Genomic DNA, 144,179 nt, shown 5'->3' with positions numbered 1-144,179 from the left:
ATTTCAAGCACAATTATATAATTCTGAATCACAATTATTTCTAAAGAAGAGGCACTTTTCTTGCTATAGAGAACCCTCTCAATCATCTTTGAATTGGTTTGGGCTGGGTTTCTTTGTCACAGCTCCGGATGGCGAAGACTGTACAACGTTAATGTACATTCTTCACCTAAGCCTGTTCCTCTTTATCCTCCCTTTCCCTGGCTGTGAATCCACTGCTGGTGATGATGATGATGATGATGCTTATCTTCCCAAGCCTTTTAGCCACACCCTGGCCTTGGACTGTTGCCCTACACCCTGGACTGTAGCATTGCACTGTAGCCCCCTATTCCCTGTTGACAGAGAGAATGCATATACAACCAATACAATGGATCTTGTGTTTATGTAGTCACATGTGAAGCCACTGACGATAAAACGTTCAAATTGTAGCAGTATTTGTAACACAGTTACAGAAACATTTTAAGTGTAAAGTAAAAGATGACGTTTTAAATCACGGAGATGGTTTTATTTTGTTTTATTTGTATTTCTCACGCACACACATACACAGTTTCCTATTTTACAGACAGAGTCCTACTCCTCCTCTCCTCCTGCTCCTCCTCTCTCACTGCACTCTAAGCATGCCACTTTCCCTGCTCTGCTATGGCCTCCTGCTACCACTCTCTATACACAACTCTCAGCCATGTCAATTCCTCATGACTTCATTTCTGCCATCTGGCATTCCTTCCTTGTAGGATAGCACAAGGAAGAGGTTAGTCACTAAATTCAAAGTTTAAACAGTGATCCTCTTTTTCTCTGACACATGATGTGAAGGGCGTGAGAGAGGCAGGATATTGAAAGTTCTAGGAGTTAGTTGAGAGAGTCTGGCTCTGTCTGAGCTTTAAAAACTGACCTCAAGTCTGCCTTAGCCATGTGTATAGATATATGTACATGCTTTTTGAAGAGTTGGTTGGATGGGACCTACAGTATGAGTCAGGGGATAGTTTGATTGGACAAGTCACAGGAACGCCTCAGAAACATGATGGAGCTATCTAAGAAGGATACCATCTAACCAACTGTAGAAACCACCCTCTATCACCTGTCAAACTACAATGGAAGACTCATAAGACAAGCTGAGAAGACTCCAGAGTTGGTCGCCCCATACTTAGAGTCAAGTCATTGAACATTTGACCGTGACCATGTCATATCCTTGGTCTTCATTCACAACCACAACCATACCACCCAGCTGGTCCTCGTGCTTTTACTCTAATTCTCCCAAGGTGTACTTACCCGTGACCACAAACATGTACAGAGGACAAACACTCACACACTGGAGTTTCTTGGGCAACGAATGTTATGTTATCAAACTTTTCAGACTCTTCAGCATGCTCACATGACATGTCACAGCCTGATGACGATAATTGATGGTGTCACTGCAACATCCTCATTCAATCGTCGCCCATCCTGCTCTCCAGCCAATGTCTGCTCTGCTCTGCCACCCTTTACCCCTACACATCCTCTCCCCTCTCCCCTGTACCTCTACACCTCCTCTTACTGAGCTGCCCCTCACCCTTGCACCCCCACCTCTCTTCCCCTCCTTCCCAACCCCCACCCCTGCTGCTACTTGCTTACAGGAGGAGTGGACTTCCCTCCCCCTTGCACCCCCACCTCTCTTCCCCTCCTTCCAAACCCCCACCCCTACTGCTACTTGCTTACAGAAGGACAGGAGGAGTGGACTTCCCTCCCCCTTGCACCCCCACCTCTCTTCCCCTCCTTCCCAACCCCCACCCCTACTGCTACTTGCTTACAGAAGGACAGGAGGAGTGGACTTCCCTCCCCTTGCACCCCCACCTCTCTTCCCCTCCTTCCCAACCCCCACCCCTGCTGCTACTTGCTTACAGAAGGACAGGAGGAGTGGACTTCCCTCCCCCTTGCACCCCCACCTCTCTTCCCCTCCTTCCCAACCCCCACCCCTGCTGCTACTTGCTTACAGAAGGACAGGAGGAGTGGACTTCCCTCCCCCTTGCACCCCCACCTCTCTTCCCCTCCTTCCCAACCCCCACCCCTGCTGCTACTTGCTTACAGAAGGACAGGAGGAGTGGACTTCCCTCCCCCTTGCACCCCCACCTCTCTTCCCCTCCTTCCCAACCCCCACCCCTACTGCTACTCTCTTACAGAAGGACAGGAGGAGTGGACTTCCCTCCCCCTTGCACCCCCACCTCTCTTCCCCTCCTTCCCAACCCCCACCCCTACTGCTACTTGCTTAAAGAAGGACAGGAGGAGTGGACTTCCCCCCCCCTTGCACCCCCACCTCTCTTCCCCTCCTTCCCAACCCCCACCCCTACTGCTACTTGCTTAAAGAAGGACAGGAGGAGTGGACTTCCCTCCCCCTTGCACCCCCACCTCTCTTCCCCTCCTTCCCAACCCCCACCCCTACTGCTACTTGCTTAAAGAAGGACAGGAGGAGTGGACTTCCCTCCCCCTTGCACCATCTCAGACAGTATTATTACCATAGTGTTAGATAAGGAGAGACATAGTGAAGGGTAGCATCCATCCCAGTGATGAGCGTTTCTTCCCTGCATGATTCCAGGTAGAGCTTGTTGCCATAGATAAGCATGTGCATCATGATGTGAGACTAGGGGTGGGACCTGGAGAATGGGAATACCCTTGCTTCGAACGGTTCAGGTTCGGACAAGAACTGTTCCAAGTGTTTAGAAATGACGATTGGACAAATATTGTTTGGAAAAATATTTGTGTGCTATTTCCTTGTATGACCTGGAACCTTTGTGATCCATCCACTTTAAACTTGACCCTCCATGGCTCGTGAAATCCTTAAACCAAAACAGCTACTTACCATTGATAATCCGTTCCAGCTAGCAAGTATATACTGGCCCAGGAGTGGCCCACCCCCGGCATGGTTTATGACCCACAGCTGGAAACCAAATGCGGCCCAACAACATTTTCCCAGATATCTTACGGACATAAAAGTAGAAGTTTGTCAGTTTTAAGTGGATGTGTAATAACTGAATGACACTGTATGTGGTTATTTTCACCTACACTAAGAAAAACAGGTGCTATCCAGAACCTAAAAGAGTTCTTAAGCTGTCCCCATAGGATAACCATTTGATGAACCCTTTTTGGTTCCAGATGTAACCCTTTTGGTTCCAGGTAGAACCCATTTGGGTTCTATGTAAAAACCCTTCTACAAAGGGTTCTGCCTGGGACCCAAAACGGTTCTTCCTGGAACCAAAAAGGGTTTTCCTATGGGGACATCCAAAGAACCCTTTGGAACCCTTTTTTCTAAGAGTATGTTCCCAACAGGTCTACTCCCAGTCCTCGTCTTCCTCTCTCTTTTTCATCCTTCGTCTATCCCTCTTTGTGTCCCCTTTCTCTCTCGATATATTCACTCGCATGGACTTCTACCTCTATTCTTTCCTTTTCTCATCCTCTCCCCCTGTCTTCCTAGGTTGTGTATTGAATGGCACCCTTTTGATGTTATAGTGCACTTCTTTTGAATCAAAGCCTAGGTGAAAATCAGAAATAGTGTGTCATTTGAGATGTGTTCCTATGAGCAACATGCAAATTGTCTGATCAGATAAAAAAGACTGTAGACAAAGACCTTAATTAATGCCAGACAAAACCAGACCTCTTTGTAGCATCCAACAGAACACTTCCAAATCCATAGCTAGGTACTGTATACTGTAGGTCATATACAGTGGCTCTGGCTCTGGTTAATGCCCTTCATTCATGGTGACCTGGAAGTAGATGATTCATTGGCATGAGCCTTCCATTCTCACATTTACAGCAGGACTCCAACTCCCCTCCCAGAATGCGCTCTGGCTCAGTCAGCCCCTGCTGACTGAAACCCTCCCTCCTCCCTGGATGCTGTGACCTGCTCTGAACTCACTTTCTTCTCCACCTTCCCCATTTCCTGTATGTCTACCTTAAAGCCGGCGGCCATGTTGTATCTCACACAGAATCGAACGACATTACTGTTTCAGCGCGTGGAGCCGCCCTCCCCCATCCAGGATGGGCCTCTCTGCCTCCCTCCTACCCAACCGGCAGATCCCATCAACACCCTGTGAGTAGACCCCCCCAACTCTCTCTCTGGGTCTCTCTCTCTGTCCTCTCCCTCTCTCTCTGTTTTCTCTCTCCCTCTTTCTCTGCAGCCAGAGGGAGGATGGGTAGTGGCTCCACAGGTGGAGTGTCATCCACGAGAAGGAGGAGCAGGACGACACGCTGGGCAGACACGCCTCGCGTGTAGAGGACCTGTGTGTGTAGTGTGTTCAGAAAGGCTGGTGTATGGGTTTGTGGGGATGAGTGCATTCAGTTAGCCTCATACAAGCGCTGAATGCAAGGGTCTGATGAAGGTGATGTATATGGAGCCTGGTTTGTGTGTATGCATGTCCTGGGTCTGACTGTGTGTGTGTGTATGTATGTCCTGGGTCTGACTGTGTGTGTGTGTATGCATGTCCTGGGTCTGACTGTGTGTGTGTGTATATATGTCCTGGGTCTGACTGTGTGTGTGTGTATGCATGTCCTGGGTCTGACTGTGTGTGTGTGTATGCATGTCCTGGGTCTGACTGTGTGTGTGTGTGTATGTATGTCCTGGGTCTGACTGTGTGTGTGTGTATGCATGTCCTGGGTCTGACTGTGTGTGTGTGTATGTATGTCCTGGGTCTGACTGTGTGTGTGTGTATGTATGTCCTGGGTCTGACTGTGTGTGTGTGTATGTATGTCCTGGGTCTGACTGTGTGTGTGTGTGTATGCATGTCCTGGGTCTGACTGTGTGTGTGTGTATGTATGTCCTGGGTCTGACTGTGTGTGTGTATGCATGTCCTGGGTCTGACTGTGTGTGTGTGTGTATGCATGTCCTGGGTCTGACTGTGTGTGTGTGTATGTATGTCCTGGGTCTGACTGTGTGTGTGTGTATGTATGTCCTGGGTCTGACTGTGTGTGTGTGTGTATGCATGTCCTGGGTCTGACTGTGTGTGTGTGTATGCATGTCCTGGGTCTGACTGTGTGTGTGTGTATGCATGTCCTGGGTCTGACTGTGTGTGTGTGTATGCATGTCCTGGGTCTGACTGTGTGTGTGTGTATGCATGTCCTGGGTCTGACTGTGTGTGTGTGTATGTATGTCCTGGGTCTGACTGTGTGTGTGTGTATGTATGTCCTGGGTCTGACTGTGTGTGTGTGTGTATATATGTCCTGGGTCTGACTGTGTGTGTGTGTGTTGTAGACCGGTGGACGGATGGGGCGTGAGTGTGTGTGTGCAAGGGGTCTGTCTGACTGTCTGTGTGTTGTAGACCGGTGGAGGGGGGGGTTCCAGAGAGCCAGTCGTGGGTGACAGTGCGGGCTCAGGAGATGTCCCAGAGAGTAGGCAGCTGGAGTCCTGAGGGACAGCACTCTGAGGATGGCCTGGACAGCAGGCATAACTCGCAGGTAACACATACACACAGGTGCGCGCACACTCACACACACACACACACACACACACACACACACACACACACACACACACACACACACACACACACACACACACACACACACACACACACACACACACACCAGCCTCAAGAAGAATCCCTGGACAACAGACATAACTCAGAAGTGTATATACATGCACATGCATACGCACAAATACAGATCAATACAGTACGTGCATGTAACATGTACAGTGTGTCATTGCACACAAGAACACACTAATAAATGGTTCCCAGTAAACATGAAATAGTGATTTTCTTTCATGCTATTCATGTTTCATGTTGTCTGAACATCCACATAATTTCATTGGACTGGTTCATATAGAGCTCGTGTCCTGGTGCTCTTTCCTTACAGGATATTTAGGGTCATCATTGTTGAATCAACTCGTACACAGAGTCACTGCTGGCTCTGTTTTATTCCTGCCTATTGTCCAATTCCATATGGTCCCTACAGCTCCTCTCCCCTATAGGCACTTAGACAGATCTGAAAGGTGTATAGGTGTAAGCAATACAGCACATTCATCTAATGGCTTTGAGTCATTACTAATCCTTTCAGATCTACATGAAGGGCCCAGTAGTTAGAGTTATTGGGAAAATGTGAACATGATGGTTTCCCTATAACCTGCCCTGATTGGCTATGCCTGCTTAAACCCTCCCACCATTCACATCCCATACCCATCTATCCTCCTCAGCCCCCAGGCCCACATCCCCCAAGCCCTCAAGCCCTCAGCCCCCAAACCCTCATCCCCCAAGCCCTAAATAACATAATATTATCAAAATCTAAATCCGTCTGTTTTTGTTGTATTGGCTGAGTCTCAATCCACCGGATATGCCATGTCGGCCTTCTGCATTTGCGGTGGAAAGTGGCAGAACTACAGCACTGTTTGTCAGACCAGGAGACATCCCGAAAATCGGTCTTCTCACGAAAACGTCTATAGCGTCCAAATGATGGTGTTCTCCGTTTTGCTTTACGCCACCCACAAGTGTCACTGGACTTGTCTGAAAGTAACCCAGTACAGGTTTAAAAAAGGAATTGAAGTATGCTATATATATACAAAAGTATGTGGTCCTTCTGTGGCTCAGTTGGTAGAGCATGGCGCTTGTAACGCCAGGGTAGTGGGTTCGATTCCCGGGACCACCCATACGTAGAATGTATGCACACATGACTGTAAGTCGCTTTGGATAAAAGCGTCAGCTAAATGACATATATTATTATTATTATTATTAACACCTCTTCAAATTAGTGGATTCGGCTGTTTCAGCCAAACCCGTTGCTGACAGGTGTATAAAATCAAGCATACAGCCATGCAATCTCCATAGACAAACATTGGCAGTAGAATGGCCTTACTGAAGAGCTCAGTGACACTGAGCTCAGTGAAGAGCTCAGTGTCACAGTGGCTTTCAACGTGGCACCGTCATAGGATGCCACCTTTCAAACAAGTCAGTTCGCCAGATTTCTTCCCTGCTAGAGCTGCTCTGGTCAACTGTAAGGGCTGTTATTGTGAAGTGGCAATGTCTAGGAGCAACAATGGCTCAGCCGCAAAGTGGTAGGCCACATAAGCTCACAGAACGGGACCGCCGAGTGCTGACGCGTGTAGCACGTAAAACTCGTCCGTCCTCGGTTGCATCAAGTTCCAAACGGCTTCTGGAAGCAACGTCAGCACAAGAACTGTTCATTTTTTTATTATTGTTATTTTTTATTTGTTTTAGGGTGTAGATCAGCTTTAATATTCCAGATAGATTGTAGCTTCCATCAATGTAATTGTCTGCATCAGTTCCAATCCCCCATATGTTTTTGGGTAAATATAAATATATATATATATATATATATACTGTATATATATTGTGCCCATCAAAGGTTCGGTTTGGACACACCTACTCATTCAAGGGTTTTTCTTTATTTTTACTATACATCAAAACTATGAAATAGCACATATGGAATAATGTAGTAACCAGAAAAGTGTTAAACCAATCAAAATACATTTTAGATTATTTAAAGTAGCCATCACATGCCTTGATGACAGCTTTGCACACCCTTGGAATTCTCTCAACCAGCTTCATGAGGAATGATTTTCCAACAGTCTTGAAGGAGTTCCCACATATGCTGAGCACTTGTTGGCTGCTTTTCTTTTACTCTGCGGTCCAACCCATCCCAAACCATCTCAATTGGTTTGAGGTCAGGTGATTAGTACCCTCCAAGCTCGTCATCAAGCTCGAGACCCTGGGTCTCGACCCCGCCCTGTGCAACTGGGTACTGGACTTCCTGACGGGCCGCCCCCCAGGTGGTGAGGGTAGGCAACAACATCTCCACCCCGCTGATCCTCAACACTGGTGCCCCACAAGGGTGCGTTCTGAGCCCTCTCCTGTACTCCCTGTTCACCCACGACTGAGAGGCCACGCACGCCTCCAACTCAATCATCAAGTTTGCGGACGACACAACAGTGGTAGGCTTGATTACCAACAACGATGAGACGGCCTACAGGGAGTAGGTGAGGGCCCTCGGAGTGTGGTGTCAGGAAAATAACCTCACACTCAACGTCAACAAAACTAAGGAGATGATTGTGGACTTCAGGAAACAGCAGAGGGAACACCCCCCTATCCACATCGATGGAACAGTAGTGGAGAGGGTAGCAAGTTTTAAGTTCCTCGGCATACACATCACAGACAAACTGAATTGGTCCACTCACACAGACAGCATCGTGAAGAAGGCGCAGCAGCGCCTCTTCAACCTCAGGAGGCTGAAGAAATTCAGCTTGTCACCAAAAGCACTCACAAACCTCTACAGATGTACAATCGAGAGCATCCTGGCGGGCTGTATCACCGCCTGGTACGGCAACTGCTCCGCCCACAACCGTAAGGCTCTCCAGAGGGTAGTGAGGTCTGCACAACGCATCACCGGGGGCAAACTACCTGCCCTCCAGGACACCTACACCACCCGATGTTACAGGAAGGCCATAAAGATCAAGGACAACAACCACCCGAGCCACTGCCTGTTCACCCCGCTATCATCCAGAAGGCGAGGTCAGTACAGGTGCATCAAAGCTGGGACCGAGAGACTGAAAAACTGCTTCTATCTCAAGGCCATCAGACTGGTAACCAGCCACCACTAACATTGAGTGGCTGCTGCCAACACACTGACACTGACTCAACTCCAGCTACTTTAATAATGGGAATTGATGGGAAATGATGTAAAATATATCACTAGCCACTTTAAACAATGCTACCTAATATAATGTTACATACCCTACATTATTCATCTCATATGCATACGTATATACTGTACTCTATATCATCTACTGCATCCTTCTGTAATACATGTATCACTAGCCACTTTAACTATACCACTTTGTTTACATACTCATCTCATATGTATATACTGTACTCGATACCATCTACTGTATCTTGCCTATGCTGCTCTGTGCCATCACTCATTCATATATCTTTATGTACATATTCTTTATCCCCTTACACTGTGTATAAGACAGTAGTTTTGGAATTGTTAGTTAGATTACTTTTTGGTTATTACTGCATTGTCGGAACTAGAAGCACAAGCATTTCGCTACCCTCGCATTAACATCTGCTAACCATGTGTATGTGACAAATAAAATTTGATTTGATTTGATTATTGGTCAAATAGCCCTTACACAGCCTGGAGGTGTGTTTTGGGACATTGTCATGTTGAAAAACAAATGATAGTGCCACTCAGCGCAAACCAGATGGGAGAGCATATCGCTGCAGAATGCTGTGGTAGTCATGCTGGTTAAGTGTGCCTTGAATTCTAAATAAATCACAGACAGTGTCACCAGCAAAGCAACCCCACAACATCACACCTCCTCCTCCATGCTTCACGGAGGGAACCACACATGCAAAGATCATCTGTTCACCTACTCTGTGTCTCACAAAGACCAAAAATCTCCAATTTGGACTCATCAGACCAAAGTACAGATTTCCACCGCTGTAATGTCCATTGCTCGTGTTTATTGGCCCAAGCAAGTCTCTACTTCTTATTGGTCCTTTAGTTGTGGTATCTTTGCAGCAATTCGACCCTGAAGGTCTGATTCACGCAGTCTCCTCTGAACAGTTGATGTTGAGATATGTGTCTTACTTGAACTTTGTGAAGCATTTATTTGGGTTGCAATTTCTGAGAATGGTAACTCTAATGAAATGTTCCTCTGCAGCAGAGGTAACTCTGGGTTTCCATTCCTGTGGAGATCCTCATGAGAGCCAGTTTTATTATAGCGCTTGATGGTTTTTGCGAGTGCACTTGACAAAACTTTCAAAGTTCTTGACATTTTCTTAATTGGCTGACCTTCATGGCTTAAAATAATGATGGACTGTTGTTTCTCTTTACTTATTGAGCTGTTCTTGCCATAATATGGACTTTTACCAAATAGGGCTATCTTCTTTATACCATACCTACTTTGTCACAACACAACTGATTTGCTCAAATACATTAAGAAAGGAAATAAATTCCACACATTTTCTTTTAACAAGGCACACCTGTTAACCTTATATGAAATGCATTCCAGATGGCTACCTCATGAAGCTGGTTGAGAGAATGCCAAAAGTGTGCAAAGCTGTCACCAAGGCAAAGGGTGGCTACTTTACAGTATCTCAAATATATTTTGATTTGTTTAACACTTTTTTGGGCTACTACATGATTCCATATGTGTTATTGCATAGTTTTGATGTCTTCACTATTATTCTACAATGTAGAACATAGTAAAAATAAAGAAAACTTGGAATGAGTTGGTGTGTCCGAACTTTGTACTGGTACTGTATATATTTCTTTATATATACCTAAATCAAAAAGCTAAATGATCCATGGTATGACCATCTTAAAACAATTCCATGTGTTAGCTTGGACTTTTAGAGTTTAAATTTGAACTTAAATGGGGTAGGGGTGTCCCAGGGATACCGGATAGCACGGGCCAAGCCTTCAGCCCCCAAACATTCAGCCCCCAAGCCCTCTATCCCCAAGCCCCCTGCGCTGAAGCCCCTTGTACCGAAGCCCCCTGCACCGAAGCCCCCCTGTACCGAAGCCCCCGTAACGAAGCCCCTGCACCGAAGCCCCCTGCACCGAAGCCCCCTGCACCGAAGCCCCACCGTGCCGAAGCCCCCCGTGCCGAAGCCCCTGCACCGAAGCCCCTGCACCGAAGCCCCTGCACCGAAGCCCCCCGTGCCGAAGCCCCTGCACCGAAGCCCCTACATCGAATCCCACTGCATTCGAAGCCACCTGCACCGAAGCCCCTGCACCGAAGCCCCCTGCACCGAAGCCCCTGCATCGAATCCCATTGCACCGAAGCCCCCTGCACCGAAGCCCCCTGCACCGAAGCCCCCTGCACCGAAGCCCCCTGCACCGAAGCCCCCTGCATCGAATCCCATTGCATCCAATCCCACTGCATCGAAGCCCCTTGCACCGAAGCCCCCTGCACCAAAGCCCCCTGCACCGAAGCCCCCTGCACCGAAGCCCCCCGTGCCGAAGCCCCCTGCACCGAAGCCCCCTGCACCGAAGCCCCCTACATCGAATCCCACTGCATCGAAGCCACCTGCACCGAAGCCCCCTGCACCAAAGCCCCCTGCACCGAAGCCCCCTGCACCGAAGCCCCCCGTGCCGAAGCCCCCGCACCGAAGCCCCCGTACCGAAGCCCCCTGTACCGAAGCCCCCTGCACCGAAGCCCCCTGCACTGACGCCACCTGCACCGAATCCTACTGCATTGAAGCCACCTGCACCGAAGCCCCTTGCACCGAAGCCCCCTGCACCGAAGCTCCCCCGTACCGAAGCCCTTTGCACCGAAGCACCCTGCACCGAAGCCCCATGCCTCAGCCTCAGCAGTTCCTGCTCTGATCCAAGTCCGTCCTAGCTCCTAGACCACAGCCCTAGCCCCTCGCACTAGATCTAAACCTAGTCTTAAACCTTCCCCCGTCCCCATTTCCCAGTCTCTCCCACACTACACAACATGCACCACAGGAAGCTGCTGAGGGGAAGATGGCTCATAACAATAGCTGGAACGGAGCAAATGGAATGTCATCAAACACATGGAAACCATGGAAACCATGTGTTTGATGTATTTGATACTATTCCATTAATTCTAATCCAACCATTAACACGAGCCCGTCCTCCCCAATTAAGGTCCCACCAACCTCCTGTGCTGTGCACACGACATTCACCCACACTCATGTGGGATAAAGGATGACAAACACACCATTGTCCCCATCATATTCCTTCATCAAAGTCACGCCTGCTCTCACTCTATTTTGCAGACGGTAGAGATGAGAGAGATGGGGCGTGACGGTTACTCGGATACCGAGCACTTTCAGCCAATGGAAGGCCACGGAAGGGCCGCTTCCATGCCACGCCTTCCAGGCGACAACCAAGTGAGCACCCCTCATTTCCTCTCCTCCCTCCCTCTCTCGCTCCCTCTAGCTTTCCATCTCCTTTACTCAATCTCCACGATAAGCGACATGACTCGAGACACACAAAGACTAGAGACAGACTATTTATAATCCAACACAGTGCATAACAAAATACTATAAAACATTGCTGAAAATGGACACCTGACACTTTCAAGCATATTTGTTTTTATAAATGCATGGTATTTGACGTGATATCATGCATTTTGACGATAGCTCCCCTTTCTATGCTGTTGAAATATCGCCCATAGGATGTTTGCCAGACAGATTTACAGGTAAGTCTTACAGACTACCGTACCAAACACCCCAACACCCCACTCTTCCTCCCCTCTCCTCTCCTCTTCTCCTCCTCTACACTCATCCCCTACTGCATGGAGGTGTGTTACTGTGGTTGTCCCTTCTCATCCAGTACCAAGTCATCTCTGCTATATTGTCACACACACACTCTTTGTTTAAGGTAGTCCATCGTATCCGATGATGACTTCCACTACTGCTTGTGGGTTCACTGATGACTGTATAATCTGATGCGGGATGCACACTGTTGCCACAGACAGAGCACACAAAGGCCTGTCCTGTGGAGGCCGGTGAAGTCATGGTCTACGTTCAGTCCTTTTTTCCTCGGTCAACTGCACTCCAGGGCAGAGGCCACGCCAGGTGGAGTGTTCCGCAGCAGTCTGGAGGGAGGCAGAGTTTACCCCACACTTCTTTAGTGATGTCTTAGGTTGGGTCCTTTAGACATTTTCTCTGCCCACCTGAAGAGCGACGGCCCAGTTGTAGCTGTCCGTACAGCGTACTTTGCGGCAGGCGGTCCTCTGGCGTCCGGATGGCATCACCCAGCCATCTAAGCTGGTGGTGTGTGATGGATGCTTCAATACTCATGCAGCTGGTTTTCTGTAGGAACTCTGAGTGCGGAACAAGGTCCTGCCAGGTCACTTTCAAAGTGCGTTGAAGGCCTTCTATGTGAAAGGACTCCAGTTGTTTCAAGTGTCTGCTGTAGACTGTACATGTTTCACATCCATAAAAGAGTGTAGATACACACACTGCCTGGTAGACTGCAACTTTGGTGTGGAAGTGCAGGTTGCTCTTGTCAAAAACCTTCTTCCTTAGCAGTCCAAAAGATGACAAAGTCTGTTTGACCTGATTCTGGATATCCTGGTCGAGGGGATGCTTCCAAGATATTTAAAATGTGATACAATGGGAAGTGAGGAGTCTGAGATGGAGAATGGAGGTGTTTCAGACGGAGGATCAGATGACCACTGACATAGGACCTCTGTTCTTGGGATGTTAAGAGACAGCCCCATTAGGCTGTATGCTCTTACAGCTGCTCTGAGTGTGGCTTGTAGAGCTTCTGGGGTATGTGCCGCAAGAGCGCAATCATCCGCAAACTGGAGCTTAAGTACTTGTTAAGCTTTGAGCTTCGTGGCAGCTTGGAGCTTCCTAATGTTGAAGAATTTTCCGTCCAATCTGAAGTCCAGGGTCACCCCACTCTCTGTTTCCATGTCCTTGTGCAGGACTGCTGTGACACAGGAAGAAGACATTGAATAGGACTGGCGCAAGCACACACCCTTGCCTCATACCAGTACCAATTCTAAAAGGGTTCAGACTCCTGACGGCTAATTCTTACTCTGGCCACCATCTCCTCATGGATCTGATGCAGGACGTTCACACATGTCCCAGTGCAGCCATACTGCAGGAGGACCTTCCAAAGGAGTTCACGGTGTACTGTGTCAAAGGCTTTGCAGAGATCCAGAAAGGCCATTAACAGGTCTTGTGTCTGTTCACTGAACTTTTCCTCAGTTGGTGTGGACTGAAGATCATGCCCACCATGCTTCTGTTCTTTCTGAAGCTGCACTGGGACTCCTGTAGCAGATCTTCAGTGATGGTGTCGATGATTCTGTGGTGGAAGACCTTCACCAGGACTTTGACAGCAACTGGAAGGAATGATATGCCCCTGCTGTTTCCGCAGATGGATTTGCCCCACTTTGATCGGGATGTGCTCTTGTCTCCATATCTCAGAGAGGAACATGCAAACTGCTCTGGTACAGAGATACCCCCCCCCCCCAGTTTTAGGATCTCAGCGGGATGGAGTCAGGTCCAGGAGTTTAGTTATTCTTCAGTGACCTGGTGGTGGTGCAGACCTCAGAAAAGGTGGGTGGGAGATCAAGGCTCTGGATGGTGGGCAGTGTTCGGAGCTCCTCCAGGTCTGAGTAGTCAACTGGGCTGGTTTAAGAGGGCTTCACCTCTGGACTATCGTAGTTTGGTCCTTTATGAGAGTGGATCCATCTGCACTTCTTACGGGACAGAGAAAGCAACTTCTTGGGTTTCTTCGGGGCAGCATACAACTTGTGCATGTTTTATCTGTCCCCACCAGATTGAATTTCTTGTGCTTTGGAGATCCACCACTAATTTTGTCGTAGAGTACTCTGTCCCTACTTCCGCTGCCACACACACACACACACACACACACACACACACACACACACACACACACACACACACACACACACACACACACACACACACACACACACACACACACACACACACACACACACACACACAGACCAGCACACATGTACATTCTTCTGCCCTCATAACTACCACTGCTGTCAGAAGATAAGAACTATCTAAATCATTCTTTCTTTCCCTCTTCTCTAATGGTTTTGCTATTAAGGTGACTTGAAATATGGGGTTTTGTTTCAACCAGGTTTGAATTTGAAATCATGCCCAACTACCAATGATCTAGTGTCATTTTGGGGTCAATATTTATTTGAGAAGGTATTGATCAGGTGGTCTAGTAGTGTACTGTCATGCTCAAACTAAAAAAAGATATAGTAAATAGGATACTGCTATCTTGAAACAAATGCTGCTGCTATATATATATATATATATATACGTGTGTGTGTGTGTGTGTGTGTGTGTGTGTGTGTGTGTGTGTGTGTGTGTGTGTGTGTGTGTGTGTGTGTGTGTGTGTGTGTGTGTGTGTGTGTGTCCAGTCTTCTTTCGTACTCTTGTGTGTCGTAAGTTGTGCCTTTACACTATACTTCACTGTACTGTTGTTTTTGCCCTAGTAGCATGGTGTGTTGTTGCTGTGGTGTAGATGGTAGTGTTGTTGCCATGGTGACCCTGTCTATAACACTGTCTCTGGCCCTCCAGTGTCTGTGCTCTACTGTGGTAAGTGTTGTTTCTCCCCTCACCGCTGCTTTTGTGTCTAACCGGGTTCTCTCTCTCTCTCTCCTCTCCTCTCTCTCACCTCCCTTTCTTTTTGGGTTATCCCCCTCTCCTCTCCTCTCCTCTCTCTCACCTCCCTTTCTTTTTGGGTTATCCCCCTCTCCTCTCCTCCCCTCCCTCACCTCCCTTTCTTTTTGGGTTATCCCCCTCTCCTCTCCTCCCCTCCCTCCCCTCCCTTTCTTTTTGGGTTATCCCCTTCTCCATTTCTCCCTCGCTCTTTGCCCATGCCTCCCCCATTATCTGATTTTCACCCCCTCCCCTTACCTTCTTCACCTCTCCCTTCACTCTTTATTTGCGTATCCATCCCTCTCTCCTTCCCTGTCCCTCTGTCCTCTTCTGTGTGTCTGTGTGTGCCCTACCTGTGCTGTATCCATGGCTGTGGTGTGTGTGTGTCTTCTCTGTGCTCACACAGCAGCGAAGGAAAGGGAGGCAGCGTGGAAATAACCTCAGTGTATGTACCCTGTCTTCCCCATCTCTCCCCCTTTTTTCTCTCTCACTCACTGATTCACTCACTCACGATAACCATTTCTCTCTTTCTCTGTCTGTCTCCATCTCTGCCTCTCTCTCCTCATGTCATCTCCTAACATGCTTGTGAATTTCTAAGTCAGTTAAACACAAGGTTCTTAGCTGATTCAACTGGATTTCATAAGTTCAGACAATTTGATTAATTAGTCATCTGAACTTTTTTTGTCAACACAGCAGTTATGTTGCTTCAGTTGATTTGACTTGATGGTTGTGAATTTCTAAGTCAGTTAAACACATAGTGCTGAGCCCATTCAACTTGATTTCATAAGTTGAGTTCACACATAGTGCTGAGCCCATTCAACTTGATTTCATAAGTTTAAGAAAATTGCAACTCAACAAAGGTTGTTGACTTGGCTATATACAATTATTCATTTTGACTGAATCTCAATGTGTTTTTGTACAGTGTATGTCTCCCCCTCTCCCTCACCTCTCTCTCTCTCTCTGTCCTCTCTCTGAGTTTATCCTTGTATGTGTATCTGGTGTCTTTCCTCTCGTTTCTCTCTTTTCTCAAACAAAACGTTTTGTTCTCCCCTCCTATTTGTCTTTGACTACCCTGTTTGTTGACACATAAGACTGACTGATTGCAGGGAGCTTCAAGCTCTGATTCTTGCACTAACCCATTTCAATTCAGTTCGAATCGAATGTGTTTTATGGCATGATCACTCAAATACTAAAACTCAAATTGACCCCTATCCTCTGATGTAGATCTTATCTGAAAAGATTGGTTACTGTATGTACACTGAGTATACAACAAATGAGGTGGGAGAATGTTTGGTGGGAGATTGTTTGTTTATTTTATTCATGCCAGCAAAGCAAATACACAACACAACACTAAACAATACATTAATTGCGCTATAACGGTGACAAACGCTGCCGACAAACTGTCAGGGCCTACATAAAGCTGTCCCAACAGCAGAGTTTTCTTTTCAGCACCATGGAGTGAATCCTTACCATTGTTACACCTGGCTATCAGTGGAGCCTTGTCTAGCAGCGAAACAGTTAATTCAGCCTCGTTTGCTGCCATTTAAAAAACATAACTGACATGGCTGACTTGCTTACTGGTAAGGTACAAATTATGGTATTTTTTTATTTTACCTTTATTTAACCAGGCAAGTCAGTTAAGAACAAATTCTTATTTTCAATGACCGCCTAGGAACAGTGTTCAGGGGCAGAATGACAGATTTGTACCTTGTCAGCTTGGGGGTTTGAACTTGCAAACTTCCAGTTACTAGTCCAATGCTCTAACCACTAGGCTACCCTGCCGCATAAAGGAACAATGGGAGGCAATCCGTAATTTTGAATACGACATTAATGAGCGAGCTAAGTCGGCGTAGCCAATATAACTATTTGTTCAACGACAGAAATGTACACCGACAGAATTCAGAACAAGGGCCTTTCTTACATTATTTTCCCTGTACACCAAGTCAGAACCGTAGGAAAAATAGAGGGGGCATATAAGCCTAGTTAAATAAAGGTTAAATAAAATAATAAACAAATAAATAAGCAGACAATTATGATGACATTTCTCTGAAACAGGCTATAGGCTACATGTGCACCACCAAGTCAGAACAGTAGGCTAAGTTATAAGAGGGAAAGGGACAAAATGATTAAAGTGAGGCACATGAGCTACTAACAGCTTACTACACAACATACACTTAGTATTACTTTATTAGCTACAGTATACATATCTCTCTGGCATATTACATCATTTATGCAGCAGCATACAATACATTTTTGGACTCACCGTTCTGCTGTGCTCACTTGAACAGGAAGGTGGCTCGGCGGTCCTTGTGGGCAAATTTTGTCATGAAACATTGTCATCAAAGTCTGGCTTTCTCTGGATTTATGGTGCTTTCAAGACAACTGGGATTTGGCAAAAACAAGGCAGAATCATGACGTCAGTGATCTTCAGGTCTGAGCTCTAGAAAGAGGCCTGAGTTCCCGACTTGGAATTCCCAGTTGGATGACCGTTCAAAACGTATTTTCCCAGTCAGAGCTCCTTTTTTTCCAGAGTTCCCAGTTGTCTTGAACTCACTGAAATCTGACATTTCGGGGTTCCGAGTTGCCAGGTGTTTTGAACGCGGCAGAAATCATGCTGGATTGACAACATGGCCAATGTATTCAACCTTTTCTGGCCCATGGTGTTGCGTGTGAATGTTTATCCTTTTAAGCTTGGAAAAGAGACCCTTAAACCTAGACTTGGGCCACACACTCTTTCCACCGAATAGCAGGCAGGGGAAGCAAAATAGTAATTGGTTTGCAACATTTATAGTTAGCCACTGATTCCTTCCAAACCTCTCATTGTTGAATTTGCGATTTCCAACTTGATTTGTAATGTTTATGTCCAATGGCATAAATACGATACGTCTTATCTATAATTTCCCTTCATATGACAAAGATCGAAAAGGATTTGCCTGTAGATTGTCGACGTGATTCATGATGATGACATGATCAGTCCAATCAACGCTACGGTAGATATAACGTGATTTGACGTCATTTTATCTGTGGCCAATGACCTTGAGGCCTCTTGGATGGGCACTTCTAATGTAAATCTATGGCAGCGCCCGAGGCGGCCTGAACTTTCTAACTCTTGCTGTAGATTTTGCGGTGACGTAGTGTCCCCATGAGTGACAGAACACTGAGCCAATCACGGTGCAACTGGAGAAGATTGCCAACCCCTATGCTCTGTATTTTCAGCTGGCTGCCCCACTACCACAGAAAGCACTGAGCAATCCTGAAACACCTGCTGTGTTTTGGAGCTGCCTTACTCAAGAAAGCAAAAAAGAGACCATGTTTGTATGCGGCTTTATTAACACCTCTTGGAACTACCCATCCCGGATCCAGGAGAATTGTCATCAACTACATTAATTAGCATAGCGCAACGGTCAAATTTTTTTACTAGAAAATATTCATATTCATGAAATCACAAGTGAAATATAGTGAAACACAGCTTAGCCATTTGTTAATCACCCTGTTATCTCAGATTTTGAAATTATGCTTTACAGCCAAAGCAAGACAAGCGTTTGTGTAAGTTATCGATAGCCTAGCATAGCATTATGTCCAGCTAGCAGCAGGAAGCTTGGTCACGAAAATCAGAAATGCAATCAAATGAGCCGTTTACCTTTGATGATCTTTGGATGTTTTCACTGACGAGACTCCCAGTTAGCCAGCAAATGTTCCTTTTGTTCCATAAAGATTATTTTTATGCCCAAAATACCTCTGTTTGTTTGTCAAGTTATGATCAGAAATACACCGGAAATTGCGGTCACGACAACGGCGAGAAAAAAAAAAATCTAATTATATCCATAATATCGAGAGAAACATGGCAAACGTTTTTTATAATCAATCCTCAAGGGGTTTTTCAAATATCTATTTGATAATATATCAACCGGGACAATTGGCTTTTCAGTAGGAGCTGTCTTTTATGCAAGAATCACTCTGAGAGCCCTCAGCTGGCCACTTACGCAATGTAGTCGTTTACGCTCATTCTTCAACATAAAGGCTTGAAACTAAGTCAAGATTCTGTAGCCACCTTAGGGAATAAGTAGAAAAAATGAATCTGGTTGATATCCCTTTCAATGGCCAATAGGGGGGCATAGGAAGACAACGGTTTCAAAATAAGAGGCACTTCCTGATTGGATTTTCCTCAGGGTTTCACCTGCAGGGTTTTGCCTGCAATATCAGTTCTGTTATACTCACAGACAATATTTTGACAGTTTTGGAAACTTTAGAGTGTTTTCTATCCTAAGCTGACAATTATATGCATATTCTAGCATCTGGTCCTGAGAAATAGGCGGTTTACTTTGGGAATGTTATTTTTCCAAAAATATAAATAGTGCCACCTAGTTTCAAGAAGTTTTAAATCAAACTATTTTTCTTGTATTGTTTGCAAACTGATATGTGACACGTATTAATGCCAAAAAAACAGGCAAAACAGGCAAAAAAATATAGAAATATACAGATGGGGCTCAAAACAGGCAAAAGATATAGAAATATACAGATGGGGCTCAAAACAGGCAAAAGATATAGAAATATACAGATGGGGCTCAAAACAGGTGGGGTTCTGAGTTGCACCCTCTCTTTTGTACCCCCCAGTTCTTGACCCAAACTGGTGCGCCTGGCACCTACTACCTTACCCCGTTCAAAGGCACTTAAATACGTTCTCTTACCCACCCTCCAAATGGCACACACACAATCCATGTCTCAATTGTCTCTAGGCATAAAAATCCTTTAACCTTTTTCCTCCCTTTCATGCACACTGATTGATGTGGATTTAATAAGTGACATGAATAAGGGATCCTAGCTTTCACCTGGTCAGTCTATGTCATGGAAAGAACAGGTGTTCTTAATGTTTTGGATACTCGGTGTCTATGCAAAATATAAGCAATATGGCAATCGCTCCACCCTGCCCTCGGATAAGCCAGATGGATTTTTTCCATATTACTTACATCTTGCCTGGTGAATGTGATTATGCGAGGTCAGGATGTTGGAACAAGGCTAATTTACTTACCTCTCTAGTCCTTGTGCCAAGCGGGTGGGGTCAAGGTGTTGATTTGGGATTGGCAAACTCTGCACCCTCTCTCTGTCTCTCTCTCTTCCTGCTGCTGCTGCTCTGTGTTGGGTGTACCACGTGTGTTGTGTGTATCATGCTTGTGTGCTTGTCTGTGCTGATGTCATCAATGTGCTGCTGTATTGGTGTTGGTGTTGCATGCATGCCAGGAGTATGTGTGCTCTTGTTGGAGTGATTTTGTGCGTGTGTGCATGCATGTGTGTGTTTGCGTGTGTGTATATGCTTGGTGAGTGTGTTTGTTGTGTGTGCTTGGTGTGTGTGTGTGTCCATGTGCGTTTGTGTGTGTGAGGGTATCCTAGCTACACACTGTCTGCTGGTTTCAGTCCATTATCATCTATTCTGGTTTCAACCTGGAATACCAGGGGAGTTAACTCTACATCCATATGATCCCTTCGTTCAATAAAGAATCGGAAACCAGCAGACACTGGAGGACTAGTACTGAGCTGGCCTGGTATATACAGTATGCACTATGCAGGTGTGTACCAGTAGCATTATAGGCACTGTCCTGGTGTCCAGCAGCCCTAGGAGGTCAGAGCGGTTTTCCCGTGTCCCAGAAAGAGAACTCATGAGGGTGGCTGAGGACTCGGGACAGCTCCTATGTGCACGCTGGCAGAGGGGGCTGGCAGAGCCTTGTGCGCAGCCTGGATTGTGTTATGATTTTGGGGGAGGGATTGGGTGGGGACGGGGTGGGTTAGTCTTTTGGGGGGATTAGGAGATACTGACCTATCTTTCCAGATGAAGTCCTGGATGCATGTCAGGCATGGCCTATTGCCTCCCTTTCATCTCCCTTTCTTCTTACTGTTTGTCTTCTTCCTCTTCTCTTTTTATTCTCTCAATCTCTCTCTCTTTCTCTCTCTCTCCCTCTCTCTCTCTGTCTCTTTCTCTCTCTCTGCCTGAGGCAGCATGATGTATATATGACACTAATACAGGCATGTGTGTGGAACAGTATGGGGGGGGTGTCATGGGTTACCTGGTGCCCACTTCTACAAGGTTATACTGTATATGGTAGGAATGTGAAAGCACACACATGTAAAAGTCAGGTAAACAACTATACAGTATATACACACACACACACACACACACACACAAGTCGACAAGAAAGTCTACATTCCTCCATTTCCCCATTATGTCTGGAGACTATAGAAAGGAGACATGAGGAAAGTAAACCTGAGAAGCCTGCTGTGTGACTACTCTTCTCCTCTCTGTCCACTCTCCCATCATCCCTCTCTCTTTCTCTCTCTTTCTCCATCCCACTCTCCCATCATCCCTCTCTCTCTCTTTCTCCATCCCACTCTCCCATCATCCCTCTCTCTCTCTATCTCCATCCCACTCTCCCATCATCCCTCTCTCTCTCTCTTTCTCCATCCCACTCTCCCATCATCCCTCTCTTTCTCCATCCCACTCTCCCATCATCTCTCTCTCTCTCTCTCTCTCTCTCTCTCTCTCTCTCTCTCTCTCTCTCTCTCTCTCTCTCTCTCTCTCTCTCTCTTTCTTCATCCCACTCTCCCATCATCTCTCTCTCTCTCTCTCTTTCTCCATCCCACTCTCCCATCATCTCTCCCTCTCTCTCTCTTTCTCCATCCCACTCTCCCATCATCTCTCCCTCTCTCTCTCTTTCTCCATCCCACTCTCCCATCATCCCTCTCTCTTTCTCTCTCTTTCTCCATCCCACTCTCCCATCATCCCTCTCTCTCTCTTTCTCCATCCCACTCTCCCATCATCCCTCTCTCTCTCTTTCTCCATCCCACTCTCCCATCATCCCTCTCTCTCTCTTTCTCCATCCCACTCTCCCATCATCCCTCTCTCTCTCTCTTTCTCCATCCCACTCTCCCATCATCCCTCTCTTTCTCCATCCCACTCTCCCATCATCTCTCTCTCTCTCTCTCTCTCTCTCTCTCTCTCTCTCTCTCTCTCTCTCTCTCTCTCTCTCTCTCTCTCTCTCTCTTCTCTCATCCCACTCTCCCATCATCTCTCTCTCTCTCTCTCTCTCTCTCTCTCTTTCTCCATCCCACTCTCCCATCATCTCTCTCTCTCTCTCTTTCTCCATCCCACTCTCCCATCATCCCTCTCTCTCTCTCTCTCTCTCTTTCTCCATCCCACTCTCCCATCATCCCCCCTATCTCTCTCTCTCTTCATCCCACTCTCCCATCATCCCTATTTCTCTCTCTTTCTCCATCCCACTCTCCCATCATCTCTCTCTCTCTCTCTCTCTCTCTCTCTCTCTCTCTCTCTCTCTCTCTCTCTCTCTCTCTCTCTCTCTCTCTCTCTCTCTCTCTCTCTCTCTCTCTCTCTCTCTCTTTCTCCATCCCACTCTCCCATCATCTCTCTCTCTCTATCTCTCTCTCTTTCTCCATCCCACTCTCACATCACCCCTCTCTCTCTCTTTCTCCATCCCACTCTCTCATCATCCCTCTCTCTCTCTTTCTCCATCCCACTCTCCCATCATCCCTCTCTCTCTCTCCCTTTCTCCATCCCACTCTCCCATCATCCCTCTCTCTCTCTCTCTCTCTCTCTCTCTTTCTCCATCCCACTCTCCCATCATCCCTTTCTCTTTCTCTATCCCACTCTCCCATCATCCCTCTCTCTTTCTCTCTCTTTCTCTATCCCACTCTCCCATCATCCCTCTCTCTCTCTCTCTCTCTCTCTCTCTTTCTCCATCCCACTCTCCCATCATCCCTCTCTCTCTCTCTCTTTCTCCATCCCACTCTCCCATCATCCCTCTCTCTCTCTCTCTTTCTCCATCCCACTCTCCCATCATCCCTCTCTCTCTTTCTCCATCCCACTCTCCCATCATCCCTCTCTCTCTCTCTCTCTTTCTCCATCCCACTCTCCCATCATCCCTCTCTCTCTCTCGCTCTCTCTCTCTCTCTCTCTCTCTCTCTCTCTCTCTCTCTCTCTCTCTCTCTCTCTCTCTTTCTCCATCCCACTCTCCCATCATCCCTCTCTCTCTCTTTCTCCATCCCACTCTCTCAGACTATAACAGATAATAGTCCTATGAAGCGCTCGGCCTCCTCCCTTGGTCACAGTCGATCTGGGAGGGGCCAGAGGGAAAGGGGTGGGGCCGATGATTATGCAATGGAGTATGTGATCCCCGAGGAGGGCGGAGCACCGAGGCACAGCCACCGACGCCGCGACCGAAGCCACCGGGCCTCTGAGCGGTCACTGTGTCGATATACAGACGCAGATACAGGTCAGAGACAGAATGAGTGTCAGAGAGTGTGTGAAGAGAACGTGCTTAGTTCCCTGAGTTGCTACTGTATAAAAGTGTGTTTGATGTTGTCATGTTGTCATGGTTACAAAGACACTAGAGATACCATGATGACAACAATAACTGACCTCCATTCCAGCAGGACTGGGCACAGACTTGAGCACCACCACTCAGTCAGGTGACCTGCCACCCAAGGAGAAGGACCGTGACCGCGACAGAGACCGCAGTAGGCAGAAAGACCGCAAACACCACCACCATCACCACCACCATCACAGCGGCTCTGTGGACAAGGAGCGCTACACACCAGACCGCGCCGACCGGGGGGGAGAGCACGGTGGTCACAGACAGCCCCGAGGAGACAGAGACCACGACCGGGATAGAGATCACGACCGGGATAGGGACCACGACCGGGATAGGGACCACGACCGGGATAGGGAGCACGACCGGGATAGGGAGCACGACCGTCGCTGGTCACGGTCACCCAGCGAGGGCAGAGAGTGCATGACACACAGACAGGTGGGCTTCTATGATGTGTGTCAACATTGAACCACCTTCCTAACTGTTTTAGCCTCAGGTTCTCCTTTTAGTTCTACCTTGAGTGTCTCCCCCATCTCCTTGGCCTAAATATCTTTAGGTGGCTGACTGTCTCTTGTGTTTCCCTTTTTGACACTTCCATACATTGTCTATTCATTAACTATTGTTGTTTATAGGATTCAGCAGTTTAGACACACACTTACACACAGAGGTGATTGGTTAACAACCTAGATTCAGATAAGAGACAGACTGAACAAGGCAACAACACTGAAAGAGTGCATTGTGGGTACCTTCACAATCACCATTTTGAGGCCTACTGTGTCAGATCTGATCTCTTTTCTTTTCTCCTGTTGTTTTTGTGTCCTCTCTTTATTCTTCATGACTCATCGCTTTTCTCTGTTTTCTACGGTGTATGCTGACTTCCATCATTTTCTATATATCTCTTCTCTTCATGCTTTTTTGTCTTTCTTTTCCCGGCATCCTTCCTTCCCCTCACACTCTCCTGATTGCTCTCATCTTCTTCTTCTTCTCGTTGCTGTTGTTGTTCTTGTTGTTATTGTCTGTTGTTCTCTCTCTCTCTCCCTCTCTTTATTTATCTCTCCTTGTATTTCTCTTTCTCTCTTTTTCTCTCTCTCTTTCTTTTCCCTCCCTCTCGCTCTCTTCCTTCCTCCCTCCCTCTCTCTCTTCCTTCTTACCTATCTCTCTCTCTCCCTCCCTCTCTCCCTCTTCCTGCCTTTCTCTCTTCCTCCCTTTCTCTCTTCCTCCCTTTCTCTCTTCCTCCCTCTCTCTCTTCTTCCCTCTCTCTGTTCGTGTCGTCGTTAATTTTATGGTTCTTTTTTTATTTGCCTTCAATGTTCGTGTAGGGCAGTAGTTCGGTGAGCGAAAGTCCCGCTCCCTCTACCTCGGGGACCAGTACCCCGAGACGAGGCCGTCGGCAACTCCCTCAGACCCCGGCAACGCCCCGCCCACACGTCACCTACTCTCCTGTCGTCCGTAAAGCTATGGCCACACCTCCCGGAGCCCAGCCCCTGGGGCGCAATCCCGCCCCCACCCCTCACCGCTTCTCCCCTGAGCCCCCCCAGGGACCTCCCCCACCCCACCATGGCTCACCCAACCAAGCCTGCCACCTCCCTCCCCGCTGGGGGGACGGGGGAGGAGGAGGAGAGAGTGGGTCACTGGAGGGCGACGACTGCTTCTACAACCAGGACTACCAGGATTACGAACGTGAGCACCACAAACCGCCTCCCTACGAGCAGAGCCCCACACAGGGCAACCCTCACAAACCTCACCCCCTCAACCACCCTACTCTCCCCGTGCTAAACCATCCCCCAACCCCACAGCAGCAGCACCCTATCAACCCCCACCCCAACAACCCCCACTCCCGCACCTCGCCCAGGACTTCCCGCCATGCACCCCCACCCAACACCACCCCCACCCCCCAAGGGCAGCAGCCTCCCCCCACTCGACGCCTCCCCAATGGTTACCGTGCCTCCTCCCCCTCCTCGCAACACCACCACGGCCCCACCCACCCCGGGCCCCACAAGGTCCCCCCTCCCCAGCCTAGAGGGCCCCGCACTAAAGACCTGCACGAACCCTACAACAACACGGATGACAACAGGTGCTAGCCTCTGGAGACTATGGAGGGAGGGAGGGAGGGCTCAACCACACTGTCTGAGTTATCAGTCCCTACCTCCCAGCCCAGGAAAACACACAGCCAGAGCACTGATCACCATGAGACAGGGGAAACCAAGGCATGATTCTTTCTTTCCTTATTTCCGTTTGTTTTTATTTTTGTTTCTTCTGCTGCTCAGTGCTTCCCGGGGATGGAGGGAGTGAGGAAGGGGTAGTTAGAATAAAGGGATGAGGAGGAGGACCACTGAAGGATGAGTGGAAATTAGTGAACAGGGTATGGAGTACAAACCAATTCCTTCTCCAAAAACAATGGAACCCAGCTCATCAGATGCAAGGAGTTTTTCAAAATGGATGATTTCAAAATGGATGATACGGGGACGGATGCTTTTCTCAACGTATCATGATGCTACGCCTCTGGAAACAATATTAAAAACCTCCACAACGACCAAGACGTCATCACGTAATCAACACAAGAAACTATGACATTGCGGAGAACTAAGTGGAGTTGCGTTAGTTGCAAAAACCAACCACGACCCTCGATGATGGGGAGATATTGATGAGTTTTATCATCTGTGTTTACTGTTAATAATGACATCAGTGATGATGAGCCTTCCACCTGAGTGCGGTGGGGGGAGTGGGGGACACACCGGGACACACACCCTAACTCTGAACGAGAGAGGGGGTAATGTAGGCGGAATCTATCCATCCCAACCCCCCAAAAAAGATTCCGCCCCAACCGAGTCGAGAAGAAACATAAAAAAGTGGATGGTGAACATAAAAATAAATAAAAAATAAAAACAAACATTTTCTTCAGTATTTCTTCTTCTACTCCTGCGGCTGCTACTTTTCCCTCTTCCTCTTCTTCTTCGAAACATTGAAGCTTGATTCTTCTGTTGCACCCGCACAGCTTCGTTGGAACTTGCAGAGTTTAAAAACCTGTGGAATCCTGCATGATTGATACAAAAAAATGATAACAAAGAGAAACTACTGTAATGTGGGGGAAACTATCCCTGGGTCCTTTCTATATTAGTCTGTGGGGTTCTCTCTTTTTCCTGTAAATCCCTTTGTTTCTCTCTCTTCACCCTGAGGCATCCCTCTCTCTCTCTCTCTCTCTCTCTCTCTCTCTCTCTTCCTGTGCTGGAGGTATAATCAGAATAGTTAGGATGGATGGAGAGATGAGGCGATGAGGAAGAGAAGCACAAGGTCCAAGCCTTTTTTATGCGGAGGGACAGGATGATCTATTTCCCACTTTGTTCTTATTGAAATGCTCTGTGCCAAATTATAACTGTTGATGTGGCTGAGATTTGCACAATCATTTTCAAGGAAGTAGATATTTTGTTACAAGGCCTAGTTTTATTTCATGGGAGGAAAGAAGGCAGGAAAGTATGAAAACACAGACCCCACATATTATTGGTTCATATTAAAAGGGAGTTGAAACTGGGGGAGGAAGTTACAAGCACGCTCCATGGTCCTTATTGGCTCTTCATCTGCAGATGCATAGCCTCGTTCAAACCAGAGATATGTCTCTAGTCTTCCAGGGTTTGTGTTTGAAAGAGCGATGAAAAGAGAGAGAGAGAAAGAAAGGCCGATGAAAGGAGGGAACCTCTTCATCTTTCGTTTATTTGTTATTAATAGTGATAATGGTTCTATAGATACTGATAACAATACTATTGATGATTATGATAATGACGATGATGATAATAATAACGATGATGATAATGGTGATGATGATGATGACAATGTTCATGCTTGTGAGAGAGAATTATTTTAGTCTTGTATTTGTGTTTGTTACTTTCGAGTCGGTTGTGCTCAGCGCGTCACCATCTTTGTTTCGTGAGACGTTCTGTCTGGTTGGTGGTCCACTGGTCCGGCTGGTGGGCGGAGCTTTGTCAGAGAGGTGCATTGTGGGAACAGGAGTAATCATAGTAATGACTCTGATACAGTGTAATACGGTGGGGAAGAGAAAAGGAACTTAAAAAGGAACTTTCAAAAAAGAACAATGTCAAACATCATACAGGAAATCATGTATCTGACATGTATACTTGTTCATTGGACAGTTGTTTACATATATTAATAATTTGGGTAAATATAGGGCAGCTAAATGGTCTTGCTTAGGTAACGAGGTCTACAGACTAAAGTAGACCAGATAAAGCATTAATGAGACAGAGCTCCTCTGCCAGTTTGGCCCTCTAGGTGGCACTGTATGCAATACATTGCATCCCTGTCCTATTGCATCATTCTATCACCCCTTCTATTTTGACTGTCGGATTCCAATGTTTTCGTATCTGTCTTTAAACTGGGAGCATAAGGTTTAAGTGTTGTCTGTCACTGGTGGATCACCTCCTTTGTGTTCAGGACATGTAACACAGCCAATCACAAATGCACAGGACATGTATCACAGCCAATGAAAATGCATGGGAGAAACAATGACTGGGTCTTTTCTGCCAAACCTCTGTGTCCTGTTTCACCCTATTCTCTTTTTGTGTGTCTTTGTGCGCCTCAACTTAACATCCATCCTAATACCCACCACTGTCCCGTACAGTGTCTCTCTCACAATTGCCGGACTTTGAGGATTGCCATAGTGAACCATTAATTTATTAGAATTGTCATTATTATTATTATTATTATTACACCCCATGTCAAAACCATTAGCGTCAGGTAACAGTGTTTGTTCATGGCTGCCATAGATATAGCGCAGTTAGATCTGCACAAATCTGGATTCTGATGTACTGTAAAGACATATCCCATGATTCTATGTACCACACTTTGACCAGGAAGTGCACAGGCACATTGCCTTTACAGTATTCATCTAACGTAGGAATGTCATAGACGTGTATAAGTCACATCACAACACTGATAAGATAGGAATACACAGATACACTCTCAGTATGTAGCTCCTGGCTGTAGCAAGTATGCGTGTACGTGCGTATGGCGTGTGTGTGTTTGCATGTGTGTCTGTGTATGAATGCGTTCTTTTATAGCAAGAATGTGTGTGTACATCCAATGTGTGTGTGTACATCAATAGCTAGCTGTTTTCGTTGGATATTTCATTTCATTTGTTTATTTGCTTTGAATATTTGGTGATGACATTTGAGTTGGTAAGTGTGTGTGTGTGTGTGTGTGTGTGTGTGTGTGTGTGTGTGTGTGTGTGTGTGTGTGTGTGTGTGTGTGTGTGTGTGTGTGTGTGTGTGTGTGTGTGTGTGTGTGTGTGTGTGTGTGTGTGTGTGTGTGTGTGTGTGTGTGTGTGTGCCTGCCTGTGTTTTTGAGCGAGTGTCAGAATGTTTGTGTCTGTGTGCAAGATGAAATAAGATGTCAATCACCCTACAATTGAAACTATGAGAGGCCCTAACATTCACTGTCAATCATTGTGTCCTGTACTGACCAACCATCCACTAACAACACATATTCTAAATAACCCCACTGTTACTTCAAAAAGCAACGTAAAGCTGCTATGGAAAACATAGAAATAAAAGCATTTTAAGTACCAAAAAAATACCATAAAAAGGGAAAATATCTACTTCCAGAACTGCATGTGCTATGTGCATGCCACACCGTGGGTGAACAGTCATCTTCAGGAATCAAAAAATAAGAATATGAATTCAGATTTTAAAAAAATATATGAATATAGATAGATGTTTATACTAAGCAACATGTTTTCTTTCTTCCTTCTATTTTTGAGAACAAAAAAGGTTAAAAAAAAATATATATAAAAAAACCATCAGCTGAGATTTGTTTGGTTTGTTTATTTATGTTGCCAGCTGTTAACTGTAAACATGGAGGTGAGACACTACACAGCCATGTTCAGGACAATACAAAAAAAAAGAGAAGTCCTCTTTTAAAGAAGAGAATCAAATGAAAAGAGATGGGGATATCCCTGCCTACTTTTGGGTGGGGCCAGGAGCCAGCCAAATCTGATGATGTAACCCTTAAAACTCTGGCTGTGGGATCTTTTATCTCTCACTCACTCCCTCTCTATTTCTCTCTCACTCTTATCTCTCACACTCTCAACCTATCTCACCGCTATTTCTACCCGTGCATTTTGTAATTCCAGACAGAATTCTTCCTAATGAATAAAAACCAGAGAGATGCACACTGTTGGTCTGGAGAGACTTCCGTTTCTTTGTGTGTTTTCAACTGTATGCTTGAATGTGTGCGTATGTTTGAGTGAAAGAGTGTATTATAGTGAGAATGAGAGTGTGTTTGCATGAGGTTATAGATTTGGAGAAGTAGAGACGTTTGATGTGTGTAACGGAGTGTGTTATGTGTAAGTTAGTGTGTATACGTGGATTTAGTTAAATATGGTGTCTCTGCTATCTCCCGTCTGTTTCTAGTGTTCCCCCTGCCTGCCCTGTCCCACTGGTCTGTTTCTAGTGTTCCCCTGCCTGCCCTGTCCCACTGGTCTGTTTCTAGTGTCCCCCTTGCCTGCCCTGTCCCACTGGTCTGTTTCTAGTGTTCTCCCTGTCTACCCTGTGTGTTCTGGGCTGTTTCTAGTGTCCCCCCTGCCTACCCTGTGTGTTCTGGTCTGTTTCTTGTGTTCCCCCTGTCTACCCTGTGTGTTCTAGTCTGTTTCTTGTGTTCCCCCTGTCTACCCTGTGTGTTCTGGTCTGTTTCTAGTGTTCCCCCTGCTTGCCCTGTGTGTTCTGTGTACTTTAGAGAGGACAGCTTCAGATCAGATTGCTGCTTGAAACATTAGCAGGACAATCAATGGGCCGATGTCACATTCCACACCTCTACTCCCCTCCTATTCTCCACTCCTTCCTCCTTTCCCTAAGACCCCCACATTCTTTCCCTCAACCGGCCCCTCTCTGCTCCCCCAATACCCCATATCCTTCCCTCAACCTACCTCTCTCTTCTCCTACCTTAAATCCATCTCTTCTCTCCTCACACATTTCCCCACCGCATTCCTCCTTTTTTCTCCACTGTATTTCCTCCTGTCTAAAAACATGCTTGTTCTCTGCTCACCTTTTCTCTCCTCTCCTCACACATTTCAGTTCATTCTGCTGTTGTATGATGCACTCATCCAAACGTGAATATGTAGGTGACAACTGTATTAAAAGCCTGATAGTAAGACATCATAAAAACGTATGCATGTGTATAACAAGTTATAAAGCAGTATGCAGACTTTCAGTTGTTACCTACATTTTATTGAGACATTGTCTGTTCATCAAATGGAAGAACACAGGAGTAAATACTGTGCAGGTGAGATAGAAACCCTGAAACTGGCTCATAAAAACCCCTCCAAAAATTGATAGGAAAAATCTGTATTATCAGGATAACTAACTAGTTTTATTTAACTCTGCTACCTTTATTAATCCAATTAGCTGTGCTACCGAAATGTCATGTAACTGCCAGAGGTACACAACCCCTCGCTCTCTCAATCCTCTCCATCCCTCCCTTTTCCTGGTGCTGCCTGTTGGCCAGATGTGAGCCAGGCGGATGTGTGAGGTGTTCTGTTCTAATGTCTGTTCTATATATAACACCCTAATACTTCACCACCCCCCTCCCACACACACACACACACATACACACACACACACACACACACACACACACACGCATCCTCCCCCGCATTCTGCTGCCAGCTCCACTTCCTGTATCCTGCCCCCCTCTATTTCCCCCGCTCTCTCCCTGCCCCTCCCTCTCCCCTACTCCTTCCATACCCGGGCCAGACCAAACACACAGTTAGGGTGGAAGGCAGAATAAACAACATTGTTCACACTCCATGGGCTAGTATAGCCTACTCTCCAAGGGGCCCGATTCCGATATAGAAAATATATGCCTTTCCTATGCACACTTATCAAATCAAATGTTATTGGTCACATACACATATTAGCAGATGTTATTGCGGGTGTAGTGAAATGCTTGTGTTCCTAGCTCCAACAGCGCAGTAGTATGTAACAATTCACAACAATACACACAAATCTAAAAGTAAAAGAATGGCATTAAGAAATATATACAGTGCCTTGCGAAAGTATTCAGCCCCCTTGAACTTTGCGACCTTTTGCCACATTTCAGGCTTCAAACATAAAGATATATTATATATCTTTATATATATATATATAATGTATTTTTTTTGTGAAGAATCAACAACAAGTGGGACAACAAGTGGGACACAATCATGAAGTGGAACGACATTTATTGGATATTTCAAACTTTTTTAACAAATCAAAAACTGAAAAATTGGGCGTGCAAAATTATTCAGCCCCTTTACTTTCAGTGCAGCAAACTCTCTCCAGAAGTTCAGTGAGGATCTCTGAATGATCCAATGTTGACCTAAATGAATAATGATGATAAATACAATCCAGCTGTGTGTAGTCAAGTCTCCGTATAAATGCACCTGCACTGTGATAGTCCCAGAGGTCCATTAAAAGCGCAGAGAGCATCATGAAGAACAAGGAACACACCAGGCAGGTCCAAGATACTGTTGTGAAGAAGTTTAAAGCCGGATTTGGATACAAAAAGATTTCCCAAGCTTTCCCAAGGAGCACTGTGCAAGCGATAATATTGAAATGGAAGGAGTATCAGACCACTGCAAATCTACCAAGACCTGGCCGTCCCTCTAAACGTTCAGCTCATACAAGGAGAAGACTGATCAGAGATGCAGCCAAGAGGCCCATGATCACTCTGGATGAACTGCAGAGATCTACAGCTGAGGTGGGACACTGTCCATAGGACAACAATCAGTCGTATATTGCACAAATCTGGCCTTTATGGAAGAGTGGCAAGAAGAAAGCCATTTCTTAAAGATCCATAAAAAGTGTCGTTTAAAGTTTGCCACAAGCCACCTGGGAGACACACCAAACACGTGGAAGAAGGTGCTCTGGTCAGATGAAACCAAAATTGAACTTTTTGGAAACAATGCAAAACGTTATGTTTGGCGTAAAAGCAACACAGCTCATCACCCTGAACACACCATCCCCACTGTCAAACATGGTGGTGGCAGCATCATGGTTAGGGCCTGCTTTTCTTCAGCTGGGACAGGGAAGATGGTTAAAATTGATGGGAAGATGGATGGAGCCAAATACAGCACCATTCTGGAAGAAAACCTGATGGAGTCTGCAAAAGACCTGAGACTGGGACGGAGATTTGTCTTCCAACAAGACAATGATCCAAAACATAAAGCAAAATCTACAATGGAATGGTTCAAAAATAAACATATCCAGGTTTTAGAATTGCCAAGTCAAAGTCCAGACCTGAATCCAATCGAGAATCTGTGGAAAGAACTGAAAACTGCTGTTCACAAATGCTCTCCATCCAACCTCACTGAGCTCGAGCTGTTTTGCAAGGAGGAATGGGAAAAAATGTCAGTCTCTCGATGTGCAAAACTGATAGACATACCCCAAGCGACTTACAGCTGTAATCGCAGCAAAAGGTGGCGCTACAAAGTATTAACTTAAGGGGGCTGAATAATTTTGCACGCCCAATTTTTCAGTTTTTGATTTGTTAAAAACGTTTGAAATATCCAATAAATGTCGTTCCACTTCATGATTGTGTCCCACTTGTTGTTGATTCTTCACAAAAAAATACAGTTTTATATGTTTATGTTTGAAGCCTGAAATGTGGCAAAAGGTCGCAAAGTTCAAGGGGGCCGAATACTTTCGCAAGGCACTGTAAATATTAGGATGAGCAATGTTGGAGTGGCATTGACTAAAATACAGTAGAATAGAATACAGTATATATATATGAGATGAGTAAAACAGTATGTAAACTATATTAAAGTGACTAGTGTTCCATTATTAACATGGCCAGTGATTCCATGTCTATCTATATAGGGCAGCAGCCTCTAAAATAAAATAGAATAAAATAAAATAATATTTGTCACATGTGCCGAATACAACAGGTGTAGTAGACATGACAGTGAAATGGTTACTCACAAGCCATTAACCAACAATGCAGTTTCAAGAATATATATATATTTTAATTAATAATAATTAAGGAGCAACAGTAAAATAACAGTAGCGAGGCAATTTACAGCAGGTTCCGGTACGGAGTCTATATGGAGGCTATATACAGCAGGTTCCTGTACGGAGTCTATATGGAGGCTATATACAGCAGGTTCCGGTACAGAGTCTATATGGAGGCTATATACAGCAGGTTCCGGTACAGAGTCTATATGGAGGCTATATACAGCAGGTTCCGGTACAGAGTCTATATGGAGGCTATATACAGCAGGTTCCGGTACAGAGTCTATATGGAGGCTATATACAGCAGGTTCCGGTACAGAGTCTATATGGAGGCTATATACAGCAGGTTCCGGTACAGAGTCTATATGGAGGCTATATACAGCAGGTTCCGGTACAGAGTCTATATGGAGGCTATATACAGCAAGTTCTGGTACAGAGTCTATATAGAGGCTATATACAGCAGGTTCCGGTACAGAGTCAATATGGAGGCTGTATACAGCAGGTTCCGGTACAGAGTCAATATGGAGGTTATATACAGCAGGTTCCGGTATGGAGTCTATATGGAGGCTATATACAGCAGGTTCCGGTACAGAGTTAATATGGAGGCTGTGTACAGCAGGTTCCGGTAGAGAGTCAATATGGAGGCTATATACAGCAGGTTCCAGTACAGAGTCAATATGGAGGCTATATACAGCAGGTTCCAGTACAGAGTCAATATGGAGGCTATATACAGCAGGTTCCAATACAGAGTCAATATGGAGGCTATATACAGCAGGTTCCAGTACAGAGTCAATATGGAGGCTATATACAGGGTGTTCCAGTACAGAGTCTATATGCAGGCTATATACAGCATGTTCCGGTACAGAGTCAATATGGAGGCTATATACAGCAGGTTCCAATACAGAGTCAATATGGAGGCTATATACAGGGGGTTCCAGTACATAGTCAATATGGAGGCTATAAACAGCAGGTTCCAGTATAGAGTCAATATGGAGGTGTCATGACATTGGCCTGGGGGGGATAGGTTTATGACAGTCCTAAATAACTCTTCCCCCCCTTTTTCCTCTCTCTACCCTACTGATGTTACATTTGCAAAACCCTTGGTTAACCTTTTGCGACCAGCAATCCCGTATCCGGGGTCCTATTTATAGCCTCAAGCTCATTACCATAACGCAACATTAACTATTCATGAAAATCGCAAATGAAATGAAATAAATATATTTGCTGTCAAGCTTAGCCTTTTGTTAACAACACTGTCATCTCAGATTTTTAAAATATGCTTTTGAACCATAGCCAAACAAGCATTTGTGTAAGAGTATTGATAGCCTAGCATAGCATTAAGCCTAGCATTCAGCATGCAACATTTTCACAAAAACAAGAAAAGCATTCAAATAAAATCATTTACCTTTGAAGAACTTCAGATATTTTCAATGAGGAGGCTCAGTTAGATAGCAAATGTTCAGTTTTTCCAAAAATATTATTTGTGTAGGACAAATCGCTCCGTTTTGTTCATCACGTTTGGGTAAGAAAAAAATGAAAATTAAGTCATTACAACGCAAACTTTTTTCCAAATTAACTCCATAATATCGACAGAAACATGGCAAACGTTGTTTAGAATCCATCCTCAAGGTGTTTTTCACATATCTATCGATGATAAATCATTCGTGGCAGTTTGGTTTCTCCTCTGAAGAAAATGGAACACGCATGGACCTGGAGATTACGCAATAATTTCAACGGAGGACACCGGGCGGACACCTGGTAAATGTTGTCTCTTATGGTCAATCTTCCAATTGTATGCCTACAAATACGTCACAATGCTGCAGACACCTTGGGGAAACGACAGAAAGTGCAGGCTCATTCCTGGCGCATTCACAGCCATATAAGGAGACATTGGAAATCTGGACCATTTCCTGTATGAAATGTCATCTTGGTTTCGCCTGTAGCATTAGTTCTGGGGCACTCACAGATAATATCTTTGCAGTTTTGGAAACGTCAGTGTTTTTTCTTTCCAAAGCTGTCAATTACATGCATAGTCGAGCATCTTTTCGTGACAAAATATCTTGTTTAAAACGGGAACGTTTTTTATCCAAAAATTAAAAGAGCGCCCCCTATCTCGAAGAAGTTAACAGAGATTCTGGTAACATCAGAAGGTGGGGGGAAATTAACTATATTCTGGTAATCCGACCAATGGAACATATGCGGTGGTACTTAATGAATGATGTCAGTTCGGTTGTCATCTGGGACATTCTCATCAATGATCAGATGACATAAACTCTACAGTGGAAAGTCTACACATCAGAGTTATCGGATTCACATGGTATTGTTGTTCAATTTAAATGTTTGAATATGAAATTATTCGTGATGGGATGAAATGCAATTTTAGCTTCTAAAATGTGAGATTTGGGTTTTCATAAGATAGGGCTCTGCTCAATCAGTGGCCAGCCCCTGTGAAGGGACATGGGCTATAAAACGTTTCAGACACACCCTCCTCTCCCTTCCTATATATGCCCTTGACGACAATGTAACCTCCTGTTCCGAGGATGTGAGGACGACGGTCCTATGTCAGAATGGTTCAGATAATAACTACAGAACGAATCCAACATCAGCGTGAGCTTTGGTTGCGAATGGTTTGAACTTTGAAATCTTATTCACTACAGAAGTGATACCTCCTAGCCGTTGAGTTAGCAACAGCAGATGCAAACGAGGGTTAGGAAGGAACAGACAGAGTATCCCAGAGTATCCCATCTATCACCCAACGACGTTACTACAACGTATCCAATTGACAACCAGAGACATTCTTCAAAGGACTCGGTTGGGCAACATGGCCTTCCATCTACCACCAACCTACCGAAGCGCGGCTCAGAGTAAATATTTATTGCATTTTCCTTTTCCAAGTGGGCGGTAATTTAGAATGCATAAGATACTGTATTTACGATAGCACAGCTTATTCCCTTTGTTCCTCAGTCTTCCCTCTTTCACTCAAACCCAGCCCCTTTTATTTTGTGTAACAAGCTGTCATATCTGTTCCGCCCGCTAGGGACGTTTTCCTTTATGACGTAATTTGTAATCAAGTTATGATTTAATTAGGTGTATGTGTAATTCTGTGTGATTAGTTAGGTATTTTAGTAAATAAATAATTAAACCCAATTTTGTATTACTGGATGTTCGTCAGTCAATATGGAGGCTATATGCAGTAGATTCCGATACAGAGTCAACATGGAGGCTATATACAGCAGGTTCCGGTACAGAGTCAATATGGAGGCTAAAAACAGCAGGTTCTTGGACAGAGTCAATACGCGGGGGCACTGGTTAGTCGAGGTAATTGAGGTAATATGTACATGTAGGTAGAGGTATCAAATGCATCCACAGTACCTGCTTCATTGATTGACGCCATTTCCGGTCACGACTTGCAGACTTGTTTACGTGATGCTATGAGTTTTGTTGCCAACCTTACTTTGCTATCTGACAACTTTACGTTTTTTACTTTTTAATTACCGTTTATATTTCTGTTTTTTCCTCAACTTTTTTTTCATGCAACTTTTTCACTCCGGATGCCCTATCTGGACGTGGTTCGTCAGGACCTCCAACAGCCGAAGCTAAGTAGTAACATTAACATGATGCCTTCTAATTGCAGTCACTGTACTCATAATATACAGGAGAACGATCGCCTTATGGCGAAGATAGCTGAGCTACAAGCCCAGCTTCAGACGCAATTGTTAGGCAAGGGTCATTTCAGTGTAAGAAAGGATGAAACAGCGTCACTTTCTCACGGTTTCTGGAGGGAAATGCTGTAGGAATGCTCAACTGGTGTTGCTCATTCAGCCGACAGAAACTTTTCACTACTCCTCCCGTCACTGGGTCTGAGACTCCGAAACTTCCCACCATTAGCTCTGACAAATTGAAAACTCTAGTCATTGGCGACTCCATTACCCGCAGTGTTAGACTTAAAATGAATCATCCAGCGATCATACACTGTTTACCAGGGGACAGGGCTACCGACGTTAAGGCTAATCTGAAGATGGTGCTGGCTAACGCTAAAACCGGCGAGTGTAGAGAGTATAGAGATATTGTTATCCACGTCAGCACCAACGATGTTAGGATGAAACAGTCAGAGAACACCAAGCACAACAACTTCAGTGTGTAAATAAGCTAGAAAGATGTGTCGGCATCGAGTAATTGTCTCTGGCCCCCTCCCAGTTAGGGGGAGTGATGAGCTCTATAGCAGAGTCTCACAACTCAATCGCTGGTTGAAAACTGTTTTCTGCCCCTCCCAAAAGATATAATTTGTATATAATTGGCCCTCTTTCTGGGACTCACCCACAAACTGGACCAAGCCTGACCTGCTGAAGAGTGACGGACTCCATCCTAGCTGGAGGGGTGCTCTCATCTTATCTACCAAGATAGACAGGGCTCTAACTCCTCTAGCTCCACAATGAAATAGGGTGCAGGCCAGGCAGCAGGCTGTTAGCCAGCCTGCCAGCATAGTGGAGTCTGCCACTAGTACAGTCAGTGTAGTCAGCTTAGCTATCCCCACTGAGACCGTGTCTATGCCTCAACCTAGGTTGGGCAAAACTAAACATGGCGGTGTTCGCCTTAGCAATCTCACTAGGATAAAGACCTCCTCCATTCCTGTCATTATTGAAAGAGATCATGATACCTCACATCTCAAAATAGGGCTACTTAATGTTAGATCCCTTACTTCAAAGGCAATTATAGTCAATGAACTAATCACTGATCATAATCTTGATGTGATTGGCCTTACTAAAACATGGCTTAAGCCTGATTAATTTACTGTGTTAAATGAGGCCTCACCTCCTGGCTACACTAGTGACCATATCCCCCATGCATCCTGCAAAAGCGGAGGAGTTGCTAACATTTGCGATAGCAAATTTCAATTTACAAAACAAAAATGACGTTTTCGTCTTTTGAGCTTCTAGTCATGAAATCTATTCAGCCTACTCAATCACTTTTTATAGCTACTGTTTACAGGCCTCCTGAGCCATATAGAGCGTTCCTCATTGAGTTCCCTGAATTCCTATTGGACCTTGTAGTCATAGCAGATAATATTCTCATCTTTGGTGACTTTAATATTCACATGGAAAAGTCCACAGACCACTCCAAAGGGCTTTCGGAGCCATCATCGACTCAGTGGGTTTTGTCCAACATGTCTCTGGACCTACTCACTGTCACAGTCATACTCTGGACCTAGTTTTGTCCCATGGAATAAATGTTGTGGATCTTAATGTTTTTCCTCATAATCCTGGACTATCGGACAACCATTTTATTACGTTTGCAATTGCAACAAATAATCTGCTCAGACCCCAACCAAGGAACATCAAAAGTCGTGCTATAAATTCACAGACAACACAAAGATTCCTTGATGTCCTTCCAGACTCCCTCTGTCTACCCAAGGACGTCAGAGGACAAAAATCAGTTAACCACCTAACTGAGGAACTCAATTTAACCTTGCACAATACCCTAGATGCAGTTGCAGCCCTAAAAACGAAAAACATTTAAAACTCATCAGAAACTAGCTCCATAGTATACAGAAAATACCCAAGCTCTGAAGCAGCTTCCAGAAAATTGGAACGGAAATGGCGCCACACCAAACTGGAAGTCTTCCGACTAGCTTGTAAAGAGTACCGTGCAGTATCGAAGAGCCCTTACCTTAATTATGGACTCAGTTGTCCTGAGTCTGCACAAGTCTGCCAGGACCTAGGATCAAGAGAGACACTTGTTTTAGTACTATATCTCTTGACACAATGATGAAAATAATCATGGCCTCTAAACCTTCAAGCCTCATACTGGACCCTATTCCAACGAAACTACTGAAAGAGCTGCTTCCTGTGCTTGGCCCTCCTATGTTGAACATAATAAACGGCTCTCTATCCACTGGATGTGTACCAAACTCACTAAAGGTGGCAGTAATAAAGCCTCTCTTGAAAAAGCCAAACCTTGACCCAAAAAATATTAAAAACTATCGGCCTATATCGAATCTTCCATTCCTCTCAAAATTTTTAGAAAAGGCTGTTGCGCAGCAACTCACTGCCTTCCTGAAGACAAACAATGTATACGAAATGCTTCAGTCTGGTTTTAGACCCCATCATAGCACTGAGACTGCACTTGTGAAGGTGGTAAATGACCTTTTAGTGGCATCAGACCGAGGCTCTGCATCTGTCCTTGTGCTCCTAGACCTTAGTGCTGCTTTTGATACCATCGATCACCACATTCTTTTGGAGAGATTGGAAACCCAAATTGGTCTACACGGACAAGTTCTGGCCTGGTAAAGATCTTATCTGTCGTAAAGATGTCAGTTTATCTCTGTGAATGGTTTGTCCTCTGACAAATCAACTGTACATTGCGGTGTTCCTCAAGGTTCCGTTTTAGGACCACTATTGTTTTCACTATATATTTTACCTCTTGGGGATGTCATTCGAAAACATAATGTTAACTTTCACTGCTATGCGGATGATACACAGCTGTACATTTCAATGAAACATGGTGAAGCTCCAAAATTGCCCTCGCAATAAGCCTGTGTTTCAGACATAAGGAAGTGGATGGCTGCAAACTTTCTACTTTTAAACTCTGACAAAACAGAGATGCTTGTTGTAGGTCCCAAGAAACAAAGAGATCTTCTGTTGAATCTGACAATTAATCTTAATGGTTGTACAGTCGTCTCAAATAAAACTGTGAAGGACCGCGGAGTTACTCTGGACCCTGATCTCTATTTTGACGAACATATCAAGACTGTTTCAAGGGCAGCTTTTTTCCATCTACGTAACATTGAAAAAATCAGAAACTTTCTGTCCAAAAATGATGCAAAAAAATTAATCCATGCTTTTGTTACTTCTAGGTTAGACTACTGCAATGCTCTACTTTCCGGCTACCAGGATAAAGCACTAAATAAACTTCAGTTAGTGCTAAATACGGCTGCTAGAATCCTGACTAGAACCAAAAAATTGGATCATATTGCTCCAGTGCTAGCCTCCCTACACTGGCTTCCTGTCAAGGCAAGGCCGATTTCAAGATTTTACTGCTAACCTACAAAGCATTACATAGGCTTGCTCCTACCTATCTCTCTGATTTGGTACTGCCGTACAGACCTACACGTACACTACGGTCACAAGACGCAGGCCTCCTAATTGTCCCTAGAATTTCTAAGCAAACAGCTGGAGGCAGGGCTTTCTCCTATAGAGCTCAATTTTTATGGAATGGTCTGCCTACCCATGTGAGAGACGCAAACTCGGTCTCAACCTTTAAGCCTTTACTGAAGACTCATCTCTTCAGTGGGTCATATGATTGAGTGTAGTCTGGCCCAGGAGTGTGAAGGTGAATGGAAAGGCTCTGGAGCAACGAACCGCCCTTGCAGTCTCTGACCTGGCCGGTTCCCCTCTTTCCACTGTGATTCTCTGCCTCTAACCCTATTACAGGGGCTGAGTCACTGGCTTACTGGTGCTCTTTCATGCTGTCCCTAGGAGGGGTGCGTCACTTGAGTGTGTTCAGTCACTGATGTGATCTTCCTGTCTGGGTTGGCGCCTCCCCTTGGGTTGTGCCGTAGTGGAGATCTTTGTGGGCTATACTCGGCCTTGTCTCAGGATGGTAAGTTGGTGGTTGAAGATATCCCTCTCGTGGTGTGAGGGCTGTGCTTTGGCAAAGTGGTGGGGTTATATCCTTCCTGTTTGGCCCTGTCCGGGGGTATCATCGGATGGGGCCACAGTGTCTCCTGACCCCTCCTGTCCTGTCTCAGCCTCCAGTATTTATGCTGCAGTAGTTTATGTGTCGGGTGGCTAGGGTCAGTTTGTTATATCTGGAGTACTTATCCTGTCCTATCCGGTGTCCTGTGTGAATTTAAGTATGCTCTCTCTAATTCTCTCCTTCACTCTTTCTTTCTCTCTCTCGGAGGACCTGAGCCCTCGGACCATGCATCAGGACTACCTGGCATGATGACTCCTTGCTGTCCCCAGTCCACCTGGCCGTGCTCCTGCTCCAGTTTCAACTGTTCTGCCTGTGATTATTATTATTTGACCATGCTGGTCATTTATGAACATTTGAACATCTTGGCCATGTTCTGTTATAATCTCCACCCGGCACAGCCAGAAGAGGACTGGCCACCCCACATAGCCTGGTTCCTCTCTAGGTTTCTTCCTAGGTTTTGGCCTTTCTAGGGAGTTTATCCTAGCCACCGTGCTTCTACACCTGCATTGCTTGCTGTTCGGGGTTTTAGGCTGGGTTTCTGTACAGCACTTTGCGATATCAGCTGATGTACGAAGGGCTATATACAGTAAATAGATTTGATTTGAGGTAAAGTGACTATGCATGGATAATAAACAGAGAGTAGCAGCAGAGTAAAAATGGGGCGTGGGTTGGGGACAATGCCAATAGTCTCAGTATTTTTACATAGGTATTCCTCTTGTCCAGATGGGATAGGGCAGTGTGCAGAGTGATGGCAATTGCTTCGTCTATGGATCTATTGGGGCGGTAAGAAAATTGAAGTGTGTCTCGGGTGGCAGGTAAGGTTGAGGTGATATGATACTTGATTAGCCTCTAAAAGCAGTTCATGGTGGCAGAAATGAGTGCTGCGGGGTGATAGTAATTTAGTTCAGTTACTTTTCCTATTCAATTCTCAGTAGTTGGTATTCAGACTTACCTTATGCAGGTGTGTAACGGGCTTTGCAGGCGTGGTTCCCTTGAATACATTTAATTTAATTCAAACCCTCCCACTTGCTTGCAAACATATTTTCTTGTGGAGGTTTCATTCAATAGTGTTATCAATACATGTATCTTAAGCCATCCCTTTAAATACGGTGCACCTTTAATTCGAATTTTGTCAACTGACTCACTAGAATACATTGAGAATAGAATACAATGGGTTCAGAATATAGGGATCAATGAAAGAAACCCACCAAATACGGTATCTGCATATTTGACTCTGTTTCAGCAACTGGTAGATTTCAAAATACTCTGATCTTGTATTTTTGGGGTTAGGAGAGCCTTTACACATGAAATATATTGATTAATCAAAATACATTGGTTTGATTCATCCTGAAAGTTGTCATATCCAAGTTCAAACCATGAGATATTGGAAGGTGGATACAAGTGTACAGTAAGGGTTGAACAATAGTCCTGTAATCCTCACGAATCATGGAACTGTATATGGAATGATGTGAAATGTAAGCTACAAATTGAAGAAAACAAACACTAAAGTGACAGTTATACATTTATGTGGGTATTACTGAAAGTGGCTGTAAAATAAAACAGAGAAAAGCCTAGGCATATAATTAAAACATTCTATAGCACATACATCAACTCGGTTGGTCCAGGCCCTACAGAAGCATATAGTTTGTGTCTCCAAATTTAATCAATGCAAATTATCTGGGCACAAAATTAAAACATATATTTTTTCATAATGTCACAGGGGCAACAATATATGTCATGTTGATATGATTTTCAGTTTGCTTCCATATTACTGGTTTCACATTTGCCTCCAGGGATCATAAGGAAAAATAATCCAAAACAGTTGCTTTTTTAAATTGCAATCCCTTCTCCAAACGGATGACTCCTTTAACTTGCTCTTATCAACAGCTAAGACACTGAATTTGTAATGTATTCAGAACCATCCCTTTTCCCACAAGTTTTCCCCTCATCAATTTACACACAATACACCATAATGACCAAGCAAAAACAGGTTTTTAGAAAAGTGTGCAAATTTCTTACAAATAAGAAACAGAAATAACTTATTTACATACAGTACCATTCAAACGTTTGGACAAACCTATTCATTCGAAGGTTTTGCTTTATTTTTTACTAAGTTCTACATTGTAGAATAATTATAAAGACAATCAACACTATGAAATAACATATATGGAATCCTGTAGTAAGCAAAAAAGTGTAAAATCAAAATATATTTCAAATGTTAGATTCTTCAAAGTAGCCACCCTTTTCCTTGATGACAGCTTTGTACACTCTAGGCATTCTCTCAACCAGCTTCATGAGGAATGTTTTTCCGACAGTCTTGAAGGAGTTCCCACATACAGTTGAAGCCGGAAGTTTACATACATCTTAGCCAAATACATTTAAACTCAATTTTTCACAATTCCTGACGTTTAATCCGAGTAGAAATTCCCTGTCTTAGGTCAGTAAGGATCACCACTTTATTTTAAGAATGTGAAATGTCCAAATAATAGTAGAGAGAGTGATTTATTTAAGCTTTTATTTATTTCATCATATTCCCAGTGGGTCAGAATTTTACATACACTCAATTAGTATTTGGTAGCATTGCCTTTAAATTGTTTAACTTGGGTCAAGCATTTTGGGTAGCCTTCCACAAGCTTTGCACAATAACATTTACATTTACATTTAAGTCATTTAGCAGATGCTCTTATCCAGAGCGACTTACAAATTGGTGCATTCACCTTATGACATCCAGTAGAATAGTCACTTTACAATAGTGCATCTAAATCTTAAAGGGGGGGGGGTGAGAAGGATTACTTATCCTATCCTAGGTATTCCTTAAAGAGGTGGGGTTTCAGGAGTCTCCGGAAGGTGGTGATTGACTCCGCTGTCCTGGCGTCGTGAGGGAGTTTGTTCCACCATTGGGGGGCCAGAGCAGCGAACAGTTTTGACTGGGCTGAGCGGGAACTGTACTTCCTCAGTGGTAGGGAGGCGAGCAGGCCAGAGGTGGATGAACGCAGTGCCCTTGTTTGGGTGTAGGGCCTGATCAGAGCCTGGAGGTACTGAGGTGCCGTTCCCCTCACAGCTCCGTAGGCAAGCACCATGGTCTTGTAGCGGATGCGAGCTTCAACTGGAAGCCAGTGGAGAGAGCGGAGGAGCGGGGTGACGTGAGAGAACTTGGGAAGGTTGAACACCAGACGGGCTGCGGCGTTCTGGATGAGTTGTAGGGGTTTAATGGCACAGGCAGGGAGCCCAGCCAACAGCGAGTTGCAGTGGTCCAGACGGGAGATGACAAGTGCCTGGATTAGGACCTGCGCCGCTTCCTGTGTGAGGCAGGGTCGTACTCTGCGGATGTTGTAGAGCATGAACCAACAGGAACGGGCCACCACCTTGATGTTAGTTGAGAACGACAGGGTGTTGTCCAGGATCACGCCAAGGTTCTTAGCGCTCTGGGAGGAGGACACAATGGAGTTGTCAACCGTGATGGCGAGATCATGGAACGGGCAGTCCTTCCCCGGGAGGAAGAGCAGCTCCATCTTGCCGAGGTTCAGCTTGAGGTGGTGATCCGTCATCCACACTGATATGTCTGCCAGACATGCAGAGATGCGATTCGCCACCTGGTCATCAGAAGGGGGAAAGGAGAAGATTAATTGTGTGTCGTCTGCATAGCAATGATAGGAGAGACCATGTGAGGTTATGACAGAGCCAAGTGACTTGGTGTATAGCGAGAATAGGAGAGGGCCTAGAACAGAGCCCTGGGGGACACCAGTGGTGAGAGCGCGTGGTGAGGAGACAGATTCTCGCCACGCCACCTGGTAGGAGCGACCTGTCAGGTAGGACGCAATCCAAGCGTGGGCCGCGCCGGAGATGCCCAACTCGGAGAGGGTGGAGAGGAGGATCTGATGGTTCACAGTATCGAAGGCAGCCGATAGGTCTAGAAGGATGAGAGCAGAGGAGAGAGAGTTAGCTTTAGCGGTGCGGAGCGCCTCCGTGATACAGAGAAGAGCAGTCTCAGTTGAATGACTAGTCTTGAAACCTGACTGATTTGGATCAAGAAGGTCATTCAGAGAGAGATAGCAGGAGAGCTGTCCAAGGACGGCACTTTCAAGAGTTTTGGAGAGAAAAGAAAGAAGGGATACTGGTCTGTAGTTGTTGACATCGGAGGGATTGAGTGTAGGTTTTTTCAGAAGGGGTGCAACTCTCGCTCTCTTGAGGACGGAAGGGACGTAGCCAGCGGTCAGGGATGAGTTGATGAGGGAGGTGAGGTAAGGGAGAAGGTGTGGAGAAGAGAGGAGGGGATAGGGTCAAGCGGGCAGGTTGTTGGGCGGCCGGCCGTCACAAGACGCGAGATTTCATCTGGAGAGAGAGGGGAGAAAGAGGTCAGAGCACAGGGTAGGGCAGTGTGAGCAGAACCAGCGGTGCCGTTTGACTTAGCAAACGAGGATCGGATGTCGTCGACCTTCTTTTCAAAATGGTTGACGAAGTCGTCTGCAGAGAGGGAGGAGGGGGGGGGGGGGAGGATTCAGGAGTGAGGAGAAGGTGGCAAAGAGCTTCCTAGGGTTAGAGGCAGATGCTTGGAATTTAGAGTGGTAGAAAATGGCTTTAGCAGCAGAGACAGAGGAGGAAAATGTAGAGAGGAGGGAGTGAAAGGATGCCAGGTCCGCAGGGAGGCGAGTTTTCCTCCATTTCCGCTCAGCTGCCCGGAGCCCTGTTCTGTGAGCTCACAATGAGTCGTCGAGCCATGGGGCGGGAGGGGAGGACCGCGCCGGCCTGGAGGATAGGGGACATAGAGAGTCAAAGGATGCAGAAAGGGAGGAGAGGAGGGTTGAGGAGGCAGAATCAGGAGATAGGTTGGAGAAGGTATTAGCAGAGGGAAGAGATGATAGGATGGAAGAGGAGAGAGTAGCGGGGGAGAGAGAGCGAAGGTTGGGACGGCGCGATACCATCCGAGTAGGGGCAGTGTGGGAGGTGTTAGATGAGAGCGAGAGGGAAAAGGATACAAGGTAGTGGTCGGAGACTTGGAGGGGAGTTGCAATGAGGTTAGTGGAAGAACAGCATCTAGTAAAGATGAGGTCGAGCGTATTGCCTGCCTTGTGAGTAGGGGGGAAGGTGAGAGGGTGAGGTCAAAAGAGGAGAGGAGTGGAAAGAAGGAGGCAGAGAGGAATGAGTCAAAGGTAGACGTGGGGAGGTTAAAGTCGCCCAGCACTGTGAGAGGTGAGCCGTCCTCAGGAAAGGAGCTTATCAAGGTATCAAGCTCATTGATGAACTCTCCGAGGGAACCTGGAGGGCGATAAATGATAAGGATGTTAAGCTTGAAAGGGCTGGTAACTGTGACAGCATGGAATTCAAAGGAGGCGATAGACAGATGGGTGAGGGGAGAAAGAGAGAATGACCACTTGGGAGAGATGAGGATCCCGGTGCCACCACCCCGCTGACCAGAAGCTCTCGGGGTGTGCGAGAACACGTGGGCGGACGAAGAGAGAGCAGTAGGAGTAGCAGTGTTGTCTGTGGTGATCCATGTTTCCGTCAGTGCCAAGAAGTCGAGGGACTGGAGGGAGGCATAGGCTGAGATGAACTCTGCCTTGTTGGCCGCAGATCGGCAGTTCCAGAGGCTACCGGAGACCTGGAACTCCACGTGGGTCGTGCGCCCTGGGACCACCAGATTAGGGTGGCCGCGGCCACGCGGTGTGGAGCGTTTGTATGGTCTGTGCAGAGAGGAGAGAACAGGGATAGACAGACACATAGTTGACAGGCTACAGAAGAGGCTACGCTAATGCAAAGGAGATTGGAATGACAAGTGGACTACACGTCTCGAATGTTCAGAAAGTTAAGCTTACGTAGCAAGAATCTTATTGACTAAAATGATTAAAATGATACAGTACTGCTGAAGTAGGCTAGCTGGCAGTAGCTGCGTTGTTGACACTACACTAATCAAGTCGTTCCGTTGAGTGTAATAGTTTCTGCAGTGCTGCTATTCGGGGCTAGCTGGCTAGCTAGCAGTGTTGTTTACGTTACGTTGCGTTAAAAGAACGACAATAGCTGGCTAGCTAACCTAGAAAATCGCTCTAGACTACACAATTATCTTTGATACAAAGACGGCTATGTAGCTAGCTATGTAGCTAGCTACGATCAAACAAATCAAACCGTTGTACTGTAATGAAATGAAATGAAAATGTGATACTACCTGTGAGTGCGACCGGGTTGTTGAGTTGGGTGAATTTTAGCCCATTCCTCCTGACAGAGCTGGTGTAACTGAGTCAGGTTTGTAGGCCTCCTTGATCGCACATGCTTTTTCAGTTCTGCCCACAAATTTCCTATCGATTTGAGGTCAGGGCTTTGTGATGGTCACTCTAATACCTTGACTTTGTTGTCCTTAAGCCATTTTGCCGCAACTTTGGAAGTATGTTTGGGGTCATTGTCCATTTGGAAGACCCATTTGCGACCAAGCTTTAACTTTCCGACGGATGTCTTGAGATGTTGCTTCAATATATCCACATAATTTCCCTGCCTCATGATGCCATCTATTTTGTGAAGTGCCCCAGTCCCTCCTGCAGCAAAGCACCTCCACAACATGATGCTGCCACCCCCGTGCTTCACTGTTGGGATGGTATTCTTTGGCTTGCAAGCCTCCCCTTTTTCCTCCAAACATTACAATGGTCATTATGGCCAAACAGTTCTATTTTTGTTTCATCAGACCAGAGGACATTTCTTCAAAAAGTATGATTTTTGTCCCCATGTGCAGTTGCAAACTGTAGTCTGGCTTTTTTATGGCGGTTTTGGAGCAGTGGCTTCTTTCTTCCTGAGCGGCCTTTCAGGTTATGTTGATATAGGACTCATTTTACTGTGGTTATAGATACTTCTGTACCTGTTTCCTCCAGCATCTTCACAAGGTCCTTTCCTGTTGTTCTGGGATTGATTTGCACAAAGTACCTCTAGGAGACAGTATGCGTCTCTTTCCTGAGCGGTATGACGGCTGCGTGGTCCCATGGTGTTTATACTTGCGTACTATTGTTTGTACAGATGAACGTGGTACCTTCAGGCGTTTGGAAATTGCTACCAAGGATGAACTCGTCTTGTGGAGGTCAACAATTTTTTTTCTGAGGTCTTGGCTGATTTCTTTTCATTTACCCATGATGTCAAGCAAAGAGGTACTGAGTTTGAAGGTAGGCCTTGAAAAACATCCACAGGTACACCTCCAATTGACTCAAATGATGTCAATAAGCCTGTCAGAATCTTTTAAAGCCATGACATCACTTTCTGGAATGTTCCAAGCTGTTTAAAGTCACAGCCAACTTAGTGTATGTAAACTTCTGACCCACTGGAATTGTGATACAGTGAAGTGAAATCATCTGTAAACAATTGTTGGAAAAATGACCTGTGTCATGCACAAAGTAGATGTCCTAACCGACTTGCCAAAACTATAGTCAACAAGAAAATTGTGGAGTGGTTGAAAGACTAGTTTTAATGACCCCAACTTAAGTGTATGTATACTTCTGACTTCAACTGTATGCTGAGCACTTGTTGGCTGCTTTTCCTTCACAAAGAAGGTAGAGGTTTTTACACTTGGAACCGGCAAGTTTGCTCGACTTTATTTATGGTTTCCTCGCACATAAAAGTGGTGGAAATGAGGGAATTAGTGAAGGTCCTTATACAGCATATCTGCAAACACACCTCCACCACACCTTAATTTCTTACATCTCCACTTAGAACAAATTGCAGGTGCTATTCTCATTCAATTCAAGGTCAGAATAAGCATAGAGAAAAAAGTGGATACAAAGGGAATGAAATGCCATTTACATGTCGGAATCGGCCCCCAGCAGCACAAAAACAAACACCCATTTGTAAACCCTCATGAAAGCAGCTCCAGCAGCCCCTTATTGCCGTTTCACGCGGCCTTGTTGTCTTGATTATCCGACCAGAATCTTGGTCCAGATGCATGGGCCAGTCGTGCAGTCATGCCCAGATTGTGATTGGGGTGGTCAGGCCGATGCCCCTGCATGCCACTAGGAGAACAGTGTCCCATGTCTGACCGTACTCCACAGCTGCCAGGGTGGCACAATACACCCTCTCTCTCAATTTTCCCTAGGTGAACAACCAAAGTGAAACATTGTACCCATTCCTAACGTAATTTCATGACCGGGAAATAGTGTTTGTCCTGCGTCCCATTCTTGACAACAGCGTAACCTCCTGGAAATATAACCAGTGTGTGTGTGTGTGAGAGAGAGCGAGAGAATAGCGATGACACAGCGTGCTTCCGACTCATCACAAGCATTGCCGTTTCTTCCCCACACACTCCAGGGGGCAATATTCTTACTAACCTTGTTTCTTTAGTCACGCGGACTCCATACCACACCCACATCCGCCCAACCACTGGGTAGAGATGTCAGTTCAATGTTAATTTTTTATTTACGATTGGTTGAGTTGTCAACTAACGTGAATTCAGCTAAAATGTGACCATGTCATCAGGATTTAAGTCAAATGTTGTGTGAAAAAAAAATCCAATCAGTCTTCCACGTTAAAACAGATTTTGGGGGGTTGAAATGAAGTGGAAACAAGGTTGATTCAACCAGTGTGTGCCCAGTGGGCACCCATGTCATGATGAATAGTTTCCACAAGGCTACAACAAGTTAAAAGGAAACGAGAAAAGGTTCAAGTTCATTATAAAACGTTTTAATAAATAAAACTGAGGTAGTGTCATTGGAATGGTTTGTTTCACAGTTTTGGTTATCAGTGTTGATACAATTCATTTTGGTTCTTATGGAAGAAAAGTTCCACAGTTTAACCAATTAACGTACAATTCGAAATGAACAAAATATACATGTGAATGTATCATATGGTAGAACATTCAGAACATTTAATGGATCAATTTATGTAATAGGTCAAATGTTTAGATTACTAGGACCCACGGCAGTGATTAATAGCAAATAGTTGGTATAGTATTTCCAGGATCATGGCGCACGTGTAGGCTATAAAAGTAATTGCAACCAGCACTATTCAGTCGGTTTAGGCTTGTGCTGTGTATTGTTTTCAGTCCTTTTCGACCAGGCCCAGCCCTAGAAAGTATTAGACCAATGTTCTTCCAGCTCCCTCTTTTGGCGCACAGCCACCGGGGAAAGTCACAGCGGGAGAACATGAACTATTTTACCGTAACGATCAGTCAGTCACCTCTTTCACAAAACAAGCTCCAATTTTCGGAGAAACCTCCACTGAGTTCCCGGGACAGCCCCGTTTCCAACATTAGAGACCACAGCGTTCTATAGTGTCTGAACGCATATGCGGCCTCCTGTCTCTCTACCCGGCTCATACCCGGATAGTTTGCCCATAACGCATTCCTCCTGCTCCGTCACAAAATTGTATTTATGAACCCAAATCAAAGCAAACTCTTCATTGTCCATTCAAAACGCAGCAATGGCTCTTAACATGGGCACCGATGAGACCAGAGAGTCCCCACCGACACGGTAGCAATTCACAGAGCTCCGTATGACGGTATTCCTCCCTTGCTCCATTTTCGCTTTCTTGCAGGGGAGGAAGTCGGGCTCCGCGGCCGCCTTGCCCCGTCTCTTCCTGGCGTTTCGGTCAGGCCTCAACGGGCCCCGGTTCTCCTTGTCTTCTCTACCTGCTGTTACACTGCAGTGCAGCGGGTGTGAGTTCGTTTCGTCCTCGGAGGATACTGCAATCTCCTGGGGCTGGGGGGTCGCGGGTAGTCCAGACAGAGACGAGGAAACCTCCCTCTCCAAACGATCTCCAGTTGTTTCCTCCATCGGCGACTCTTGCTGGATCGTCTCTGCTGCTGTCGTGGTTTCACAACTGGCCTGCAATGCGTGGTAGATATCCCGGGCGGACTGCATTACGAGCGTGAGCAGCAGGCTCCGGTGGAGACGGTGTCCCCCGCGCTGGGCGCGGGAGCTGTATAGCTTGCCTAGAGCGTGGACCATAATCCTCTTGGCCTCAGCGCTGACCTCCATGTTGTTGCTTATTATTGATCTTAAGACGTTTAGAGACTCTTTAATTCGATTGCCACAACTTTGGACCTTACTTTACCGTTAGGGCCTAGATTCTCCAAACTTCACACACAGACATGAACGTGCCTGTACAGCCGCTTTATTATATCTTCGCTGACGTCAGTGGCTCGCTGTCATCTGAGAGGTGTAAATTCTTCCATGAGCTCCTCCTATGCCAAAAGCCCCACAAGAAGTGCGGATAACATGTAGTAGTAGCCTCCTACACTATATTTAGACTACTATTTATGACTAGACACATGTGTAGGTTGTGTTTAGGCTGTGTTTATTTGTACCAGATTTGTTTGCATAATTGTGTCATTTGAACAACCGAATATGAATGCAAATACTGTCAACAGGCTAATGAAAAAAACAGAAACTGAGAAACCCATGAAATTCATAAAATATCGGTGCCATTGAGTTGTTGCATTGTCTTACTATTACTAGGCTAATTGTGTGTGTGTGGCATCTATTATTAAGTGGAAGGGCATTGCATTTAGTTTTCTTGTGTAAGTGGACTGCTGCTTTCTTGAACATGTCTTTCTTGCAAAATAGATTAGCCTCAAGGCTCATTAAAGGTTCAATAAAAAATGTGCATTTGATACTGTTCCAATTTCTTTTTATTAATCATTTTAACAAAAATGATATGGCTAAACGGCTAACAGCCATCAGGCCAAGACCACCAATCAAATACATTATATAATGATTTTTTTTCTGGAAAAAGCTGTGTTGATAAATGACTCTTGAACATGTTGTTCTTGCTTCACATTACTATAGCATTACTCCCATGGGGGATGTTTTTCAGAAGGGTTATCAACAGATGCCCATATAAAGTACATCCGACGGGTAACCGAGGCGAGCGCGCTGCCGTGAAAAAATCCATGACGCGCCTAGGAGACCCTCGCTTCCATTGGCCATAAAAAGTTCGAACCATTAGGGATTGCGTCAGAACACATCTCCTTATTTGGTGTTGTCACGACTGTGCGCTCTGCTTCCCTGAGCCCAAATATGGGCATCGGGAGCGCGCTTAATCCAGTGATGGCGCGTTTTGGGGTCAACTCAACTCATTTATTTTGCGATGCACATCTGGCAGCAAGGATGCTGCTGGAAATCTGACATTGATGAAAGGAGCATGCAACCCATGAACGTGCTCAGTGCTATCAAGCTATCAGCCAACTGTCTCTGGATTGGCAAAGAAAACGTTCTCACTCAGCAAGCTTTCATTCATTTCACAACTTGTCCTCAAATCAAATCAAATTTTTATTTGTCACATACACATGGTTAGCAGATGTTAATGCGAGTGTAGCGAAATGCTTGTGCTTCTAGTTCCGACAATGCAGTGATAACCAACAAGTAATCTAACTAACAATTCCAAAACTACTGTCTTATACACAGTGTAAGGGGATAAAGAATATGTACATAAGGATATATGAATGAGTGATGGTACAGAGCAGCATACAGTAGATGGTATCGAGTACAGTATATACATATGAGATGAGTATGTAGACAAAGTAAACAAAGTGGCATAGTTAAAGTGGCTAGTGATACATGTATTACATAAGGATGCAGTTGATGATATAGAGTACAGTATATACGTATGCATATGAGATGAATAATGTAGGGTAAGTAACATTATATAAGGTAGCATTGTTTAACGTGGCTAGTGATATATTTACATAATTTCCCATCAATTCCCATTATTAAAGTGGCTGGAGTTGGGTCAGTGTCAATGACAGTGTGTTGGCAGCAGCCACTCAATGTTAGTGGTGGCTGTTTAACAGTCTGATGGCCTTTAGATAGAAGCTGTTTTTCAGTCTCTTGGTCCCAGCTTTGATGCACCTGTACTGACCTCGCCTTCTGGATGATAGCGGGGTGAACAGGCAGTGGCTCGGGTGGTTGATGTCCTTGATGATCTTTATGGCCTTCCTGTAACATCGGGTGGTGTAGGTGTCCTGGAGGGCAGGTATGTTTGCCCTCAACTGGCCTTACTGGTTAAATCAAGGTGAAATATATTTTTTTGCATGACTTTTACATGGTTTCTTCAAGACCTAATACTTTGGTTTACCTTTCATGTAATATAAACACAGAAAAATAATGGTGCAGTTTCATCCATGACAATGTCTTATTCTATTAATACAGAAAGACCAGTTCAGATTGTATTGTAATTTAGACTTTCTTTTGTATTCCAACAATCCAAAAATCACACCTCTAGTATTTCCTGTCCTATCCTCCATCTGGACTCTTTGGTTCAATATGTCCCTGTCCAATTTAAGTTGTATGCATAATTTCTAAGTCAAGGTCCAAATGGAACCAAGAAGCATTCAATTGATGAGCTGTGATTTGATTCACTTACTATGCACTCCCTTGCCCACATTCCATTTGGTGCTCTCACTTCAAATGGCCCATCTTCATTATTGCCAAAATCACCACAACAGAGTGAACAGACCTTTGATCATGTCTAATTACAGCAGGTAGCAAACCTATAATTTACAGTGGTACAAATATTTGGAAAAAAATGAGCAAGGTCACAAATCATTTGTTACAAACCTTTTATTAAGAGTTTTTTTAAATCCATGTTGACATTTATCTTAATGATTTTTCTTTACAATAGTTAATGTGCAATTACCTTGAATAATATTGGGTCACAGTTAAGGGGTTTCACAAAGTTATTGGCACTTGGAAAACAATGAGAACAGAATGAGCACTGGCACTACAGGGTCACAGAGGGCAAGGAGCAGGGGCAGAAACATTGGGGATGCTACTGCACTGGTTTCAATAAGCCGTTTGTGGGTATATACCTCATGCTGAGAGTGCACGACTAACAATTAAACTTTAGTGCCTCTATGTATAATATACAGTATATATCTATACATATATTCATATTTATATATGTATATGTGAAAAAAGGTCCTTCTCCAAGCCTATATACACCACACTGGACACTGCCTTTGTCCATCCTCTTGAGATGTGTGTGTTGGGGGAGGAGGGACATCTATCTACCTGTAGGGATGGAGGATGAATCAGCTTGAACTGTCCTGTCCCACACAAACAAACATTCCTTTCTGTTCCTTTAGTCTTGTGCTTCAGAGCTGAGAGAAGTAACCCCCTCCAAAACACGCAAAACTGAACTTTGATCACTTCGTAACCAACTCAGTCAATGACTATGGTCTGTGGGGGAAATACTGTCATCTGGTGGTAGCTCCAGTACCACATGTGAACAGCAGGTGGCGAACAAGAGTGGATCTGACAGTGTCCATAATATCATGGGATCTGTTCAGCAGGGTGAAATCAGACCCTGGTGTATAGGTTCAATAACAGGTGCAAAGTTTGTAATTCAGACCTCTATAGCGCCACACACCCACTACTACCCACCCACCTCCCCAAAAATCATTCCCCCCAATAGATAAAGAGACAGTACAGTGCCCTAGTCCCCCCCCCCTGGAAGAACCTCTCATGGAACCCTCATCACAAACAATGATAAAAATATATACAGTTCTCTGTCTAGCCATTGGTGCTCTGTCTAGCCATTGGTGCTCTGTCTAGCTATCGTACAGTTATCCTTCTTTCCTTTTCAATTTTTTCTTCAGCAAGTAGTAGGTAAATCATTCACCACCTTCAATTAGTAGCATTTCTTTAAGGTCTTTACAGTACATGTTTCTTTAAAGAAAACATAAGCAATAAAAGAAAAAACATTTTGAAAAATAATATTTTTTTCTGTACAATATTCTGATGGACAGTCTGCAGCCATGACACCTCTCTCCCTAAACATGACCCCTCCTCCCTCCCTTCAGTCACACCAACTCAGTAGCACATTAGGCCAGTACTTTAAGACCAAAGCAACCATCATCCTCCTCTGACCTGTAGGCCAAATGCATGCTGGGAGCTCACACACACACACATCAGTCTCCATGACGTCTCAACAAAACACGCGAGACCAAGTAAAAAATAAAAAATATATATAAAAAACGGTCCTCTTTCATCGCTTCCACACTTTTACACAATCACCCTACATAGGAAATCGCTAGACGAGCGTAGAAAGAAAGTCAGCTCAACGGTCACAATATTTACAACAGGAGTCATCCCAGTGCATCCCACATCCACAGATCTGAGACGCAGGCTATGTTCCAATACTCTCTAAATGCACCCTTTAGTCCCTTCCCTGAAGTGCTTACATCAATGAAAGGGAGGAAGGATGCCGCTTAAAAGTATTTGAACAAGGCCATCCCTTGGGTTGTTTCTCCACACAACACATCAAAACCCTTTATCAAAGGTGCAGGAAACATGGGTTCATCCCATTTAAAAAGGTGCTTCACCTCCCCTTTAACATATCCACCATTGTCCATTTTGGATTTACCAAGCGTGAGAGAGAGTTAAACAACAGCAATCAGGACAGAAATGTCATGCATAGAGTGGACCTGCTTCTCTGCCGTATGGAGAAAAGTGAATTGTGTCCGCTCTATACATCACTTTTCTATCTGAAGGTGTCTCACATCTTTTGGATTGCAAAGGTGTATGGAAGATGGTGTAGGTCATCATTCACAAAGACAAGTGTCCCAGCAAAGGGAGTCTTAAACCAATCCAAAAAACTACCAGGTGGAGGACACACACACGTAAAAGCACACTCACACACACCCACCTAAAGCGCACTCACACACATCAATCGCACAGGAAAAAAATATACTTTTCAGTCACATTCAAGGAATGAACACAAATGCTTGCTCTCGCACATATATGAGACTGTTTAAAACACACTAACATACTCCACTGGAATGCCAATCCTCCTGACCTCACCCCATCTCTCTTTGGAACACGTGTGTGTGTGTGTGTGTGTGTGTGTGTGTGTGTGTGTTACAACTCTGTCTCAAGCTGAACGACCTGCCCCCTTTTAAACCCCATTCTACTCCCTCCTTCCCAACATCAACATAAGCAGGACCCACCCCTGCATATCCATGTCGATTAAAAAAGGCACATTCCATTATTCCAAATGTTTTCCTGTCATTGAATCACCACCTCATGATGTGTAATGATGTCAGTAGTCTGCTTCGGAGCAAGTCACTAACCAACAGAGGAGGGGTTAGCTCGCTAGCACCTCATGATGTGTAATGATGTCAGTAGTCTGCTTCGGAGCAAGTCACTAACCAACAGAGGAGGGGTTAGCTCGCTAGCACCTCATGATGTGTAATGATGTCAGTAGTCTGCTTCGGAGCAAGTCACTAACCAACAGAGGAGGGGTTAGCTCGCTAGCACCTCATGATGTGTAATGATGTCAGTAGTCTGCTTCGAGCAAGTCACTAACCAACAGAGGAGGGGTTAGCTCGCTAGCACCTCATGATGTGTAATGATGTCAGTAGTCTGCTTCGAGCAAGTCACTAACCAACAGAGGAGGGGTTAGCTCGCTAGCACCTCATGATGTGTAATGATGTCAGTAGTCTGCTTCGGAGCAAGTCACTAACCAACAGAGGAGGGGTTAGCTCGCTAGCACCTCATGATGTGTAATGATGTCAGTAGTCTGCTTCGAGCAAGTCACTAACCAACAGAGGAGGGGTTAGCTCGCTAGCACCTCATGATGTGTAATGATGTCAGTAGTCTGCTTCGGAGCAAGTCACTAACCAACAGAGGAGGGGTTAGCTCGCTAGCACCTCATGATGTGTAATGATGTCAGTAGTCTGCTTCGGAGCAAGTCACTAACCAACAGAGGAGGGGTTAGCTCGCTAGCACCTCATGATGTGTAATGATGTCAGTAGTCTGCTTCGGAGCAAGTCACTAACCAACAGAGGAGGGGTTAGCTCGCTAGCACCTCATGATGTGTAATGATGTCAGTAGTCTGCTTCGAGCAAGTCACTAACCAACAGAGGAGGGGTTAGCTCGCTAGCACCTCATGATGTGTAATGATGTCAGTAGTCTGCTTCGAGCAAGTCACTAACCAACAGAGGAGGGGTTAGCTCGCTAGCACCTCATGATGTGTAATGATGTCAGTAGTCTGCTTCGAGCAAGTCACTAACCAACAGAGGAGGGGTTAGCTCGCTAGCACGATAGTTGCAGCAGTCCACCAGTTGATTCAAGCTGTGCATTTTTACATTTAGCCGTGATTTCCGAGTAAGCAGTTTAGCTAGCATAGTAACGTCGCTAGCAAGCATAACAGAGTCAGTCATCGTTGTGAACAGCCACATAGGTAGGCTTCCTTGACAATTTCCATAGAGAAAAAAGGACAAGAATAAGATAATAAGCTATATTGGATTGCCGCAGGTAGAAAGTGCCCAGTTCTGTCTTAAAAACAGATATTTTTCAGTTCAACAGTTTGTCAAAACAAAAAACTCAAAAGGCCCGACGTTAAGACTTTTCTGACCACTTGATCAATACCATATTTTTATGCAAAAATAGCACTTTTACTTATTTGCTTTGAAATCTTATTTTTCGGAGCAGGACTTTCTTTGCAAAAACAGCTGTTCAAAATACAATAAAACAACAGATTTAAAACCAATCCCTCTCTTTCTCTCTGTACACAACAACAGTTGTAGAAATACATATTCAAAAAAATATGACCGTCTTTTTCTGTTCCCCTTGGATTTCTTTACAATTACAATTACCCTTTCTCTACCCCCATACTAATATACAGCAGAAACCATATTGGAAGTTACGATTGCTTGGACTCTCGCTTTCAAAATTAAAGCATAACTTCCTGGTTAACATCCTAGTAACAACCCCTGTTTCCCCTAGCAACGTTTCAGAGTCACATGTCGGAGGTGGAGGATCAAAAAGCCAAAGGGTCAGGGGGATGGGCCACACCACCAGAGGAGAAGAAAGGAGTACAGGGAAATATAGGTATTCATCATCAGCATCGTCTTCTAAACACTTCTGTACTCCACCTCCCCATCTAAAACAAAGTGCCTCCGTCGCTGCCCACCCCCTGCAGCGACTCGCCGGACGAGCCACCCGTCTCGGCGCCCTCTAGGGAGTTGGGTTCAAAGGTTGGCTCCGCCCCTAGGGCGTCGGCCTCCATCTTGGCGTCAGGGAGGAAGGCGGAGTACGCGTCACCCTCGGCCATGAGCAGCTTCAGCTTGGGGATCCAGCTCTTGCGGACGACGCGGCGGGCGTTGGTGCACATGTCCGCCGCGATGGCGTTCATCTCGCTCTCCTTGAAGCTCGTGGCGAAGTTCTGGCTGTAGACTGATGGAGGGAGGAGAGAGAGCGAGAGGGGAGGAAGGAATGGGGGAGGGAAGGAGGGGAATAGAGAGAGAATAAGAGAGAAAAGAGGAAAAGACAAGAGAGTTAGGATTGATGAGCCCAATCATAAATCAGCCGTTCATTTGTACTAACAAAAAGGCACTTGTGTTTAAGTGAAACACTCACATTTGACTGCGTGCAACACTCTGTTGTCCAGGGGCTTGCGGCTGGGGTCGTTAGTGGAGGAGCGGATTCCTGTTCCACAGCTGTTAGCCAGAGTATTCCTGATAGGGAGAGAGTATAATGACACCTTTATAAACATACATACATCCATCAACTGTTAACACACACACACACACACACACACACTTGTCAGACGTATAAACACACACACACTTGTCAGACGTATAAACACACACTTGTCAGACGTATAAACACACACACGTCAGACGTGTAAACACACACACGTCAGACGTGTAAACACACACACACACACACACGTCAGACGTGTAAACACACACACACACACACACGTCAGACGTGTAAACACACACGTCAGACGTATAAACACACACACACGTCAGACGTATAAACACACACACACACACACACGTCAGACGTATAAACACACACACACACACACGTCAGACGTATAAACACACACACACACACACACACACACACACACACACGTCAGACGTATAAACACACACACACGTCAGACGTATAAACACACACACACGTCAGACGTATAAACACACACACACACACACACACACACACAGACGTATAAACACACACACACACACACACACACACACGTCAGACGTATAAACACACACACACACACACACACACACACACACACACACGTCAGACGTATAAACACACACACACACACGTCAGACGTATAAACACACACACGTCAGACGTATAAACACACACACACACACGTCAGACGTATAAACACACACACACACGTCAAACGTATAAACACACACACACACGTCAGACGTATAAACACACACACACACGTCAGACGTATAAACACACACACACACACGTCAGACGTATAAACACACACACGTCAGACGTATAAACACACACACGTCAGACGTATAAACACACACACGTCAGACGTATAAACACACACACGTCAGACGTATAAACACACACGTCAGACGTATAAACACACACGTCAGACGTATAAACACACACGTCAGACGTATAAACACACACGTCAGACGTATAAACACACACGTCAGACGTATAAACACACACGTCAGACGTATAAACACACACGTCAGACGTATAAACACACACGTCAGACGTATAAACACACACGTCAGACGTATAAACACACACACGTCAGATGTGTGAGAGAGAGAAAGACACACTAACCTGTCGAAGAAGGCAGCCAGCAGCCTCCTGAGCAACACCTTGTGTCTGGTCCCTGCACTCACATGACAGTTCATCAGCTGGGCTCGAGATATGAACACACACGTACCTGCAGACACACACATTAGTGAGAATCATCAACAAAAACAAACACACAGAACAGTGTTACCATGGACTACTCCAGACACTACCCCTATTGAAATTCTACACACACAAACCTGGACATACCCCCCCATACACCATCTGTAAAACACACACAGACACACCCTGTTTACACACACAAACCTGGATATACCCCTCATACACCATCTGTAAAACACACAGACACATCCTGTTTACACACACAAACCTGGATATACCCATCATACACCACACACACCATCTGTAAAACACACACAGACACATCCTGTTTACACACAAAAACCTGGATATACCCCTCATACACCACACACACCATCTGTAAAACACACACCATCTGTAAAACACACACCATCTGTAAAACACACACAGACACATCCTGTTTACACACACAAACCTGGATATACCCCTCATACACCACACACACCATCTGTAAAACACACACAGACACACCCTGTTTACACACAAAAACCTGGATATACCCATCATACACCACACACACCATCTGTAAAACACACACAGACACATCCTGTTGACACACACAAACCTGGATATACCCTCATACACCATCTGTAAAACACACAGACACATCCTGTTTACACACACAAACCTGGATATACCCATCATACACCACACACACCATCTGTAAAACACACACAGACACACCCTGTTTACACACAAAAACCTGGATATACCCATCATACACCACACACACCATCTGTAAAACACACACAGACACACCCTGTTTACACACAAAAACCTGGATATACCCATCATACACCACCTACACCATCTGTAAAACACACAAAGACACATCCTGTTTACACACACAAACCTGGATATACCCATCATACACCACACACACCATCTGTAAAACACACACAGACACATCCTGTTTACACACACAAACCTGGATATACCCCTCATACACCACACACACCATCTGTAAAACACACAGACACATCCTGTTTACACACACAATATCAAAGAAGAACACACACACTGAAACATAGACCCAAACACCCATCCTGGGTCTGACTCGGCATAATAAACAAACAAACAGCAGGCCAAACAGATGGGAATACTTGACTGTAGTCCACATGTAGACTGAGTGTGTACTCTAGGACAAGGTGGCAGTGGAATGTAACATAGGCTCCCAGAGAGGCCTCGACTTGGCTAATATTAACCACACTGACACATGCCTCATCTCTTACATACAGTCATCTCACAGTCATCGCACTGTTGAGCATGAAAAACCAAGCAGCGTTGCAGTTCTTGACCCAAATATGGTGCCCCTGGTACCTACTACCATACCCTGTTCAAAGGCACTTAAATATTTAGTCTTGCCCATTCACCCTCTGAATGGCTCACATACACAATCTATGTCTCAAGGCTTAAAAATACTTGTTCAATCTGTCTCCACCCCTTCATCTACACTGATTGAAGTGGATTTAACAAGGGACATCAATAAGGGATCATAGCTGGTCAGTCTGTCATTGAAAGAGCAGGTGTTCTTAACGTTTTCTACACTCAGGGTATAAGCGGTGTACTATCTTCATTTGATCACTCGGTTGTTGCAGAGAAAATGCAAACTAGTGTATTCGAGGTTTAAAAAGGCTTCCATTTTAACATTTCAGACTAGATTCACCCTAACGAAAAATCTATCAACCCCTACAACATGTCCATTCATTATAATCCTCATAATAATTCACATTTCCTGTTGCTGCAGGATTAGTTTCCCGCTGTTCAAATTAAGATAGCACATCTTTAACAAGGCCACATTCCACTTCGGTCCCTCGACCCTTCTCTGACCCTTCTCCTACTCCAGTTCTGAAATGACAGAATGGATCCACACACACTGACCTGAGACAAGCTCTAGTTTCTCTGCGGGGTCCCCCTCCTCGTATAGTTTGGGGTGGCAGCGGTTGCCTATCTGTGTGATGAGCTCAGCGGGGAGAGACGACAGGTCCTGGCGACCCCGCATACGACCCCGGGTCTCTGAGTGGTCCGGCAGGGCCTCCACACGCTCACCAGCTACCAGAGGGAGAAAGACGTGTGTTAGATCTGTCTGGTTTGACCTTTATACACACACGTCGGTACCTGCGGCGCCCACGTTGAGCATGCTGTACATGTTACAGATCTGTCTGGTGTGACCTTTATATACACACACACACGCCGGTACCTGCGGCGCCCACGTTGAGCATGCTGTACATGGTGTACATGTTACAGATCTGTCTGGTCTGACCTTTATACACACACACACACACACGTCGGTACCTGCGGCACCCACGTTGAGCATGCTGTACATGCTGTACATGTTACAGATCTGTCTGGTGTGACCTTTATATACACACACACGTCGGTACCTGCGGCGCCCACGTTGAGCATGCTGTACATGGTGTACATGTTACAGATCTGTCTGGTCTGACCTTTACACACACACACACACACACACACACACACACACACACACACACACACACACACACACACACACACACACACGTCGGTACCTGCGGCGCCCACGTTGAGCATGCTGTACATGGTGTACATGTTACAGATCTGCCTGTACTGCTCCTCCGTCTGCTCCTCCGTCACCTCCTCCTCTTCCTCCTCGTCATGGTAACTGATAGGCGAGTCACTGGTGTAGGCGCTCATCGTGCCCGGGCTGGCGCCCTCCGATGCCACGTTGCCCATGGAGACCACACTCCCGTTGGAACCGCTGCCGTGGCCCCCAACCCCTGATCCTATCCCCGCCCCGCTGGCTCCCATCCCCATGGCCAGTGCCAGCGCCCCCGAGCTCTGGATGGCACTCCCTCGCACGGACTCCTGGGAAAAGCGGGCGGCCTTCCTGGATCCGCCTCCACCTGAGCCCCCTCCACCCCCGTCTCGGCTGCTGCCGCCCTCCCACAAGCGCTTGGCCACAGGAGTGCACACCACCGAGTAGGGCGAGGCTTCTGATTGGTTGCCCTGCTGCTCTGTCTTCACCCGCGACATGAGGGGGAGGGGGGTAAGGCAGGAGGCGGGGCGACTGCCAGTCCCCATGGCAACGGTTTGAGTGACGGGGCTCTGGGGTTCGGAGGGCGGAGCCTCCTCGGCTTGCAGGCCCTGGGAGTCACAGCTGGGCGAGGAAACCTGGAGGAGGAATATGGAGAGAATACATTTATCAATAGTTTATTATGGAAATATAAATATACTGTATATGCAAATACTTGCAATGATTTTGATAAGTGGTTGTTTACGCATCTCAGTTGAGTGTACTGTCGCTCTGGAAACGCCTGGTAGAGTTCTGCTAAACACATTCAAAATCTATCAGGGTTTCTGAACATGTGGCGCTGGACACTTGATCAGCAACATTTTCATTTACCGGACATTTGAGAAAATTTACCGGGAACATTTGCATTTGGTGCATAGCGTGATTAGGGCGTCCACCCACGGGGCTCAGAACGACAGCAATCACATTTAGAATACGGTCATTCATATTCACAGAACATGCAAGTCGAGGCTGCAACGATGTGCGGTCCTTCTGATGTGCACTTCAAACACATTTACTTTTCCTCAGCCAACAAGATGAGTAACCAACAGCAAAATCACTAGCCTGTGTCAATCTACTTTAGTAGAAATGTTTAGGCTACCTGTTCTATTGGTCAGCTTGTTGAGAATAAATAGCCTATTTCAAATAGACTCTGGGCCAGTTGTGGGCCGATAGGCCTACTGATGAATTTGGGCTCTAAGCTACATAAAATGCAAGGAGTCTGAGGCAACAGATCACAACGTTTAGCTTAAAATGTCGATAAACTATTATTTCGTCACATTATAAGCGCAGTACTGTGCACAAGGCAGTAGGCTATGCACGAATGTTCGTTCCATAACGCAATTAGCAGGAAAACACCATTATCAAAAGGGCACTACACATGCGAGCGGTTTCATGTAACAGATGAAAATATCCGTTACAAATGTAGAACGAGAGATCTAATAGGCTACTTTGAAACAACATAAGACATGCAGGTTTCAAACAATTAAGTACATGTTTTCAAAATGCATACTGCCTCCAGCTCATTGCAAAGTGGTGTGTGACGCGCTGATGAAGCCTACCTTCTGTTGCCGTTTGACACAGCGTTCAAAACAACTGAGAAATCTCTGACTTTGACTTCAGTGCGTTCAAGACAACTGGGAACTGGGGAAAACACAAGCTCTGACTGAGAAAAACACAGGCTCCGACTGAGAAAAACACAGGCTCCGACTGAGAAAAACACAGGCTCCGACTGAGAAAAACACAGGCTCCGACTGAGAAAAACACAGGCTCCGACTGGGAAAACAAGCTCCGACTGGGAAAAAACAAGCTCCGACTGGGAAAAAACAAGCTCCGACTGGGAAAAAACAAGCTCCGACTGGGAAAAAACAGGCTCCGACTGGGAAAACACAAGCTCCGACTGGGAAAACACAGGCTCCGACTGGGAAAACACAGGCTCCGACTGGGAAAACACAGGCTCCGACTGGGAAAACACAGGCTCCGACTGGGAAAACACAGGCTCCGACTGGGAAAACACAGGCTCCGACTGGGAAAACACAGGCTCCGACTGGGAAAACACAGGCTCCGACTGGGAAAACACAGGCTCCGACTGGGAAAACACAGGCTCCGACTGGGAAAACACAGGCTCCGACTGGGAAAACACAGGCTCCGACTGGGAAAACACAGGCTCCGACTGGGAAAACACAGGCTCCGACTGGGAAAACACAGGCTCCGACTGGGAAAACACAGGCTCCGACTGGGAAAACACAGGCTCCGACTGGGAAAACACAGGCTCCGACTGGGAAAACACAGGCTCCGACTGGGAAAACACAGGCTCCGACTGGGAAAACACAGGCTCCGACTGGGAAAACACAGGCTCCGACTGGGAAAACACAGGCTCCGACTGGGAAAACACAAGCTCCGACTGGGAAAACACAAGCTCCGACTGGGAAAACACAAGCTCCGACTGGGAAAACACAAGCTCCGACTGGGAAAACACAAGCTCCGACTGGGAAAACACAAGCTCCGACTGGGAAAACACAAGCTCCGACTGGGAAAACACAAGCTCCGACTGGGAAAACACAAGCTCCGACTGGGAAAACACAAGCTCCGACTGGGAAAACACAAGCTCCGACTGGGAAAACACAAGCTCCGACTGGGAAAACACAAGCTCCGACTGGGAAAACACAAGCTCCGACTGGGAAAACACAAGCTCCGACTGGGAAAACACAAGCTCCGACTGGGAAAACACAAGCTCCGACTGGGAAAACACAAGCTCTGACTGGGAAAACACAAGCTCTGACTGGGAAAACACAAGCTCTGACTGGGAAAACACAAGCTCTGACTGGGAAAACACAAGCTCTGACTGGGAAAACACAAGCTCTGACTGGGAAAACACAAGCTCTGACTGGGAAAACACAAGCTCTGACTGGGAAAACACAAGCTGACTGGGAAAACACAAGCTCTGACTGGGAAAACACAAGCTCTGACTGGGAAAACACAAGCTCTGACTGGGAAAACACAAGCTCTGACTGGGAAAACACAAGCTCTGACTGGGAAAACACAAGCTCTGACTGGGAAAACACAAGCTCTGACTGGGAAAACACAAGCTCTGACTGAGAAAAAAGTTTTGAACAGTCACCCAACTCGGAATTCCAACTCAGGAAATCAGGCCTCTTTCCAGAGCTCCGACGTAATAATTTGACCTCGTATTTTAAGATACTGTACATACAAATATACTGTACACACGTACCAATTTACTTCCACTAAATTAGATTACCTAAATTATGCAGATTACCTAAATTATGCAGATTACCGATAAGCATGACCAGTCAAATGAATTTCCATTGACCGGTATTTCCATCAATAAATAGCCTAAAAAGCATTATTTCGCAATTGGATTTTCTCTTCTCCCTAGCAGTTGTCCGACGCAAATGTTATTTATCTGCATTTTTTTTGTTTTATATACGGACAAAAGCAATCTATTATAGGCTAACAGAAACCCTGGTATGTATGTGTGTATTATTCTAAGACCTCTGAATAAAGAGCACAGCATAACGGCACAACCTGTGGTCACGGTGTGTGATTGTGATGCAGGACAAGGCTCCCCTTTGAAGGAGGCCTCCTATCCTTAAAGGAAAACTCCACCCAAAAACAATATTTTGGTCAAATGTTTTGCCGCCGGTATCACATGATGCCAAATGCATCATAAAGTCTGTATTTCTGTATTTTGAAAGTTATACATCTTGAAAAGTTGATTGCTGACATGCAAAACCTTTCTGGACTATATCAACAATGGACTAATGAAACAAATACCAAAATATCATTTTTTGGTGGAGTTTTCCTTTAAACATGCTTGGGTTGTTAAAAAGGCTATATAAAACCCATGTATTATTACCTTGAGGAAGAACTCTGTGCCCTTCTCCATGATCTGCTGGATCTGCAGGAATCCTGCGGTGTACATGAGGAGGAACTGGTCTCCCACTGTCATGCTGAGGCGGCCTGTGTAGCAGAAGGCCAGGATCTGCTGGAAGCTCTGGGGCTGGACGGCTGGGGGGAGCTCCACCACTGTGGGGGTCTTGGAGCCGCTGCCTCCCCCAGTGCTGAACAGGTCCCGGAAGTAAGAGCTGCTGGCCGCAAGCACGGCACGGTGAGCCTGGAGGAGAAGGAGGGAGGAGTAAGAAGATTCTATAGAGCTATATAAGGAATGTTTCCTTTGTTTGAACGATACATTTATTTTAAAACTGTGTGGTTGATCTTTTGGGAGGTGCAAAATGTCATGATTATGATCATTCAGATGCTGATTCAGTGATTCGATTTTCTCTGTTATTTTTCTAACATCAATAAATGTTGACCAATAATGGCAAGTCATGAAGGGCAACGGGATAATAAAGTCATAAAAATCAATCCGTTACCGCCGAGATGGACCGATAGATAAATAATGGGTCTTGCACATCAGAACACTAAAAAACTAAATGTACATTATAGTACACAATCTACGCAATTCACACAGTAATATCCCACCTTGAAGGCGTGTCCCTTGACGACCACGGAGACATCGCAGTAGAGCCCCTGGAGACGCTGCTCGTTCAGACACTCCAGGACGTTGTTGCCAAAGTTAGGAATCGCCATCTGAAGGGTCTGGGCCATGGTGCGCTACGCACACCACCACAGGGTCTGGAGGGAGAGAGAGATATCAGCAACATATTTTAAAAGAGCCAATTAAATCAGTTCCCAATCTTCTGCATGAGGCTGACCCGTTTGTCCCCAACCTAATGAAGCAACAAACAGTAATGCCCTGTACTTAACCTATATCATGGATTCCAACACCATTGGTACACTGAACAAAAATATAAATGTAACATGTAAAGTATTGGTCCCATGTTTCATGAGCTGAAATAAAAGATCACAGGAATGTTCCATACTTACAAAAAGCTTATTTATCTCAAATGTTGTGCATCATTTTTGTATGTCTCTTTTAGTGGGAATTTCTCCATTGCCAAGATAATCCATTCACCTGACCGGTGTGGCATATCAAGAAGCTGATTAAACAGCATGACCATTACACAGTTGCACCTTGTGCTGGGGACAATAAAAGGCTATTTATAATGTGTAGTTTTGTCACACAACACAATGCTACAGATGTCTCAAGTTTGGAGGGAGTGGGAAATTAGCATGTTGAATACAGGAATGTCCACCAGAGCTGTTGCCAGATAATTTAATGTTCATTTCTCTACCATAAGCGGTCTCCAACGTCGTTTCAGAGAATTTAGCAGTACGTCCCAACCAGCCCTACAACCGCAGACCACATGTAACCACGCCAGCCCAGGACCTCCACATCTGGCTTCTTTACCTGCGGGATTGTCTGAGAACAGCCACCTGAACAGCTGATGAAACTGAGGTGCATTTCTGTGTGTAACAAAGCCATTTCGTTGGGAAAAACTGATTGGCTGGGCCTGGCTCCCCAGTGGGTGGGCCAATGCCCTCCAAGGCCCACCCATGGTTGCACCTCTGCCCAGTCAAGTGAAATCCATAGATTAGGGCCTAATTCATTTATTTCAATTGACTGATTTCCTTATATAAACAGTAACTCTGTAAAAATCTTTGAAATTGTTGAACTCTTGAATTTTTGTTCACTATAACAAGTAACATGGTACTAGTGGTGCATGTTACAATCAATGAGAAACCACTAAGAAGGAGGGCCTAATTATCAAGTAATTTAACTACTATTACCATATCATTTCTAAGGACACCAGGTAAATAGAGGGCTGTAAAATAAAGCCCAACCATAGGATTCCCTCTCCGTATGATGGGTGCTATCAGCTCATCAGTGACCTTAACACTAACAGACAGCACCCTCCAATGGACAAAACATGTTTAGTGATGATACCCATTTGGAAGCAACTGAAGTGAACCTAACGCTTTCATTTGTCTTTCAGACAAAGTAAACCATTTTACAGTGTGTTTTGAGCAGAAAGGAGACCCTTAAAATACTATTTGAAAAAGCCTACTTATCCATATGTAGCAAATGTCAATGCCCATACACACGTCTTATTCTGAAAAGTGAAAGCATATCACTTCTATCTGCTATTTATATAGGCCTAAAACTGTCTAAAACAAATTCAGAGATGTTATTTGATTGTAAAATGTGTGTTTACATCTGTGTAAATATCCTACTCCTACAGTACTACAATGTGGGTTTGTTTGAATTGCCCATAACCTATTATCTCAAGCATACAACAACCTAAACCTGCAGCCCTCTAATATTTCATAGGCCTATGCTCTAAAGTCAATAGAAATTAAAGGTCTGTCATTCCTCTCGACAACATCATATAGAATGGTGTGTGTGGATGAAGAGGAGGAGACAAAGACAGTGAGCCACTCTGAACTATTAAGATACAGTGAACTTTAAGGGTGCAGGCGCCTCCTCTCCCCTCCCACTATCTCTGAAGCTCAGCCCAGACATCCACCTCAGCTAACCCCATAACAACCATAAACAGCACAGACATCCACCTCAGCTAACCCCATAACAACCATAAACAGCACAGACATCCACCTCAGCTTACCCCATAACACGGGCAGGGGGCCACCCATACTGAGTGTCACTGTCACTAGTCACTTTTCATAAAAGCATCTGATTCGCTAACTGATGCTATAAGCTATTATTGCATCCATTACACATGCATGTTCTAGCATGCATCTATGCACCTACATACAGTAACACGCAGTCATCCGCTTATAGACTACACACACACACACACACACAAAAGCTGCCATTGACGGGGTGGATACTATGTGGCAGCATTAACAGACCGTTAGAATCTTCTCACCGAGTGAAACACAAGATTCACAAGAAGTCTGACTAACATATTAAAGGTGAAGTAAGCAGCCCAACATATAAGCCTGGCTTTGGGATCCAGCCAGCCACACTGGTAAAAGAAACACTGTCTTTGTCTCCATCCCGCTCTCTTATGCCCTCTCGCAAAAACACAGATGTGCACTCACACACACCAACGCAAACAAACACACACACATTCACACACACACACTAAACAATACTGCCTGTTTACAGTTTGGCAGGACACACACACAGAATAGAATAAAGCCTGGGTGTGTTTGTGGAATTTGCACTGAGAGAACGACCAAGGAGGGTAGGAGAGGGGCCTGAACAAGGGCTGTGCCCAGCAAAGGGGTCATGTCAGGCACAGCAGCCAGGTTAGAGGGCAGAGGAGGAGAAGTTCAGTTCACCCACTGCCTCACATCTCATACCGGGCAGTAGAGTCAGTCACAGAACTAGGTCACACAGTGTCAACATAAGTGCCAGTCTTTTCACAGGAGCCTCAAGAATGTTTTGCCGGCATTTAAAATGCAGCCACAGCTTATGTGATGGACCAAGGACCGACGTATTTGTGATCTTATACAAAGTAAAACATATTTTCCAGTTTATCCACACTCCTAGACGATAGTCTGTGAAAACACCAACTGCTAAATTAATTTAGATCGCCTTACAGATTATTAGAGAGGGTTACATGGGTGGTGGCCAGCAACATGCCACCCTGCATCCCACTGTTGGCTTGCCTCTGAGGCTAAGCAAGGTCCTGGTCAGTCCCTGGATGTGAGTAGGGGGCACTACTGCCTCTGGTCGAAGGAGACCCCAATGCGCCAGGGCAGTGATTGGGGACATTGCCCTGTGTAGGGTGACCTTTTTCAGACGGGACGTTAAGCAGGTGTCCTGACTCTCTGTGGTCACTAAAGATCCCATGGCACTTATTGTAAGAGTAGGGGTGTTATGTTAACCCCAGTGTCCTGGACACATTTCCAAACTGGCATCACCAGCTTTCACACATTCACACCTCCCCTCTCCCCTTTAACAATATCCAGGTCATTGCTTTAAATTAGAACGTGTTCAGTCAATTTACCTGGTAAAATAAGGGTAAAAAAAAATAAGGTGCTGGCACAACTATTTTATAGGCATTTCCTGGTTTCAAAACCCATGTCTACTGTAAGGATATAGCTTGCCTGCTATAAAATGTTGCCTACACACAATGCAACTATCAATTCAATGTTTACTTTTCTTATTGAAGGGCTACTGACCATCATTGAAATACATTATTCATCGTTTCAATGAATTCACGTAACATATATAGATAGGCATGGCATGCTCAAATTGATCACATCGAAAACTGTTCCCGAACCACATTCATTAAATACCAATTAAATTAAACAGTTCAAAGCAAACCTCTTAAGTGATAGCTAGCTGTTACTAGCTATAAATTGTATCTCCAGCGAGTTGCGTTTTGACCAGGATACAAGATCAAACCGCGGTGATAGCTGTCTGTGTACGGAGGTGACCGCCGCGCCGTGTGCCAGTCTGCCCGCTCGGAGTGCTCCACTGGCACGGGCCGGGGGGCGACAGAGAATGGCAGTGACTGCAGCAACACGCGATCCAGGAGCGCCACGGCGTTTGCCAGCTGTCAAAAACGTATACGGATATATTAACGAACTTTAATCAGTTTGAAAAGGTCCACATCTTTCGCTTTTAGTCCCGTCTTTCATTGCAATATACGCATCCCACCCGCAGGCCTGTGAATCGGGTGCCTGTCAGGACTAGCTAAGCTAGCTAAACTAGCAAGCTAACATAGCACTGCTAAAATATTTTGGGTTCGCCCCAGCGCACCATCCACCTCATGCACTCAGACAACCGCACAGTATCCGCTGCTTCCGCGATTACCCACGAATTAAAAACAGATTGTCACAAACTGTATCGATTAGGTTGACAGTTGTCCCACGGTGTCAGCTATCGATTCCAAATCGTATTTATTTAAATATTTTGGGGATGGGGAAATGACTCCCACTGCTATACTCCATTTTACCGACATCAACAGGTCATCTCAGGACACGCAGCAGCTGAGGGCGAGCCAGACGGAACCAGTGCGGCACAGAACAGGGGTGTTTCAAGTCGGTAGACAAGACATATTTAACCACTTCTCACCAATGTGATAGATGGCCAAAATATTTGTATCCGAAACTAACAATTATTTTAATCGTGTAGCTCACATAAATTCTGACAATTGTCGGTACATAAAAATATTTCATCGTGCACTGTAAAAAGTTTTCGATCATATTGCCGAGGAGAAAGTAGCCACAAAGGCATGTGGGGCTCGGAAGTCGCAAACCGGTGAGGTGTTTAAAGTTTGTGATGGTGCCATCCTCTTACCAACCCATCCCCCATCGCACACCTTTCCCAAAACAATAGTTTACCCCCACGAAACATTCCGAACCCATCTGATATCTGCCCCAAACCGCGGTGCCAACGAGGGACACCGGTCTTGCCCACAGCCCCTGCATCCTCATACGACCCCATTAGACATCCTCATTCTCCAGCAGATACTCACCCCTTAGCTGGGAAACTGATCCAAAACGTTTCAATGGAGGATTCGATAGCCCTCTCCCCGCAATATCTTCATACAGGCAGCCATTCGTTGTGAGCAATGGCGAGACGCCGATCGCAGAGCTATCGAGGGCGGAACAGTGTCCCAGGGGATTGCGGAGCTCCGAGTCACCGATCGCGCCGAACAGAAAGACAAGCATGACGCGCTCATCATTCAATCGCATGATCGTCTCAAGCACAGCCTCAATTTGGGGAGACCTATCCCACGGCGTGATGTGTTTGCGCATTGGCACAGCAGCGTGCAGAAACCGCCTCTATCCCTTCTCCCTGTGCTGTGTGTGAGATAGAAATGGGAAAGTAAGCTGTGTGTGTGCGTGCACGTGTGTCTGGACTACATTCATTTAGGTGAACCCAGTGCGTGCAAAGAATAAATAATCATGCCTGCAAGTAACGGGTACGGGGAATCAAATAAAAACACATTTTGCTTAGAGAGAGATGGAGCCCTGAGTTCTACCATTGCATGGCTGAGTTGGACCTGCTTTATAGCCTATGTGGGCTATTTCATGGGGAATATATATTTTTTTTTTCAGGCTACCTACACTTTAAAAAGTCACTGGCTAACTCATTAATGAAAATTAGTAGTGGCTACTCAAACATCTCCAACCGTCAGTAGAACTCAAATCATAAAAGTGGTACTAAATTATATGTCAATAAGATTTAATATAATTTCATGTTTTTGAGTACTGTTAACACATATTAACTTACTGAGTAAATAACTGTATTTATTTGTGTTCAGCTAATGTAAAGTTAATGATTATTTAATATTTTAAAGTCAATTGAAAATTTATTAAATAAGTTAATCTTACTTGATTCTATTATGTTTTGCATCTTTACTTAAATGATAAGAGGCTGCCAGCCCTCTTTTAAGGTCCTAACTACAGAATAGTGTCTATTCCAGATGCGTAGGAGTCAAAATAAGAATACTGTCGAAAAATAAATAAATGTCTTCAAATATCAAAGTAGTAGTCAGACACATTGATATTTTAGTAAAAAACACTTGATTTATCTGTGTTTTGCTGATATAGAATTATTACGTTTTTGCAAGTTATGTTTTTTGTTGTTGAATTTCGGATACTTTTACACAATGTTGTATGCATGTTTGAAGAAAGAAAAGTAATGAAGGTAAATAATTAAGTGAAAAGGAACCCTACATGTTTATGTTCAGTACATCACATAATGTCCAGGTAACTTCAATCGTTATATTTCAGAATACATAATACAATTTATTGTTAAAAAGTTAATAGAACACAAAACAGTTAAGTATTTAGAAGTTAAAAAGAACCTTATGGTTGGTGATGTCACTTTATTACTTTAAGTCTTGAACACTAATACTTTGGGTTACTCAAATGGTTCTAGGCAATGGGTTTCCTCAAAAAAAATGTAGTTAGCTGAACTAATTACTTTTTACAGTGTGGGACATATGCTTCAGCCTATACCAGCATTTCCCAAACTCGGTCTTCGGGACCCCAAGGGGTGCATGTTTTGGTTTTTGCTCTAACACTACACAGCTGATGCAAATGATCAAAGATGATTTGGTCCTGCCGTACATACCTACACGTACGCTACGGTCACAAGATGCAGGCCTCCTAATTGTCCCTTGGAATTTCTAAGCAAACAGCTGGAGGCAGGGCTTTCTCCTATAGAGCTCGATTTTTACGGAATGGTCTGCCTACCCATGTGAGAGACGCAGACTCAGTCTCAACCTTTAAGTCTTTACTGAAGACTCATCTCTTCAGTGGGTCATATGATTGAGTGTAGTCTGGCCCAGGAGTGTGAAGGTGAACAGTCCTCTCTCGGAGGACCTGAGCCCTAGGACCATGCCTCAGGACTACCTGGCATGACGACTCCTTGCTGTCCCCAGTCCACCTGGCTGTGCTGCTGCTCCAGTTTCAACTGTTCTGCCTGCAGCTATGGAACCCTGACCTGTTCACCGGACATGCTACCTGTCCCAGACCTGCTGTTTTCACCTCTCTAGAGCAGCAGGAATGGTAGAGTTACTCCTAATGAAAAGCCAACTGACATTTACTCCTGAGGTGCTGACTTGCTGCACCATTGACAACTATTGTGATTATTATTACTTGACCATGCTGGTCATTTATGAACATTTGAACATCTTGGCCATGTTCTGTTATAATCTCTACCTGGCACAGCTAGAAGAGGACTGGCCACCCCTCATAGCTTGGTTCCTCTCTAGGTTTCTTCCTAGGTTTTGGCCTTTCGAGGGAGTTTTTCCTAGCCATCGTGCTTCTACACCTGCATTGCTTGCTGTTTGGGGTTTTAGGCTGAGTTTCTGTACATCAATTTGAGATATCAGCTGATGTAAGAAGGGCTATTTAAATACATTTCATTTGATGATCAAAGCTTGGTGATTTGTTGATTATTGGAATAAGTTGTGTAGTGTTAGGGCAAAAACCAAAACATGCACCCCTTGTAGTCCCGAGGACCAAGTTTGGGAAACCCTGGCCTATACTGTTACCTGTCATCTCCCCCAACATGATTAATAGAGCACTACAGACCTTATACAATGTAAATGTTTTTACTAATATGGAAGCCATCAGTATGAAGGGTATAATGTGAAAAATGATTCACAGCACCAGATACAGTGGGGAGAACAAGTATTTGATACACTGCCGATTTTGCAGGTTTTCCTACTTACAAAGCATGTAGAGGTCTGTAATTTTTATCATAGGTACACTTCAACTGTGAGAGACGGAATCTAAAAATCTAAAATCCAGAAAATCACATTGTATGATTTTTAAGTAATACATTTGCATTTTATTGCATGACATAAGTATTTGATCACCTACCAACCAGTAAGAATTCCTGCTCTCACAGACTTGTTAGTTTTTCTTTAAGAAGCCCTCCTGTTCTCCACTCATTACCTGTATTAACTGCACCTGTTTGAACTCATTACCTGTATAAAAGACACCTGTCCACACACTCAATCAAACAGACTCCAACCTCTCTACAATGACCAAGACCAGAAAGCTGTGTAAGGACATCAGGGATTAAAATTGCAGACCTGCACAAGGCTGGGATGGGCGACAGGACAATAGGCAAGCAGCTTGGTGAGAAGGCAACAACTGTTGGCGCAATTATTCGAAAATGGAAGAAAATCAAGATGACGGTCAATCACCCTCGGTCTGGGGCTCCATGCAAGATCTCACCTCGTGGGGCATCAATGATCATGAGGAAGGTGAGGGATCAGCCCAGAACTACATGGCAGGACCTGGTCAATGACCTGAAGAGAGCTGGGACCACAGTCTCAAAGAAAACAATTAGTAACACACTACGCCGTCATGGATTGAAATCCTGCAGCGCACGCAAGGTCCCCCTGCTCAAGCCAGCGCATGTCCAGGCCCGTCTGAAGTTTGCCAATGACCATCTGGATGTTCCAGAGGAGGAATGGGAGAAAGTCATGTGGTCTGATGAGACAAAAATAGAGCTTTTTATCTAAACTCCACTCGCCCTGTTTGGAGGAAGAAGGATGAGTACAACCCCAAGAACATCATCCCGACTGTGAAGCATGGAGGTGGAAACATCATTCTTTGGGGATGCTTTTCTGCAAAGGGAACAGGACGACAGGACGACTGCACCGTATTGAGGGGAGGATGGATGGGGCCATGTATCGTGAGATCTTGGCCAACAACCTCCTTCCCTCAGTAAGAGCATTGAAGACGGGTCGTGGCAGGGTCTTCCAGCATGACAATGACCCGAAACACACAGCCAGGGCAACTAAGGCGTGGCTCCGTAAGAAGCATCTCAAGGTCCTGGAGTGGCCAAGCCAGTCTCCAGACCTGAACCCAATAGAAAATCTTTGGAGGGAGCTGAAAGTCCTTATTGCCCAGCGACAGCCACAAAACCTGAAGGATCTGGAGAAGGATCTGTATGGAGGAGTGGGACAAAATCCCTGCTGCAGTGTGTGCAAACCTGGTCAAGAACTACAGGAAACATGATCTCTGTAATTGCAAACAAAGGTTTCTGTACCAAATATTAAGTTCTGCTTTTCTGATGTATCAAATACTTATGTCATGCAATAAAATGCAAATTAATTAAATCATACAATGTGATTTTCCATAAACATACATAAACACCTAGATGGTAAACAACCCCATAAACATACAAAACCCCTAGACAGTGCGAAAAAACACATACATCACCCATGTCACACCCTGACCTAACCAAAATAATAAATAAAACAAAGAATACTAAGGTCAGGGCATGACACATACATATTTTCATACACGCATATGAGCATGGAAGCACACCATGCAGATAGGCCTACAGTCATCACACATAAACTCAGCAACAACAAAAAAACGTCCTCTCACTGTCAACTGTGTTTATTTTCAGCAAACTTAACATGTGTAAATATTTGTATCAACATAACAAGATTCAACAACTGAGACATAAACTGACAAGTTCTAAAGACATGTGACTAACAGAAATTGAATAATGTGTCCCTGAACAAAGGGGGGGTCAAAATCAAAAGTAACAGTCAGTATCTGATGTGGCCACCAGCTGCATTAAGTACTGCAGTGCATCTCCTCCTCATGGATTGCACCAGATTTGCCAGTTCTGTTGTGAGATGTTACTCCACTCTTCCACCAAGGCACTTGCAAGTTCCCAAACATTTCTGGGGGGAATTGTCCTAGCCCACACCCTCCGATCCAACAGGTCCCAGACGTGCTCAATGATTGAGATCCGGTCTCTTCGCTGGCCATGGCAGAACACTGACATTCCTTTCTTGTAGAAAATCACACACAGAACGAGCAGTATGGCTGGTGGCATTGTCAAGCTGGAGGGTCCTATCAGGATGAGCCTGCAGGAAGGGTACCACATGAGAGAGGAGGATGTCTTCCTTGTAATGCACAGCGTTGAGATTGCCTGCAATGACAACAAGCTCAGTCTGATGATGCTGTGACAAACTGCCCCAGACCATGACGAACCCTCCACCTCCAAATCGATTCCGCTCCAGAGTACAGGCCTCTGTGTAACGCTCATTGCTTTGACGATAAACGCGAATCCGACCATCACCCCTGGTGAGACAGAACCGCGATTCATCAGTGAAGAGCACTTTCAGCCAGTCCTGTCTGGTCCAGCGACGGTGGGTTTGTGCCAGTAGGCGACGTTGTTGCCGGTGATGTCTGGTGAGGACCTGCCTTACAACAGGCCTACAAGCCCTCAGTCCAGCCTCTCCCAGCCTATTGTGGACAGTCTGAACACTGATGGAGGGATTGTGTGTTCCTGATGTAACTTGGGCAGTTGTTGTTGCCATCCTGTACCTGCCCCGCAGGTGTGATGTTTGGATGTACCGATCCTGTGCAGGTGTTGTTGTACGTGGACTGCCACTGAGAGGACAATCAGCTGTCCGCCCTGTCTCCCTGTAGCGCTGTCTTAGTACGGACATTGCATTTTTTTGCCCTGGCGACATCTGCAGTCCTCATGCCTCCTTGCAGCATGCCTAAAGGCACGTTCACGCAGATGACTCAGTAGAAAGGCCTCTTTAGTGTCCTAAGTTTTCAAATACTGTGACCTTAATTGCCTACCGTCTGTAAGCTGTTAATGTCTTAACGACAGTTCCACAAGTGCATGTTCATTAATTGTTTATGTTTCATTGAACCAGCATGGGAAAGTGTTTAACTTGTTCACGCTACCAGGTTCCCCAAGGGCACCCCCCACGCTCAACTCAAAAGATGGCGCACAGAATGCAAAAATATTCTTAGAAATATTTAACCTCCACACATTAACAAGTCCAATAGCTCAAATGAAAGATAAACACCTTGTTCATCTACCCAGCGAGTCAGATTTCTAAAATGTTTTACGGCGAAAACATAGCACATATTTATGTCAAACCACCACCAAAGACACAGCCAATATATAGCCATTTTGGGCACGCATTTCCTCCAAAGGGGGCAGTATTCTGCCTATCCTTAACTGGTTTAAACCATTAACAATGAAGATCTGTGAAGTTATTTAGATATTTACGAATTATCTTTGAAAGACAGGGTCCTGAAAAAGGGATATTTATTTTTTTGCTGAGTTTCTTTCATGTTTGAATACACAAACAATATACAACACATGAATAACATGGAAGTATGCATTTAATGCATTTATTAATAAATGACTGAAATTAGTGACTCCATGCGGGAATTTAAGGACGAGACAATATGAGTAGAATGCATGACAGTTAATGGACATGGCACAACAACTATTTGTCATCAATCTGGATATAGCCTACTGTAAACACTGTCGTGGAAATTCTACACCGGGACACTGGAAGTTAATCTTAAATTAATCATTATTTTTTATCAGCTTGCTGGAGAGGTTCCAACCAACTCAATGCACCAAGTACACATGTCAATCAGGTGCTCTACTGGGGCAGTCCCGTTAGTTCTCTTATATACAGACAAGTTATATTTGAATGATTTAGCTTTTTCATCATTCATATTTAATTCATCATTAACGTTTGTTTCATTTATGTGACCGACATATACTGGGTCATGCACGTAACAGACCAATCAATACCTCACGAGGCTTCTTCTCTCTAAGCTGAGACCTTGAAACTGAGATATCTTTTGTTCTCAAAACAAGGGTCTGGGTGTACTGACAAATTGCAGATACTGCAATCAATCACTTGCATGAACACATAAATTGATTATTAGAAAAGCACAAACATAGAACACAGAAATTTGTTAATAGAAAAGCACAAACATACATTTTTTTTATCACGTTCCCTCCTTGTATCACTCAATCTGTGATAATTATCATTACATTTTAAGGTAAGCATTATATTATAGCTTCTATCAAAAGGTCTGATACTTCTATCAAAGTAAGGGAAATCAACACATAAAACCAGACACTTCATAATTTCAAACCCTTCATTCTGGGTTTTTGTAAAACCATGGCTTATTAAGACCTTCGCTTCATACAGTTACACAAATGCTTCATTACACAATTTCATTTATGGATTCTGACAATTGCATTTCAGCTGGGGCTTTTGTCGCGAGTGGCTGTTAACTACGGGATCAGTGTCCCCCCATGGGACGGTTGAGCTAATGTAGGCTAATGTGATTAGCATGAAGTTGTAAGTAATAAAATAAATCCCTGGACATAGACATATTTGATATTGGCAGAAAGCTTAAAGTCTTGTTAATCTAACTGCACTGTCCAATTTACAGTAGCTATTACAGTGAAAGAATATCATGCTATCTTTTGAGGAGAGTGCACAAATTTGAACATGAAAGGATATTAATAAACTATTTAGGCAGATTTGGGCAGTCTTGATACAGCATTTTGAACAGAAATGCAGTGGTTCATTGGATCAGTCTCAAACTTTGCACATACACTGATGCCATCTAGTGAACATAATTTAAATTGCACCTGGGCTGGAATAATACATCATGGCCTTTCTCTTGCATTTCAAAGATGATGGTACAAAAATTACAAAAGAACGGTTGTATTATCTTTTACCAGATCTAATGTGTTATATTCTACCACATTCCTATCACATTTCCATAAACGTCAAAGTGTTTCCTTTCAAATGGTACCAAGAATATGCATATCCTTGCTTCAGGGCCTGAGCAGTTAGACAGGCAGTTAGATCTGGGTATGTCATTTTAGGAAAAAATTGGGGTTAAACAACAGGTCTACACCTAAGGTGTAACCTGTTGTTTTCGGCGCACGTGACAAATAAACATCGATTTCATTTGATTAGGTTTCATATTTTGAAGAGTTTATGTCCAAAGGACAGTTAGTACAGACCTGTATGTCAATGCAACAGGTCAAAAAGATTAAGATTACAGAGAGGAGCTTTGAGATGGTTTACTTCAGAAGGTGTCTATCCAGCTTTACGGGACACCGTATCATCTGATGTGTCTGAAGTATAATTCTGTATACGGATGGGTTTATCAAGACTTCCTGCCCAAAATGCAGTAATCTTGATTAAGATTAAGAATTTTTAGGACTGATCAATTTTTAGGACTGATTAAGATCTGCAAACTAAGAACATGTTTATTTTCTTTCTTCCAGGACTTCCAAGTTTTTTTTAACGTGTTTATCAATAATTCTGCATCTCTCCATTTTTAAATGCTTTCTGAGGCAGGTGCTTTGGGAGTTAGTATAAAGGTTACCGAAGTTGGCTGTTGAAGGAGGCCCAAATTAAGTAAGGCTTGGCCATTTTGTTTGTTTTTACCTGTTATGAATGTTTGTTAATGGTGTAAAATGCTGCTTTATTGTTTGGGGTCTTTTATTTTGGTTTGAGTGGGTTTTTCACAGGTTAGAAATTATGTACCTTATTAAAGGGCACACAAATTAAATGTTCTGAAGTATCTATTGTCCGAGTTTTGGTTGCACACATGTAAATTCTCTTGATAGAAAATGTCATTTAAATCCCAATGTAAACCTGATACACAAAATGTTTGACATTTTTGAAATATCTTTAAATAATTTTTGAGGTACAGGGAAAGAAACAATCACACAATGGGGTTGAATGACCTCTGACCTCTGTTCTGACTTTCTGGTGAGGCCTGATCACCCTCACTAAAGAGACTAGACATTGGTTGAGATTGAAATGGGCTATGTAAGCACTAATAACTTGCAGAAGTTTATAATTTAGCAATAGTCCTATGTGTGATTTGAACCACGAGAACGACAGAGAGCGAGTGCTGGCCCTGACTGAGGGACACCTGTCTCTAGTCTATTTTACTATTTATTGAATTACCTTATGGGATACAATTAAGTTAAGATGGAGTCATCAAGGGTTGTAATTCTAATTGTATTTGTTATTTTGATTTAACAGGCAGTGTTGTTGTTTTTTTCATCCACTTTGAACATGTGCCATTGGGAGGATGAACAGAAACACCAGAAGAATGAGTTCTCAGAGGTATCAGGTTGATTGTGGAGGTCTGCACACTGCAAAATGTATATCACTTTAGACTAGAAATGCATTGAAATACTGATCTGTTATCAATAACCTTAACAGATCTAAGCACACAAGATATGTGGAAGCAATAGGTATTTCACATCTGTGCAGATGAAAGGCAGGAGAAAAGGAGAGGAAGCCACTTTAGTCTATTGGGATGCATTCTGGCAGGGATTACATCTCCCTCTACTGATCCATACAGAGATAAAGACATCCAATACACAAACCACTAACCAGAGCACTGAAATAAACAATACACTGTGGAGACAGGCAGAACAGTGCAGAATCTGGGTAGAGGATCGTTATGATGACAATGGTGGAGTTGACAACAAAGTTGAAAATGATTTAGTTACTGTACACTTTGGAAAAATAGTTTCAAAAGGGTTCATTGCGGAGGGATTAGGGTTCTACCAAGAACCATTTTGATCAGAATAACTGTTTTTGGAAGACAATTGTTTGTAAAGCAAAGAGTTCTACCTAGAATCTTTAACATCCTATGAACTGTTTTTGGAACAAAGGGTTCTTTGATGATTATTTGGAAGACATGAAGGGTTCTACATAGAAACATATCATATTTCCCAGCTCGCTCTATTGCAGGGAGATGACAGAATTAGTTGTTTTAATGTGATATCTGTGTTTTTTGCATGTTCACTGAAAATAAATATAAAAGCAACACGCAACAATTTCAAAGATTTTACTGAGGACATCACTCAAATAAAATAAATGCATTATGCCTTAATCTATGCATTTCACATGACTGGGAATACAGATATGCATCTGTTCGTCACAAAAACCATTAAAAAAAGGTAGGGGATTGGATCAGAAAACCAGTCAATATCTGGTGCAAGGACCATTTAACTCATGCAGTGCGACACATGTCCATCGCATAAAGTTGATCAGGCTGTTGATTGTGTTCTGTGGAATGTTGTCCCACTCCTCTTCAATGGCTGTGCGAAGTTTCTGGATATTGGCGGGAACTGGAACATACTTTAGTACAAGTTGATCTAGAGCATCCAAAACATGCTCAATGGGTGACATGTCTGAGTATGCAGGCCATAAAAGAAAGAATATAGATCCTTGCGACATTTGACTGTGCGTTATCACGCTGAAATATGAGATGATGGCACCGGATGAATGGCACGACAATGGGTCTCAGGATCTCATCAGGATGTGCATTCAAATTGCCATTGATAAAATGCAATTATGTTCGTCATCTGAAGCTTATGCCTGCCCATACCATAACCTCACCGCCTCCATGAGGCACTCCGTTCACAACATTGACATCAGCAAACCACTCGTCCACATGACACCATACTTACTGTCTGCCATCTGCCCAGTATAGCTGAAACCGGGATTCATCCGTGAAGAGCACACTTCTCCAGTGTGCCAGTGGCCATCGAAGGTGAGCATTTGTCCAATGAAGTCAGTTACGATGCCGACTGTCAGGTCAAGACCCTGGTGAGGACGACGAGCACGCAAATGAGCTTCCCTGAGACGGTTTGAGCCGAAATTCTTCTATTGTGCAAAACCACAGTTTCATCAGCTGTCCAAATGGCTGGTCACAGACAATCCCACAGGTGAAGAAGCCGGATGTGTACTGTAGTGTCACAACAACCTTTGCTTTGGCTCCACCTCCTGTACAGCTCAGGCTTTCGACGTCGCCGGCCTTCTAGCTGCTGCCAAACCTACTGCTGGCAAACGCCCTTCACTCATCAACCCCGGGCATGTCTCATCATCATTACGCACGTCTGGTTCCAATCCCCACTCTATCACTGTAAATATACTCCCTCTGTCATTTGTCTTTGTCTGTCATTGTAAATGTTACTTTTTTTCCTGAGATGAATCTCTCCTACCATTTCCTGAGTACTTCATATTTTGTACTTTGTGTTCGCCCTGTGCCTATTTGATATATGATGCTTAAATAAATTCTGAAGTTTTAAACTTTTGACTGCTTCCTGCCTACTCCTATCTACACCAGTGACATATAGGTCCTGGGATGGCATGATTACACATGAGGCCGGTTGGATGTACTGCCAAATTCCCTAAAATTACGTTGGAGGCTGTTTATGGTAGATAAAGGAACATTCAATTTTCTGGCAACAGCTCTGGTGGACATTCCTGTAGTCAGCAGGCCAATTGTACACTCCCTCAAAACTTGGACATCTGTGGCCTTGTATTGTGTGACAAAACTGCACCTTTTTAGAGTGACCTTTTGTTGTAAGCAGCACAAGGTGCACCTGTGTAATGAGCATGCTATTTAATCAGCTTATTGGTATGCCACACCTGTCAGGTGGATGGAATATCTTGGCAGGGGATAAATGCTCACTAAGAGGGATGTAAACAAATTTGTGCTCAGAATTTGAGAGAAAATATGCTTTTTTTTGTGAGTATGGAATATTTCGGGGATCTTACATTTCAGTTTATGATACATGGGACCAACACTTTAAATGTTGCGTTTATTTTTTCAGTATACATTGATTGGTTGATATATTTTATGTTACACAAAGATAAATTACCCTTCCCTACCCTAGCAGTCATTCTAAATGCAGGCTGCAGGTGATTAACAATTCCACTTGTTGGATATCCTAACTCTGGCTGGATTCCAATAGGAATTACACATCAATTTTCAAGCCAGTATAATGTGACTTGCAGGCCTGATGTGGCCTGTAAACCAGGAGATTCCTAACACCAATGTATTTGGGTATAACGCTTAAACAAAGGCATTCTGATATATGTTAATAAAAAGAAAAAAGATTTCACCTTTATTTAACCAGGTAGGCAAGTTGAGAACAAGTTCTCATTTACAATTATGACCTGGCCAAGATAAAGCAAAGCAGTTCCACACATACAACAACACAGAGTTACACATGGAGTAAAACAAACATACAGTCAATAATACAGTAGTAAAATATGTCTATATACAATGTGAGCAAATGAGGTGAGATAAGGGAGGTAAAGGAAAAAAAAAGCCATGGTGGCGAAGTAAATACAATATAGCAAGAAAAACACTGGAATAGTAGATTTGCAGTGGAAGAATGTGCAAGGTAGAGATATAAATAATGGGGTGCAAAGGAGCAAAATAAATAAATAAATAAATATAGTAGGGGGAGAGGTAGATGGCTAAATTATAGATGGGCTATGTACAGGTGCAGTAATCTGTGAGCTGCTCTGACAGCTGGTGCTTGAAGCTAGTGAGGGAGATAAGTGTTTCCAGTTTCAGAGATTTTTGTAGTTTGTTCCAGTCATTGGTAGCAGAGAACTGGAAGGAGAGGCGGCCAAATGAAGAATTGGTTTTGGGGGTGACCAGAGAGTGACAGTGACCTGCTGGAGTGTGTGCTACAGGTGGGTGCTGCTTTGGTGACCAGCGAGCTGAGATAAGGGGGGACTTTACCTAGCAGGGTCTTGTAGATGACCTCGAGCCAGTGGGCTTGGCGACGAGTATGAAGCGAGGGCCAGCCAACGAGAGCGTACAGGTCGCAGTGGTGGTTAGTATATGGGGCTTTGGTGACAAAACGGATGGCACTGTGATAGACTGCATCCAATTTATTGAGTAGGGTATTGGAGGCTCTTTTGTAAATGACATCGCCGAAGTCGAGGATCGGTAGGATGGTCAGTTTTACAAGGGTATGTTTGGCTGCATGAGTGAAGGATGCTTTGTTGCGAAATAGGAAGCCAATTCTAGATTTAACTTTGGATTGGAGATGTTTGATATGTCTGGAAGGAGAGTTTACAGTCTAACCAGACACCTAGGTATTTGTAGTTGTCCACATATTCTAAGTCAGAACCGTCCAGAGTAGTGATGTTGGACAGGCGGGCAGGTGCAGGCAGCGATCGGTTGAAGAGCATGCATTTAGTTTTACTTGTATTTAAGAACAATTGGAGGCCACGAAAGGAGAGTTGTATGGCATTGAAGCTCGCCTGGAGGGTTGTTAACACAGTGTCCAAAGAAGGGCCAGAAGTATACAGAATGGTGTCATCTCCATAGAGGTGGATCATCAGCATCAGCTGACTGGATTTGGGAGAAGGAGAAATGGGGAAGGCTTGGATGAGTTGCTGTGGGGGGTCCAGTGCTGTTGACCGCGGTAGGGGTAGCCAGGTGAAAAGCATGGCCAGCTGTAGAAAAATGCTTATTGAAATTCTCAATTATAGTGGATTTATCGGTGGTGACAGTGTTTCCTATCTTCAGTGCAGTGGGCAGCTGGGAGGAGGTGTTCTTATTCTCCATGGACTTTACAGTGTCCCAATTTTTTTTTGAGTTTGTGTCGCAGGAAGCAAATTTCTGCTTGAAAAAGCTAGCCTTAACTTTTCTAACTGCCTGTGTATATTGGTTTCTAGCTTCCCTGAAAAGTTGCATATCACGGGCTCTATTCGATGCTACTGCAGAACGCCATAGGATGTTTTTGTGCTGGTTAAGGGCAGTCAGGTCCGCAGAGAACCAAGGGCTATATCTGTTCCTGGTTTTACATTTCTTGAATGGGGCATGCTTATTTCAGATGGTGAGGAAGGCATTTAAAAAAAACAGGCATCCTCTACTGACGGAATGAGATAAATATCCTTCCAGGATACCCCGGCCAGGTTGATTCGCCTGTTCGCTGAAGTGTTTCAGGGAGTGTTTGACAGTGATGAGTGGAGGTCGTTTGACCGCTAACCGATTACGGATGCAGGCAATGAGGCAGTGATCACTGAGATCTTGGTTGAAAACAGCAGAGGTGTATTTAGAGGGCAAGTTGGTTAGGATGATATCTATGAGGGTGCTCGTGTTTACGGCTTTGGGGTGGTACATGGTAGGTTCATTGATAATTTGTGTGAGATTGAGGGCATCAAGCAACCTCTCTCATCATCACCCAGTGCCTGTGCTTACCTCCGCTGTACCCGCACCCCACCATACCCCTGTCTGCGCATTATGCCCTGAATATATTCTACCATGCCCAGAAACCTGCTCCTCTTATTCTCTGTCTCTGCTTTAGCACACTCTGCTAACCCTGATGTCCTTGCCGTGTCTGAATCTTGGCTCAGAAAGGCCACCAAAAATTCTGAGATTTCCATACCCAACTATAACATCTTCTGTCAAGATAGAACTGCCAAAGGGGGAGGAGTTGCAGTCTACTGCAGATATAGCCTGCAAAGTAATGTCATACTTTCCAGGTCCATACCCAAACAGTTCGAACTACTAATTTTGAAAATTACTCTCTCCAGAAATAAGTCTCTCACTGTTGCCGCCTGCTACCGACCCCCCTCAGCTCCCAGTTGTGCCCTGGACACCATTTGTGAATTGATCGCCCCCCATCTAGCTTCAGAGTTTGTTCTGTTAGGTGACCTAAACTGGGATATGATTAACACCCCGGCAGTCCTACAATCTAATCTAGATGCCCTCAATCTCACACAAATCATCAAGGAACCCACCAGGTACAACCCTAACTCTGTTAACAAGGGCACCCTCATAGACGTCATCCTGACCAACTAGCCCTCCAAATACACCTCCGCTGTCTTCAACCAGGATCTCAGCGATCACTGCCTCATTGCCTGTATCCGCTATGGAGCCGCAGTCAAACGACCACCCCTCATCACTGTCAAACGCTCCCTAAAACACTTCTGTGAGCAGGCCTTTCTAATCGACCTGGCCCGGGTATCCTGGAAGGACATTGACCTCATCCCGTCAGTTGAGGATGCCTGGTCATTCTTTAAAAGTAACTTCCTCACCATTTTAGATAAGCATGCTCCGTTCAAAAAATGCAGAACTAAGAACAGATACAGCCCTTGGTTCACTCCAGACCTGACTGCCCTCGACCAGCACAAAAACATCCTGTGGCGGACTGCAATAGCATCGAATAGTCCCCGCGATATGCAACTGTTCAGGGAAGTCAGGAACCAATACACGCAGTCAGTCAGGAAAGCTAAGGCCAGCTTCTTCAGGCAGAAGTTTGCATCCTGTAGCTCCAACTCCAAAAAGTTCTGGGACACTGTGAAGTCCATGGAGAACAAGAGCACCTCCTCCCAGCTGCCCACTGCACTGAGGCTAGGTAACACGGTCACCACCGATAAATCCATGATTATCGAAAACTTCAACAAGCATTTCTCAACGGCTGGCCATGCCTTCCGCCTGGCTACTCCAACCTCGGCCAACAGCTCCGCCCCCCGCAGCTACTCGCCCAAGCCTCTCCAGGTTCTCCTTTACCCAAATCCAGATAGCAGATGTTCTGAAAGAGCTGCAAAACCTGGACCCGTACAAATCAGCTGGGCTTGACAATCTGGACCCTCTATTTCTGAAATTATCCGCCGCCATTGTCGCAACCCCTATTACCAGCCTGTTCAACCTCTCTTTCATATCGTCTGAGATCCCCAATGATTGGAAAGCTGCCGCAGTCATCCCCCTCTTCAAAGGGGGAGACACCCTGGACCCAAACTGTTACAGACCTATATCCATCCTGCCCTGCCTATCTAAGGTCTTCAAAAGCCAAGTCAACAAACAGGTCACTGACCATCTCGAATCCCACCGTACCTTCTCCGATGTGCAATCTGGTTTCCGAGCCGGTCACGGGTGCACCTCAGCCACGCTCAAGGTACTAAACGATATCATAACCGCCATATCATAGCAGCCGTCTTCATCGACCTTGCCAAGGCTTTCGACTCTGTCAATCACCATATTCTTATCGGCAGACTCAGTAGCCTCGGTTTTTCGGATGACTGCCTTGCCTGGTTCACCAATTACTTTGCAGACAGAGTTCAGTGTGTCAAATCGGAGGGCATGCTGTCCGGTCCTCTGGCAGTCTCTATGGGGGTGCCACAGGGTTCAATTCTTTGGCCGACTCGTTTCTCTGTATATATCAATGATGTTGCTCTTGCTGCGGGCGATTCCTTGATCCACCTCTACGCAGACGACACCATTCTATATACTTCCGGCCCGTCCTTGGACACTATGCTATCTAACCTCCAAACGAGCTTAAATGCCATACAACACTCCTTCCGTGGCTCTGCTCTTAAACGCTAGTAAAACCAAATGCATGCTTTTCAACCATTCGCTGCCTGCACCCGCACGCCTGACCAGCATCACCACCCTGGATGGTTCCGACCTTGAATATGTGGACATCTATAAGTACCTAGATGTCTGGCTAGACTGTAAACTCTCCTTCCAGACTCATCAAACATCTCCAATCGAAAATCAAATCAAGAGTCGGCTTTCTATTCCGCAACAAAGCCTCCTTCACTCACGCCGCCAAACTTACCCTAGTAAAACTGACTATCCTACCGATCCTCGACTTTGGCGATGTCATCTACAAAATTGCTTTCAACACTCTACTCAGCAAACTGGATGCAGTTTATCACAGTGCCATCCGTTTTGTCACTGAAGCACCTTATACCACCCACCACTGCGACTTGTATGCTCTAGTCGGCTGGCCCTCGCTACATATTCGTCGCCAGACCCACTGGCTCCAGGTCATCTACAAGTCCATGCTAGGTAAAGCTCCGCCTTATCTCAGTTCACTGGTCACGATGGCAACACCCATCCGTAGCACACGCTCCAGCAGGTGTATCTCACTGATCATCCCTAAAGCCAACACCTCATTTGGCCGCCTTTCGTTCCAGTACTCTGCTGCCTGTGACTGGAACGAATTGCAAAAATCGCTGAAGTTGGAGACTTTTATCTCCCTCACCAACTTCAAACATCTGCTATCTGAGCAGCTAACCGATCGCTGCATCTGTACATAGTCTATTGGTAAATAGCCCACCCATTTTCACCTACATCATCCCCATACTGTTTTTATTTATTTACCTTTCTGCTCTTTTGCACACCAATACCTCTACCTGTACATGGCCATCTGATCATTTATCACTCCAGTGTTAATCTGCAAAATTGTAATTATTCGCCTACCTCCTCATGCCTTTTGCACACAATGTATATAGACTCCCCTTTTTTTCTACTGTGTTATTGACTTGTTAATTGTTTACTCCATGTGTAACTCTGTGTTGTCTGTTCACACTGCTATGCTTTATCTTGGCCAGGTTGCAGTTGCAAATGAGAACTTGTTCTCAACTAGCCTACCTGGTTAAATAAAGGTGGGAAAAAAAAAAGGATGGCTGGGGTGTTAAGCATGTTCCAGTTTAGGTCACCTAGCAGCACGAGCTCTGAAGATAGATGGGGGGCAATCAGTTCACATATGGTGTCCAGAGCACAGCTGGGGGCAGAAGGTGGTCTATACCAAGCGGCAACGGTGAGAGACTTGTTTTTTAGAGAGGTGGATTTTTAAAATTAGAAGTTCAAATTGTTTGGGTACATCTTTGCAGTAGATTGCAATATCGCAACCTTTGGCCCTTCTATCTTGTCTGAAAATGTTGTAGTTAGGGATGAAGATTTCAGAATTTTTGGTGGTCTTCCTGAGCCAGGATTCAGACACGGCTAGAACATCCGGGTTGGCAGAGTTTGCTAAAGCATTGAATAAAACAAACTTAGGGAGGAGGCTTCTAATGTTAATAGGCATGAAACCAAGGCTATTACGGTTACAGAAGTCATCAAAAGAGAGCGCCTGGGGAATAGGAGTGGAGCTAGGCACCGCAGGGCCTGGATTCACCTCTACATCACCAGAGGAAAAGAGGAGGAGTAGGATAAGGGTACGGCTAAAAGCTATGAGAATTGGTTGTCTAGAACATCTGGAACAGAGAGTAAAAGGAGATTTCTGGGGAGATAAAATAGCTTCAAGGTATAATGTACAGACAAAGGTATGGTAGGTTGTGAATACAGTGGAGATAAACCTAGGTATTGAGTGATGATGAGAGAGATATGAGTCCAGTGAGTAGTGATTCAGACAGCTAGCCGGGCCATCGGTAGCAAGCTAGCATAGGATGGAGTTCTGTTTTTAGCCACCTTGTGCGTTTCCATAGGTAGATTAGTGCGGTTCCGTGTGGTAGAGGGGATCAATTCGATTGGCAAAATAGATATAGTTTTAGTGACACAAGAAAAATTGTCCAATAGACCTATTCAGATAGCAGACAATAAAACAGCTAACGATTAGCGGGCCGCAGATGGGCGTTTAGGTAACGTCGCGATGGAGGGGCCAGTTGGATAACTCCCTCGGGCAGATAACGTTGGTAGTCCAGTCGTGAAGGCCCGGTGGGGCTCCGTATTGGCAGTAAAACGGGTCCGGATAGGCGATTGTAGCCCAGGAGTGGCTGATGAAACACTTCAGCTGGCTAGCTCCGGAATAATTGATGTTTGCTCCGGGATCGACGTAAGCCAATAGTCACACGGATAGCAGCTAGCTAGCTGCGAGATCCAGGCGTAAATGTCCAGAGCTTGCGGTTGAAATCCGGGGATATGGAGAGAAAAATAGGTCCGGTATGCTCTGGTCTGAGTCGTGTTGTACAAAACTGGCGATAGCTTTTCGAGCTAAAGGATAGCTGATGACCACAAACCGTGGTTAGCTGAATACTAACGTTAGCCAGTAAACTGGCTAGCTTCTGGCTAGAGAGGCTAGCTTCTATTGTTGCAGGAGAGTGTTTTGAAGTTTGAAATTAAAATATATAAAAGATAGGCGAAGAAAGGTGTTAATATATATATACACGGGACACGACAAGACGAGGACAAAGGACGTCTGACTGCTATGCCATCTTGGGTAATAAATATGTATGTAATATATTGTCATAAATGATTATAATTTAAAAGCTAATAAGGCTGTTGGAACTGTTCATAGAAGGTTCTAGGAAGAACCCTCCCAAAGATAAAAGGGTTCTCGGGTAGAATCCTTCATAGACAGTTCTAGAAAGAACCTAGATGATAAAATTGCTCTTGTTAGAACCCTTCAAAGAGTTCTAGGCAGATCCATTCATAGAGGGTTCTAGGTAGAACTATATTCAGGGGGTTCTTTGAAGAAACCTACATAAAGGGTTCTATATTGAACCCTCTACAAAGGGTTCTATCCATCACCGAAAAAGGGGTCCCTTATGGCAGGGGTGTCAAACTCTGTATGGTTCTACTTTTCCAAGAGAGTAGGTGGTAATTATTACGGTCATCACTGTGCTTACCAATGAGATGCTGATGTGGTCGATTATAACAAGCCTTATTATACAGCTAAATGGCTGTCATTTGTCTGTGCCCTACTGAGTGAGGATGTTCACTGGTTATTTCTCCATGGTTGGTGATGGAGACTGGGGAGAGGGTCAGATGGAGAAAGAGGTGGTCAGACAGGGAGATGCTGCTGGATGCGCAGCCTGCTGGGCATTGTGCCCTCCTCTCCCTTGTGGTCAGCCCCTTGGCACGTCAGTTGGCAACATGCTGTGACTCTGTCCCGGCAACAGTGTCACAGCGTTGGTCCTCAGCCACGGCGGTCTGAGCCAATCAGAGCACTTACGATGCCAGATTACACGAGAGCCAGCCTATTGGGAGGCTGGGTGAACTCAGTCTGTTCCCTCCCATATGTGAATTCCTTCAAACCCTCCAGACATACACACACACACACACACACACACTCACAGATATTCTTGCTGACATATGCAGACATTTTGAGAATAACTGTCTCTTCCTCTGTATTCGTGGGGACCTTCCCTGAATGCAGCCAGCTAATATTTTCAGTTGTTTTCCGAACTGTGAGCATCTGCATACAGACCAGTGACCACTGCCACACATGATTGGCCTTTCACATGGGAAATGAACCAGCCCACAGTCAGATGCACCACAGTCTTGTGGCGTCCTCTAGTGGGCAACAATGGTGTTACAGTGATGAAACAAAGTGCATGACAGCAAACGGGGGAAATAAGATATTGTATTTAATTAACACAAGCTGTCTCCAATCTGGTTGTGCGTGTGTGTGTGTGTGTGTGTGTGTGTGTGTGTGTGTGTGTGTGTGTGTTGGGGGGCTCACCTAAGCCAGGGGAGGCTGATCTACAACTAGTATTCTCTGCCAAATAATAGGCTCTGTGTGATTAAGATTCACACAGAGATATGCCTCCCCTGGCTAAGGTGAATCCCCCCACCAAATACACACCGCACAACAAGACTGTGATTGATTGATTGATTGATTGATTGATTGGAGAAAGCTTGTATCAATTAAATAACTTTTCCTAGGGTTTTCTACCAGCAGCAAACCCAGTGTATCATGCTGTAAATTCAAGTAAAAAGTACCAGAAAAACAACAACCAAAAAGCATGGTCCTACTTATGTGGTCTTTTAATGTTGTTCTCTATATGTATGTATATCAAATCACATATGAAACATAATTTTAATTCTTACTAATGGTATATACTTTTTAACATAATTTAAAAATAACACACAAGAGGGAGGAGGACAAAGTAGGTGGTTTGAAATAATGTTTTATTATCAGCAGATAATTCAGCAATAACTGGTGTCTAAATACTTCATCATAGAGAGTAATGGTATGCTTTATTTAATAGAGGTTAAACATCCATTTTTATCTCTGCTCAAAAATTTGCATTAACAAGAAATGAGAGCAAGTAAGCACCTCCACATTGTCTGTCTTTGTGGGGAATAAAAACAAGAACACTTCCCTGTCATCAAACCTGCAACAGGAAACCGTAAGAAATTCAAACTATGCAATTTTCTTAAGAAACGTGTTGTGATTGTATAAGAAAAGGTTGAAATAAAAGGTTTCATTTCCAGTTGAACTCCTAGAGATCCATCATATGGAAGTGTCCTGAAGTCATCATTTTGTCTGGAAAAAAGAAAAGAAAAATATTAGTATAAGTTGTGAATACCTTGTAACGCTTGTTTTATATTCAAAATGTAACTGTGGCTTAACCAGCAATAAAATGTGAGTCGCGTGATAATGAGGTTGCAGTGACATACAAAACAACAACATATAGCCTCGGGGTAGACCCATTAGATTTATATTGAACATGAAGATAATCTGAATCCCCTCTGTGTGGGATGACATTCCATGTCTGAAACTCAACAGGTGCTTCAACAGGTCTTCAATGCAGTAAAGACACACTGGGACATAAGAATGCATTCTTATATTTAGTGTTTTACGCTAATCGCACAAACATACAGTATATTGCACTTCAAAGCTAAGCAGTGAAAACCTGTGAGGTGGTTAATATCCTCCCTCTCACCTTGACCAGAGTGACTGTGAAGCTGTAGAGGAGGGAGATGAGGAAGAGGACCAGGAAGATGCAGGCCATGTTCCAGTTCTCCTCTGCAGTGTCCGCCAGAATGGGATCAGACCTGTTCTCGTCAAAGAAGACACCCTCCACCTCAAGGAGCTCTACTCAAAATGAAAGAGGAGGTTTTCATTGAGAAAGTATTGCAAAAACAGGCTAGCCTGGAATCCAAACTGTAATATTCTACTATAATGATGAAAGAGGCTAGAAACAGGCTAGCATCAGGAAAATGTTCTTGTATCAGAATTGAGTGAACAGACAGACACCTGGTTTGGATATGTTCAGGGCCAGAGTCTGGGTGGTGTGGGTCACCCTGCAGGTGTAAACAGCCCCCGGTGTCCAATCCTGGTGTGCCAGGCTAAGGTGGCTCCTGATGCCGAACTTTCCTCCTGGTGCCCTGTAGGGGGTACTAGTGTTGTTGTTCCACAGCTCTGTGACGTTGTCCAGCAGCCAGGTGATGTTGATGTCTGAAGGGCTGAAGCCAAGCACCAGGCAGACGAGCTCACTGGGACCCTGGAGCAGGGTTGCTGTTGGTGCGGTGGGGGTCACTGAGCCTGGAGAGAGAGAGATAGTGAGAGTCATGGAAGGAGAGACTGGAATGGATGAGACTGGGGAGAGAGGGGGCTATATGACTGATAGTCTGGAAGAGAAACTGGGTGGATAGAGGGGGGGCTGCATGACTGATAGTCTGGGAGGGGAGAGAGGGGGCTGCATGACATAGTCTGAGAGAGAAACTGAGTAGAGCATGGATGCTGGATCAGGACAGGAACTGGGGTAATGATATTTGATCATGGGAAAACTAGGTTGGAGTCATTCAAACGCGTTTTTCAACCACTCCACACATTTCTTGTTAACAAACTATAGTTTTGGCAAGTCGGTTCGGACATCTACTTCGTGCATGACAAAAGTAATATTTCCAACAATTGTTTACAGACAGATTATTTCACTTATAATTCACTGTATCACAATTCCGGTGGGTCAGACGTTCACATACACTAAGTTGACTGTGCCTTTAAACAGCTTGGAAAATTCCAGAAAATGATGTCATGGCTTTATAAGCTTCTGATAGAATAACTGACATCAGTTGAGTCAATTGGACATGTACCTGTGGATGTATTTCAAGGCCTACCTTCAAACTCAGTGCCTCTTTGCTTGACATTATGGGAAATCAAAATAATCAGCCAAGACCTCAGAAAAACAATTGTAGACCGACACAAGTCTGGTTCATCCTTAGGAACAATGTCCAAACGCCTGAAGGTACCATGTTCATCTGTACAAACAATAGTACGCAAGTATAAACACCATGGGACCACGCAGCCATCATACCTCTCAGGAAGGAGACGCGTTCTGTCTCCTAGAGATGAATGTACTTTGTTGCGAAAAGTGCAAATCAATCCCAGAACAACAGCAAAGAACCTTGTGAAGATGCTGGAGGAAACAGATACAAAAGTATCTATATTCACAGTAAAAAGAGTCCTATATAAACATAACCTGAAAGACAGCTCAGCAAGGAAGAAGCCACTGCTCCAAAACCACCATAAAAAAGCCAGACTACGATTTGCAACTGCACATGGGGAGAAAGATTGTACTTTTTGGAGAAATGTCCTCTGGTCTGATGACACAAAAATAGAACAGTTTGGCTATAATGACCGTCGTTACGTTTGGAGGAAACGGAGTGGGAAGGCTGCCGTTACAGTCAAGGGGGGTCTGTGCATATTTGTAAACAACAGCTGGTGCAAGGAATCTAAAGAAGTCTCTAGATGTTGCTTGCCTGAAGTAGAGTATCTTGTGATAAATTGCAGATCACACTATCTGCTTGGAAAATTTTCAGCAATACTTTTGGTGGCTGTTTATTTACCACCACAAACGGATGCTGGCACTAAGACCGCACTCAGTCAGCTGTATAAGGAAATAAGCAAACAAAAAAACGCTCACCCATTGGCGGCGCTCCTAGTGGCCGGAGACATTAATGCAGGGAAACTTAAATCAGTTCTACCTAATTTCTATCAACACGTCAAATGTGAAACCAGAGGGAAATACATTTTAGATAATCTGTACTCCACACACAGAGACGCATACAAAGCTCTCCCTTGCCCTACATTTGGTAAATCTGACCACAATTCTATCCTCCTGATTACTGCTTACAAGCAAAAATTGAAGCAGGAAGCACCAGTGACTTGGTCTATAAAAAAGTGGTCAGATGAAGCAGATGCTAAACAATAGCACAGTTTTGCTATCACAGACTGGAACATGTTCCGGGATTCTTCCAATGGCATTGAGGAGTTCACCACATCAGTCACTGGCTTTATCATTTAAGTGCATCGAGGATATTGTCCCCACAGTAGTTGTACGTACGTACCCCAACCAGAAGTCATGGATTACAGGCAACAATCACACTGAGTTAAAGGGTAGAGCTGCCACTTTCAATGTGCGGGCCTCGAACCCAGAAGCTTATACGAAATTCCTCTATGCCCTCTGATGAACCAACAAACAGGCAAAGCGTCAATACAGGGCTAAGATTGAATCGTACTACACCTGCTCCGACGCTCGTCTTATGTGGCAGAGCATGCAAACTATTACAGACTACAAAGGGAAGCACAGCCGCGAGCTGCCCTATGACACGGGCCTACTATATGAGCTAAAGCACTTCTATGCTCGCTTCGAGGCAAGCAACACTGAGGCATGCATGAGAGCATCAGCTGTTCCGGACAACTGTGTGATCACACTCTCCATAGCCGACGTAAGACCTTTAAACAGGTCAACATTCACAAGGCTGCGGGGCCAGAAGGATTACCAGGACGTCTGCTTCGGGCATGTGCTGACCAACTGGCAGGTGTTTTCACTGACATTTTCAACATGTTCCTGATTGAGTCTGTAATACCAACATGTTTCAAGCAGACCACCATAGTCCCTGTGCCCAAGAACACAAAGGCAACTTGCCTAAATGACTACAGAACCGTAGCACTCACGTCCGTAGCCATGAAGTACGTTGAAAGGCTGGTCATGGCTCACATCAACACCATTATCCCAGAAACCCTAGACCCACTTCAATTTGCATACTTCCCAAACAGATCTACGGATGATGCCACCTCTATTACACTCCACACTGCCCTTTCCCACCTGGACAAAAATAACACCTATGAGAGAATGCTATTCATTGACTACAGCTCAGGGTTCCACACCATAGTACCCTCAAAGCTCATCACTAAGCTGGGACTAAACACCTCCATATAAGCTGGATCCTGGACTTCCTGATGGGCTGCCCCAGGTGGTGAAGGTAGGTAGCAACACATGTGCCACGCTGATCCTCAACACTGGAGCCCCCAGTGGTGCGTGCTCAGTCCTTTCCTGTGCTCCCTGTTCACTCACGACTGCATAGCCAGGCACAACTCCAACACCATCATTAAGTTTGCAGACGACACAACAGTGGTAGGCCTGATCATGGACAACGACGAGACAGCCTATAGGGAGGAGGTCAGAGACATGCCTGGTGGTGCCAGAATAACAACCTCTCCCTCAATGTAACCAAGACTAAGGAGATAATTTTGGACTACAGGAAAAGGAGGACCGAGCACACCCACATTCTCATCGACGGGGCTGCAGTGGAGCAGGTTGAGAGCTTCAATTTCCTTGGAGTCCACATCACCAATAATAATTAATAATAATAATAATAACAAACTAGAATGGTCCAAACACACCAAGACAGTCATGAACAGGGCACGACAAAGCCTATTCCCCCTCAGGAAACTAAAAAGATTTGGCATGGGTCCTCAGATCCTCAAAAGGTCCTACAGCTGCAACATCGAGAGCATCCTGAGTGGTTGCATCACTACCTGGTAAGAGGGTAGTGCGTACGGCCCAGTACATCACTGGGGCTAAGCTGCCTGCCATCCAGGACCTCTAAACCAGGCAGTGTCAGAGGAAGGCCCTAAAAATGGTCAAATATACCCAGTCACCCCAGTCATAGACTGTTCTCTCTACTATCGCATGGCAAGCGGTACCGGAGTGCCAAGTCTAGGACAAAAAGGCTTCTCAACAGTTTTTACCCCCAAGTCAATAGACTCCTGAAAAGGTAATCAAACGGCTACTCAGACTATTTGCATTGTGTGCCTCCCCAACCCCTCTTTGACGCGTCTGCTACTCGCTGTTCATCATTTATGCATAGTCACTTTAACTATACATTCATGTACATACTACCTCAATTGGCCCAACCATCAGTGCCCCTGCACATTGGCAAACTGGGCTATCTGCATTGTGTCCCACCACCCACCACCCGCCAATCCATCTGTTACGCTACTGCTACTCTCTGTTTATCATATATGCATAGTGACTTTAACCATATCTACAAGTACATACTACCTCAATCAGTCTGACTAACCAGTGTCTGTATGTAGCCTCGCTACTGTTATAGCATCGCTACTGTACATAACCTCACTACTGCTATTTTTCACTGTCTTTTTACTGTTGTTTTTCTTGATTTACTTACCTATTGTTCACTGAATACCTTTTTTTTTTTTGCACTGTTTGTTAGAGCCCTTTAAGTAAGCATTTCACTGTAAGGCATTTCACTACACCTGTTGTATTTGACGCACGTGACAAAAAAAACTCTGATTTGATTTGCTGTGTTGTCATGTGTTGCTGCCTTGCTATGTTGTTGTCTTAGGTCTCTCTTCATGTAGTGTTGTGTTACCTCTCTTGTCATGATGTGTGTTTTGTCCTATGTTTATATTTTATTTATTTATTCATTTTTAATCCCAGACCCCATCCCCACAGGAGGCCTTTTGCCTTTTTGGTAGGCCGTCGTTGTAAATAAGAATTTAAATAAAGGTTAAGTAACATTTAAAAAAAATACAAATATATGATCACAAAGTTCCATGCTAACCTTTAACATTACTAGTCTTCTCTGTGGAGTTGAAGCAGCGATGTTCAGCTCTGCATGTTATTGTGTTCAGGGTTTTCCATTGGCTTGAGGGAAGAGTCAGGTTACTGCTGATGCTCTGAGTTGTGCTGCTGGCCTGGTTCACTGGGGTCCTGCTGGTTGGGTCTTTTCCATCCAGAAGCCAGGACACTTTGGCGTCATATGCAGAGTGGACCACACATGTAGCTGTTACCTCAGTCTGTGTCATCACTGTCCTGAATCTGGGGGTCTCCAGGTGGAGGGATGGAGTAGACGAGGGAAACGCTGAGAGCAAAACAGATGAATGTGGAGATAAAATCGTAAAATAGTGTTTTATACTCCAAGGTAATTAGGTTTTGATTTATGACTTTTGAAGCAAAACTTTAAACAGGTAAGGTGCTTCTGTGAGTTTACAAACTACCTGTGCATAAACTGGTGCTCTTCCTGGCAGTTTTCTGAAGATCTTTGTCATCTACCTCACAGATGAAGTCCTTTCCCTCATTCCACTCCTGCTGTGTTACTGTGATATGACTGGTTAGTGCCACATGTCCGTCTTCTCCCATCCTTATCTCATTGTCTGCTGCAGACCTCTGTTCAGACCCAGAGAGCCACTTGATCTGAGGGTTGAAGCCCCACCCAGAACACATGAGTTTCTGGGTCCCTGAGCCAGACGACTCCTCACTGGGGACAAGAAGGAGTTCCATGGACAGTTCACCTGGAAAGAACACCATTTCCTTTTTCAATTTTAGCCCTGGAGTGCTGAATGAATATCATGCAACAAACAATGGAAACATAATTTCATGTTGGTAGGTCTTTCTACATTTTCAAGCATTTGAGAAGGTATAATTGGGTCAGATGAGAGAAGTTCACTCACCAAAAAGCTTGACTTTGGAGCTAGACACCAAGCTGTTGGAGAAACCTTGGTTAACTTTACAGGTGAAAGTGTTGTCTGTCTTCCAGTGTGATTTGGGGATAGAGAACCGTCTGGTGAGTGAATGGGGGCCTTTGGAGGCAGGCAGATCCACATACTGTTTCTCAGGGAAATCAACCCCATTGGCCTGAAAGGTGACATAGAGGTCACTGGAGGAGAGTTGTGTGATGGCACACTCCAGCACAGCACTGTCTCCCTTCAGTAACTCTGGGAGAGACCTCTTGATCAGAACTGTGGTAGTGCTGCTCACTGCAGGTCCTGGAGAACACACACAGAGGAGAGGGGTAAACAGGAGAAAGGAACACTGATCTGGCTTCAGTGTCAATAATGTCTACTTTTTATGGGGGAGGACAGAAGAATACTGAATGTTTTGCTGTACTTATCTCTGTATATATCTCATTCAAAGACTCAATCATGGACATTCTTACTGACAGCTGTGGCTGCTTTGTGTGATGTATTGTTGTCTCTACCTTCTTGCCCTTTGTGCTGTTGTCTGTACCCAATAATGTTTGTACCATGTTTTGTGCTGCTACCAAGTTGTGTTGCCACCATGTTGTTTTTATGTTGTGTTGCTACCAATTGTGCCAGAAGAAATGGCAGCAGTTTTACAGGCACCCAACCAATTGTGCTATTATGTGGGGATTTTTCATGTTATTTGTAACTTACTTCGTACATAATGTTTCTGCAACCGTATCTTACTGCAAAAAAGAGCTTCTGGATATCAGGACAGCGATCACTCACATCGGATTAGACAAATAATTTTTCTTCAACAAGCAGGACGCACAGGACATTCTCAGAACACCCGACAAGGCCAACAACCCAGTTATTTTCAAGTGGAAGAGACACAGGTACAGAGGACACAGAGCGGGGTGCTTCGTAAGGATCCGCAGAAAGCGAGTGGGATGCTGCCGTTAACGTCAATATTACTCGCCAATGTGTAAACATTGGACAATAAATTAGATGAGGTACGATCACGAATATCCTACCAACGGGACATCATAAACCGTAATATCTTATGTTTCATGGAACCGTGGCTGAATGATGACATGGATTTTCAAGCTAGCGGGAAATACGGTGCACCAGCAAAATAGAACCGCACACTCCGGTAAGACGAGGGGGGATCTGTGCATATTTGTAAACAAAAGCTGGTGCACGAAATCTAAAGAAGTCTCTAGATTTTGCTTGCCTGAAGTAGAGTATCTTGTGATAAATTGCAGACCACACTATCTGCCTAGAAAGTTTTCAGCTATACTTTTGGTGGCCGTTTATTTACCACCACAAATGGATGCTGGCACTAAGACCGCACTCAGTCAGCTGTATAAGGAAATAAGCAAACAAGAAACCGCTCACCCAGAGGCGGCGCTCCTAGTGGCCGGAGACTTTAATGCAGGGAATCTTAAACCAGTTCTACCTAATTTCTATCAACATGTCAAATGTTCAACCAGAGGGAAAACAATCCTAGATCATCTGTACTCCACACACAGAGACGCGTAGAAAGCTCTCCTTGCCCTACATTTGGTAAATCTGACCACAATTCTATCCTCCTGATTCCTGCTTACAAGCAGAAATTATAGCAGGAAGCACCAGTGACTCGGTCTATAAAAAGGTGGTCAGATGAAGCAGATGCTAAACTACAGGACTGTTTTGCTATCACAGACTGGAACATGTTCCGGGATTGTTCTGATGGCATTGAGGAGTACACCACATCAGTCACTGGCTTTATCAATAAGTGCATCGAGGACATTGTCCCCACAGTGACTGTACGTACAGTGGGGAGAACAAGTATTTGATACTCTACCCATTTTGCAGGTTTTCCAACTTACAAAGCATGTAGAGGTCTGTAATTTTTTATCATAGGTACACTTCAACTGTGAGAGACGGAATCTAAAATCCAGAAAATCACATTGTATGATTTTTAAGTAATTAATGAGCTTTTTATTGCATGACATAAGTATTGGATCACATACCCACCAGTAAGAATTCCAGCTTTCACAGACCTGTTAGTTTTTCTTTTAAAAGCCCTCCTGTTCTCCACTCATTATCTGTATTATCAGCCCAGAACTACACGGCAGGACCTTGTCAATGACCTGAAGAGAGCTGGGACCACAGTCTCAAAGAAAACCATTAGTAACACATTACGCCGTCATGGATAAAAATCCTGCAGTGCACGCAAGGTCCCCTTGCTCAAGCCAGCGCATGTCCAGGCCCGTCTGAAGTTTGCCAATGACCATCTGGATGATCCAGAGGAGGAATGGGAGAAGGTCATGTGGTCTGGTGAGACAAAAAATTGAGCTTTTTGGTCTAAACTCCACTCGCCGTGTTTGGAGGAAGAAGAAGGATGAGTACAACCCCAAGAACACCATCCCAACCGTGAAGCATGGAGCTGGAAACATCATTCTTTGGGGATGCTTTTCTGCAAAGGGGACTGGACGACTTCACCGTATTGAGGGGAGGATGGATGGGGCCATGTATCGCGAAATCTTGGCCAACAACCTCCTTCCCTCAGTAAGAGCATTGAAGATGGGTCGTGGCTGGTTCTTCCAGCATGACAACGACCCGAAACACACAGCCAGGGCAACTAAGGAGTGGCTCTGTAAGAAGCATCTCAAGGTCCTGGAGTGGCCAAGCTAGTCTCCAGACCTGAACCCAATAGAAAATCTTTGGAGGGAGCTGAAAGTCCGTATTTCCCAGTGACAGCCCCGAAAGCTGAAGGATCTGGAGAAGGTCTGTATGGAGGAGTGGGCCAAAATCCCTGCTGCAGTGTGTGCAAACCTGGTAAAGAACTACAGGAAACGTATGATCTCTGTAATTGCAAACAAAGGTTTCTGTACCAAATATTAAGTTCAGCTTTTCTGATGTATCAAATACTTATGTCATGCAATAAAATGCAAATTAATTACTTAAAAATCATACAATGTAATTTTCTGGATTTTTGTTTTAGATTCCGTCTCTCACAGTTGAAGTGTACCTATGATACAATTTACAGACCTCTCTGTGCTTTGTAAGTAGGACAACCTGCAAAATCGGCAGTGTATCAAATACTTGTTCTCCCCACTGTACGTAACCCAGCCAGAAGCCATGGATTACAGGCAACATTTGCACTGAGCTAAAGGGTAGAGCTGCCGCTGTCAAGGTGCGGGACTCTAACCCGGAAGCTTATAAGTCATCCTGCTATTCCCTCTGATGAACCATCAAACAGGCAAAGTGCCAATACAGGGCTAAGATTGAATTGTACTACACTGGCTCTGACGCTCGTCTTTTGTGGCAGGGCTTGCAAACTATTACACACTACAAAGGGAAGCACAGCAGTGAGCTGCCCAGTGACACGAGCCTGCTAGACGAGCTATATCACTACTATGCTCACTTCGAGGCAAGCAACACTGAGGCATGCATGAGAGCATCAGATGTTCTGGATGACTGTGTGATCACACTCTCCGTAGCCGACGTGAGTAAGACCTTTAAACAGGTCAACATTCACAAGGCTGCGGGGCCAGAAGGATTACCAGGACGTCTGCTTCGGGCATGTGCTGACCAACTGGCAGGTGTTTTCACTGACATTTTCAACATGTTCCTGATTGAGTCTGTAATACCAACATGTTTCAAGCAGACCACCATAGTCCCTGTGCCCAAGAACACAAAGGCAACTTGCCTAAATGACTACAGAACCGTAGCACTCACGTCCGTAGCCATGAAGTACGTTGAAAGGCTGGTCATGGCTCACATCAACACCATTATCCCAGAAACCCTAGACCCACTTCAATTTGCATACTTCCCAAACAGATCTACGGATGATGCCACCTCTATTACACTCCACACTGCCCTTTCCCACCTGGACAAAAATAACACCTATGAGAGAATGCTATTCATTGACTACAGCTCAGGGTTCCACACCATAGTGTCCTCAAAGCTCATCACTAAGCTGGGACTAAACACCTCCATATAAGCTGGATCCTGGACTTCCTGACGGGCTGCCCCCAGGTGGTGAAGGTAGGTAGCAACACATGTGCCACGCTGATCCTCAACACTGGAGCCCCCAGTGGTGCGTGCTCAGTCCTTTCCTGTGCTCCCTGTTCACTCACGACTGCATAGCCAGGCACAACTCCAACACCATCATTAAGTTTGCAGACGACACAACAGTGGTAGGCCTGATCATGGACAACGACGAGACAGCCTATAGGGAGGAGGTCAGAGACATGCCTGGTGGTGCCAGAATAACAACCTCTCCCTCAATGTAACCAAGACTAAGGAGATCATTTTGGACTACAGGAAAAGGAGGACCGAGCACACCCACATTCTCATCGACGGGGCTGCAGTGGAGCAGGTTGAGAGCTTCAATTTCCTTGGAGTCCACATCACCAACAAACTAGAATGGTCCAAACACACCAAGACAGTCATGAAGAGGGCACGACAAAGCCTATTCCCCCTCAGGAAACTAAAAAGATTTGGCATGGGTCCTCAGATCCTCAAAAGGTTCTACAGCTGCAACATCGAGAGCATCCTGAGTGGTTGCATCACTACCTGGTAAGAGGGTAGTGCGTACGGCCCAGTACATCACTGGGGCTAAGCTGCCTGCCATCCAGGACCTCTAAACCAGGCAGTGTCAGAGGAAGGCCCTAGAAATGGTCAAATATACCCAGTCACCCCAGTCATAGACTGTTCTCTCTACTATCGCATGGCAAGCGGTACCGGAGTGCCAAGTCTAGGACAAAAAGGCTTCTCAACAGTTTTTACCCCCAAGTCAATAGACTCCTGAAAAGGTAATCAAACGGCTACTCAGACTATTTGCATTGTGTGCCTCCCCAACCCCTCTTTGACGCGTCTGCTACTCGCTGTTCATCATTTATGCATAGTCACTTTAACTATACATTCATGTACATACTACCTCAATTGGCCCAACCATCAGTGCCCCTGCACATTGGCAAACTGGGCTATCTGCATTGTGTCCCACCACCCACCACCCGCCAATCCATCTGTTACGCTACTGCTACTCTCTGTTTATCATATATGCATAGTGACTTTAACCATATCTACAAGTACATACTACCTCAATCAGTCTGACTAACCAGTGTCTGTATGTAGCCTTGCTACTGTTATAGCATCGCTACTGTACATAACCTCACTACTGCTATTTTTCACTGTCTTTTTACTGTTGTTTTTCTTGATTTACTTACCTATTGTTCACTGAATACCTTTTTTTGCACTGTTTGTTAGAGCCCTTTAAGTAAGCATTTCACTGTAAGGCATTTCACTACACCTGTTGTATTTGACGCACGTGACAAAAAAACTCTGATTTGATTTGCTGTGTTGTCATGTGTTGCTGCCTTGCTATGTTGTTGTCTTAGGTCTCTCTTCATGTAGTGTTGTGTTACCTCTCTTGTCATGATGTGTGTTTTGTCCTATGTTTATATTTGATTTATTTATTCATTTTTAATCCCAGACCCCATCCCCACAGGAGGCCTTTTGCCTTTTTGGTAGGCCGTCGTTGTAAATAAGAATTTAAATAAAGGTTAAGTAACATAAAAAAAAAATACAAATATATGATCACAAAGTTCCATGCTAACCTTTAACATTACTAGTCTTCTCTGTGGAGTTGAAGCAGCGATGTTCAGCTCTGCATGTTATTGTGTTCAGGGTTTTCCATTGGCTTGAGGGAAGAGTCAGGTTACTGCTGATGCTCTGAGTTGTGCTGCTGGCCTGGTTCACTGGGGTCCTGCTGGTTGGGTCTTTTCCATCCAGAAGCCAGGACACTTTGGCGTCATATGCAGAGTGGACCACACATGTAGCTGTTACCTCAGTCTGTGTCATCACTGTCCTGAATCTGGGGGTCTCCAGGTGGAGGGATGGAGTAGACGAGGGAAACGCTGAGAGCAAAACAGATGAATGTGGAGATAAAATCGTAAAATAGTGTTTTATACTCCAAGGTAATTAGGTTTTGATTTATGACTTTTGAAGCAAAACTTTAAACAGGTAAGGTGCTTCTGTAAGTTTACAAACTACCTGTGCATAAACTGGTGCTCTTCCTGACAGTTTTCTGAAGATCTTTGTCATCTACCTCACAGATGAAGTCCTTTCCCTCATTCCACTCCTGCTGTGTTACTGTGATATGACTGGTTAGTGCCACATGTCCGTCTTCTCCCATCCTTATCTCATTGTCTGCTGCAGACCTCTGTTCAGACCCAGAGAGCCACTTGATCTTAGGGTTGAAGCCCCACCCAGAACACATGAGTTTCTGGGTCCCTGAGCCAGACGACTCCTCACTGGGGACAAGAAGGAGTTCCATGGACAGTTCACCTGGAAAGAACACCATTTCCTTTTTACATTTTAGCCCTGGAGTGCTGAATGAATATCATGCAACAAACAATGGAAACATAATTTCATGTTGGTAGGTCTTTCTACATTTTCAAGCATTTGAGAAGGTATAATTGGGTCAGATGAGAGAAGTTCACTCACCAAAAAGCTTGACTTTGGAGCTAGACACCAAGCTGTTGGAGAAACCTTGGTTAACTTTACAGGTGAAAGTGTTGTCTGTCTTCCAGTGTGATTTGGGGATAGAGAACCGTCTGGTGAGTGAATGGGGGCCTTTGGAGGCAGGCAGATCCACATACTGTTTCTCAGGGAAATCAACACCATTGGCCTGAAAGGTGACATAGAGGTCACTGGAGGAGAGTTGTGTGATGGCACACTCCAGCACAGCACTGTCTCCCTTCAGTAACTCTGGGAGAGACCTCTTGATCAGAACTGTGGTAGTGCTGCTCACTGCAGGTCCTGGAGAACACACACAGAGGAGAGGGGTAAACAGGAGAAAGGAACACTGATCTGGCTTCAGTGTCAATAATGTCTACTTTTTATGGGGGAGGACAGAAGAATACTGAATGTTTTGCTGTACTTATCTCTGTATATATCTCATTCAAAGACTCAATCATGGACATTCTTACTGACAGCTGTGGCTGCTTTGTGTGATGTATTGTTGTCTCTACCTTCTTGCCCTTTGTGCTGTTGTCTGTACCCAATAATGTTTGTACCATGTTTTGTGCTGCTACCATGTTGTGTTGCCACCATGTTGTTGTTATGTTGTGTTGCTACCAATTGTGCCAGAAGAAATGGCAGCAGTTTTACAGGCACCCAACCAATTGTGCTATTATGTGGGGATTTTTCATGTTATTTGTAACTTACTTTGTACATAATGTTTCTGCAACCGTATCTTACTGCAAAAAAGAGCTTCTGGATATCAGGACAGCGATCACTCACATCGGATTAGACAAATAATTTTTCTTCAACAAGCAGGACGCACAGGACATTCTCAGAACACCCGACAAGGCCAACAACCCAGTTATTTTCAAGTGGAAGAGACACAGGTACAGAGGACACAGAGCGGGGTGCTTCGTAAGGATCCGCAGAAAGCGAGTGGGATGCTGCCGTTAACGTCAATATTACTCGCCAATGTGTAAACATTGGACAATAAATTAGATGAGGTACGATCACGAATATCCTACCAACGGGACATCATAAACCGTAATATCTTATGTTTCATGGAACCGTGGCTGAATGATGACATGGATTTTCAAGCTAGCGGGAAATACGGTGCACCAGCAAAATAGAACCGCACACTCCGGTAAGACGAGGGGGGATCTGTGCATATTTGTAAACAAAAGCTGGTGCACGAAATCTAAAGAAGTCTCTAGATTTTGCTTGCCTGAAGTAGAGTATCTTGTGATAAATTGCAGACCACACTATCTGCCTAGAAAGTTTTCAGCTATACTTTTGGTGGCCGTTTATTTACCACCACAAACGGATGCTGGCACTAAGACCGCACTCAGTCAGCTGTATAAGGAAATAAGCAAACAAGAAACCGCTCACCCAGAGGCGGCGCTCTAGTGGCCGGAGACTTTAATGCAGGGAATCTTAAACCAGTTCTACCTAATTTCTATCAACATGTCAAATGTTCAACCAGAGGGAAAACAATCCTAGATCATCTGTACTCCACACACAGAGACGCGTAGAAAGCTCTCCCTTGCCCTACATTTGGTAAATCTGACCACAATTCTATCCTCCTGATTCCTGCTTACAAGCAGAAATTATAGCAGGAAGCACCAGTGACTCGGTCTATAAAAAGGTGGTCAGATGAAGCAGATGCTAAACTACAGGACTGTTTTGCTATCACAGACTGGAACATGTTCCGGGATTGTTCTGATGGCATTGAGGAGTACACCACATCAGTCACTGGCTTTATCAATAAGTGCATCGAGGACATTGTCCCCACAGTGACTGTACGTACAGTGGGGAGAACAAGTATTTGATACTCTACCCATTTTGCAGGTTTTCCAACTTACAAAGCATGTAGAGGTCTGTAATTTTTATCATAGGTACACTTCAACTGTGAGAGACGGAATCTAAAATCCAGAAAATCACATTGTATGATTTTTTAAGTAATTAATGAGCTTTTTATTGCATGACATAAGTATTGGATCACATACCCACCAGTAAGAATTCCAGCTTTCACAGACCTGTTAGTTTTTCTTTTAAAAGCCCTCCTGTTCTCCACTCATTATCTGTATTATCAGCCCAGAACTACACGGCAGGACCTTGTCAATGACCTGAAGAGAGCTGGGACCACAGTCTCAAAGAAAACCATTAGTAACACATTACGCCGTCATGGATAAAAATCCTGCAGTGCACGCAAGGTCCCCTTGCTCAAGCCAGCGCATGTCCAGGCCCGTCTGAAGTTTGCCAATGACCATCTGGATGATCCAGAGGAGGAATGGGAGAAGGTCATGTGGTCTGGTGAGACAAAAAATTGAGCTTTTGGTCTAAACTCCACTCGCCGTGTTTGGAGGAAGAAGAAGGATGAGTACAACCCCAAGAACACCATCCCAACCGTGAAGCATGGAGCTGGAAACATCATTCTTTGGGGATGCTTTTCTGCAAAGGGGACTGGACGACTTCACCGTATTGAGGGAGGATGGATGGGGCCATGTATCGCGAAATCTTGGCCAACAACCTCCTTCCCTCAGTAAGAGCATTGAAGATGGGTCGTGGCTGGTTCTTCCAGCATGACAACGACCCGAAACACACAGCCAGGGCAACTAAGGAGTGGCTCTGTAAGAAGCATCTCAAGGTCCTGGAGTGGCCAAGCTAGTCTCCAGACCTGAACCCAATAGAAAATCTTTGGAGGGAGCTGAAAGTCCGTATTTCCCAGTGACAGCCCCGAAAGCTGAAGGATCTGGAGAAGGTCTGTATGGAGGAGTGGGCCAAAATCCCTGCTGCAGTGTGTGCAAACCTGGTAAAGAACTACAGGAAACGTATGATCTCTGTAATTGCAAACAAAGGTTTCTGTACCAAATATTAAGTTCAGCTTTTCTGATGTATCAAATACTTATGTCATGCAATAAAATGCAAATTAATTACTTAAAAATCATACAATGTAATTTTCTGGATTTTTGTTTTAGATTCCGTCTCTCACAGTTGAAGTGTACCTATGATACAATTTACAGACCTCTCTGTGCTTTGTAAGTAGGACAACCTGCAAAATCGGCAGTGTATCAAATACTTGTTCTCCCCACTGTACGTAACCCAGCCAGAAGCCATGGATTACAGGCAACATTTGCACTGAGCTAAAGGGTAGAGCTGCCACTGTCAAGGTGCGGGACTCTAACCCGGAAGCTTATAAGTCATCCTGCTATTCCCTCTGATGAACCATCAAACAGGCAAAGTGCCAATACAGGGCTAAGATTGAATTGTACTACACTGGCTCTGACGCTCGTCTTTTGTGGCAGGGCTTGCAAACTATTACACACTACAAAGGGAAGCACAGCAGTGAGCTGCCCAGTGACACGAGCCTGCTAGACGAGCTATATCACTACTATGCTCACTTCGAGGCAAGCAACACTGAGGCATGCATGAGAGCATCAGATGTTCTGGATGACTGTGTGATCACACTCTCCGTAGCCGACGTGAGTAAGACCTTTAAACAGGTCAACATTCACAAGGCTGCGGGGCCAGAAGGATTACCAGGACGTCTGCTTCGGGCATGTGCTGACCAACTGGCAGGTGTTTTCACTGACATTTTCAACATGTTCCTGATTGAGTCTGTAATACCAACATGTTTCAAGCAGACCACCATAGTCCCTGTGCCCAAGAACACAAAGGCAACTTGCCTAAATGACTACAGAACCGTAGCACTCACGTCCGTAGCCATGAAGTACGTTGAAAGGCTGGTCATGGCTCACATCAACACCATTATCCCAGAAACCCTAGACCCACTTCAATTTGCATACTTCCCAAACAGATCTACGGATGATGCCACCTCTATTACACTCCACACTGCCCTTTCCCACCTGGACAAAAATAACACCTATGAGAGAATGCTATTCATTGACTACAGCTCAGGGTTCCACACCATAGTACCCTCAAAGCTCATCACTAAGCTGGGACTAAACACCTCCATATAAGCTGGATCCTGGACTTCCTGACGGGCTGCCCCCAGGTGGTGAAGGTAGGTAGCAACACATGTGCCACGCTGATCCTCAACACTGGAGCCCCCCAGTGGTGCGTGCTCAGTCCTTTCCTGTGCTCCCTGTTCACTCACGACTGCATAGCCAGGCACAACTCCAACACCATCATTAAGTTTGCAGACGACACAACAGTGGTAGGCCTGATCATGGACAATGACGAGACAGCCTATAGGGAGGAGGTCAGAGACATGCCTGGTGGTGCCAGAATAACAACCTCTCCCTCAATGTAACCAAGACTAAGGAGATCATTTTGGACTACAGGAAAAGGAGGACCGAGCACACCCACATTCTCATCGACGGGGCTGCAGTGGAGCAGGTTGAGAGCTTCAATTTCCTTGGAGTCCACATCACCAACAAACTAGAATGGTCCAAACACACCAAGACAGTCATGAAGAGGGCACGACAAAGCCTATTCCCCTCAGGAAACTAAAAAGATTTGGCATGGGTCCTCAGATCCTCAAAAGGTTCTACAGCTGCAACATCGAGAGCATCCTGAGTGGTTGCATCACTACCTGGTAAGAGGGTAGTGCGTACGGCCCAGTACATCACTGGGGCTAAGCTGCCTGCCATCCAGGACCTCTAAACCAGGCAGTGTCAGAGGAAGGCCCTAGAAATGGTCAAATATACCCAGTCACCCCAGTCATAGACTGTTCTCTCTACTATCGCATGGCAAGCGGTACCGGAGTGCCAAGTCTAGGACAAAAAGGCTTCTCAACAGTTTTTACCCCCAAGTCAATAGACTCCTGAAAAGGTAATCAAACGGCTACTCAGACTATTTGCATTGTGTGCCTCCCCAACCCCTCTTTGACGCGTCTGCTACTCGCTGTTCATCATTTATGCATAGTCACTTTAACTATACATTCATGTACATACTACCTCAATTGGCCCAACCATCAGTGCCCCTGCACATTGGCAAACTGGGCTATCTGCATTGTGTCCCACCACCCACCACCCGCCAATCCATCTGTTACGCTACTGCTACTCTCTGTTTATCATATATGCATAGTGACTTTAACCATATCTACAAGTACATACTACCTCAATCAGTCTGACTAACCAGTGTCTGTATGTAGCCTTGCTACTGTTATAGCATCGCTACTGTACATAACCTCACTACTGCTATTTTTCACTGTCTTTTTACTGTTGTTTTTCTTGATTTACTTACCTATTGTTCACTGAATACCTTTTTTTGCACTGTTTGTTAGAGCCCTTTAAGTAAGCATTTCACTGTAAGGCATTTCACTACACCTGTTGTATTTGACGCACGTGACAAAAAAAAAAACTCTGATTTGATTTGCTGTGTTGTCATGTGTTGCTGCCTTGCTATGTTGTTGTCTTAGGTCTCTCTTCATGTAGTGTTGTGTTACCTCTCTTGTCATGATGTGTGTTTTGTCCTATGTTTATATTTGATTTATTTATTCATTTTTAATCCCAGACCCCATCCCCACAGGAGGCCTTTTGCCTTTTTGGTAGGCCGTCGTTGTAAATAAGAATTTAAATAAAGGTTAAGTAACATTTAAAAAAAATACAAATATATGATCACAAAGTTCCATGCTAACCTTTAACATTACTAGTCTTCTCTGTGGAGTTGAAGCAGCGATGTTCAGCTCTGCATGTTATTGTGTTCAGGGTTTTCCATTGGCTTGAGGGAAGAGTCAGGTTACTGCTGATGCTCTGAGTTGTGCTGCTGGCCTGGTTCACTGGGGTCCTGCTGGTTGGGTCTTTTCCATCCAGAAGCCAGGACACTTTGGCGTCATATGCAGAGTGGACCACACATGTAGCTGTTACCTCAGTCTGTGTCATCACTGTCCTGAATCTGGGGGTCTCCAGGTGGAGGGATGGAGTAGACGAGGGAAACGCTGAGAGCAAAACAGATGAATGTGGAGATAAAATCGTAAAATAGTGTTTTATACTCCAAGGTAATTAGGTTTTGATTTATGACTTTTGAAGCAAAACTTTAAACAGGTAAGGTGCTTCTGTAAGTTTACAAACTACCTGTGCATAAACTGGTGCTCTTCCTGACAGTTTTCTGAAGATCTTTGTCATCTACCTCACAGATGAAGTCCTTTCCCTCATTCCACTCCTGCTGTGTTACTGTGATATGACTGGTTAGTGCCACATGTCCGTCTTCTCCCATCCTTATCTCATTGTCTGCTGCAGACCTCTGTTCAGACCCAGAGAGCCACTTGATCTTAGGGTTGAAGCCCCACCCAGAACACATGAGTTTCTGGGTCCCTGAGCCAGACGACTCCTCACTGGGGACAAGAAGGAGTTCCATGGACAGTTCACCTGGAAAGAACACCATTTCCTTTTTACATTTTAGCCCTGGAGTGCTGAATGAATATCATGCAACAAACAATGGAAACATAATTTCATGTTGGTAGGTCTTTCTACATTTTCAAGCATTTGAGAAGGTATAATTGGGTCAGATGAGAGAAGTTCACTCACCAAAAGCTTGACTTTGGAGCTAGACACCAAGCTGTTGGAGAAACCTTGGTTAACTTTACAGGTGAAAGTGTTGTCTGTCTTCCAGTGTGATTTGGGGATAGAGAACCGTCTGGTGAGTGAATGGGGGCCTTTGGAGGCAGGCAGATCCACATACTGTTTCTCAGGGAAATCAACACCATTGGCCTGAAAGGTGACATAGAGGTCACTGGAGGAGAGTTGTGTGATGGCACACTCCAGCACAGCACTGTCTCCCTTCAGTAACTCTGGGAGAGACCTCTTGATCAGAACTGTGGTAGTGCTGCTCACTGCAGGTCCTGGAGAACACACACAGAGGAGAGGGGTAAACAGGAGAAAGGAACACTGATCTGGCTTCAGTGTCAATAATGTCTACTTTTTATGGGGGAGGACAGAAGAATACTGAATGTTTTGCTGTACTTATCTCTGTATATATCTCATTCAAAGACTCAATCATGGACATTCTTACTGACAGCTGTGGCTGCTTTGTGTGATGTATTGTTGTCTCTACCTTCTTGCCCTTTGTGCTGTTGTCTGTACCCAATAATGTTTGTACCATGTTTTGTGCTGCTACCATGTTGTGTTGCCACCATGTTGTTGTTATGTTGTGTTGCTACCAATTGTGCCAGAAGAAATGGCAGCAGTTTTACAGGCACCCAACCAATTGTGCTATTATGTGGGGATTTTTCATGTTATTTGTAACTTACTTTGTACATAATGTTTCTGCAACCGTATCTTACTGCAAAAAAGAGCTTCTGGATATCAGGACAGCGATCACTCACATCGGATTAGACAAATAATTTTTCTTCAACAAGCAGGACGCACAGGACATTCTCAGAACACCCGACAAGGCCAACAACCCAGTTATTTTCAAGTGGAAGAGACACAGGTACAGAGGACACAGAGCGGGGTGCTTCGTAAGCATCCGCAGAAAGCGAGTGGGATGCTGCCGTTAACGTCAATATTACTCGCCAATGTGTAAACATTGGACAATAAATTAGATGAGGTACGATCACGAATATCCTACCAACGGGACATCATAAACCGTAATATCTTATGTTTCATGGAACCGTGGCTGAATGATGACATGGATTTTCAAGCTAGCGGAAATACGGTGCACCAGCAAAATAGAACCGCACACTCCGGTAAGACGAGGGGGGGATCTGTGCATATTTGTAAACAAAAGCTGGTGCACGAAATCTAAAGAAGTCTCTAGATTTTGCTTGCCTGAAGTAGAGTATCTTGTGATAAATTGCAGACCACACTATCTGCCTAGAAAGTTTTCAGCTATACTTTTGGTGGCCGTTTATTTACCACCACAAACGGATGCTGGCACTAAGACCGCACTCAGTCAGCTGTATAAGGAAATAAGCAAACAAGAAACCGCTCACCCAGAGGCGGCGCTCCTAGTGGCCGGAGACTTTAATGCAGGGAATCTTAAACCAGTTCTACCTAATTTCTATCAACATGTCAAATGTTCAACCAGAGGGAAAACAATCCTAGATCATCTGTACTCCACACACAGAGACGCGTAGAAAGCTCTCCCTTGCCCTACATTTGGTAAATCTGACCACAATTCTATCCTCCTGATTCCTGCTTACAAGCAGAAATTATAGCAGGAAGCACCAGTGACTCGGTCTATAAAAGGTGGTCAGATGAAGCAGATGCTAAACTACAGGACTGTTTTGCTATCACAGACTGGAACATGTTCCGGGATTGTTCTGATGGCATTGAGGAGTACACCACATCAGTCACTGGCTTTATCAATAAGTGCATCGAGGACATTGTCCCCACAGTGACTGTACGTACAGTGGGGAGAACAAGTATTTGATACTCTACCCATTTTGCAGGTTTTCCAACTTACAAAGCATGTAGAGGTCTGTAATTTTTATCATAGGTACACTTCAACTGTGAGAGACGGAATCTAAAATCCAGAAAATCACATTGTATGATTTTTAAGTAATTAATGAGCTTTTTATTGCATGACATAAGTATTGGATCACATACCCACCAGTAAGAATTCCAGCTTTCACAGACCTGTTAGTTTTTCTTTTAAAAGCCCTCCTGTTCTCCACTCATTATCTGTATTATCAGCCCAGAACTACACGGCAGGACCTTGTCAATGACCTGAAGAGAGCTGGGACCACAGTCTCAAAGAAAACCATTAGTAACACATTACGCCGTCATGGATAAAAATCCTGCAGTGCACGCAAGGTCCCCTTGCTCAAGCCAGCGCATGTCCAGGCCCGTCTGAAGTTTGCCAATGACCATCTGGATGATCCAGAGGAGGAATGGGAGAAGGTCATGTGGTCTGGTGAGACAAAAAATTGAGCTTTTTGGTCTAAACTCCACTCGCCGTGTTTGGAGGAAGAAGAAGGATGAGTACAACCCCAAGAACACCATCCCAACCGTGAAGCATGGAGCTGGAAACATCATTCTTTGGGGATGCTTTTCTGCAAAGGGGACTGGACGACTTCACCGTATTGAGGGGAGGATGGATGGGGCCATGTATCGCGAAATCTTGGCCAACAACCTCCTTCCCTCAGTAAGAGCATTGAAGATGGGTCGTGGCTGGTTCTTCCAGCATGACAACGACCCGAAACACACAGCCAGGGCAACTAAGGAGTGGCTCTGTAAGAAGCATCTCAAGGTCCTGGAGTGGCCAAGCTAGTCTCCAGACCTGAACCCAATAGAAAATCTTTGGAGGGAGCTGAAAGTCCGTATTTCCCAGTGACAGCCCCGAAAGCTGAAGGATCTGGAGAAGGTCTGTATGGAGGAGTGGGCCAAAATCTCTGCTGCAGTGTGTGCAAACCTGGTAAAGAACTACAGGAAACGTATGATCTCTGTAATTGCAAACAAAGGTTTCTGTACCAAATATTAAGTTCAGCTTTTCTGATGTATCAAATACTTATGTCATGCAATAAAATGCAAATTAATTACTTAAAAATCATACAATGTAATTTTCTGGATTTTTGTTTTAGATTCCGTCTCTCACAGTTGAAGTGTACCTATGATACAATTTACAGACCTCTCTGTGCTTTGTAAGTAGGACAACCTGCAAAATCGGCAGTGTATCAAATACTTGTTCTCCCCACTGTACGTAACCCAGCCAGAAGCCATGGATTACAGGCAACATTTGCACTGAGCTAAAGGGTAGAGCTGCCGCTGTCAAGGTGCGGGACTCTAACCCGGAAGCTTATAAGTCATCCTGCTATTCCCTCTGATGAACCATCAAACAGGCAAAGTGCCAATACAGGGCTAAGATTGAATTGTACTACACTGGCTCTGACGCTCGTCTTTTGTGGCAGGGCTTGCAAACTATTACACACTACAAAGGGAAGCACAGCAGTGAGCTGCCCAGTGACACGAGCCTGCTAGACGAGCTATATCACTACTATGCTCACTTCGAGGCAAGCAACACTGAGGCATGCATGAGAGCATCAGCTGTTCCGGACAACTGTGTGATCACACTCTCCATAGCCGACGTAAGACCTTTAAACAGGTCAACATTCACAAGGCTGCGGGGCCAGAAGGATTACCAGGACGTCTGCTTCGGGCATGTGCTGACCAACTGGCAGGTGTTTTCACTGACATTTTCAACATGTTCCTGATTGAGTCTGTAATACCAACATGTTTCAAGCAGACCACCATAGTCCCTGTGCCCAAGAACACAAAGGCAACTTGCCTAAATGACTACAGAACCGTAGCACTCACGTCCGTAGCCATGAAGTACGTTGAAAGGCTGGTCATGGCTCACATCAACACCATTATCCCAGAAACCATAGACCCACTTCAATTTGCATACTTCCCAAACAGATCTACGGATGATGCCACCTCTATTACACTCCACACTGCCCTTTCCCACCTGGACAAAAATAACACCTATGAGAGAATGCTATTCATTGACTACAGCTCAGGGTTCCACACCATAGTGTCCTCAAAGCTCATCACTAAGCTGGGACTAAACACCTCCATATAAGCTGGATCCTGGACTTCCTGACGGGCTGCCCCCAGGTGGTGAAGGTAGGTAGCAACACATGTGCCACGCTGATCCTCAACACTGGAGCCCCCCAGTGGTGCGTGCTCAGTCCTTTCCTGTGCTCCCTGTTCACTCACGACTGCATAGCCAGGCACAACTCCAACACCATCATTAAGTTTGCAGACGACACAACAGTGGTAGGCCTGATCATGGACAACGACGAGACAGCCTATAGGGAGGAGGTCAGAGACCTGCCTGGTGGTGCCAGAATAACAACCTCTCCCTCAATGTAACCAAGACTAAGGAGATAATTTTGGACTACAGGAAAAGGAGGACCGAGCACACCCACATTCTCATCGACGGGGCTGCAGTGGAGCAGGTTGAGACCTTCAATTTCCTTGGAGTCCACATCACCAACAAACTAGAATGGTCCAAACACACCAAGACAGTCATGAAGAGGGCACGACAAAGCCTATTCCCCCTCAGGAAACTAAAAAGATTTGGCATGGGTCCTCAGATCCTCAAAAGGTTCTACAGCTGCAACATCGAGAGCATCCTGAGTGGTTGCATCACTAACAGGTAAGAGGGTAGTGCGTACGGCCCAGTACATCACTGGGGCTAAGCTTCCTGCCATCCAGGACCTCTAAACCAGGCAGTGTCAGAGGAAGGCCCTAGAAATGGTCAAAGATACCCAGGCACCCCAGTCATAGACTGTTCTCTCTACTATCGCATGGCAAGCGGTACCGGAGTGCCAAGTCTAGGACAAAAAGGCTTCTCAACAGTTTTTACCCCCAAGTCAATAGACTCCTGAAAAGGTAATCAAACGGCTACTCAGACTATTTGCATTGTGTGCCTCCCCAACCCCTCTTTGACGCGTCTGCTACTCGCTGTTCATCATTTATGCATAGTCACTTTAACTATACATTCATGTACATACTACCTCAATTGGCCCAACCATCAGTGCCCCTGCACATTGGCAAACTGGGCTATCTGCATTGTGTCCCACCACCCACCACCCACCACCCGCCAATCCATCTGTTACGCTACTGCTACTCTCTGTTTATCATATATGCATAGTGACTTTAACCATATCTACAAGTACATACTACCTCAATCAGTCTGACTAACCAGTGTCTGTATGTAGCCTTGCTACTGTTATAGCATCGCTACTGTACATAACCTCACTACTGCTATTTTTCACTGTCTTTTTACTGTTGTTTTTCTTGATTTACTTACCTATTGTTCACTGAATACCTTTTTTTGCACTGTTTGTTAGAGCCCTTTAAGTAAGCATTTCACTGTAAGGCATTTCACTACACCTGTTGTATTTGACGCACGTGACAAAAAAAACTCTGATTTGATTTGCTGTGTTGTCATGTGTTGCTGCCTTGCTATGTTGTTGTCTTAGGTCTCTCTTCATGTAGTGTTGTGTTACCTCTCTTGTCATGATGTGTGTTTTGTCCTATGTTTATATTTGATTTATTTATTCATTTTTAATCCCAGACCCCATCCCCACAGGAGGCCTTTTGCCTTTTTGGTAGGCCGTCGTTGTAAATAAGAATTTAAATAAAGGTTAAGTAACATTTAAAAAAAATACAAATATATGATCACAAAGTTCCATGCTAACCTTTAACATTACTGGTCTTCTCTGTGGAGTTGAAGCAGCGATGTTCAGCTCTGCATGTTATTGTGTTCAGGGTTTTCCATTGGCTTGAGGGAAGAGTCAGGTTACTGCTGATGCTCTGAGTTGTCCTGCTGGCCTGGTTCACTGGGGTTCGGCTGGTTGGGTCTTTTCCATCCAGAATCCAGGACACTTTGGCGTCATATGCAGAGTGGACTACACATGTAGCTGTTACCTCAGTCTGTGTCATCACTGTCCTGAATCTGGGGGTCTCCAGGTCGATGGATGGAGTAGACGAGAGAAACGCTGAAAGGAAAACAGATGGAGAATTCACAAGACTTTTAGATTTGGATTGTTAATAGGTTTTTCAATTGTACACTTTTCTATACCCATCCTCTGGCCCAATACACAGTTCTGCCACTGAAACCCACCTGAGCAAATGCTGGTGGTCCTGGAGACTGGTGTTCCTGTAGGTGGTCCTTGTGCTGCATTGTGGGTTGCCTTGCATGTGACCTCTGACCCTTGAGTCCATTGGCTCCGGTCCAGCTCCAGCTGGCTGTTCAGGCTGAATGTTTTCTCCTCACCTTCTACACTCTGCAGCTTCCGCTGGACTGGAGATGTGGTCACAGTCTTGTCATCTAGCAGCCACTCCACACTCAGCTTGTCAGGGTAGAACCCACTCAGGATGCAGAGGATTCCCACCTTTGATCCTACCTCCAGTTCCTCCCAGAGAGGATACAGTGTGATATTTGGAGGAATGACCCGCTGCACTAATACAAAGTGGAAGGAGGAAGAAAATTCAGGGCCACTTTTTGACTTTGACAATTTTTTCCGATTTGGTGATTAACGTGATGTAAACCAAAGTCAGATTGTAAACTTTTAATCAAATTCTTCATACCTTTTTTTATGCAGTTTAAAGTAACCCAGTCTATGAAAACCAGGCCTGGGCTGAGTGTAATGACTTTTAACATAACCTAGATGGAGCTATGGACCTATTAGGTAGCTGGCTGACTGGGCACTGAGAACTGGTAATGGTAGTGGTCAGATGTGGAGTTGGAGGGTTGTGAAACACAGGTGTTAGAGCAGGACAGGCCTCAGCGAACAGGGAATGCAGCAGGCGGAAGCGTGGGGTAACACCCTGGTCCCAAAAAAGCATCCCAAAAAAGAGAAGTGAAACATGTTGAGCAACCGTGTGTATTAGAAGCCAGGTGTGTGTCTACTTCTGCTTAAGGAAATCAGTTTCCATTTGCATGTTTCTGAGCTATCTGCATGAAGAGTTATCTTGTATATTTCTGTTATGTAACTTCTTACCACTCGGTGTTACACTTTCATTGTTATGACAACCCATCAAGCTATTTCTGAAAAGTTTGCATACCAAGTTTAGCAAGGCCCACTGATTCCAGATGTGTTCATGCAGAACCCAGTGCGCAAACAGCATCCAGCAAAAATAAGATGTAGATTACTTACTGTAGATTCATCCACACATCACAACAGCCATGCAGTTCTAAAATCACTTTTAAAACACTTATACTAATGTAACCGTAATTAATAAATGTGTTTCTTCAATGTTTATAATATATTATAACGCAGCATTCTAGCTGCATTTTCTTTCTAATGAATGGAGAAACGCTAAGGGAAGAACAATACACTGTTGTTCACTTCAGTTACACTTTTATTATCTTAATAGTTTAAAAAGGCACAATGAAATATTTACAAATCTAACCTCTACAGTTGAACTATTCAAACAAATCAACAATAAAGACAAGCAGGAGAACAGTTACATGTATTGTATCCATTCATATACTGTATTGTAAGTATGAAAAGTTATATCTTCTTCAAGTACTTCAAACTCAGTTTCTTCATTTCACCTGAAATAAGAAGCAAACATTTGTTCACTTCAATTACTTACAATAATTGTGACATCTCTTTAGATACAATTATTATTTTTATTAGCTGACACTTCAATAAAATTACTTGTGTAATTAACTATACTTATATATAATATAACTATTAGGCCTATATAATAATATAGTTATAATGTAAGTTATATATAATATATTTAGGTTATTACTGTATTCCCTCTCACTAGTATGCCTCTGGCAGAGAATTGGAACACACAAAACAGGCCTATGTGTACATTCATGTCTTGCTAGAATCTGTTTATGTTGCTACTGAAAGTTCTACCACGCATACATGGATTGTTTGTTTGAATGTGGATCCATACAGACTATGGAACTTTCAGAACCAAAATGTCTTCCTTTCCCACTACTCTTCCCACATTACAGTCATGGCGGCAGCGTAGCCTAGTGGTTAGAGCGTTGGACTAGTAACCGGAAGGTTGCGAGTTCAAACCCCTGAGCTGACAAGGCTGACATCTGTCGTTCTACCCCTGAACAGGCAGTTAACCCAGGCCGTAATTGAAAATAAGAATATGTTCTTAACTGACTTGCCTGGTAAAATTAGGTAAAATTAAAAAATTCTAATTAAGTTAACTTTATTTTTGCATTTTAGCTAACCCTAACCTCTTATCCTAATTCTCCTAACCTGCTACGTTAATTCTCCTAACCTTGCTGCGGCAGGTAGCCTAGTGGTTAGAGCATTGGGTCAGTAACTGAAAGGTTGCTGATTTGAGTCCCTGAGCTGACAAGGTAAAAATCTGTTGTTCTGCCCCTGAGCAAGGAAGGCAGCTAACCCACATTTCCCTCAGCTCTGAAAATGTGGATGTTGATTATGGCAGCCCCCTGCACCTCTATGATTCAGAGGGGTTGGGTTAAATGTGCAAGACAACTGACTAGGTATCCCCCTTTCCCCTAACCTGCTACAAAAAAAAGTCAAATCTGACAAAAGCTTATCCCATTTAGTAAAAACCCCAGATTCCCAACAAGGCATTACCTTGATGGCAGTTGCTCCAACACCATACAGCAGAGTTATGAGGAAGAGTATGATGAAGGTGAAGGCTGTTTTTCCCATGCTGTCCCTGTCGGTTTCCATGGTGTTGCTGCATGGACAGTCAGTCAACACGAGACAATCTGCATGTGGATATGAGAACAGTGTCAGTAGGCAGTCAAAACGGTTACTCATCACTCTGGTGCCCAGTCTGAAACCCAATCACAAACCCCAACTTCTGGACACTTATTGATGGCTCCTAAGAAATCTGAAAGTATTTGTTATAGATCTTAGTTCCGCCATTGCTCCAGCCATATTGTTAACAAGGGGAGTTTTGCATGTAGCCTACCCTTACTGTTCATTGCAGATCTAAAGGGGCTATCAAGTGTCAAACGGTTGGAATGGGTATACTTTCGACTGTTTTATGGGAAACCATGCATAGTACAGCTGTCTCCGGTATCAGTCATAGATAATACTGTCTCCGGTATCAGTCATAGATAATACTGTCTCCAGTATTAGTCATAGATAATACTGTCTCCGGTATCAATCATAGATAATGCTGTCTCCGGTATCAGTCATAGATAATACTGTCTCCGGTATCAGTCATAGATAATACTGTCTCCGGTATCACGCATAGATAATACTGTCTCCGGTATCAGTCATAGATAATACTGTCTCCGGTATTAGTCATAGATAATACTGTCTCCGGTATCAATCATAGATAATACTGTCTCCGGTATCAGTCATAGATAATACTGTCTCCGGTATCAATCATAGATAATACTGTCTCCGGTATAAGTCATAGATAATACTGTCTCAGGTATCAGTCATAGATAATACTGTCTCTGGTATTAGTCATAGATAATACTGTCTCCGGTATCAATCATAGATAATACTGTCTCCGGTATAAGTCATAGATAATACTGTCTCCGGTATCAATCATAGATAATACTGTCTCAGGTATCAATCATAGATAATACTGTCTCCGGTATCAGTCATAGATAATACTGTCTCCGGTATCAGTCATAGATAATACTGTCTCCGGTATCAGTCATAGATAATACTGTCTCCGGTATCAGTCATAGATAATACTGTCTCCGGTATCAGTCATAGATAATACTGTCTCCGGTATCAGTCATAGATAATACTGTGATATTCGGTAGGACGTGAGAATAAAATCTAAAGCATACTTTGTCTACTGGACTTGAGCATGTTTTTTCTGCCTCACCCCCTATGACCTTTCATCAATTACTGAGTTATTACTTAACGAATACAACACATTGAAAATCTAAAACATGAGGATATCAAACCAGCAGTGAAGGTGACCCTGACTTGCTTTGGCCAAACGGCACACTTGCCGATCAATGGGGACTTCCAACTTCTACTTGGCTTGGCTTGCTTCTTGTGAACGAATCCTAGTCATATCTCATCCATTTCCAAACCCATGGTGGTAGACTTGAATCAATAGAACAGGCATATAGCATTTCTATAGGTGAGACCCAGTAGCGGGAACAGAAGCACACAAAGCCAAACAACAAGAAGACAGGACAGCCTGATTAAGTTCAATGCACTACATCTGATTACACCAAAGACATGAGGAGAATATCTGAAACAGCAGATAACTGGGTTGCTAATGCTAGAGCTACACTTCCATAGTTCATTCCTATCATCAGGGGAACATTTTAACAATGTGAGTGTATATCACTTCTCTATTGTGTACAAGACTCTAGCTCAGTGTGCAAAATAAGCTTTATACTAATACATTATTCAGTGTCCACCATTACTGTATTACAGATATATTGCATGGTAATTGTGACCTGATTGCAAATGTAAAGCATCAATACTTTGCTTGACTTGATTTGTCACTTTATCATTAGTTTTAGTAGTCTGAGAGTTGACATTTTCCCCAAACAGAGATACTGAAGCTATGCACAAAAGTGGTGAGACGGGACAGACATGAGTAGGAACTGCATGACATACAGTACATCAACAGGATTAATGATTTAAAGTTTTTATTTGGATTTTCATTCTGCATTTAAAAGACACACAACATGTTATGTCACTGACACAAACAGCAGAGGTAACACGCAGCAACACACATCAACAAAACACAACACAACCTCTACTGGGCCTTGCAGCTCTGAGGCACATTCAAGCTGAGGTTAACTAGGTTGGGTTGGTTTGAGGTTCTGTCAATGGTTCTCATAAGAATTTTTGTGGACTTGATCATGCTTTCGTGGTAAACTACACAGCTATACACCACTTCTTCGTTCTTCCACAAGTCATTGCTAAATGTGAGCTGACTGTAGACAGAGTAGGTCCTTCCTGATTGAATCTGGCTAGTGGTGTTGAATTGGTACAATGCTGAACTGCTCGTTCTCTCCACCAGCTCATCGTCAACAAGCCAAGCCACTAAAACGTCCTTGGGGTAGAAGTCTTTGACGTAGCAAGTCAGGGTCACCGTATTATCACTAGTTTGTTCTGCTGGAGCCAGCAGAAAGACAGATGGACGCTGTGGATCTCCTCCTGGAAGCATGAGAGAACAGTCAGGGCTTCTCCCCATGCAAGTACTTGGCAGACAATTTACATTTAGCTAAATGCTGCCTATATTAAGCCAATCAAACAATGTCTTCCCTCACAGGAGTTTCGTCTAGAGAGGCCAAAGGGACCCTTCATAGACAAGCATTTTGTCATTTTGCAGTCAGTCATCATCTGATTTAATCAGATCAAATTGCTATCAGCTCCATTTGGTTCCTTGCAACTCTGACAATTAAAGTCACTTTTCACTAGTCGACACAATCTCCTATCATAATGTTTTATTCCCACATGATGGACAATTGGATCTGTTTAATAGGTTTTGAAACATTGTAAATATGAAATCCCAATTAAGTAAAAAGAAAAGTGAGGGGGAAACCAAAGCAGTGTGTCTTACCGGTCTCCCTCTTGTAGGCTTTCTTTACCAAGGACCCCAGGTTTTCCAAGTGATCTACAGCGCAGTAGAATACTGTCCCATTGCTCCAGTCCTCATAAGTGATGTCAAGTATGGCAATTTTGTCAGTGACACCCTTTCGGCTGGTTAAGGTCTTTCCCTTGTCATTTTCCCATTTGACACTCATGAAGCCAGGAACTAGTTCAATGACATCGCACACAAGCTCAGCTTTTTTGTTCATAAGCATATCCTCAAGAGACGGCTCGATGATCGTAATGACTACTGAATGTCCATGGACTGGACCTGCTGAGAAAGGATGTAAGGAATGTTCACCAAGCTGTTTGTGACAACAGCAATTATAATGTAAACAGTTTGTATGTTTTGGATCAATGTAGGTTATTCTGTTTTCCCTCCAGCTGGCTGGTCACAATCAATCCTTTTTCATGCATGGGCTATTTTTACACAATTTAAGAAAAACCTTTAAGTGCTAATTAGAAAAATGTGCTAACTTTTCAATCTGGCCTAGAGCGCTGTCACAAAAGCTCTGCTTCTTGATGCTCCTTTAATGAGATACCAAGAGAAGATAATCTGACGTATTTTACTCACCATCTGATGAAGTGTAGCCCACAGTTCTCCTCACATTTCCAGCTTTGTTCTCAAACACGCAAGTGAATGTTACTTCTTCACTCTTCCACTCACTCTCATTGACTCTGAGATAGCTGGTTGTGCTGTACAGAGTTCTCTCACTCTTCTTCTCACTCTCACAAGAACTCGTGAAATCAGATACAACTTCTTTTTCTGTTCCTTTTTCCATCCTCATCCATTTGATTGTGTGTGTACGGGGTGAAAAGTCATTGGCAAAGCAGGCGAAGGAAGCCGTCTTATTTTCTGACATCTCCTCTTTAGAGGGGGTCATTACGTAAAGAGACGGCTGCTGCAGATATTCCGCTAAAAAACAAACATACACATATATATATATATATATGCAGAAGCAGAGAGAAAACAACATACATTTGCAGAAGCTGGCATAGGCTACACATGCGCAGTAAAGATGAACAGAACAGCTAAACAGCTTATGGGAAATGTCATGGTAACAGAGTGACAGTGAGACTCCGATATTTCACTTCTAAAATGTTTTTCAAACTAAAATCAGAGATTGCAAAGTTAAACAAACCATGCAACTCTATCCACAAGGACTGATTTTTAAAATTTCCACAGAAAATGTTACAAAAACACATTTACTTGAAGAACAGTGAAGACACAAAGTTTGGTAACAGAATGTGTGCTGTCATTCTGTTACCAAACGTTGAATCGGTACTATTCAAGTAAATATTCTTTCATTTTTAAAAAGTGTATGTCAAAGTATATACCGTCTTATACTGTGGACATAGAATAATTATGCTGGCAGACGAAAGCAAAAAGAGCTCAACACTGTTTGATGCATGTCTTCTTAGGGGAGATGGCTTAAATAGTCAGCAACTAAAGGGGCAAGCTACAGCCACTCCAACCAACCCTCATCCTAGTGCCATAGCACATTCACCACAACTAGACTGACACCTATCAATGTTTATACAATTGGCCTAAATGGTTTATTCTACAGTGGGTGACAGTGACACACATGTTGATTGTTACAGTGAAGAGCAATTAGCAATGACTAATGCATTTATTGTTTAATTTGCCCTAAGGTGTCAGGTAATTTTAGGTGTTACTAAATTACTGCATGCGTGTTGATAACAATTGTAATATGTAGGCATCAAAATTATTGTAGACTAGGCTGTATAGTCCATAATTGCAGCAGTGGAATTTTCCAGCAAAAATATGTCTTATTCAGATTTCATAAACTTATTGTCTTCAATATTTTGATTTCTAAAAATGTGTCTTTCAACAAAACTAAACATAAAATTACCCGCAAATTATGATGATCACACAGGCTGTTTTTTTACGAAATTAGTAGATTAATAGGCTACATGGATATAAATACATTAAACTCAATAATATATTATTATTATTATTTTTAGTGACATATGTTATTAAATAGATAAACAAATACATCTTACGTTGTTTTTTCACTGGTACTTTCTTTGAACCAGCAGAATGTTCCACGGCGCATTCAAAAATTTTACTGTCCCAGTCTGCTCTCTTTACACGGAGTTGACTGACTCCCATGTAGCTTCCACCGGTTTGGACCGCAGGGTACTGAACGAAATCAGTCAGGGAATTCCCGCCTTCGTCATTCCATTTGAAGGTGAGGGAGGCAGGCGTGAAGCCAGTGGCAATGCAACCCAGAGTCATCATATCTCCCGTCCCGGAGCCACATTGCGCAAGAGGGAACAAAGTCGGAGCAGTTGATGGGGCTGTAAGATAAATAATGTGTTACTCCATAAAGCCCAACAGTTTTATAGAATACACCATGAAAAAATAAATACATAAATCAACCAACACTGACCAAATAAAATAGTTAACAATTCTGAGGACCTATTCTATTTTACATTGACGGGTTTTTTAACATTCATTACGTAGGCTAGGTTTAATACAGGATGATTTATTACCAGGGTAGGATATGGTTCACTCCAAATACATGCACATCGGTTACACCGAGTTGAATGTGTTATCAAAAACGTAAAATACAATATCCACTGATAAAAGACAGGTAGTTAGGACTGTAGGCTATATACGTTTTTGATTGATTAAACATATATATTTTTATAGATTAAATATTTGTCCTTAAATTTAAGCGATAATTTTCCACTATGAACTATACCTTGCATCAACCAAAATTAGATTCTTACCTGAAACGGTTACTATTGTACCCTGACCCCAGTAGTCAAAATCAGCGTAGCACTGTGCTCAATTACCTTAATTAACAAGTGGTATAAAAAGCATTCTCCCCAGGTTCTATACCCTCTTATTCCCATTCTTAACCAAAATGCGCAAAAGGAACACAATTATTTTGTACACTTTCTGATATTTACGTTTACTGTAATGTTAGGTTATGATGTTTTACTTGAAGTTTGTTTGGCACACTTTAATTCAAAAAGGCTTCATTATAGACATGTATCTTAATTCCATTGCAGATTAAAAGTGACAAACATTTAATTGAATAACCTAAAGGAGAAGAATATAAACGGCTTCAAAATGTATTTGTAAGATTACGACATTTTCAATTGAAAGTCTCACCTGATGAAACAGTAACCATTGTCCCTTTCCCCCAGGAGTCAAAACGGTAGTCACAGTGCAAATAACCAATAACCAATACAGGCTATGCACAAAAACCTGTGCCAATGTAGTTCGATATTTAATATCATCGATATCATACTTTTTAAAGGTTCGTTTTAAAATCACATCAACGAATTTCAGTTGTTTTTGTCCAGATTATGAATACGGCTTTGTTATAGAGTAGGCTGTTTTTGTCCAGATTATGAATACGGCTTTGTTATAGAGTAGGCTGTTTTTGTCCAGATTATGAATACGGCTTTGTTATAGAGTAGGCTGTTTTTGTCCAGATTATGAATACGGATTTGTTATAGAGTAGGCTGTTTTTGTCCAGATTATGAATACGGTTTTGTTATAGAGTAGGCCTACCGTTACTGTTTTTGATCCTCAATTCAATTTAGCAAATTGACAAAATGAAGCCTAGAATCGAGTTCTATAAAAACCACATGCATTTGACTTTTCGAATGATCACTGACACATTTGATGAAATCATAATGCTTTTTCTTACCTGATGAAACGGTAACCATTGTGCCTTTCCCCCAGTAGTCAAACGCATTGTCACAGTGCAATCTTTCAATACGTGCAATGCACAAAAACTACCGCAAGTGAAGACCAAAAATAAATATTTCAAGCCTTTAGGAGAGAGGGACTTTTAACTCAAACTCCAACCTCAATAATAATGCAAAAATAAACAGAATATGTTTTTGTTTTACCTGTGGACACGGTCACCATGGTCCCTTTCCCCCAGTAGTCAAAGTAGTTGTCACAGCGAATGGTCTGACCAATACTTCGTACAAAATCAGTCAAAATAACCTGAATAGTCACTAGTTATGCGTCAATAATGAAATAACTTCTTTAGGTCTGAATGTTAAGGCTACTTACCAGAAGTTATCGTGACTTGGGTCCCTTTCCCCCAGTAGTCGAAATAGTAATCACAGTGATAATTGTTTATATGCCCCTAAACTAAAAACCCAATTCATTTCAAACTATTGCTTCATTAATTTTATTTTGTGGCATATTGATGGTTGGCTCCTTCCCTGGGGAGATGCACTTCCCATCAAAACGGAAGTGTTGCATGAAGTTAACTTCGGCTGAAAGTGTGAGCACATTTTTATTCCTGTCCTTTTTGAAAGTGAGCCCCTGCTTTCTCAATCTGTTGTGAATGTTGATGTATGGGAAGCATCTTGAGCATCATCCTGATAGTTATTGATCCTGATAGGGCTATTTCATTCCATATACTGTGGGTGTGATACCTTGGTGACACACAGAATTAACAATCATTGGTCAAAATCTCTGTTCCTTGTTTCCACACAGTTGCTGGTAGTTGGTCTTGAATGGTGGCCATCATTCCCGAATGTGATATGTATAATTTAGGTCAACGCTTAACACAGACATTTGGCCAAAAAACATTAATGGCCGACCATCACTTAATTGGTCGTCTCTATAGAAACAATTAGAAGACCACAATCATTCCAGTGCCCAAGAAAACCAAGCTGACATGCCTAAATGACTCACCCCGTTGCACTCACCCCTGTCATCATAGTCCTTTGAAAGGCTGGCACACATCAAGGCCAGCATGCCAGACACACTAGACCCACTCCAATTTGCTTAACACTCCAACAGATCCACTCAAGATGCCATCTCCATTGCCATCCATACAGCTCTATCACACCTGGACAAGAGGAACATCTATGTGAGAATGCTGTTCATTAACTATAGTTCAGCATTCAATACCATTGTTCCCTCCAAGCTCGGGCCCTGGGTCTAGACTCCGTCCTTTGCAACTGGATACTGGACTTCCTGACAGGCAGACCACAGGCTACAACAGCTGAGGATTGGCAACACCTCCTCCACTACACTGACTCTCAAAAATACCTCCACTACACTGACTTTTAACACGGGGCCAGACACGACACCAACTCCATCACCAAGTTTTCAGATGACACCACTGTTGTAGGCCTGATCAACAACAGTGATGAGACAAGGGAAGAGGTAAGAGACCAAGCAGTGCATTTCCAGGACAACAACCTATCCTTCAAAATCAGCAAAAAGAAAGAGGTGATTGTCAACTTCAGGAAGCAGGGAGAAGGATATGCCCAATCCACATCGATGGGAGTGCTGTGGCGAGAGTCAGTGACTTCAAGTTCCTCTGCATCCAAATCACAGAGAACCTGACATGGACACACAACAACATCACTCTGGTCAAGAAGGAGAAACAGCTCCTCTACTTCCAAAGGCAGATGCAGAAACAGGGCATGTCCCCCGGATACTCTCCAACTTCTACTGCTGCACCATTGAGAGCATCTTGACCGGCTGCATCACAACCTGGTATGGAAACTGCTCCACTCTCGACCACAAGGACCTTCAACAGGTGGGGAAGACGTCCCTGTCCATCCCTGGTGCCGTGCTCCCACCTGTAAAGTACATTAACGTCAAGCAGTACCTGAGGAAGGCACATAACATCATCAAGGACCCCACATACCCAGCCACAGACTGTTCAGGCCTTTACTGTTTGGCAGACAGCATCGGAGCATTGAGTCTCGGGACTCAGAGACAGCTTTTACCCACACGCTATCAGACTGCTGAACACCTGAACCAGGATGACCACCTCTACACCAACAGTTTATTTGCATGGACTTTTCACAACCTTTGAAGACATGCACTCGCTCACACATCCACTCACATGCCCACACAGTCTGTTTTTTCTGCTACCGAACGGCAAGCGTACCAGAGTGCCAAGTCTGGGACCAAAAGGCTCCTGAACAGCTCTACCACAAAGCTATGAGACTGCTGAACAGTTCATTAAACAGCTACTCTGACTTTCTGCTTTTCACCACCTACCTACATGTAGATAATACTTCAATCAATCACCTAACCAAACCTACATGTACATATTATACCCCAGTACACTGACTCGGTACTAGTACTTGTTGTATATACCCTGTTATTGTTCATTTATTGTGATATTACATTGTGTTACTATTTTCTTTTGATCTATTTGTTAATTTTCATACTTTTTTACGCCTTTGTTGGGAATGCGCTTGTAAGTAACATTTCACGGTAAAGTCTACACTTGTTGTATTCAGCACATGTGACAAATTTAATTTGATTTGATTTGATATGCACAAACCCACAAACCATGACTACTGCTTTTGGACTTGTAAAATTATTGCACAAACTTACTGCATAATTCAACACTTTTCTCTCTGTACTCACCCTCCCCAGCACATGTAAATATCCTACTGTAAATGGTTTGTGCCTTTCTTGAATTTATATTTCTGCTAATTGTATTATATTTATATTCCATTGAGCTTTTATTTTTTGCATACTTACTCCTATTCTTATTACTGTCGTATTGTTGATAGGTGAACCTGCAAGTAAGCATTTCATTATACTGTGTACCATTTGTATCCTGTGCATATGACGAATCAACTAGGGTCTATTTTTCTGAATTTCCGCCTGACTGAAGTTCCCAAATTAAACTGCCTGTTAATCAGGCCCAGAAGCCAGGATATGCATATAATTGGAAGCATTGGCTAGAAAACACTTTGAAGTTTGTGGAAATGTTTAACTAATGTATGAGACTATAACACAATTGATATGGTAGGAGAAAATCCAGCCAGAATCTTTAGGTCCCAGGCTCTTATAATGGAAAGCTATGTGTCCTATGCATTTCCAGGTCCCAGAGTGAAATTCCTATGGCTTCCACTAGATGTCAACAGCCTTTGTTCAAGGTTTCAGGCTTGTTTATTCCAAAATGAGGAAGAATTTTGAGTTTTGGTACAAAGAGTCACAGTGGAAAATCAGCCTGTGGGCGTGCACTTGCTAATTTTACTTTTCTATTGAACATACCTCTTTTCGTATTAAATATTATAGTTTATTTACATTTTATGGTACCTGAGGATTAAATAGAAACATTGTTTGACTTGTTTGAACAAAGTTTAGCGGTAGCTTTTTGGATTCCTTTGTCTGCATGTTGAACGAGTGGATTACTGAAATCGATGGCGCCAACTAAACAGACTTTTTGGCATATAAAGAAGGATTTTATCTAACAAAACGACCATTCATGTTGTAGCTGGGACCCTTGGGATTGCAAACAGAGGAAGATTTTCAAAAGGTAAGTGATTATTTAATCCCTATTTTTGATTTTATGAAGCATGTGCTGGTTGAAAAATATGTTGATGTGGGGCGCGGTCCTCAAACAATCACATGGTATGCTTTCACTGTAAAGCCTATTGTAAATCGAACAATGCAGTTAAAGCTTTTAACCAATATAAGATACTTGTATGTTCATAAATGTTTAATATTACTATTATTTATTTGAATTGTGTGCCCTCCAATTTCACCGGATGTTGTCGACAGGTGTCCGTGGGATACCTAGCCTTATGAAGTTAAATCAGGGTTTTGCAACTCTGGTCCTGGAGAGTGCAGTGTGTACATACTTTAGTTCCAGCAAAGCTCTACCCCTAACCCGGACGACGCTGGGCCAGTTGTGCGCCGCCCTATGGCACTCCAAATTATATCCGGTTGTGACACAGCCTGGAATCGAACCAGGGTCTGTAAGTGACGCCTCAATTACTGAGATGCAGTGCCTTAGACTGCTGCACCACTCGGGAGCCCAAATTTAGGTGTGTTAGTGCAGGACTGGTACAAAATGTAGTATTTAGCTTACAGCATAGAATGAGCTTGCATAGAATTGTGCAGTGACATTCACCCCTCTTAGGTAATATAAGTCCAATAGCAGGTAGGCATACTGTCATCTCTGTATGACATCAGATCAAGATGTCAGAATTAGCCATTATTATCACTGAAGTAGTAATTCCCCCCTGTGCTTAAAGGCTGCAGAAGCAACCATTTATCCCAGGGAAGCATTGTAGTACTCCAGTCCAGTACTAATACTAGTCCAGTCCCGATTTTGACTAGATTCAAGACTCGACCAGTGATGACTCAGACTTGGACTCGGACTTGATCAATAATAATTATGACAATTTATTACATTTGAAAAGCACTTTTCATCATACAGTAATAATCTCAAAGTGCATAAAATAAAATAGAAAATAGAACATTTTTAAAAAATCATAGTAATATCTAACCATATAATGAAAGGAACAATTAAAGTCGAGGAGGAATGGTAGGCTAGCTGATAGACATGAGTCTTGAGACCTGCTTTAAAAGCTCCAACTGTGACAACACAGAGGCGGATGCAAGATGCAAGCAACGATGGTTTAATGAATACAGTTTACAACAGCAACAGGACAGACAGAATGTACTCAGACGGAATCCGACCCAGGGACTAGGGCGCATCTTCCAATGATAGCGTGCTGAGAAATCCAGGGGAGTGTGTCCGGATGGGTAGGAAGGAGCACAGCAGATAATCCACACAAGGGCGGCGAGAGAAGAGCACAGACACACGACACAACCTCAGGGAAGTAACAACGATCTGACAACAAGAAACACTGGTTACAGAACATATAAAGGGAAGATAAGTGGTTCCAGCTGGCGCAGACAATCAGGCCGAGATTGGGAACCACGCCCACACAAACACGGGAGAGAGAGAGAGAGAGAGAGAGAGAGAGAGAGAGAGAGAGAGAGAAGAGAAAGAGAGGCAGTGGATTCATGAACCGTGACAATACCCCCCCCCCTAGGAACGCCTCTTGGCGTTCCCAGGCGAATTTACCTGTCGATTGAAATCATCGATAAGGGAGTGATCCAGAATGTCCCTAGCAGGTACCCAACTTCTCTCCTCCGGGCCGTAACCCTCCCAGTCCACCAGGTACTGGAATCCGCGTCCCCTCCTTCTAGAGTCCAAAATACGATTGACAGAAAAGGTGGGTTCCCCATCAACAAGTCGTGGCGGCGGGGGAACCGGGACCGGCGGGTTAATGCGTGCCTGAAACACAGGTTTTATTTTAGACACATGAAAGGTAGGATGAATTCTCCTATACGCTGGAGGAAGCTTGAGCCGGACCGCCACCGGACTAATGATCCTGGTGACTTTGAATGGGCCGATAAATTTGGGGGCAAGCTTGTTCGAAATGAATCGGAGTGGAATGTTCTTAGTAGAAAGCCACACTCTTTGGCCAACGACGTATACCGGAGGCTTCGACCGGTGGCGATCAGCCTTAGCCTTGGTGCGCGCCCCCACCCGGAGAAGAGTCTCACGGGCTCTGCTCCATGCGTGACGGGACCTCTGGATGAAAGCGTGAGCGGAAGGAACAGTGACCTCGGACTCCGTACTGGGAAAGATAGGTGGCTGGTAACCTAAACTACACTCAAACGGAGAGAGACCCGTAGCTGCCACTGGCAACGAATTGTGAGCGTACTCAACCATAGAGAGTTGTTGACTCCAGGAAGAGGGATTCTTAGAAACCAAACATCGCAACACTCTCTCCAAATCTTGGTTGGCCCTCTCCGTTTGACCGTTGCTCTGGGGATGAAACCCTGAAGACAGGCTGACACTCGCTCCCAGTAACCTACAAAACTCTTGCCAAAACTTGGACACAAATTGGGGCCCCCTGTCAGAAACTACGTCCATCGGCAGGCCATGTAAGCGAAAGACGTGATCGACGACAGCTACCGCTGTCTCCTTGGCAGATGGTAATTCAGGCAAGGGAATAAAATGAGCCGCCTTCGAGAACCGGTCCACCACGGTCAACACCACCGTCTTGCCCTGGGAGGGCGGGAGGGCGGTAACAAAATCTAGCGCGATGTGGGACCAGGGTCTCGAAGGGACCGACAGCGGTTGGAGTAACCCATCTGGGGGTCGATTAGAAGTCTTCCCAGTGGCACAAACCGAGCAAGCCAAGACAAAACTGTGAATGTCACGAGCCATCAGTGGCCACCAAAAGCGTTGCTTAACCAAAAAGCTAGTGCGGCTGACTCCTGGATGACACGCTACGTTAGAGCAATGCCCCCACCGAATAACATCGGACCGACACCCCTCCGGCACAAACAACCGATTAGGCGGGCAACCGGGCGGAGGCGTAACCCCTTCTAAGGCCGTTTTGACCCTCGATTCAACCTCCCATGTGAGTGTGGATACTACTAGGGTCCCGGGTAGGATGCACTCGGGAGTGGATGGGCGTTCGGAATGGTCAAAAATGCGAGAAAGGGAATCGGGTTTGACATTCTTGGAACCCGGGCGATACGAGAGAGAGAAGTCAAAACGTCCGAAAAGAGTGCCCACCGCGCCTGCCTGGAGTTGAGTCGCTTGGCGGTTCTGATATATTCCAAATTTTTGTGATCGGTCCAAACTATAAAAGGTACCCCGAACCCTCTAACCAATGGCGCCACTCCTCCAGTGCTAACTTCACTGCCAACAACTCTCTGTTGCCAATGTCGTAGTTGCGTTCCGCAGGTGATAACCGATGGGAAAGGAACGCACAAGGGTGCATCTTGTCGTCAGAAGAGGAACGTTGGGAAAGTACCGCACCTACCCCCACCTCTGAAGCGTCCACCTCTACTACGAACTGACGCGAGGGATCGGGAGCTATGAGGATGGGAGCCGAAACAAAGCGGCTCTTGAGTTTGGCGAATGCAGCCTCGGCTGTATCGGACCACCTGAACGTCACTCTGGGGAGGTTAAGGCGGTAAGAGGAGCGACTATCTGACTAAAGTTGCGAACGAAACGCCGGTAGAAATTGGCGAATCCCAGAAACCTCTGTAGGGCCTTACGGGAATCTGGGCTTGGCCAATCCACCACAGCCTTAACCTTGTCAGGATCCATGCGAATACCTTCAGTCGAGACGATGTAACCTAGGAATGGAACGGATTGTGCATGAAAAATGCATTTCTCCGTCTTGACAAAAAGTCCATTCTCCAACAACCTCTGAAGCACTCGTCTGACGTGCTGAACGTGTTCCTGGAGAGAAGAAGAAAAATCAGTATGTCATCCAGGTAAACATATATGAACTGATCAATCATATCTCTCAGCACGTCATTGACGAGTGCCTGGAAAACCGCTGGGGAGTTGGATAGCCCAAAAGGCATGACCAAATATTCAAAGTGCCCTCTGGGGGTGTTAAACGCGTCTTCCATTCGTCCCCCCTTATGCGAACCAAATGATAAGCATTACGTAAATCCAACTTAGTGAACACGGATGCTCCCTGTAACCTTTCAAAGGCTGAGGACATTAACGGTAAGGGATAGGTATTCTTCACTGTGATGTTATTCAACCCACGGTAATCAACGCAAGGACGCAGAGATCCATCCTTCTTCCCCACAAAGAAGAACCCCGCCCCCGCTGGAGAAGAGGAAGGACGAATGAATCCAGATGCCAGAGAATCAGAGATGTATCTCTCCATAGCCTCCCTCTCAGGAACAGAGAGTGAATATAACTTGCCTTTAGGCGGAGACTCACCTGGCAATAATTCTATTGCACAGTCATAGGGACGATGCGGAGGAAGAGAAGCAGCACGGGACTTACTGAACACCTCCTTCAGGTCGAGGTATTCAACGGGCACGTTAGACAAATCCACTGCCTCCTCTAGAAACACAGAATCAGACACAGACGAACAGGCAGACACTAAACAGGACTCAAGACACTTGTTACTCCACATGGATATAGAGTTATGACCCCAGTCAACTCTGGGGTTGTGTTGGGTGAGCCAAGGGTGGCCGAGGACTAATGGTGCAAGGGGTGAGTCCATGAGTAGAAATGATAGTGTCTCAGTGTGATTGCCAGAAGTGATGAGTGTGATAGGTTCAGTGGTGTGAGAAATGTTGGGGAGTTCTTGACCATTGAGAGCGTTGACGGATATCTTGTGCGTGAGTGAGGTGATAGGAATCTGGAGTTTGTGAGCGAGCTTGAAGTCCATGAAATTACCCTCTGCTCCTGAGTCCAGTAAGGCTTGGGTGTCGTGCGTGTGGGTGGCCCATCTTAGTCTTACCGGGAGGAGAGTAGATGATGAGGTCTTCTCTGTGGTGACACCACCCGATAGTAGCCTCATGTTTACTACCGGGCCTGATCTTTTACCGGGCAGGAGTGGATAAAGTGGCCCGCTCTACCACAGTAGAGACAGAGTCCTTGGGATCTCCGCCTCTCCCTCTCTTCCCGGGAGAGGCGAGCTCTCCCAGCTGCATGGGTTCGTGAGCGGAGGCTGAACTGGCCATGTTCCCGCCGCTGGCATGCCCGCCCTCCGTGTCGTTATACGGTCTGTTAGGGCATGCTCGGCGGCCAATACGACTCGGACGAGCGTCAACCCTCAAGGCTAGTTCCACTAGTCCGTTTAAACTCCTGGGAAGGTCCAGAACATAAATCTCCTTCTGGATCCGGTCCTCCAGCCCATGCAGGAACATGTCCCACTGCGCCTCCTCGTTCCACTGACACTCTGCGGCCAGAGTGCGGAATTGGATGGAGTATTCCGATACTGAACGGTCTCCTTGGCGAAGGTCAGCGAGTAGTCTGGCCGCCTCCCTACCCGCCACGGCCCGATCGAAGACCCTTCTCATCTCCTCGGAGAGTGTCTGGAAAGAGGTGCAGCATGGGTCCTGGTTCGCCCACACCGCCGTTCCCCAAAGAGCCGCTTTGCCTGATAGCAGTGTGAGTACGAATGCTACCTTAGACTGTTCACGGTTGAAGGTCCGTGGCTGCAACGAGAAATGCATGGAACATCTCGTAAGAAAGGCTCTGCAATAGTCAGGATCACCTGAATAACCCTCTGGTGTCGGTAGCCGTGGCTCTAGCTGGGAATCCGGTTCTGGCGGGGCGGGTTGAACTGCCGGTGTAGGTGGCGCAGCGGAACCCCTCAGATGTTGTAATTGTTGGATCAGCTGGGCTACCTGCGTCGCAAGGGCTTGTACTGCCCGACCTGTGCTGGAGATGTTCTCCTCTTGTTGATCCATTCTCGTGATACTGCGGGAAATGAATTCGGTCAGACTCGTTGAACTCGCTGCATCCATGGTCTGGTCAGATCGTTCTGTGACAACACAGAGGCGGATGCAAGATGCAAGCAACGATGGTTTAATGAATACAGTTTACAACAGCAACAGGACAGACAGAATGTACTCAGACGGAATCCGACCCAGGGACTAGGGCGCATCTTCCAATGATAGCGTGCTGAGAAATCCAGGGGAGTGTGTCCGGATGGGTAGGAAGGAGCACAGCAGATAATCCACACAAGGGCGGCGAGAGAAGAGCACAGACACACGACACAACCTCAGGGAAGTAACAACGATCTGACAACAAGAAACACTGGTTACAGAACATATAAAGGGAAGATAAGTGGTTCCAGCTGGCGCAGACAATCAGGCCGAGATTGGGAACCACGCCCACACAAACACGAGAGAGAGAGAGAGAGAGAGAGAGAGAGAGAGAGAGAGAGAGAGAGAGAAAGAGAAAGAGAGGCAGTGGATTCATGAACCGTGACACCAACAGTCTGAACAACCCTGAAATTATCTGGAAGGGAGTTCCAGAGGTATGGTGTGAGAGATGAAAAGGCACGGTCCCCCATTGTGAGGAGCCTGGTCCTGGGGGCATGAAGGAGTTTGGCGTGGCTTGAACATAGGGTGCGTGGAGGTTCATAGGGGGAGAGTAGGTTTGACAGGGAGGCGGTCCTCGATGCCATTTAGGGGTTTGTAGATGAGGAGGAGAATTTTATAAGAAATTATTTGAGGAACAGGTAACCAATGGAGATAATGGCGACGGAGGGGATTGCTGCCGTTTTACGGGCTCCTAACCAATTGTGCTATTGTGTGTTTTTTGAGTTATTTGTAAATAATTTTGTACATAATGTTTCTGCCACCATCTCTTATAACCAAAAATAACTTATGGTTATCAAAACAGCGATTTATCACCTTGTACTGGACAAATATTTTTTCTTTAACGCGTCTGATGCAAAGGATTTACTTCAGACACCAGACAAGGCCCAAATACCTATCATTTGCATGAAGAAGAGACAGAGATATAAGGGGATGTAGGTTGTGGTGCCTAATAAACGGAATAAGTTCCGATCAAGGCTAACTGGACATTAAAAACTGTAATATCTTATGTTTCACCGAGTCATGGCTGAACGACGACATGGATAACATACAGCTGGCTGGGTTTTCTATGCATCGGCAAGATAGAACAGCTGTCTCCTGTAAGACAATGGGTGGCAGTCTGTGTCTATTTGTCAATAACAGCTGGTGCACAAAATATAATATTAAGGAAGGTTTTACTCACCTGAGGTAGAGTATCTCATGATAAGCTGTAGACCACACTATTTACCAAGACTTTTCATCTATATATTTTTGTAGCTGTCTATTTACCACCACAAACCAATGTAGGCACTAACACCGCACTCAATGAGCTGTATAAGGCCATAAGCAAACAAAAAAATGCTCATCCAGAGACGGCACTCCTAGTGGCTGGGGACTTTAATGCAGGCAAACTTAAATCCATTTTGCCTAATTTCTACCAGCATTTTACATGCCCAACCAGAGGAAAAAAAACTGTAGACCACCTTTACTCCACACAAAGAGTTGCGTACAAAGCTCTCCCTTGCCCTCCATTTGGGAAATCTGACCATAACTATATCCTCCTGATTCCTGCTTACAAGCAAAAACTAAACAGGAAGTACCAGTGACTCACTCAATACAGAAGTGTTCAGATGACGCAGATGCTAAGCTACAGGACTGTTTTGCTATCACAGACGGGAAAATGTTCTGGGATTATGGGGCGGCAGGGTAGCCTAGTGGTTAAAGCATTGGACTAGTAACCAAAAGGTTGCAAGATGGAATCCCCGAGCTGACAAGGTAAAAATCGGTCGTTCTGCCCCTGAACAAGGCAGTTAACCCACTGTTCATAGACCGTCGTTGAAAATAAGAATTTGTTCTTAACTGACTTGCCTAGTTAAATAAAGGTAAAATAAAAAAATGGCATTGAGGAGAACACCACATCAATCACTGGCTTCATCAATAAGTACATTGATGACGTCGTCCCCACAGTGACAGTATGTGCATACCAGAAGCCATGGATTACAGGCAACATCCGCACTGAGCTAAAGGGTAGAGCTGCCGCTTTCAAGGAGCGGCACTCTAACCCAGACGCTTATAAGAAATCCTGCTACGCCCTCCGACAAACAGGACTGATGTTGAATCCTACTACACCGGCTCCGACACTCGTCGGATGTGGCAGGGCATGCAAACTATTACAGACTGCAAAGGGAAGCACAGCCGCGAGCTGACAAGCTAAATGACTTATATGCTCGCTTTGAGGCAAGCAACACTTGAAGCATGCATGAGAGCACCAGCTACGCTCTCCATAGCCGATGTGAGTAAGACCATTAAACAGATCAACATTCACAAGGCCACAGGGCCAGATGGATTACCAGGATATGTACTCCGAGCATGCACTGGCCAACTGGCAAGTGTCCTCACTGACATTTTCACCTGTCCCTGACCGAGTCTGTAATACCAACATGTTTCAAGCAGACCACCATAGTCCCTGTGCCAAGGGACATAAAGGTAACCTGCCTAAATTACTGCCGACCCGGAGCACTCATGTCTGTAGCCATGAAGTGCTTTGAAAGGCTGGCCACGGCTTACTTCAACATCATTATCCCAGAAACACTAGACCCACTCCAATTTGCATACCGCCCCAACAGATCCACAGATGACGCAATCTCTATTGCACTCCACACTGCCCTTTCCCACCTGGACAAAAGGAACACCTATGTGAGAATGCTATTAATTGACTAAAGCTGAGCTTTCAACACCATAGTGCCCTCAAAGCTCATCACTAAGCTAAGGACACCGGTCCTCTCCTGTAGTACTTGTTCACCCATTACCGCAAAGCCAAGCACGACTCCAACACCATCATTAAGATTGTTCGACGACATAATGTTCGGCCTGATCAACGACAACGATGAGACAGCCTATAGGGAGGAGGTCAGATAACTGGCAGTGTGGTGCCAGGATAACAACCTCTCCCTCAACATGATCAAGACAAAGGAGATGATTGTGAACCACAGGAAAAGAAAGGACGAGCATGCCCACATTCTCATCAACGGGGCTATAGTGGAGCAGGTTGAAAGCTTCAAGTTCCTTGGTGTCCACATCACCAACAAACTAACATGGTACAAATACACCAAAACAGTTGTGAGCAGGGCGTGACAATGCCTATTCTCCCTCAGGAGACTGAAAATATTTGGCATGGGTCCTCAGATTCTCAAAAAGTTTTGCAGCTGCACCATTGACATCATCCTGACTGGTTGCATCACATCCTGGTATGGCAACTGCTTTCGGCTCCGACCGCAAGGCACTGCAGAGAGTAGTGCGTACGGCCCAGTACATAACTGGGGCCAAGCTTCCTGCCATCCAGGCCCTCTATACCCGGCGGTGTCAGAGGAAGGCCCTAAAAATTGCCAAAGACTCCAGCCACCCCAGTCATAGACTGTTCTCTCTGCTTCCGCACAGCAAGCAGTACCGGAACACCAAGTCTAGGTCCAAAAGGGTTCTTAACAGCTTCTATCCCCAAGCCACAAGACTCCCAAACAGCTAATCAAATGGCTACCCAGACTATTTGCATTGCCCCCCCCCCATTTTTACGCTGCTGCTGCTCTCTGTTTATTATCTATGCATAGTCACTTTACCTCTATGTACATATTACCTCTATTACCTCAACTAATCTGTGCCGACCCGCACATTGACTCTGTACCGGTACCCCCTGTAAATAGCCTCGTTAATGTTGTTTTATTTTTGCTCTTTAATTATTTATTATTTTCTTATTTTTTAGTACTCTTTTTTTGTATTGTTTTTTAACTTCTTAACACTTGTTTTTCTTAAGACTGCATTGTTGGTTATGGGCTTGTAAGTAAGCATTTTACTGTAAAGTCTACACCTGTTGTTTTGTGACCACTATGTGACAAAATATTTAATTTTATTTTAGATCAGTAAGGATGGGAGTGACGGGGGCAGACTATTTTGTTTGTGTCAGAATCCTTACGGCACTGTTTTGGATGAGCTGTAGTTCATGAATTGAATTTGCAGGCAGCCCCCCAGTAAATGCATGTATTAGCTTTTCTGCATCAGATGTGTTGAGGGTCTTAGTCTGGAAATGTTCTTCAGGTGAAAGAATGACGTTTTACAAAAGTGACTTAGGTGGGCATGGAAGGAGAGACCCAGGTCGAATTTTACACCAAAATGAGTGATGACTGATGTTAGTGGGATGATGTGGCCATGTATGGCAGGGTGGACGCTGCAGGAGTTGGTGATCTTCAGGGGTGTGCTTATCAGCATTGCTTCTGTCTTGCTGCTGTTGAGTTGGAGGAAGTTGTTCTGCATCTGAGATTTGACCTCTTCCAGACAGTTGGACAATGTTGACAAAGCAGATGATGTGTCAGGATTTGTTTTAATGTTCACCTTTGTGATGTCTCCATAGCAGTGGAAATGGACACTGTGTTGTCTGAAGATCTGGTCAAGTGGGAGCATGTAGAGCAGGAAGAGGATAGGTCCCAACACCTACCCTTCTGGGACACCACAGAAAATGGTGGAGTCCTCTGATCTTGCCTCACAAAGTGTGACGTACTGCTTGCGGTTAGTGAGGTGAACCAATGGTAGGTAGGTACCTTGTTGCCCGAAAGTCTCTCCACTTTGCTTAATTCAACATAGTTACAATAGCTACTGAATTACTGTAGCAAGCTATCCCGACTAATGTGCAATACTCTAAGATGATTAGCGTTCTGCTTTATGTAAAGTAGGTTCAAAGATTGTTGGAATGCAGCTTTTAGCACTACCAAAGGACTCATGACTCAAGCTTCGACTCGAGGACTCTGACTCGATCACTAGGGACTATACTCGGACTCAAGGTTTAGTGACTAGACTAAATCGCTGCAGGGAAGAGAGCTGTTTTGCTTATACCTAGCACTTCTAAATGTCGGTCAAACATGAAATTCATGGAAAATATTGTGTATTGTGTTGACTAATTATGTGGACTGAGGGAGGGGAGGACATGTTGCCACTTTGTGACAGATGTTTACACAAGTTCATTGGTGGGCCAGGAATTTACATTCTCTACCTAAATAAGGAGTCAATTGATCAATTAACTCAGAAGCAAGAATTTGATTGGTATTTGTTGTCGGACTAATGTTGAAAAAAATATTTTAGATTAACTTTTACTGTACAATTGAAAAACAGGCTAAAGACTGAATGCTTGTTGATTTAGAAAGTGACATTTGCACTCACTGTTTCATAACATAGTGGTGGTTTCTGAGGACTCTATGAACCCTCAGTCCAGAGGAGGTTTCAGTTAGTGTGCCTATGTTATGAGGAAGCACCTGCTCCCTCAGTGTGGTGAATGACATGGCTGGTTTCCTGTCTGTTACCTCTCATTACATAACTAATATCCAGTGTGGATACGCTCTACCACAAGACCAAAATGTTCCCACTATGTCTGTTATTTTAGTTGAATCATCATTCATTTGTATGTTAATCTATGTTTTTGTCCATCCATACATCAACTCATATCAACATCAGTTTTATGACGAGCGATATGACACTGTAAACGATAATGGCAAATGTAAGTACCAGTGTTCAACACATGATTAAAGACCTTGACCTTTCATTGCTACCTCTTATCATCAAGATAACTTAGCAGATTTTAGGCAAATATTTTCAGACTACATATGTATAGCTCAGCTAAGAAAAGGGCCAACCCTTTGTTATTTTGATATTATCTTTGTAGGTGTCTTGTCACATGATATAACTAAAGAAAACACAACATGTTTTTTTATGTATGACTATGGCATTAGGTCTGTGTTGCGCAAAGTTGGATATCAGTATTAGATATAAGGTATCACTGCACTAACTCTGCAGTAAATATATTTGGATTGGGGCAGGTATTGTCGTATAAGCAGTTAATTGTCACAGAGTCTGCTGAGGTTTCAGTAAGTATGTGCTGCCATGACCAGCACTCGGGCTGAGGTTTTTGTTGTGGTGTGTATCACTGTGGCTGCCCCCATACACAGTGACACACACCATTACAAAAACTCACGTCAAATGCTCCCACAGTAAGGCTAATGTATTTATGTGAAACATGTTATTCATTTGCAGTCAAAATCGACATTTGTCAAAACATCTATATGTGACAAATAATTCTACTTTAAAAATGTCAATATGTTACTTTTTTAAGTCCAGCCAATTCAATGTTTTTCCAAATATGATGAAAAAAGCTAGTTCAAAGTTATTAACATAATATATTTTTTTTAAAATGCGATGTGAGAACGTTTAATTACAGACAGAATTCAATGATTGCTCCAAATATGACATAAAAAGGAAAAGCATGAGACCAGCTAGTTTAAGATTATAGATTGTTTCATTGTGTTAGGTATGCATAACTGGCTGTAAGGGAGTCAGGTGCAGGAGACCAGCTAGTTTAAGATTATAGATTGTTTCATTGTGTTAGGTATGTGTAACTGGCTATAAGGGAGGCAGGTGCAGGAGACCAGCTAGTTTAAGATTATAGATTGTTTCATTGTGTTAGGTATGTGTAACTGGCTGTAAGGGAGTCAGGTGCAGGAGACCAGCTAGTTTAAGATTATAGATTGTTTCATTTTGTTAGGTATGTGTAACTGGCTATAAGGGAGTCAGGTGCTGGAGACCAGCTAGTTTAAGATTATAGATTGTTTCATTGTGTTAGGTATGTGTAACTGGCTGTAAGGGAGTCAGGTGCAGGAGACCAGCTAGTTTAAGATTATAGATTGTTTCATTTTGTTAGGTATGTGTAACTGGCTATAAGGGAGTCAGGTGCTGGAGACCAGCTAGTTTAAGATTATAGATTGTTTCATTGTGTTAGGTATGTGTAACTGGCTGTAAGGGAGTCAGGTGCAGGAGACCAGCTAGTTTAAGATTATAGATTGTTTCATTGTGTTAGGTATGCGTAACTGGCTGTAAGGGAGTCAGGTGCAGGAGACCAGCTAGTTTAAGATTATAGATTGTTTCATTGTGTTAGGTATGCGTAACTGGCTGTAAGGGAGTCAGGTGCAGGAGACCAGCTAGTTTAAGATTATAGATTGTTTCATTGTGTTAGGTATGTGTAACTGGCTGTAAGGGAGTCAGGTGCAGGAGACCAGCTAGTTTAAGATGATAGATTGTTTCATTGTGTTAGGTATGTGTAACTGGCTGTAAGGGAGTCAGGTGCAGGAGACCAGCTAGTTTAAGATGATAGATTGTTTCATTGTGTTAGGTATGTGTAACTGGCTGTAAGGGAGTCAGGTGCAGGAGACCAGCTAGTTTAAGATTATAGATTGTTTCATTTCGTTAGGTATGTGTAACTGGCTGTAAGGGAGTCAGGTGCTGGAGACCAGCTAGTTTAAGATTATAGATTGTTTCATTTTGTTAGGTATGTGTAACTGGCTATAAGGGAGGCAGGTGCAGGGGAGCAGAAGTTGGGTAGCCAAAGGAGCCTTATATTTCGGCGAACAAAACACACGACACTAAGAACGCTAGACACAATAGGGGTTGACATAACCCAGCGTAGACCAGTCTAGCGTGCACATACCCGAAACAACAAACAATTCCACACACAGACAAGGGGGAACAGAGGGTTATATACATGTCTAATACTGAGGGAATTGAAACCAGGTCTGTAGGAAAACAAGACAAGACAAATGGAAAAATGAAAGGTGGATTGGCGACGGCTAGAAAGTCATTATATCCAGAATTCATATAAGGCGTATTCGGAATATTCCAGTATGATCCGTCACTTAATACAGATTCTGGTGAGAACCACTTGTGCTGAGGTTTTTGTACTGGTGTATTTCATTGTGGTTCCCAGTGTACACACTGATGCATGCCAGTACAAAATCTCATGCAACATAGCGACTCCCTCAATAAAACCATTTGTTATTTTATCTCCAACATTGACACCATAGTTTTCCCCCAATAAACTTTCATTAACAATCAACTTTAAAAAGTGTATCATAATAGAATTG

At 44.5% G+C, this 144,179-nt stretch overlaps 4 protein-coding genes across 20 annotated transcripts in view; 1 reads left to right on the top strand and 3 right to left on the bottom strand.

Moving 5' to 3' along the window:
• LOC118374962 (voltage-dependent P/Q-type calcium channel subunit alpha-1A-like) overlaps positions 1-29,665 on the top strand; it is a 190,746-nt gene extending 161,081 nt beyond the window's left edge. The window contains 7 exon segments of the mRNA XM_052519364.1: positions 3,951-4,054; positions 5,280-5,415; positions 11,724-11,837; positions 15,520-15,555; positions 23,173-23,389; positions 23,550-23,923; positions 24,805-29,665. Of these exon segments, the coding sequence (XP_052375324.1) occupies positions 3,951-4,054; positions 5,280-5,415; positions 11,724-11,837; positions 15,520-15,555; positions 23,173-23,389; positions 23,550-23,923; positions 24,805-25,566 (1,743 nt within the window). The 3' untranslated portion in view covers positions 25,567-29,665.
• A 20,131-nt stretch (positions 29,666-49,796) lies between these two features.
• On the bottom strand, positions 49,797-51,275 carry ier2a (immediate early response 2a). The gene has a single exon (XM_035765846.2). The coding sequence runs from the start codon at positions 51,111-51,113 to the stop codon at positions 50,544-50,546; it is 570 nt and encodes a 189-aa protein (XP_035621739.1). The 5' UTR covers positions 51,114-51,275; the 3' UTR covers positions 49,797-50,543.
• A 2,406-nt stretch (positions 51,276-53,681) lies between these two features.
• Positions 53,682-72,077, bottom strand: LOC118375935 (nucleus accumbens-associated protein 1). Of its 13 annotated transcripts, none has more exons than XM_052519351.1 (11): positions 71,754-72,077; positions 66,883-67,035; positions 66,257-66,514; positions 62,360-62,981; positions 61,710-61,880; positions 59,712-59,817; positions 58,497-58,594; positions 57,178-58,313; positions 56,707-56,943; positions 56,550-56,628; positions 53,682-56,393 (listed from the first exon to the last, which is right to left on the bottom strand). In XM_052519351.1, exons 2-8 carry the CDS (start codon positions 67,006-67,008, stop codon positions 58,021-58,023), a joined length of 1,674 nt encoding a protein of 557 aa, XP_052375311.1. In that variant the 5' UTR covers positions 67,009-67,035; positions 71,754-72,077; the 3' UTR covers positions 53,682-56,393; positions 56,550-56,628; positions 56,707-56,943; positions 57,178-58,020. The 13 variants fall into 13 exon arrangements, with proteins under 13 accessions (XP_052375311.1, XP_052375315.1, XP_052375316.1 ...); XM_052519355.1 differs by having other exon boundaries at positions 56,707-56,864; XM_052519356.1 differs by having other exon boundaries at positions 56,707-56,785.
• A 19,940-nt stretch (positions 72,078-92,017) lies between these two features.
• LOC118375938 (uncharacterized) lies at positions 92,018-127,125 on the bottom strand. 5 transcript variants are annotated; one of them, XM_052519347.1, is made up of 16 exons: positions 126,779-126,939; positions 125,115-125,411; positions 117,674-118,012; positions 117,249-117,548; positions 111,640-111,941; positions 111,175-111,487; positions 110,739-111,038; positions 105,119-105,433; positions 104,666-104,959; positions 104,230-104,529; positions 98,612-98,926; positions 98,159-98,452; positions 97,723-98,022; positions 93,107-93,394; positions 92,793-92,944; positions 92,018-92,392 (listed from the first exon to the last, which is right to left on the bottom strand). In XM_052519347.1, the coding sequence occupies exons 1-16, from the start codon at positions 126,795-126,797 to the stop codon at positions 92,384-92,386; spliced, it is 4,137 nt and encodes a 1,378-aa protein (XP_052375307.1). In that variant the 5' UTR covers positions 126,798-126,939; the 3' UTR covers positions 92,018-92,383. The 5 variants fall into 5 exon arrangements, with proteins under 5 accessions (XP_052375307.1, XP_052375304.1, XP_052375303.1 ...); XM_052519344.1 differs by lacking the exons at positions 110,739-111,038; positions 111,175-111,487; positions 111,640-111,941; positions 126,779-126,939 and adding an exon at positions 126,984-127,125; XM_052519343.1 differs by lacking the exons at positions 110,739-111,038; positions 111,175-111,487; positions 111,640-111,941.
• Between the last annotated feature and the right edge of the window lie 17,054 nt (positions 127,126-144,179).

This window comes from Oncorhynchus keta, chromosome 5, assembly GCF_023373465.1.
Source record: "Oncorhynchus keta strain PuntledgeMale-10-30-2019 chromosome 5, Oket_V2, whole genome shotgun sequence".
NCBI classification, from domain to species: domain Eukaryota; kingdom Metazoa; phylum Chordata; class Actinopteri; order Salmoniformes; family Salmonidae; genus Oncorhynchus; species Oncorhynchus keta.
This window is presented reverse-complemented; position numbering and strand designations above follow the sequence as displayed.

Excerpts from the sequence above, each read along its gene's own strand:
- LOC118375938 (XM_052519347.1), bottom strand. Across the intron at positions 98,023-98,158 it reads GAGCACCAGTTTATGCACAG|CGTTTCCCTCGTCTACTCCA; the intron begins GTAGTTTGTAAA and ends TTTTGCTCTCAG. Across the intron at positions 92,945-93,106 it reads CCTGAACATATCCAAACCAG|AGCTCCTTGAGGTGGAGGGT; the intron begins GTGTCTGTCTGT and ends CATTTTGAGTAG.
- LOC118375935 (XM_052519351.1), bottom strand. The coding sequence starts at position 67,008 with ATGGCCCAGACCCTTCAGATGGCGATTCCTAACTTTGGCAACAACGTC. Across the intron at positions 59,818-61,709 it reads GAAACTAGAGCTTGTCTCAG|GTACGTGTGTGTTCATATCT; the intron begins GTCAGTGTGTGT and ends GTGTGTCTGCAG. Across the intron at positions 58,314-58,496 it reads AGTGTTGCACGCAGTCAAAT|TCTACAGCCAGAACTTCGCC; the intron begins GTGAGTGTTTCA and ends TCCCTCCATCAG.
- ier2a (XM_035765846.2), bottom strand. The coding sequence starts at position 51,113 with ATGGAGGTCAGCGCTGAGGCCAAGAGGATTATGGTCCACGCTCTAGGC.